At 43.9% G+C, this 118,374-nt stretch overlaps 5 protein-coding genes across 12 annotated transcripts; 4 read left to right on the forward strand and 1 right to left on the reverse strand.

Annotated features, from left to right (window-relative positions):
• Positions 1–16,246: 16,246 nt before the first annotated feature.
• Positions 16,247–41,697, forward strand: ANKDD1A (ankyrin repeat and death domain containing 1A). Of its 3 annotated transcripts, XM_081839063.1 has the most exons (15): positions 16,247–16,623; positions 23,114–23,217; positions 24,963–25,061; positions 26,165–26,263; positions 27,990–28,094; positions 28,317–28,415; positions 28,595–28,693; positions 30,048–30,146; positions 30,315–30,413; positions 32,488–32,586; positions 32,743–32,841; positions 35,903–35,998; positions 37,395–37,596; positions 38,841–38,972; positions 39,428–41,697. In XM_081839063.1, the coding sequence occupies exons 1-15, from the start codon at positions 16,590–16,592 to the stop codon at positions 39,487–39,489; spliced, it is 1,527 nt and encodes a 508-aa protein (XP_081695189.1). In that variant the 5' UTR covers positions 16,247–16,589; the 3' UTR covers positions 39,490–41,697. The 3 variants fall into 3 exon arrangements, with proteins under 3 accessions (XP_081695189.1, XP_081695191.1, XP_081695190.1); XM_081839065.1 differs by lacking the exon at positions 16,247–16,623 and having other exon boundaries at positions 24,967–25,061; positions 26,124–26,263; XM_081839064.1 differs by lacking the exon at positions 16,247–16,623 and having other exon boundaries at positions 24,967–25,061.
• Positions 41,698–42,029: 332 nt separating this feature from the next.
• SPG21 (SPG21 abhydrolase domain containing, maspardin) lies at positions 42,030–63,643 on the reverse strand. Of its 4 annotated transcripts, none has more exons than XM_081839253.1 (9): positions 63,323–63,643; positions 57,473–57,565; positions 50,084–50,245; positions 47,188–47,268; positions 45,821–45,966; positions 45,004–45,112; positions 44,592–44,699; positions 43,669–43,809; positions 42,030–42,741 (listed from the first exon to the last, which is right to left on the reverse strand). In XM_081839253.1, the coding sequence occupies exons 1-9, from the start codon at positions 63,338–63,340 to the stop codon at positions 42,607–42,609; spliced, it is 993 nt and encodes a 330-aa protein (XP_081695379.1). In that variant the 5' UTR covers positions 63,341–63,643; the 3' UTR covers positions 42,030–42,606. The 4 variants fall into 4 exon arrangements, with proteins under 4 accessions (XP_081695379.1, XP_081695381.1, XP_081695380.1 ...); XM_081839255.1 differs by having other exon boundaries at positions 63,386–63,641; XM_081839254.1 differs by having other exon boundaries at positions 63,280–63,395.
• A 2,979-nt stretch (positions 63,644–66,622) lies between these two features.
• CLPX (caseinolytic mitochondrial matrix peptidase chaperone subunit X) lies at positions 66,623–90,228 on the forward strand. 3 transcript variants are annotated; one of them, XM_081838961.1, is made up of 14 exons: positions 66,623–66,840; positions 69,982–70,106; positions 71,317–71,434; positions 78,867–79,021; positions 79,559–79,718; positions 81,096–81,137; positions 82,491–82,667; positions 83,530–83,694; positions 83,920–84,008; positions 84,748–84,912; positions 86,586–86,885; positions 87,159–87,251; positions 88,820–88,926; positions 90,108–90,228. In XM_081838961.1, exons 1-14 carry the CDS (start codon positions 66,771–66,773, stop codon positions 90,196–90,198), a joined length of 1,857 nt encoding a protein of 618 aa, XP_081695087.1. In that variant the 5' UTR covers positions 66,623–66,770; the 3' UTR covers positions 90,199–90,228. The 3 variants fall into 3 exon arrangements, with proteins under 3 accessions (XP_081695087.1, XP_081695088.1, XP_081695086.1); XM_081838960.1 differs by having other exon boundaries at positions 66,624–66,840; positions 69,946–70,106; XM_081838962.1 differs by lacking the exon at positions 81,096–81,137 and having other exon boundaries at positions 69,946–70,106.
• A 1,839-nt stretch (positions 90,229–92,067) lies between these two features.
• PDCD7 (programmed cell death 7) lies at positions 92,068–99,869 on the forward strand. Its single transcript, XM_081839077.1, has 5 exons — positions 92,068–93,650; positions 95,360–95,498; positions 96,624–96,860; positions 97,699–97,786; positions 98,283–99,869. The coding sequence occupies exons 1-5, from the start codon at positions 92,724–92,726 to the stop codon at positions 98,398–98,400; spliced, it is 1,509 nt and encodes a 502-aa protein (XP_081695203.1). The 5' UTR covers positions 92,068–92,723; the 3' UTR covers positions 98,401–99,869.
• An 878-nt stretch (positions 99,870–100,747) lies between these two features.
• UBAP1L (ubiquitin associated protein 1 like) lies at positions 100,748–117,019 on the forward strand. The gene is made up of 6 exons (XM_081839121.1): positions 100,748–100,805; positions 104,662–104,816; positions 107,719–108,510; positions 112,139–112,348; positions 115,970–116,068; positions 116,830–117,019. The coding sequence occupies exons 2-6, from the start codon at positions 104,685–104,687 to the stop codon at positions 116,962–116,964; spliced, it is 1,368 nt and encodes a 455-aa protein (XP_081695247.1). The 5' UTR covers positions 100,748–100,805; positions 104,662–104,684; the 3' UTR covers positions 116,965–117,019.
• Positions 117,020–118,374: the final 1,355 nt, after the last annotated feature.

Genomic DNA, 118,374 nt, shown 5'->3' on the forward strand with positions numbered 1-118,374 from the left:
GGCGGGTGTGGTGTCCACAAGAGTGCCATCTTGGGGCACACCGCCTAACGGCTACACCAGCCCTGCTGGCAACATCCTCCATGTTCTCATCCAGGATCACTTTCTGAGCTCCCGTCTCATTTCCGAATCACGAAAGGCTCTCCTCATGCCCTGGCTGCATGCTGCCTTCATTTATGTGTGTAGAAACTAGATACAGTGGTACCCCGGGTTACATATGCTTCAGGTTACAGACACTTTAGGTTACAGACTCCGCCAACACAGAAATAGTACCTTGGGTTAAGAACTTCGCTTCAGGGTGAGAACAGAAATCGTGCTCCGGTGGCACGGCAGCAGCAGGAGGCCCCATTAGCTAAAGTGGTACTTCAGGTTAAGAACAGTTTCAGGTTAAGAACAGACCTCCGGAACGAATTAAGTAGGTAACCAGAGGTACCACTGTAGAAACATAGGAAAGCTGCCTTACACTGAGTCAGACCATTGGTCACTATAACTCCCTATTGTCTGAACACTGACCACCGCCGGTGGCTGTACAATTTTTCAGAGTGGGGTCTTTCCCACCTCTACCTGTAGATGCCAGGGGCTGGCCCTAAGTGCTGTTGATGAGCCTGAAACCTGCCTCCCACAGAGTAAGACCAGTCTATATTGACTCACCCTAGTTCATTGGTCCATCTAGCTCAGTTTTGTCTACATTGACTAGCAGACACTTTCCAGGGTTTCAGACAAGTGTATTTCCTGCATGGAGAAGCTGGGAATCAAACCTGGCTCCTTCTGCATGAAAGCAGGTGCTCCCCCACTGAACTACGGGCCTTATGCCACAGGCTCTCCCACACTGATTTAAAAACCAAGTGAGTTTTGGGGGGAGAAACATATGGTCCTTGAAAAGGAAAGAAAGACATAATCAGACTTTTTCATCTTTTTTTCTTTTGTTTATTCAAATGTGTTTTACGGTGCTCTCTTCTGTAAAATTATCAGGGCTGGCATTCAACTGGATTAAAAAAAAAATCAATATAAAATAACAGTTAAACAAAAGCACAAAACAGAACAATAACAAAAATTCGGCATTAAATTGCAACCTACCTTTTCTAACAAGTCTCTTAAACAGAGTTGGGGATTTTAAAAAAAATCCTAGCTGGTATCTGTTTGAAATGGTTTTCATATATGAAATTGGTTTCGGTATGTTTTTTTATTGTAGATGGGGTTTCCTGTTGAATTGTTCCAAGAAGATATTTCATAGGAAGCAATTTGTAAATGAAATGAAGTAGATGCACAATAAACAAAGGAGCAGTTTTACTTAAGATAATACCTTTTGTATGTTATTTTCACATATATGTGCATTTTTATGGATATTTTACCCTCTTACAGATGCGTTTTCAGAGAGTACTTCACTGGAGAACTGCAAAATTTGAAATGTCGTGCAAATTTCGGTTTGCATCTTGATTCAGACAGTGCGAGTGAGGCAAGTTCGCTTTTCAATGCAAACTTAATCAAATTCTTTCCCCATCCCAATATGTCACCAACTTCATTCCCAGGCCAGGCCAGCTGCATGGGAGTCCATGAACACTGGGGGAAAACAACACTTCCTGCAAAACAGCATGGCCCTTGAGAAGAATGTCCTAGGCCAGGCCTCCTAATTCCTTTCTCAACAATTGCCACAGCACCAAAATCCAGCCACACCTCTATCTCTCTCTTGCGCGCCTTGTTCTTTACAAGATGTTAAGCCATCGCAACATTAAACTGCTCATTAGCAATGGGGTCATTCTATCATCTTTTTTCTTCCAGAGGGAAAATGCTATCGGAGCATTCAGTTGGTGATCTGGAAAATTACTTTAGGAAGCTGACAACATTCAAAAGACGGTCTCCTGGACCGTCTCTTGGTTGGATTTGCTGGCATTATTAGGATATTATCCCAAACAAAGAAAGGATGAGCGAGACAGAGAAGGAAGGTGGTTTGAATGACGACCAGATTAACACATCACTTATTTTTTATGCTTAATCCAGATCTAGGAGCACACTCCTCCCTACCTTTCCAAATTGCTACTGCCTGAAAAAAACATAAGGACATAAGAATAGCCTGCTGGATCAGGCCAATGGCCCATCTAGTCCAGCATCTTCTTCTCACAGTGGCCAGCCAGAGGCCTCTTGGGAAACCTGGGTGGGAACCTGTCAATTTGGGTTTTTCTCAGTCTCATGTTTTCTCAGTCTTACCCTCAGATCTCTACATTTCCACATTGGTTTGTCAACCCCAAATGAAAGTTCACCAGCATTTAGTCAAAAATTATCCCCATAAACACATTTTTGCAAAGCAATTTCCCCTTATCTAACGCATTTTGTCTTATATTGTTTTCAGAAATATATGCATTTCTATGCACACTCCACTTCAGCATATACATTTTTGTGCATATTACTTGACTGAAAAACTGCATCGCAAAGTTCAGCCAAGTGCCAATTTCGAAGGATGGCTGTGTTTCGTTTCGTGTATTATTTTGGAAAGCGCAGCTTAGGTAGGTTTGCCTTTAAATAGGAACTGAATCAGATCTCTTCCCCATCCCTTGTGTGAATTTGGCCTGGATGGAGCAGTGAATTTCTTCCTTGCTGATGGATGGAATAAAGAACACAGGCAGGAGGAGGCTAAGGTTAGACTGAGATTGGTGAGCAGTGACACATTCACCCTGATAGACCAACCTCCGCTGGCACACAACCAAGCAGAATGCACCTGAACACATGTGCAGAAGCCTCATATCACCACCATCATCAACATTTACTTGCATTCTGCCCTTCCATATTAAGCCATGCTCCAGGCAGTTTGCAACATCAAAAAGCTTGCATGATCCACAAACAGTTGCAAGATATGACAACATTTATATAATAGGCTAATGAAGACATCTTCTACTAATAGACATACCATTCAATTAGAGAATCCATTGATAATTGATAATATTAATATAATGGCATAATGGAGCAGAAATAATGCACCTCCACAATAAATCTTGACTCCAGCAACAACCCCTAAACAATATCCCATCCTGACACATTTTCACACGAATTGCACAGTCTGCCAGAACAGTTTCCCCTATCAACTCTTTCAAGAGTCACCCTAATACTTCAAACATTAAATTGCACAAACCCATTGTATGCATAGACCTGCAGAAGACAAATCCACTTCAGTTTAAATTATTGGGTTTTTGGCAACCCTGATCAGAACAAAATGGTTGTTTAAAGTCCCTTGAGGTTGTGAAAAGCATTGATCCAGCTGGACTGCAAAAGCCACAGATGATCACCCCCTTGTTTTGATTTTAGAGTTCCATTTCTACAATGCGTTGTGGTAAATCATGAGCATAGCTGGGGACCAACAGACAGAGCACCCTGAAATGTCTCCTGCCAAGGCAGGGAAAGGGATGGAGTTTGTGTTGCGGGTGCAAAGGTTGAGGATTCATGTTTTAGGGAGGCTTAAGGTGGTCTCCCCCAAAATAAATGGGCATTTTGGAGACTGAACATTTTGCTGTAAGACCTTAAGAAATATGACTGGTCCATCTGGACCATAGCAAAGAAGAATTATAGGGGGGACAGGTTTAAAAACTTCTTACCTGGCAAGAGAAGTTAAATGTTGCTGCTGAAGCAATGCCTGCTGCTCATCTTCTGAATTTCAAGGAACAGGAGGCACCACGGGATCGGAATCTCCACTCCATACCGTGATGCAGTCCTGCCTGGTGCTGCATGTTAATGATGAGTCTTGGGGGGGGGGTCCCAGCAGGGGAAGAGGAAGGCGGAGGATCGGACCTGCTGTTTTGGCCCCACAGCAAGAAAGAAAGAAGGGAGAGGTGCGGGGGGGGGGAGGCTGCAGAGCTGACACAGAGGAATTGGCTTGAGACAGGAGGGAGGGAAGTGTGCAGAATTTCATCAGGATAATCAAATAACCAGCCCTTGGCTTCAGTTTTAAAGCTTTTAGAGGATTGCTCATGACAGCAGCAGCGGTGGTATAATAACTCAGACAGAGCACATCAAAGACGCCTCGTTGCTAATTGGACAGCTGCTCCTTTAAGGTCTTCATTCTCTGCCCCTGTGTTGCTGGTTTCAATGTGATTAAGAAGTTTGTTAATTAATGTTAATGTTGTTTTCTTACACATGGTAAGGCACAGAGGCACGGTGGGGGGTAGGGAGAGGGAGAGGCTGGAGCCCACCCAGACCAATTTGATGACTTAACACATCCTTCCCCAGCCTGGGGCCTTCCAAATGTTTTGGCCTGCAACTGTCTGGGGCTGATGGGTATTGTAGTCCAGAACATCTGGAGCCCCCCCCCCGTTGGAAAAGGCTGCTTTTAAAGGAGGGGGAAACTCCCCACACTTTATAAAGCTACCCACCTAACACAGGCAGGAAGCAGGGCCGGATTTAGATGAAGAGAGGTCCTAGGCTGCTCCACTTGTGAGGCCCCTCCCCATCCCCCACCCTCACAACTAGAAGAAAATGGAAGAGTGTTATAAACAAAATTAAGTGAAGCCAAAGATGATGACGGGTATTTAAAATTCTGCAATTCACAATTTCTCATTTAAAGAACATATGATATTATTGTTAAATACCATGGTGATTTTAAAAAATGCATAAAATTAACACTGAGAAACTTTTGCAATAACTGAACTTTGTAAACCTTTTGCGGCCTGGGCAGGCCGGGTCGTCCTTTTATATACCTGCCGGGATTGACAAGGCATCTGACTCTCACCTGAAACTCATAGCTCTCCTGACGAGTGCTTTGGTCTGCCTGCCAGATAACAGTTATCATTTAACTTTTGGGGAAAATAATTAGCAAGACACCATGTGCATGGAAGTTGCAGAACTAATTAACTAACTAGAAGGATTACTGTTAACAGCACCAGTTTTCCTATAACTTGATATTGCTGGGTAGTTTTGATGAACTGCAAAAGCATTTTTAGCATACTTTCTGTTGCCACACTGGAACTTTTCTTTATTAGTGCCACTTTTTTTGTACAATTTCTTGCAAATGAAGGAAAACAACTTTTCTGCTTGCATATGTTGATAATATTATTTTGGTTACTGAGGACAAACAAGATGGTACAAAACCAAGATTGGGTGCAGACCTGGCCAGGACATAGGCATCCTGACTGTGACAAAGGTGACCTGTGTGCTTGCCACTGCCCTTCACAATGTGCATTAGTTTCATAGGAACACAGGAAGCTGCCTTATACAGAGCCAGACCATTGGTCCATAAAGGTCAGTATTGTCTACACCAGCAGTGGGGAACTGATAGCCTTTAAAAAGTCCATAGGGTACTTATGAAAATCAGCTGAAGGGTGCAAGAGAACACCCACTTTCCATATTTAGGGAATACTATTGCCTTGGATTCCACGATTTCACATGACCATCAAAGGGAACAGATAATGCATTTCACAGATGCATTTATCATTTCATAAAATCTAGCCCATATCCAACAATGGCCATTCCCATCAGCAATAAATCCGTCTTTTGCTGGCTGGTATCCAGAGCCTCGCTCCTTCCTTGCTGAAATCTGCTCCAGGACATATTGCTGTGTTAGCACAGATACAGATAATATATAAAGGAAGCCAAGGTTAAGCAGCAATACAGGAGGCTTAAAGGAGATCAAGGAAGCAGGGAATGAAGAAGTAAAATGCTGGCTATATACTACCGCCTTCATTCATGTCTAGGTGGAAATCTTGGGACTCCCCCAAAGCGCAAGTGTACCATCAGAGATGGGGAAGAAACTTAAATCAGTTCAAATTTAAAGGTGAACCTACCAAATTTGTGTTAGCAGACCTTGCAACTTAGGTGAATTGGATTGGAATACAGTGGTATCTCGGTTTTCAAACGTAATCCGTTCCGGAAGACCGTTCAAGTTCCAAAACGTTCGAAAACCGAAAACTCAGTTTGGAAGCCTCAAAACGGAAAACTCAATATGGAAGCTGCATTTCTGGTTCAACTTCCAAGGCGCATTCGAAAACTGAGGCATTTCCTTCCGGGTTTACGGCATTTGAAAACTGAAATGTTCACCATGGAGACATTCAAAAACCAATGTACTACTGTAATCACTTACAGTTTCTGGAGTTCAAAGGCTTTATTCATGAAGGAGCAGATTTATCATATAAGGAACAATTTACAGTATGAGCAGATATAGATGAGAGAAATAGCAGACATCTTGTCTCAGCATGTTGGGCGAGAATAACACAAAATAGCTCAGCTTTTAGGGGTTGAGTTAAGGCTACAAACAGGGGGTGGCTAGTTCACTAGTCACACAGTGCCCACTTGTGGTCTAAAGTAACACATGCATTAACTAGAAGCTCAAGGGAAGAAAATGTATTTACTTTTCACCAGTGCCAGTTTTCTAGAAAAAGAGGTGCCAGAACCAGGGGCGGCGACTTATAAAAAATATTGGGGGGGCGGGGGCCCATACCGACTTATAAAAAATATTGGGGGGGCCCAAGACCTCCAAACCGCTGCTGCTGGGGGAACGAAAGGGGCGAGCCCTGGGCTGCCCCGACCTTAAGTGAACCTGTGAGGGCCCGCCCTTTGCGGCAGCCGATTGGCTGCCGCCGTGGGCGGTGAATATTAATGAGCTAGGGGGAATCCCCGCTTCTCGCGGGGCTGACGCCAGCCCCGCGAGATTGTTGATAGGTCGAGAGCCCGCAACCCCACCCCCTCTCTAGATCGGGAGTGGCTTTGTTTTAACTCATTACTGAATGTATTTTAAAACTATCGTCAAAGAAGGAAAATAAAAAATACCAACATAATTTTGTGATTTTACAAAGCATAATATAACTAATAATTTTCTTAAATTATTGGGGGGGCAGAGCCCCCCAAACAAATTTTTGAGGGGGCTCGGGCCCCCTCAGGCCCCATGGAGTCGGCGCCTATGGCCAGAACTCACCATGAACACCTCCCTTGTTCTCTTAGAATGGCAATGGCACCCAACGGAGAGGTGCTGGAGAGTTCTTGCTAAAAAAAGCCCTGCTTTTCACCAAGATTTCACACTTTCCAAAACAATATGCAAACTGAAACACATCTGACTTTCAAAATTCACACTTCCATTTTTTTTTTACTTTTTTTATTTTTGGCTATTTCCCAGTCAAGTAATTCACAAAAAAATTCATGTACTGTGGTAAAGTATGCATTAAAAAATCATATGGTTGTGAAAAGAACATGCGAAAATGCATTATATTTGGGGAAATTATTTTGCAAATATGTTTCTATTATGTGCTCTTTTTTTAAGGGGTAGAAGGTAGCAGTACTTATAACTTCATAAAAGTGTCATGGTTGCCCATACAAAATGCCACAGGGACCAAAAATTAAGCTTGTGTGTGATGCTATTTCTTACTAGTGGATACCATCACAAAAAGCACTATTTAAATCAGTCTTTTACTCAGAACAATGAAAACTGGAATCTTGTTTATTTTTAGGGCGAGCATCGTGGCTCCAGAGCCAGAGCATCTTCTTTGCATGCAGGAGGTCCCAAATCCAATCCCCAATGACATCTCCAGGTAGGCTGGAAGAGAACCCTGCCTGAAATCCCAATGAGCCACTGCTAGTCAGAGTCCATACATACATACATACTGTACATACATACATTTGTATGTCACCTTTCCACAGTTCAAACTATTTACAAGGCAGATTACAACAAGAAAAAATACCCATAAGTGCAACATGACAAAAGTACTCCTAAACAATAAAAAAAATCAAAAAATGTACAACCAAACCGAACAATTTCCACATAAAGATCACAAGATCTAAAACTAAAGATACAAAAAACCAACAGCAACAGCCCAAGGGTCTGTTCAACAGCCTCAGCTTTTGTAGCTGGAGTCAGTCAGGGTAGGGAAAGGCCTGCAAGGCAGGGAGCAGGTCTTCCAGGGCTCACAGCCAAGAGTAGTGTAAATACTAAGCAAGATGGACAAATGGGTCTGACTCAGTATAGAACAGCATCCTATGATCCTCTCATCCTAAGTGCTGGCTGGCCCACCAAGGACCGCTCAGTTCACCTTTCCCCAAGTCTCCAAATTTCCTCAAGCTATGATGCTTTGGATCATAGCTGTTGGGGCGAGTGAGATTTGCTGCATGCAGAGTGAATCACAGAGCAGCGAGGTGACGGCGCCCGCAATTAGTATTTCCCTGACACTAGCTAAATGGCTCTGAGCTTGTCCCCACGGCAGTCTCTGTGCCCCATTATAATGCCATTCAACTGACAGTCGCCTTAGGATAAGAAGAGAATAGATTGGGGTTGGTTTTCTATTCCCCTTTCTCTGCCTTCAATTCCAAATGAGCCCTAATGCTTCCTTATTTACTCATTCTCTCCAGATGATGCTGCAAAGCTGTGCATCCAAGTCCTTCCCCTCCACCTGCATTTCAGCACAAAAGGCTGGGAGGGGAGAGCAATAGCAGTGAGGCCACACCTGGTGCCTAATGAGGGAAACAAGAAAAAAAACACATCACCCAAAAAAAGAAGGGAAATAGACCTGCATAAAATTGTGTATGCTGATTTGATAATCAATCCAGATTTATTAAGGCACAATCCAAGGTCCTGATCCACCATGCTGTGTGTGTGCTGGGAGGTTGGATAAGTCAGAGGATGATCAGTCTAGAACAGCACCACTGGGCTGTTCCAAATGCTGTTGGAGTCCAATTCCCATCAACCTCAGGCAGCCCGGCCAAAAGTCAGGGATGGGAGTTGGAGTCCAACAGCATCTGGGGGGCACTGGATGCTCTGCCTCCACAGTTGGAAGCAGTAATGCTTCTGAATACCAGTTGCTGGAACCCACAGGAGGTGAGAGTGGTCCCGTGCTCAGTTCCTGCTTGAGGATTTCCCATAGCATGGATCAGTGGTGTAGCGTGGGTTGCCAGTGCCAAGGGCCACATGGAGGGAGTGGGCAGGAGGGAAATGGACAGAGTATGCATGCACATTCAACTGCCTAACAGTGTCCACATCAGCCAGGAGATCGCAGTGGCTGAGTTAAGAAAAGAAGAGTCATTCCATTATCTGGAGAGATCACTTCCTGGTTCGCATGGAGAAGATGTATTCAACAGAGCCTAGCGACGGAAGTATGCTGCTGTATTGGGGCAGCACCGGGTGTTGAAATTTTGCTCCCCTAGCAATTTTGCACTGACCCTGTGCCCCCTTCCACGCTTCGCCACTGGCATGGATTTCTTTTCCAACTGTCTCGATGCTGGATAGGAGCAGATTCTCTCACAAGAAACTATCCTTTGAGCATCTGCTGCTCAGCACAAAATAAGACAGTGCTTGGGGGACAGAAGAGGGGTGGAATCTGCATCCTGGTATACATTGGAAGAGCCTTGTTGGATCAGGCCAAAGGCCCCTCTAGTCCAGCATCCTGTTCTCACAGTGGCCAGCCAGAGACCTGTAGGAAACCAGAAAGTGGAACCTCTCCTCACTTGAGATCCCCAGCAACTGGTATTTCAAAGGCATACTGCCTCTGACAGAGGAGGTAGAACAGAGAGACCACAGCTAGTAGGTATTCATAGCCTTATCCTCCATGAATCTATTTATTTCTCTGTTAAAGCCATCCCAACTGGTGGCCATCACCATGGCCACATTCCCACCATACATCTAAGGCACAATGGCCTCACCTTAAACAGCCATGGCTTCTCCTAAGGAATTTCAAGAACTGCCATTTGTTAAGGGTGCTGATAACTGATAGGAGACTTCTTGTCTTTCCAGAGCTACAATTTTCAGAGTAGGTTAACATCCCTCTATCTGGGGAGCTCTGGAAATTGTAGGTCTATGAGGAAGGAATAGGGGCCTCCCAGCAACTCTCAGTGCCCTTAACAAACTACAGCTCCCAGAATTCTTTGGGGGCAGCCATGACTGTTTAAAGTGGCACCATAGCTCTCTATGTGACCTACCTCTTGTGAACATTAAATCCATAGTTGAACTTTGCATATGTAAAGAAGTCCTTCCTTTTCATCTGCCATGAACCTTCCGACACTGGATGCCCCTGAGTTCTAGCAGTAGTACTTTCTAGTATTATGATTCATAGAATCATAGAATCATAGAATCATAGAGTTGGAAGAGACCACAAGGGCCATCGAGTCCAACCCCCTGCCAAGCAGGAAACACCATCAGAGCACTCCTGACATATGGTTGTCAAGCCTCTGCTTAAAGACCTCCAAAGAAGGAGACTCCACCACACTCCTTGGCAGCAAATTCCACTGTCGAACAGCTCTTACTGTCAGGAAGTTCTTCCTAATGTTTAGGTGGAATCTTTTTTCTTGTAGTTTGGAACCATTGCTCCGTGTCCGCTTCTCTGGAGCAGCAGAAAACAACCTTTCTCCCTCCTCTATGTGACATCCTTTTATATATTTGAACATGGCTATCACATCACCCCTTAACCTCCTCTTCTCCAGGCTAAACATGCCCAGCTCCCTTAGCCGTTCCTCATAAGGCATCGTTTCCATCGATTGTCATGTTCAATCTTGTTCAGGAGCGGACAAATAATCTGAGGTGGGGGGAATTCCTGTCGGTTATTTTAGCATGACTTTGAAAGTGTGACTAGAGAAAAGAAAGGCAAAAAAGATCAGTGTTCAGCATTCAGCTGCAGCCGAGTGAGACATACCAGCGTTTGCTGTACGTCAGCTGGAAAGGGAGTCAATTAGAGTGAAAGCACGAATCAGAAAACACACAAACAATGCATATTTCATGACCCTGCTGGAGTCCTCATTTACATCGCAGTGTGCTGCTGCCGTGTGATGCATTAAATATGGTGCAATTCCTGCCTCTCAGCCTGGAAGCTGTAAGGAGCCGGTACCTTCGCATGAGAGGCTGGTGACATCAGGCAGCTTTTGGCATCAGCCGGACATTTCTACAAGAAGAAAGGAAGCTGTGTCAAACCATTGGTTCACCTAGCTCAGTTAATACTGTCTGCACTACTGGCAGCAGCTCTCCAGGGTTTCAGTTCTCCCAGACCTACATGGTGATGTCGGGGATTTGAACCTGGGACCTTTTGCATGTAGAGCAGGGGCTACTAGTCGGTGTAAACGGCAGTAACTGAGCTAGGTGAGCCAATGGTCTGATTCTGTATAAAGCAGCTTGCTAGGTTCCTACTGATGAAATTTAAATTGGGACCTTAGGCTTGCAGTGTGAAGAGTCATGTGCCACATTCACCCTAAAGAATTCTGGAATTAGTAAAGGGTGCTGGGAGTTGTTAGGAGACCCCTTATTCCCTACACAGAGCTACAATTTCCAGAGTGCTTTAACAACCGATCTCTCTTCACACGGAACTCTGGGAATTGGAGCTTCAGCACCCTGAATATACTGCAGCTCCCAGAATTCTTTGGGGGAAGCCATTTGGTATCATAGTGCTTTAGATGTAAGGCACGAACGTGGCCATGGAGTGTGATGTTGTTGCATGAATTAGGTAAGACAATAATCATAGCATAAATTTAAAACTCATGAATTCTGCTGGGGGAGGATGCAGTGGAGTAAAGGAGAGGAAAAGAGGGGGAAAGCTGTGAAAAGACGTGGCGTCACAGCTCTGTAGTCCAGATGGTCACATTGCCAATGATCAGCATGTGTTAATTTGGATCTTAAAGGTGTGCAGATTTGAAACAACCAATTACACTGACTTCTTCCTTCTTCCCCCCAATACTCAGGGGCGGCCCAAGACATTTTGCCACCCTTCACCCCCACAATGATGCCCTACTCCCAGCTCAGGGTCCCCACCCCTTTCCTCCCCCACCATCATGGTGCCCGTGCTGCCGCCAGCCCCATCACCACAACTGTAACCTCACCTGCGGCTGCATCCGTGCCGCTGCTGCGATGCAAAGGCAAGGGCAACAGGGATGTGTTGGTTGCAGGTGGGACTGGCAGCAGTGCACTGGGTGTGGGGAGAGGGTCAGATCTGCTGCCCGAAGCAAATGGCTTCACCTCGCCTAATGCGCAGTCTGCCAACACTGGCCTAGAATTAATTTAATAAGTCGTAGTTTGGGGAGCAATTAGTCTGATTGCCTTCCTCCCATTTCCTTTGCTTGTCCAGAGACCAGTCCAGAAAGTCTGTCATCATCAGCAGAATAGCTGCAGTGCAGATGTCTGCCATAGACTTTCTCCAAAGAAATGTACTTGCAGCAGCAGGAAAGGCACAAGAGAGAAGGGCGTCCAGGGGTGGGGAGGAGAACTCAGTGACGCTGCATCCTGAGCAGCAGCAGCAGCAGCACCCCCCTCCCTCCCCCTCCCCAAGAAGGAGAAATAACAAAACAAAGAAAGGAAGAAACAGGTTTGTGTTTAGGCTTTTGCCAATGATGGTGTTTGAAATACCTGGTGCATAGGTGGTAGATTTAAGAAGGCTCTGCTCTGTGCCCATGCCTGACACAGGGTCATAGTGCAGCTTTATGGTTTTTTGCAGATACAGGTGAGGAAGGACATAAGGGCAAATGGGGCTCTGTCCCCCCCCCACCTCAGTCTGCCCTGAGCCAGCCCCCACTTGCCTGCCTTCTTCCTTGCATACAGTCCAAGTGCTGGGACCGCATTTAAAGCACTGTGATACCACTTTAGGCAGCCATGGCTTCTCCCAAAGAATTCTGGGAGCTGTAGTTTGCTAATGGTGCTGAGAGTTGTCTATCTGTTCCCCTCACTAAGCTACAGTTCCCAGCATGGTTTGACCGTCATTGCTTCATCACAGGGAACTCTGGGAATTGTCGCTCTGTTAGGGGGGAACAGGAGTCTCCTAACAACTCTCAACTCCTTTACCAAACTACACTTCCCAGGAATTTTGGGAGGAAAGCCATGGCTGTTTAACATGGTATCACTGTGCTTTTAAATGTATGCTGTGAATGTGGCCTACAACTTGCAGGAGTGAATTCCATTATTTAACTATGCACTTTCTAAAGAAGTCCTTCCTTTTCATCTATCCTGAACCTTCCAACATTCATCTTCACAAAAATGAATGCCTCTCCAAAGCAGGACTTGCTGTAATCGCAAATATCCCTTTGCATCATAGGTTAAATTGAAACTGGCAATGCAAAAGATCTTCCTCTGCAGTTCAAGCTTCACTCACAAAAGGGGCTGCTTGTGTGTTTTTTTAGTTTGGGTTCCCTGACATTACTTGTGACATCAGCTGACTGGCATGTAGGAGGTCCTGCCCACCTGTCAAAATGGCCTGCCAAGATGAAGGAACCACCTTGAATGGTTTGGCAAAAAGATGGTATATAAGTGTACTAATTGTATAATAAATTGTTTTGTTGAAAGGGGGGCATCTGCCATGGGTACTTTGAAATGGTAAAGTTCACGCAATCACTACATCTCATCCTCATACAAATATGTATCCAGACCATCTTAGGCACTGCTGAAGTTTGGGAACCACACAATGGCATCCCAGGGTCCTGAAATCTGCTTGCAAGAGGTAATAAAGCCTGTCAGTCTTCCTATCTCGAAGCATCTATATTGCAGGCTTTCCTGCCACCTGGTGGGAAACAGATGGATACAACTGCAGGCATGAACAAAGGAGAAGATAAGCAGATACATCACATGCCACAAAATATTGCAGTGTGTGGAGGACTCGATTTCAAGGTTCCAGCTGGTTTTTACTTTCCAGGACACTCTGTTGCCTCCTCCCTGACTCTATTAGTCAGTCGACATCCCATTCCTTCTGAACATGCTCGGTGATCATTAGACTATTTTAATAGTGGTCCCCCTACTTAGGTCCACCTGCAAAAGATTTCTTCTGTTGATTTATTTTTGCAAACCTTTAGGTTCCCACAAGCTTGCTGACGCCTCCCTCTCTTGTGAGCTCATGGTGCCATATTTTACATACAATAAACTTGAAAGGCTGTCATCATGCAGCAGTTGGCTTGGCCACTGACAGGGGGCACTGGAAACTACGGTATGATGACAGACTGGACTCTCACATCACAGCAGCTTTGGAGCATGAGGAGGGGGGAACCAAAGACAGAGGCAAGCAAGGGGCTGTCCAAAGTGGGAAGCTCAGGTGAGCGGCTGCGGTTTGATGAACTCTCTTTGTAAGCAGCTTTTGATGTTGGTTTTTTTTTTTTTTTACAATCAAGTAGTGTATACATTTTGAATGAAATGAATAAAATGAATAAGGGGAGGGGTGGGTGGCTTTGGTGAGAGTGGTTGATGGGGTGTGGGGTAGGGGACTGTTGAATGAAACAAGCAGAGGTGGAGCCCCTGGTTTGTTACATAAGGATCCACAGAGAATAGCCTTGGTCAAGCATGTGTGAACATATGGAGCTTAAACTAGGAAGGATGCATGTTCACCAGGTCTGTCCCACTGTCCCTACACACTCCCACTTCAGACCTTTGCATGTTGAGTGTCTTACCATTGTTCCCAATTGTGATGAGGCTTCAGCCAGATGGGATCAGAAGAACTTTAGACCTTTGCATGGAATATGTGAAGGTCTCCAGTGGAGCCAGTACATGTGCCAATAAAAAAGGTGAAAGGTAAGGGACCCCTGGATGGTTAAGTGCAGTCAAAGGCAACTATGGGGTTGAGGCACTCATCTCGCTTTCAGGCCGAGGGAGCCGATGTTTGTCCACAGGCAGCTTTCTGGGTCATGTGGCCAGCAGGACTAAACCGCTTCTGGTACAACAGAACACTGTGATGGAAACCAGAACACACGGAAATGCCGTTTACCTTCCTGCCACAGTGGTGCTTATTTATCTACTTGCACTGGCATGCTTTTGAACTGCTAGATTGGCAGGAGCTGGGACAGAGCAACAGGAGCTCACCCCATCGTGGGGATTCGAACTGCCAAGCTTCTGATCGGCAAGCCCAATAGGCTTAGTGGTTTAGACCACAATATTAGGGGTGTGGCAAACCTACCCAATTCGTATTTTCCAAAGTGGTACATGGACTGAAACACATATCATCAGGACCACAGAGGGTTGCCACCTCAAGCTCCTATACATGTAATAAGAAATTTTAAAGATGAACTAATGCTTGTGCATGCATAGTCAGTAGTCTAGAAAAATCAGGACAGATGGAAATCGCTGTCCATCTAGATAAAGCTGGACTACAAGAAGTCTAGAAGCTAATACCTATTCCTTGATTCTGATTTAATGGTTATGTTACCTAGAAAGCTCTTAAGAAGTACATCTAGAATAATATTGCTAGTTTCGTATCATTTATTTGGCTAGAAGTTTCTTCTGCAGCTACGGATTGATGCTGTTTTGATATGAATCTCTTTTTTGCATTTAATTATCTCTAATTAAAATGTCATGTTAGGCACTCCGGGAGGCAGCCCGCTGTGGAATAAGATATAGATCCCCTAAATTAAATCACATAAACAAATAGAATTTAAGACACATATAGCTGAAGACATCTTGATTACTATAAATTATGAAAGGGATATTTTATTTGTTTATTTGTCCACTTATGAATCACTTCCCATAAAAATATCTTGAAGTGATTTTGCAGTAAAAACATCAACAATAAATACAGTGAAAAACAAGTCCATATATTAAAAGGCCATTTTCAAATCCAGTACAGATACAGACTAATGTAAAGATCTCCACCTAGAAACCTTGATGAAAAGAGAGTTCTTCAGTAGGTGCTGAGAAGACAACAGAAATAGTGTCTGTCTGATGTGTAGATAAATTGATTTTTGCATCTGTTTTGCAACATGGAGAATGCAAAGTCTATTCCATAAATCATCTGTGTGACTGCATGTTAGCTATGATTTAAAAAGTGTGAAATATTAGTGTGTATGTACGTGAAGACATGTGAGATATAAATTTAATAAATAAATCCAAGACGTGAAAAGCAAAAAATGGGGGTGCACAAACCATCTATTTAAAGCACATGGCCTCAAAGAATCTTGGGAACTGTAGTTTATTAAGGGTGCTGGGAATTGTAGTTCTGCAAGGGGGTAAATCCTCCAGATTATTTCATGCTGTTTTTTTAAGAAGTCTTTTGCATTGTGTGTGTGTGTGTGTGTGTGTGTGTGTGTGCGCATTTTAATAATGATTGCTTTTTCCTCCTGTGTAAACCGCCCTGCGTCACCTTCCGTGTCAAGAGCGGGGCAGGTACAGAAAGGTCAATATTAACAGATGAATCAAAACCTCTCCAGACAGTTGAAGGCAGACACACCTCTTCATGCATCCCCTTTGCTCAATATTTAGACACACACGTGCCAATTCCTCTCTCTCCAGAGGCTGGGCCCAACCTGCACTCATCCAGACACCGACATAGAGTGGGGGACAGGGCGCACGTGTGAATGCAGCTTCGCCCATGACAAGTCCAAGGGGAACTGCGCTCCCTTTCTGTGCAATGGCTCATAGGCTATTTTAAGCACATTTCCCACAAGCCCCGCTAGGAGGAGAAGAAGGGGAAAAGCAGCAGAAGGAGCAGCAGCAGAAGAAGAAGGAGATGCCGCCGCGGATGGAGTAATTTGACACCATCTTATCCGCCGCAGCCTGCACAGCTGGGCCGCGGGGCGGAGAGTGCGCCCCATGCCCAGGACTTAAGGGATGCGCGTTCAAATCCTGGCGCCTGCTGCTGCTGCTGCGTTTAGCCAAAGGAGAGGCAGGCAGGCTTCTCCTGCCTCCGAAAGCGGAGGCCGGGCTACAGCTGGGATGCTCTGGCGGTGAGGAGCTTGCAGGGGCCATGGAGAACGACTTGGCTTCCGAGGATGACACCCGTAAGTGAAAGGGGTGCGGGCTGTGGAGGGGGGGAGAAACGAAGCGGGGTGGAGAGGGGTCCGAGGCAAAAGTGGAGGAAGAACCGAGGGCTCCTCTTGGACTTCCCACCGACTTCCTCGCGCGTGGGACGTCGCTCTGTATAATGTGGCCAGTGCTGGCAAAGCCACTGCGGTCGAAGGTTTAAGTTCCCGCCCCGAGGAGCGTGCAATCGAGGTTGCAATTGGAAAGGAGAGAGGCGAAGTGAAAGAGGTTAGAGGTGGGAATGGGGGGGGGGCGGTGACACTGGATAAGTAGGGCTTCGAGGTGTGGGGGGGAGGGAGGGAGGATTGTTCCGTTGGAAAGGGATAGCGGGGAGCAGCAGGCTTCGGCGGGGAAGGAGAAGAGTTCTTCCCGGGCTCTGCTGAAAGCCTCCTCGGGGCGCTCCTTGTGGATGATCTGACCCAAATGCGCAGGAATTCGCCCGGTCCTCGAGCCCGTTGAGCCGGTCGCTTGCATTCCAGCTATTTGTGCTTTCTCTCTAAGACTCCTCATCTGAGAGTTGGGGCTTTTGTGGGGTTGTTCTTTGAGTGAGGATTTAGTCGCCTGCATTAGGGGCAGCCGATGCACGAAGTGGGCTTACGCCTGCTAGTCCCCCTGGCGTACACGTGTAGCTCCACCTTTTGAGTTTTGGAGGAGGAGCTCCAGGACCTGGAGCACGGTGCAGGTGGAGTGGGGAGAGTTGAAACCTTACACCCCGATACCACCCACCCTCTTCCGCCCCAAGAGCTTCTTGCCCAGCTGCAAGTGTGCAGGGGGTTAATTTTCATCAGGATCACAGAGAGTTAAAAAAAGCCCTATCTGCATGCTGAGGTCCCAATCCTGATTAGACACCCATGGACGTGCACACACAGAGAGAAAATAGCTATTTCAATAACAAGCTGGTGTTGGACTACATTTCCCATCATCCCTGAGCTTTGTCTTTGCTCTCAAGGAGTGATGTGAGCTGATGCCCAACAACATCTGAATGTTACTACATTGGCTACTCCGGCGGCATGTTATTATTGCACAGATACCCTGGCGTTGGTTAGCTCATTAATTGGGTGTCTGCGGTTGCTTCAATTTAAAAGTACTGTGATACCACTTTAAACAGCTATAAAGGTAAAGGGACCACTGACCATTAGGTCTAGTCGTGGCCGACTCTGGGGTTGCGGCGCTCATCTTGCTTTATTGGCTGAGGGAGCTTCCGGGTCATGTGGCCAGCAGGACTAAGCCGCTTCTAGTGAACCAGAGCAGTGCACAGAAATGCCATTTACCTTCCCGCTGGAGCGGTACCTATTTATCTACTTGCACTTTGACGTGGTTTCGAACTGCTAGGTTGGCAGGAGCAGGGACCGAGCAACGGGAGCTCACCCCATCGCAGGGCTTCGAACCGCTGACCTAGGCTCTGTGGTTTAACCCACAGCTATAGATTCCCCCAAATATTTATGTGAGCTGTTGCTTCTTAAGGGTGCCAGGAGATGTTAGGAAACCTACCTATTTATTTATATTTATGTACTTATATATTATTTATTTTTTATTTTTTATTAATTTTATTAATTTATTTTTTATTTTTTATTTTTTATTATTTATTTATATTTATGTACTTATCTATTATATATATTAACACACACACACACACACACGCTATATATACATATACATATACATATACATATACATATACATATACATATACATATACATACATATATATATATATATATATATATATGATTTATGTTTATATTTATATTTATTCCATACAACTTATACAAAGTATAACATGGGTGTCAGACCTCTTTTAAAATTTGGAATATACTTTACTGGTTCCAAAAATTGGAATAAATATATTTATGTAAGAACAATAGTTTGGATCTTGTTCTCACCATGACTGACCAGGTGCCTCCATGTGAAGCCCAAAAGCAGGACCTGAGTGGCAGCAGCGTCCCCACTTGTGATTCTCTTTTTTTTAAAAAAAAAAATAATATTTATTCAAATTTTCAAGATACAAAAACATTTAAAGCATAAACAAACAAAAACAGAAAAAAGGCAAAAGAAGAAGGAAAAAAAGAGAGAAAAATATACAAGATTCAAAATAACTTCCTTTCATTATCTTGTGTCTTAGACCTCCTCATACCTCCCTTTTTTGTATTCCAATTTAATCATTGTTTCAGCAAATTCTTCCCATATTTATCAAAAAAAAAGAATAATTTATCTTAACAATCTATTTCAAATTTATCAATATTACCTTTAACTTTACCTTTACTTTCAGAACCATATACCTTTAAATTTAAACTTTGAATTATATTTATACTTATTATCTTCAAATCTTTCTACTAACGCCAATTATTTCCTTTCCGCCACAGTCTATTATTTCACAAATGTTACTCAGAAATAGCCAAATATATAAAAGAAAGTTCTCTTCTAGTTTTGTCCATCGTCCCTTTCTTCCTGGTTTCGGGTTGCATCCATCCTTTCTTCCCTTTAATCTTAATTTTCAGTCCGGTGTTCTAATGTCTGAGGCTCTCAAGTCACTTCCATGCCACCTCTGCGGATTTTCTTGCTCCTGGTTGTGATACGACGCTTTCTTGTCCCTTGTTGAAGTCTTTCGTACTTTCTTCCCCTTCTCCTTGGGGAGTGGATCTCTGGGAAGTTCCATACAGTCATAGTCTCCATTTTCATTTGTCAGATTGTTCCATTCCCCCCAGTTCCACTCCCCATTGTTGAATTTGTAATCCAAACGGTAGTTGCTCCAAAAGTACTTATTCTCTTGTTTCACAGTCCCACTAGAGCTAAGAATCCCCTTAACTCCAGAAGTTTGCAGACACCCTTTGGGTTCAACGACATTAGATCTCTCATTTTGTAACTTTTGAGGTATATTAACAATCTCTTCCATCTCCCACTGCCCTTGGGTTTGCTTTAAGTCAGTTTCCTGGGTCAATTGTTGTAAGGTTTCACTCTCTTCTTCTCCTGTCAATCCATACTTTCTAGCTACAGCAGTCATGGCATCCAGTTTCTCATCTACCAAGTTCATATCCTCCTGCAGCTGCTGCAGCATAGCATCCACTTTAACAAGGGCAGCAAGAAAAACTTCCTTCCTGCTCATTTTTAGTCAAGGTCAAATATCTGGTCTCACGCTGATTTCCACAGCTGTTATGTCTCTTTGTGAACTGCAACAAAGAAACTAACAAACTCCCTCTAGAGGGCAAAACTTCTGTTAACCTCCATCTTTAAAATGTATCAAACAAAGGAAATTTTACTTTCAATTTTCCAATACTTTGTTTCCTTGCAACAAGCACAAGCAGAGAGCGACATTAAAGTCTATTTGTTTCTCCTTTATTTCTATCTATCCAAGTCCGTTTCCTTCAAAGAATCTGTCCTGACGTCCCGTCCCCAGGTTGGGGGCAATGGAAATTTATTCCTTTACTTCCTATCTGCAGGATTAGACAAAGTTCTTTTACCTCCTTTCCTCCTGCCGTCAAGGGGGTTTTAATGGTCATAAGTGCCGGAAATTTCAATCTTTGAATCAAATTCAAGGCTAATTAGTTTGTACGATCTTTGCTTCAGTCTGTTTACAAAAAACGGGAGGCAGACTTCCTTTTTATACCTTCCCGCTTCGTACCTAATTCAAAAAAAAAATTTTTTCTTAATCCAATCCTCCGTTTTTACTCACGGGTACTTGTTTAAAGTCCAAATGTCATCAGGAAAAAGCCGGCACTCTCCGTCGATGGCTATGCAGCTTCCCTCCGTGAAAGTAGCAGTCGGTTCGATTGCAGCATGCTGCTCATCCCACTTCACTCCGGAGCCCCAAAAAAGGGTTTCCCGGCGAGTAGGGGAGGCGCTCTCGGTGCTCCGCCGAACCCCACGTCCCCAGGCTCCTCCGCCTGGGGTTTCTAGCGGGTCCCCACCTTCACCGCGGTGGGAAGACCCAATTTTCACGGAGCCCGTTCCTCCAGTCGGAGGAACTCTGCCATTCGACGATGGCGCCAACCCGGAAGTCCCCCCACTTGTGATTCTCACCAGTTAGTATTAAGAGGTGCATCGTCTCTGACACTGGAGATAGCATATATCCGTTGAAAGACCTGTAAAGTTGGAAAGGACCCTGAGGGATCAACAAGTCCCCCACCCTTGTGATGCAGCAGTCTCAACACACGGTCTCCCATCCAATCTGAAACCACCCTGGGACCCTGCTTAGCTTTGCAAATGTGCTAGCAGTTTTATTGCTGCACCAGTATATTTAGCTTTATTGTTGTATGAATTTGTCTAGCCTCCTTCTAAAACCATCTAAGTTTATGTACAAGATCCACCCTTGATACATGACATCTGCAGCAGGTACAGTCTTTAAGAACAGGAGAGCCCTGCTGGCTCAGGTCAATGGCCCATTGAGTCATAGAACAGTATCTGGCGCAACTCCTTTTAATGCAGGAATCTCAGCTGAAGCATCTGTGACAGATGGCCAGTCCCCTATTCTGTTCTCACAGTGGCCTCACAGATGCCCCAATGGGAAGCCCACATGCAAGACCTGAGTGCAACAGCACTGCCCTCTCTGCTTGTGATTCTCAGCAACAGGAATACAAATGCATGCTGTGCAAGTAAGAATACAGTGGTACCTCGGGTTACAGACGCTTCAGGTTACAGACTCTGCTAACCCAGAAATAGTACCTCGGGTTAAGAACTTTGCTTCAGGATGAGAACAGAAATCGTGCTCCGGCGGTAGCGGGAGGCCCCATTAGCTAAAGTGGTGCTTCAGGTTAAGAACAGTTTCAGGTTAAGAACGGACCTCCGGAATGAATTAAGTTCTTAACCCAAGATACCACTGTATAGCCATTGTGGTGAGTAGCCATGGACTGCCTTATTCCCCATGAATTTGTCCCCATTAACTTCTCAAACTTAATCATTTCCAGAAGTCCATTCCAAAACCAAAGCGTTCCAAAACCAAGGTTCACTTTCCCATAGAAAGTAATGCAAAATGGATTAATCCGTTCCAGACTGCAACCCCTAAAACAGCACTTTAACATGAATTTTACTATCTAACAAGACCGTTGATCCATAAAATAAAAGCAATAAACAATGTACTGCAGTCACACAAGCAACCAATCAGTAGCTGAACTGGGTTCCACACAGTCACAAAAACAAACAAAAAAAGAGCCACAAAAAACACAAAATAAACAGCAAAAACAGACAGACCTCAGCGTAACACTCAAAATGGAAGTGTGGCCATCAAATAGGAAGCGTAGCACTAAAAACAGAGCACATTTGGCATCTGAAAAAAGCTTACTTCCGGGTTTGCAGTGTTTGGGTTCCAAGTTGTTTGAGTACCAAGGCGTTTGAGGACCAGGGTATCACTGTATATAATATGAAGAGTGGATTATCCAAAAGGTGTCTCGCTCATTATAATTCTTAATAAAGTACCAACCTATTTGTTTATCCCATAAGAAAATCATTATATAGTTTTATAGATATGTCTTACCAAATTCCTTTCATTAATAACTGCTTTAAATCTGTTTCTTCCTGAAGCATGACTGTGAATTTAACAATAGTTCTCCCTCCGCCACCCTTCCCCTCCCTCCATATGTTTTTTACAGTTCCTTTCAGTTGACTTTATACTTGTCTCACGGCTGTTGAAAGCACTAGAAGGCAAGGGCATAAAGTTCTAGAAACCTGTGTGCTGTGTAAATCCACCCCTGCCCTGTCAGTGTGTATGTGTGTTTTATGAAAGCTGTAGTTTATACTACCTCTAGTTTATTATAACTTATAAGCACTAGTCATGCTGTGTAAATAAATATCTCTGTTTCACCTTGCAGATGGGCATTTCCTTCTAAAGCCCTCGGATCATACTTAGTTGTATTTTTATATATTCCTGTTCAAAGCTTGGATATTTCAATATTAAATGGCTTATAGTCTTAAAAATAAATAAATGTTTTTTGAGGGGTGCCTCAGCATCTGTATATAGAGCTGAGAGGGACTCGCTGCCTCTGAAGCGGTCAATGTTGATAATTCTGAGCTAGGTGGACCAATGATCTGCTTCAACTTGAGGCAACCCTCCTATGTTTCCTACATTCTGGCACTGTCTCCATTCCAATTTGGCTTTTATTGTGCTCAACCATCATGTTAGGGTGAGAAACCTTCTGCCCTGTGTTGCTGTCTGCTGCCATAGAGGATTCCCGTAGGGTCTTTGTGCGAGTCCCTGATCTGACTTTGCTCTATCCAAGGAGGCTTTGCTGGAGGCAGGCAATTTTGCTTCCAATGGCATCCTAGCATGGGTCCATAAAAGAATGATCCACCCTCTGAGACTGACTGAGGTCCAAGCTAACTGTGATTGACCATCTGTTCCATCTGTTCAGCGGGCAACTCCTTGCAGTCAACAATATGTACCCAGCTGCCTCTAGGATTTAATTTCTGTGTTTTTCCATCTTACAACCTGCACTGTAACCATCATTAACACCACCGTGCCCTGTTTTTCTTCCCAAGTGCTTCTTTCGGAGAAAGAGTTTCATGATGCGGCAAAGCGGAACAACACAGCACGGATGAACGAGCTGATCAAGAGAGGGGTGGATGTCAAGGCCAAGAATAATGTAGGTGTTTACAGGGGTTGGCGTCCAGATAATGTTGCTGGCTCTTCCCCAGAAATCTGAATTGAGGTGATGAACCTGTGTCCCTCTGGATCTTGCTGAACTACATCTCCCATCATCCCTTGCCCTTGGCCATGCTCACTGACGCTATCCGGGAACATCTTGATGACACACAGGTTTGCCACATCTTATCTAGACCCTTCATGGTTGGAACACAGGGACATTTTGGGTTGCAGGAGAACAAAACCAAACCAAGTACAGTGGTACCTCAGGTTACAGACACTTCAGGTTACAGATGCTTCAGGTTACAGACTCCACTAACCCAGAAATAGTACCTCGGGTTAAGAACTTTGTGTCAGGATGAGAACAGAAATCGCACCACGGTGGCGCAGTGGCAGTGGGAGGCCCCATTAGCTAAAGTGGTGCTTCAGGTTAAGAACAGTTTCAGGTTAAGAATGGACCTCCAGAACGAATTAAGTTCTTAACCCGAGGTACCACTGTAGCTCCAAGAACTCTGTCATGAGACTTTCCCCAATCTCCTTGAACAGCGAAGCTGAAATGGGGTCGGGAGGGAAAGGGACATCTTTTCTGTTGCCAAACTCTCCCTCCAGTATTCTATATGCACTAAAGGTAAAGGTAAAGGGACCCCTGACCTTTAGGTCCACTCATGGCCGACTCTGGGGTTGCTGTGCTCATCTCGCTTTATTGGCCAAGGGAGCCAGCGTACAGCCTCTGGGTCTCGTGGCCAGCATGACTAAGCCGCTTCTGGCAAACCAGAGCAGCGCACAGAAACACTGTTTACCTTCCCACCAGAGCGGTACCTATTTACTTGCATTTTGAAGTGCTTTCAAACTGCTAGGTTGGCAGGAGCAGGGACTGAGCAATGGGAGCTCACCCCGTCATGGGGATTTGAACCACCGACCTTCTGATCGGCAAGTCCTAGGCTCCGTGGTTTAACCCACTGTGCCACCCGCGTCCCACCCTCTACATGCACTAAGCTAGCCCCAAAGCCAAATCAGCCCCAAATATATTTTTTAATTATCATACTGAGCATTTTTATCCCACTCTTCAGCCACAAAAGCTCCCAGAGCAGCTTACGAGACTTGCAGTGCGAAAGAGGTGCACAAAAGGAAAAGGCATTAGGAGGGAGGAGGAAAAAAGGACACCCAGAAACTATCAGTGCTTCTGAGGCTGGATTTAGGTTTGATGAGGCCCTAAGCTACTGAAGGTAATGGGGCCCTTTATATGTCCAGGTGTCCTTTGTCAACAACAAATTGTCACTGTTTTTTGTGTTGAATATATGCTATATGGTAACTTATGGACCTAATAGGTCCATACACAACACAAAACACTGTTGCTGTATGTAGGTTTATTTTATTTGTTGTTTTTTTACTGATATTTTGGATACATATATCCAGTTGTTTTTTTCCTTTAATTTTTTAGGCCCCCCCCCCAAAGAGTGGGGCCCTAAGCTATAGCTTGTTTAGCTTATACATAACTCCGCCACTGGGTGCTTCTAGGTTTACTGAGTATTCATCCTGATTTCTTTGCAGAGAAGTTAGATGGAGCACATCCACACCACCTTGAGTTCCTTGGAAGAAAGATTGGATAGAATGTAAAATAAATGAATATTTAGTCACAGAGGGGGGGCACGGCTGGGGGGGGCACTGACAGCAGTTTGCCCAGCACCCACCCACCTGTTCTGCATCCTTTTCTTCCCCCTACTTAACCTTGTCCTTCCTTTCCAGATAGACAGGACCGCTCTCCACTGGGCTGCAGGAGCTGGTCACGAACAGGCCGTCCGTCTTCTCCTAGACCACGATGCCTCTGTGAATGACGAGGACAACGTAAGCTTGAGGGGGATCTCAACTCTTGCATCTGTGCGAAATGCGGCTGGCCTCTTAAAACCCAGCTCCTTGGTTGCTTTGTATGAGAACCTCCTCCAAGAAGCTTGCTTGGTTTATTTGTTTAAAATGTTTAGCCACCAATACAGGTGGTAAAATACAGGGAAGTGAAAAATGAATGTGTCATAAAAATAAAGGTTCTTTTCAAAAGGCGCAGTGAATGATGGAGGCTCAGGGATAGCCTTCCTGAAACTGGTGCCCTTCAAATGTTTTGGGCAACAACTCCCAGCAGCACCAGTAGGGCAACTGGCTCTTCTGCATATGATGATGGTAGATGTTCACCGCCATGAACTTAACCAGCACTTTTAGAAGTGCCACATACAAAGTGCAAGGCAGCAAGTCACAAATGCTAAAATGCAATGTGACATCGCTTTGGCAGCAGTTTATTATAGGCATATGCTAAACCAGGATATATTTTTAGAAAAATACAACAAGGTCCCAGGGTCAGTCCCCAGCATCTCCAGGTAAAGGTAAAGGGACTCCTGACCATTAGGTCCAGTCGCGGATGACTCTGGGGTTGCTGTGCTCATCTTGCTTTATTGGCCGAGGGAGCCGGCGTTCAGCTTCCGGGTCATGTGGCCAGCATGACTAAGCCACTTCTGGCGAACCAGAGCAGCGCACAGAAATGCCGCTTACCTTCCCGCAGGAGTGGTACCTATTTATCTACTTGCACTTTGACATGCTTTTGAACTGCTAGGTTGGCAGGAGCAGGGACCAAGCAACGGGAGCTCACCCCATTGCGGTAATTTGAACCGCCGACCTTCTGATCGGCAAGCCCTAGGCTCTGCAGTTTAACCCACAGTGCCACCTGTGTCCCATCTCCAGGTAGGACCAGGAAATAATCCTGGTCTGAAACCCTGGTGAGCTACTGCCAGTCAGTGTAGACAATACTGAGTTAGATGGACCGAAAGGTCTGTCTCAGTGTAAGGCAGCTTCCTACATTCCTAGAACACACAACCCTCTCCTAGGTAAATTGAGCAAGGACTAACTGCCATTTTATTCCAGACCCAAGATGACCTTTCTTCTGTCTCTCTCTGGCTACCCAGTTTGGGATGAACGCCCTCCTCTTGTCCGCCTGGTTTGGCCACCTCCGTGTCCTTCAGATCCTTGTCACTGCTGGTGCCAAAATCAACTGCCAAAACAAGGTATGGCATCGTTCCCTGGCTCCCTGGTATTAACAGCTTTGTATGACAGAGAGAGATTCCTTCATTACCTTTTGATTGCATGTGTGGTTTGATTGGAGAGTCTATAAATTTAAAAAAGTTTGAAATCTGAATAAGCAATTTAGGGTGTTTCCAGGCAGTCAGATTGGTAGGCAACTCAGTCTTACTGAGGGCAGACCCACTGAAATTAATGGACCGACTCCAAGTAAAACTCAGTTGAATACTGCCCTCACTAATTTGCAGTTTTAATTCGTTTGAACACCAGCAAATTCAGGTTGCACTGTGACTGGCAAATTTAAAGGAAGATCCAACTGGTATAGTTAAAGCACATGGTGTCTCTCAAAGAATCATGGGAATGGTAGTTTCACCCTGACAGAGCCATGGTTCCCATCAACCTTAAGCAACAATTCCCATGACTCCTTGGGGGAAGTCACATGCTCTAAATGTGTGTTGAGTGTGCTTTAAATGTGTGGTGTAGATCTTCCCTTGGGATGTACATTTACAGTGGATTGGGGCTCTTGCATAGCAAACACGCTTCCCAAGAAAGCCTTGGACTGTCTACGCTATGGAAAATAATGGTAAAATGCACTGGAAACTTTGGGATGAAAATTGCCTGGTGCATCATTTGCTCCACAAGTTCCTCTCTCCTTCCTGCCCCCACTGCCTGCCAGCCTAATGCAGATCTTTGCAATGACCAGTCTTAAACCTGATGACCTTTATCGGATGCATGCAATTCCTTTGGCCTGGACTGAAACCACTCAGAGATGCATGTCTCCCAAGGCACGCGGGAGTGGCTGTGAAAGTAGTCTCAGAGCAGCTGGGGGCTCTTAGTCAGGATCATCCAGTCGTCCTGTGTGGGCAGGTGGTGTTTGCTCAGCGGGGCAAGTTTGGAACTGTGTAAAGCATACATAGCAGGAAAGGGCAAGCCTGTATATTTTTATAATAAATAACTTAGGAGGAGTAAAGCATTAAATGATGGTTGTAAAAGATAAGCAAGAGGATATTTTTGGCACTCAATGAGGCTGTGGTGGTTGTAAAGTTCAGGGGAAAGTTCATGCAACCACCAGCAGGAAGAGTTGACTGCTTTGTCCTCGTCCGCCTCCGTTCCTGGAATTCCCGTCTTCAATATGTTCGTCACACTTCCTCTCTTAAAAATATATTGCTCAGGGATACTAGATCAGGAGTGAGGAGCTCTTTGGAAGCCCAAGGGCTGCTTTTCTTTGTGGGCAAGCTTTGGGTGGTGGACCCACCCAGTGGGGGCTGGGGCCAGAACAATACAAGGAAGTCGAATTTTATTATTTCGGTCACAGACCAGTTCCAGCCCACATACAATATCAAGGAAATCATAAAACATGATAGGGATACATTTGAATTTGCAATTAGGTTTAATTGGACTGATGGGAGCTATACAGTGATACCTCGGGTTAAGTATTTAATTCATTCCGGAGGTCCGTTCTTAACCTGAAACTGTTCTTAACCTGAAGCACCACTTTAGCTAATGGGGCTTCCTGCTGCTGCCACGCTGTCGGAGCACAATATGTGTTCTCATCCTGAAGCAAAGTTCTTAACCCAAGGTACTATTTCTGGGTTAGCGGAGTCTGTAACCTGAAGCGTATGTAACCCGAGGTACCACTGTAGTTCAAAACAATTTGTGTGTTAGGCCCACACCTCAGGAACTGAATCCTATTCCTTTTTTTCCCCCTCCCAGAATGGTCGCAACTTGTTGCATTGCGCAGCCCAAAGAGGTCATATCAGGGTCATTGAGTTCATCATGGAAGACCTCGAAGATGTGCAGCTGGATAAGAAAGACAAGGTGGGAATGTTTCAGAACAGTCCAAAGCACTGGCTTTTTTTGTAAATAGTTCTTGTTCTTTCAAGAAATAGTTCTTTCAAATATGTTATCAGGCGGTGATTGGCCCAAAGTCACTCTGTGAGCTTCATAGCCAAGTGTGGATTGGAACCCTGGTCTCCTAGGTCCTAGTCTAACACCATAACCACTATACCACAAAGACACTCATCCTTTCTCTCCTTAAAGATGGACAGGACGGCATTTCATCTGGCTGCTGAGAATGGGCAACTGGAGGTGGTGGACTTCCTGATTCGCTTAGGTTGTGCCTGCAGAATCAAAGACAAGGTATGGAAAGGAACAGGAATCAGCATCCCGTTCAGTCCAGTTGCTGTTGTCTGTGGGTCTTCCTCACCCTTTGGGGCTTTGCTTATTTCCCTCTCCATCTAGTCTGGCCCTTAAATTATTGGTACTTTGAGAGGATATCACCCACACATATTTCTATTGGATGTCACCTTGATTTGCAGGAGAAGAACACGGCGCTTCATCTAGCTGCCAAAAATGGTCATGCAGAGGTGCTGCAGAAGCTTATAGATGTAGGAATGAACCTTGATGAGAAGAATATGGTGAGTAGAAGACCTTTGCTAGTTTATTATGTTTATCTCCTCCTTTTCCTTCAAGGCATTCAAGGTGATGTACATAGTTGTCCTCCCCATTTCAGCCTCACAACAAGCCTGTGAGGTAGGTTAGGCTGGGAAATAGTGGCTGGCCTAAGGCCACCCATTGGCCGTTGTCCCTGAGTGGGCTATTGAACCAGGTGTGCTCAGAGTAGACCAACTGAAATACAACACACTTAAATCCCTGTGATTTCAGCGGATCCAACTAACATGGGGTACCACCCATGGCCTTGCGGGTCCTAATCTGACACTCTAACCACCCTTTGAGGAACATAATTCACTCAGTAGGAAGAGTACACCATGAAGATGCCATACCCGTCAACTGTCCTGATTTAAGCAAGGCATCCCGGAATTACAGAAGCCACTCCAGCTTCTGATTGGATCACGAGATGTCTGGTTTTGGCTTCCAAAAGTGTGTGGCCCCAAAAGATGTGCATTGGGGGGGAGGGCGTGCTCTCGCGAGATTCACCTGGCTCCCGCGAAAGTACAGCCCTGAAAGATGCCCAGAGCAGTTGCCCCAGGTGCTCCTCTTGCCCATGAGCACCACAGCTCAGGTATGCCACTCTAGCAAGGAGCAGCCAACTACAGGAGCAGAACCGTCAGCAGCAGCATGTGGACCCCAACAGAGGAGGAAAAATATGGTATGAGCAGGTGCCAAGGCTCTTTTCCTTCCGCCTCTGCTCCTGCCATGTGCGCTGGGATGGTCATCAGGGAGGGGAGTTGGGAAGTTGCTCACTTGCTCGCTTCTGGCCCTGAAAAACTCACGTTTTGGGGGAGGCCGTGCTCTCTCACAAGTCACATGACTCATTTGGGCGTGCGGCCCTGAAAGACAAATGCCAGGGTTTTCCTCTGAGGGATGTCGGAGGATATGAGATGCATGAAGGTATTTGTGGAGGTGGGGAAGATAGCGGAGAAGGAGGAGGCTGAGTTCAGTCATTGAGTGGCACCAGTTTCTGGAGGAAATATAGTACCACCTCTTGGCCCAGCTCACTAAGCTGAACAGCAAGATTGCTAAGGAGAGGGAGGGTACAGGAGTTCTTTTTGGCACCTGTTAAAACATTTTTGTTTTTAAACATGCAGAATCTTGATGTGTTTCAATCTGGTTTTTAGCTTATTGTTGGTTTTAATTATTTTTTAAAATTTAAAATAGTTGTTTTTAACTGATCATTACATTGTTTAATTATTTTTGTAAACCACTTTGTGGTTTTGTTTTGTTTTGCGCTAGCAAATGGTATGTACATTTTATGAAATAATAAATAATTAGAAGTGCAATCAGGGTTCTCCTCTTCTTCTCCCTTCCCAGGAAGGGTTGAGCGCCCTGCACTTGGCTGCTGAAAATGGTCATCATGGCTGCATGAAGCTGCTCCTGGAAGCCGGCTGTGATGTCAACATCCAAACTCAGGTCAGTGGCTCTCACTGGAAGGTGATGCCTATTGCAGCTCCCCTGAAGGATGCTGAGGATTATCGGGGGCAGTTGATAAACAATAAAATAATTGGGATTGAGTTAAGGCAACCTTGGGCCACATGGACAATCTCTTGTATTGTCTGAATGGTGTTTTCTCTCTCTCAGAAAAAGATGACCTGCCTTCATTATGCTGCACAAAATGGCTATGAGATCATGGCCAGGATCCTTATTGATGCAGGAATTCACACAGATACACTAAATTACGTAAGTAGCTCATTTGGTCGGGTACCACCTACACAGTGGCATAGCGTGGGGGGTGCAGGGGGGGCCGGCCGCACCGGGCGCAACATCGGGGGGGGGCACTCGCACTAGCAGCTCTCTGCCCCTAGTAAAATCCACGGGTTAGGGGTCGCAAATTACTTGCCTTGCCGTGGCGTAGCGTGCTGACAACCCACGCTACGCCACTGCACCTACAGCATCTTTGAGCAAAGAAAGGAGGAATGAGAGTCCATTGGGTCTGCTGAGTCCATCCTTGGACTCTCTTTGTAGGGTGGTGCTGTAAGTTAAGAAGGCTAAGAAGCTCAGTCTAGGATAGCTTTCGCCAACTGGCTCCCTCCAAATGTTGTTGGACTACAACTCCCAGCAACCTCAAGTCAGTAGCAGTGAAAGCTGGCTTAGAATACCCTTCCCCCAGCTTGCTGCCCCCCTCCAGATGTTTTGGATCAGCCCCAGTCAACATGCTGGCTGCTGGCTGCTGGGAGTTGTACTCCAAAGCATTCGGAGTGCACCAAATTGGGGAAGGTCGATCTGGTTCAAATTAAGTATGTGATATTCCAACCCACAAGAACTTCTTGGCCTTTGCACCACCAGAGGGCTCTTAATACATAAGAACATAATAAGAACCTGGCAGCTGGATCCTGACGCCTCTCTAGTCCAGCTTCTTGTTCTCCCCGCGGTCAACAAGACGCTTCTGGGAGGCTCACAATCAGAACAAGTGCTCTTCCCACTTCCAGCTACTGGGAACAAGGCATCCTTCCTCCAACTGTGGAGGATGCACCTGTTTTAGCAGAAGCTAAGCTTGTCTCAGATGCGAGTGGTGCTGTGGGTTAAACCACAGAGCCTAGGACTTGCCAATCAGAAGGTCGGCGGTTCGAATCCCCCCGACGGGGTGAGCTCCCGTTGCTCGGTCCCAGCTCCTGCCAACCTAGCAGTTCGAAAGCACGTCAAAGTGCAAGTAGATAAATAGATACCGCTCCGGCGGGAAGGTAAACGGTGTTTCCGTGTGCTGCTCTGGTTCACCAGAAGCGGCTTAGTCATGCTGGCCACATGACTCGGAAGCTGTACGCCGGCTCCCTCGGCCAATAAAGCGAGATGAGCACCGCAACCTCAGAGTCGTCTGCGACTGGACCCAATGGTTAGAGGTCCCCTTTACCCTTTTAAGCTTGTCTCAGGTCTGGTCAAGTGCCTGGATGGGAGACCCAATATTCACCACATTTTTATGGCAGAAGAAATGGGGGGATATTAATGTGCTGTGCTAAATCACCTGGCTCTTATTGAATCAGGAGGACTTGTACCTCCACATTTGGCTTTACATGCAAAAGGTCTGAGGGTCAGTTCCTGACATTCCAGTGAACCGTAGCTCAGTGGTAGAGCAGCTGCCTTGCATGCAGATCCCTGGTTCAATCCCCAGCATCTCCAAGCAGCTCTGAAATTCTGGAGAGATGCTGCCTGTCAATGTTGACAATGCCGAGCTAGATGGAACAATTGTCTGACTCGGTATAAGGCAGCTTTGTTATGTTCCTAAGAGGTAGGAAGGCTAAGAAAGGCATCCCCTTGAGAACTTGGAAGGGACAAATACTGTGTCTCCATACAAGGCAGCTTCATATAATGCTGCTCTCCATTGCTACAGTTTCTGAGGGAATAGTTATGTCAGTCAGTTGCAGCAAAAACAAGATGTTAAAGCAGCTTTCCCCAAACTTGACTCTCCAGCTGTTTTTGGACTACAGTTCCCATCACCCCTGGCCACTGGTCCTGCTAGCTAGGGATGATGGGAGTTGTAGTCCAAAAAAAGCAGGAGACCCAAGTTTGGGAAACCCTGTGTTAAAGAACGGCAATATATTGATGGCCTCTCTGCCTTCAGGCTTTTAGCCCTAAAACCTGTTTCCAGTGTCAGAGCAGAATGGGTGCCTTTGCACACCTGCCGAGTTCTGTACCTGTTCCATTGAATAATGCTGTCATGTTAAGAGACAGACCTTCTAGCTCAGAGGATGTACCTTAGAAGGCAGACTTCCCCCCACCTCAACTGTACACAAAACTATCAGTGTGCTTCATTTTACAGCAAAATGCATCAGCTATGCACATTGCGGTGCTACAGAATCACCCAGCCATCATTAAACTCCTAATTGATGCTGAATGTGACCTGGATATCCCTGATAATGTAAGACTTTTATTTTATTTTTAAGAAATAAACTGTATGGTTTCATGCTATTGATACACGATCTACATGTCCCAAATGTTAAGAGACCACCAGTGGTCCACCGTAGAGTAATAGGCCCTCATTAATGCTAGCTCCTTATTTTCTGTTTTTACCCAGAGGCAGCAGAGCCCACTGCATATTGCTGCAGAGCATGGGAGACAGGACATTGCTGAAATGATTCTTATCGCTGGGGTGAACTTAAAACTAACAGACAAGGTAAATAATTCTATTGCAGACAAGTAGCACCTTCTCAGTCATGGTTGGAATAGAATGCAGGTAATCAGCACACAGATAATGGAAAAATTAATATTATTTTGAACTTCAGAAGAAATTGAAGGCAGATGACACTCCAAATAAGTTTTAATAAAGAAAAGGAGCCATGTGATTCCCAGGAACTGGAATTCAGTGGTATGCCATCCTGATTTGTAGGCATTGATAGCCTTATGCTTCAGGCATCCACCTCACCTCTTTTTAAAGCCATCCACGTTGGCAGCCACCACTATGCATAGGCGCCGACTCCATGGGGCCTGAGGGGGCCTGAGTCCCCTCAAAAAATCGTTTGGGGGGGCTCAGCCCACCCAATAATTTAAGAAAATTATTACCGTAAATTTCGCTCTATAACACGCAGATTTTTTCTCCTAAAAAGTAAGGGGAAATGTCTGTGCGTGTTATTGAGCGAATGTGTGGTCCCTGGAGCTGACTCGCCGGAGCGCAGGGGCAAAAATAGGCAAAAATCAGGCAAAAATAAGATCGGGCGGTCGGGCGGAGGGAAGGCGGAAGCTGCTGCTTTCCTGCATTCTGCCTCAGGGTCTTACTGCCCACCCGCTTCTGTTGCTGCGTTTGCTCAAACTCAACAAAGAGCAGGGAATCCCCTGCCCTCCTGGCAAGCAGAGGGTTAAGGAAAGGATCGAGTCCTTCCTTCTAATTCTTTCCTAGTCACACTGCGTGCAGGCTCCAGCCCACCACCTCCTCCTCTCCGTGCTCTAGGGACTCGCAGGCAGCCGTAAAACATGCAGGTGGGAGAGAGAGAGAGAGGGCTGGCTTGGGGGGGGGACTTTTGCCTTCCTTTCCTCCCCCCCACCCTGTTAAACTCCTCCCCTGCATTCTTAGCCAGCTGCTTCTCCGCACACCCCTCTTGTGCTTCTTGTCCCTTCTGTGTTTTTCCTTCCCTCCCCATTTAAAACGTGGTGACAAAGCACGGATCCCCATGGATCCTCAGGATTTTTGCATTGGGTCACCCCAAATTCACCATCAGATCACATTACATGTCCATGGCTACAGTCTGTACCAAAAAAATCACGCACCCACTGTTGCCTGGGGCTGCAATGGTGCAAAAACGTGGTTACAAAGCATGGATCCACAGGATCTTTGCACTGGGTCACCCCAAATTCACCATCAGATAACATAGCATGTCCATGGCTACAGCCTGCACCAAAAAAATCACGCACCCACTGTGGCCTGGGGCCACAATGGTGCAAAAACGTGGTTGCAAAGCACGGATCCACATGGATCCTCAGGATTTTTGCATTGGGCTACTCCAAACTCACTGTCAGATATTAAAAATCTTTATAAAATAGAGAATTAAATACATACAGAATGTTAAATTTTCAGTTTCAAAATATTAGTACTAGTTTAGTACTGTATTTCTATATTACTATAGTACTGTATTAGTTATTTTCAAATACTTAAATATTTTTAGGGTGTAAGACCCAATTAAAGCCCGTTATTTACATACAGTATTACAGTATTTACATACAGTATTAGGCATACTGTATTAACTTTATTAACTGTATTAAAGCATTAACTTTGAGATATTATTTTTATTTAATGAACCCTCAGCCTTATTCAAAGTAAGCTTAAATTAGCTATTTCACTTATTAATCAAAGTGCTATTACTGTGCGACAGCAATATTTTATGTTTTATTCTTTTAATGATAGTTTAGGATTTATTTAAATATCATTTCAGTCTTTTCAGAGCTATATATTCACTGCTCTGTAATAGTCTATAAGCATAATTGTTACTGTAAATTAAATTAGCTTTTTACCAAAATACCGTGCGTGTTTATGTTTTGTTTCTTTTTTCAAAGCCAAAAAGTGTTTCAGGCTTGTCGAGTTTCCCGGAGTGTGGAGTTATAGAGAGTCAAGTTTTCGGGGTTCTAATGTTGATCACATGACTCTAAAATACTTTTTAAAAACTTTAAAACTCACTAATTTTCATCTAAAATTTAGAAAACTTCCCGGGGCAGGACCCCGGTATGCCCCCCCCCAATATTTTTTATAAGTCGGCGCCCCTGCCACTATGCCTTTGTGGTGGGGAATTCTGTAGTTTAGCCAAGTGCTGCGTTATTTGGTTGATTGGTATGTTTTCATTTGTTGTCTCTCCTGAATCTCCCACTGTGGTTTTTGCCAGAGTCTTGCAGAGAAAGCTGTAAAGCAGAGCAACATTTTTTGCAATGTTGCAAAGGTAGAAATGGCATGACCCGGCAATGGACCGAGCACATTAGGCAGCTGTCATACGATTGTGCATGGGTGAATGAGCCCCAAATGACAGAACCTTTCTCTCTCTCCTCCCTCCAATTGGAATCCTTTTTTGACTTGCTGCAGGGAGTTAATGAAATTTGCCTGGTCCCCTGTTCAAAATTTGGACAAAAACACATTTCCCTCCCTGAAGCAATTCTTTGCAGGTGGCTCTCCAGAAGCTTTAAAATTTTATATATATATATATATATATATATATATATATATATATATATATAGTGTTAAATATAATTTTTTTTATATATATATATATATATATATATATATATATATATAGTATATGTGTGTGTGTGTGTGTGTGTATTGTATGTATTTTAAATTTCTGGAGATATATTACAAGGTCATGTTATGCATCTGTCATCAGTGGAAAATGGGAGATATATGGCAGAAGTCAAACCACTTGGAGCTTTCTTCCTTACAATCAAATGGTATATAATTTTATGAGCTAAATACTGTTTGTTCATTTAAGAAAGTGATAAATACATTAATGCTGTTTTGAGATTATTGCTGTGAGATTTGGAAAGCCTATTCAGACACATAGTGGCTGATGTGTTTTCAACTTGTCTTATTTTAATGGTCTTTTACATGTTTTTAATTACTTGTTTTTAAGCTTTCTATCGATAATCTTAATATTCATTGAAAAGCACTTAGTGGTTTTATTACCATCAAGCGGTGTATAAGTTTTGCTAAATAATAATAAAATAATGTTTCCTTCTCCTGCTCTTACTTTTGATTTCAGCAAGGTAAAACATCCCTAGATATTGCTGCCCGTGGCAACCACATCAACCTGGCTGACATGATCATCAAAGCAGATAGGTTTTACAAATGGGAAAAGGTAGGTGGGCATTATGGAATATCCAAACATTCATGTATACAGTGGTACCTCGGAAGTTGAACAAAATTTATTCTGGAAGTCCGTTCGACTTCCAAAACATTCGGAAACCAAAGCACGGCTCCTGATTGGCTGCAGGAAGTCGTAGAAGCTCTGTCGGACGTTCAGGTTCCAAAGAATGTTCACAAACTGGAACACTCACATCAGGATTTGCAGTGTTCGGGAGCCAAAATGTCCAAGTACCAAGGCGTTCGGGATCCAAGGTACGAGTGTGTGTGTGTGTGTGTGTGTGTATCTCTATGTCTATGTCTATGTCTATGTCTATGTCTATGTCTATGTCTATGTCTATGTCTATGTCTATCTCTCTCTATCTCTATCTCTATCTCTATCTCTATCTCTATCTCTAGCTCTAGCTCTAGCTCTAGCTCTAGCTCTAGCTCTAGCTCTAGCTCTAGCTCTAGCTCTAGCTCTATATATGGGCTTGTGGGTATGGAATGTTCACAGTTACAGCTGCTGAAGGGAAAGGTGTCAGCAACAGAATGTTGATAAGTGGTGCAGGTGCTATGAATGAAAAGAGAGGTCAGTTTGGTTCGAGTAGAGATGACATTGAAGAGTGTGCTCTTGGCAAGGGCAAAGCATGTGATGAGGTGGCCATGTGTCCTTGCTTTACAGAGGATGGTCCTCTTTTTGAAGATCTGTCAGAGGCGGCCTTATGTTTAAAGGTGTCTTCCATTGGGATAGCTGTCTGGTCCAAATGTGAAGATAAAGAACTCTAAGGCAGGAGAAAAGAAAAGGGGACCTTGAAGTTGCCCATCAATGGTTAGAAGCACCAGGTAAAAGGTAAAAGTAAAGGACCCCTGGACAGTTAAGTCCAGTCAAAGGCAACTATAAGGTTGCGGCGGTCATCTTGCTTTCAGGCCAAGGGAGCCAGCATTTGTTCAAGACAGCTTTCCAGGTCATGTGGCCAGCAGTACTAAACCGCTTCTGGCACAGTGAAACACTGTGACGGAAACCAGAACACATGGAAACACCGTACACCTTCCCGCCACAGCGGTGCCTATTTATCTACTTGCACTGGTGTGCTTTCGAACTGCTAGATTGGCAGGAGCAGGGACCGAGCAACTGGCGCTCACCCTGTCGTGGGGATTCGAACCACCGACCTTCTGATCAGCAAGCAAACTCAGCAGGCAGGCACCTCCTTCACTCTGCACCCCCCTTGCAGCCATTATAGACAGCTTGCAGAAAATATTTGTCAGTTGTTGTTGTTTAGTTGTTTAGTCGTGTCCGACCCTTCGTGACCCCATGGACCAGAGCACGCCAGGCTCAGTAGTAGGTGAAATTAAATTTTGGGGGGAAATTCAAGTTAGTAGTGAATCAGCTCCTGTCACTTTTTTTGTAGGATAATCTGAACAGCGACTCCGACTCCTGGGTAGCCAAGCACTTAACCTTCAAGCAGGACCACCGGATGGAGACGCAGCACATCCGCTCCGTCATGTGGAGGCTTGCGACCAAATACCTCAAACCCAACGAGTGGAAGAAGCTGGCACATTACTGGAAATTCACCGAGGCTCATATCAGAGCTATTGAGCACCAGTGGGCAGGTAGGTCGCTTGCTCAGACTAAGCACCTTCCTGTGCACTTTTAGGAAGAGTGTTTCCCAGTTCCTACCTACCTGGAGATTGAACCAGGAACCTTCTGTGTGCAAAGCAGTTAACAGTCCATCCCCAATCACTCACACAGAAGGCATGTAGGAGGGTTTTCTGAGAGGCTCCCTGCTGCCTCTGCATGAGTCACTGCTGTGGACTTGCCAGCTGCCAATGGAGGGCTACAACTCAGGCAGAAAGCACAGAGAGTGGTGCTGTGAGGTCGGCTTAATCCCAGTGCCTGAGTGTGTAAACAGTAAAACTTTGCCCCTCACCAATCAAAATGTTTGGGGAACACTTTTAAAGACAGAATCAATAGCTTGATATTCGAAGCAAATTTGTGAAGTAAGGAAGAGGTGCTTGGAGGTTTGTGAAAGGAACCCCCCTGCCTTCTCAAACAACTGTGCTCCAGAATCAGCCTTTGCCAACCTTGGCCACATTTACACAATATACAGTGGTACCTCAGGTTAAGTACTTAATTCGTTCTGGAGGTCTGTCCTTAACCTGAAACTGTTCTTAACCTGAAGCACTATTTCTGAGTTAGCGGAGTCTGTAACCTGAAGCATATGTAACCTGAAGCATACGTAACCTGAGGTACTACTGTATACTAAAGCACTATGGTAAACAGTCATGGCTACCCCAAAATAATCCTGGGAGCTGCCATTTGTTAAGAGTGCTGAGCGGTGTTAGGAGACCCTTAGTTCCCTCACCAAACTATACTTCCCAGAGTTGCCTGAGGTGATTGTTAAACCACTCTGGGAATTGTGGCTCTGTGGTGGGAATAGGGGTCTCCTCACAACTCTCAGCACCCCTTGATACACTACACTTCCCAGGATCCTTTGGGGGAAGCCATGACTAAACAGTGCTACCATACTGCTTTAAATGTGTGGTGTAAATGTGGCCCTGGGGTTCTCCAGCTGTTTTGGGTGATCATCTCTCATCAGCCTCAGCCTGATAGCACTGTAATCCAAAACAGCTGGAGGACATGGAGATGGTGACAGCTGTGGTAGGTAGTATTCTCCCAAGGTGGTGGCCATGTCCCAAATTGTAGGCATTTCTGCTATAACAAAGAAAGAACTGTGACTGTTCCAAGTCAAGTCCACAGCTAACCACTCTTCACACTTATGCCATAAGACACTATGAAGCATTTAAGGGTCTTTGTATATGTGTGTGTGCCTGCTATCCCTAATTCTTCTTTCTAGGCAGCAAAAGCTACAGAGAACACGGTCATAGGATGTTGCTCATTTGGCTCCATAGTGTGATTATGGCAGGGGAAAACCCAGTCAAAGGACTGTATGAAGGCCTGGTGGGCATTGGAAGAAGAGACTTGGCAGGTAAGGGTCACCTGGCTTTGCATGAGATTATCTGGGCTATCCAACCCATCTTTATCAGTGTCAGCTGAATTTTATCCTGTAAAAAGTAGGCATGCTTAAGCCTCGTTCCTTATTGTTCAGGAAATGTGTTGTACTGCTCAGTGTGTTGCACTAGGACGTGCGCGATCCGGGTTCAAATCCCTACTGGCAACCTTGGGCCAGTCACTGCCTCTTGGCATAACTGACCTCAAAGGGTTGTTGTGAGAATAAAATGGGGGTGGGGTGGGGGTGGAGAACCATGTATGCCACCTTGAAGTCCTTGGAGGAAGAGAATTGTTATGTATGCAAGAAATATATAAAGGCTATCACTCAAAATCTCTCGGAAAGAATTCAGACTTTTTGTTCAAGCCTAGTTTAGCATAGATGGGTATAAAGAAATCTGAAGGATGTAAGAACTGCATTTTGTTTTCAAACAGAAAGCATCAGGAAACAGGCAAATGCAGACTCCACCTCACCAAGGAAGTGCACCGCGATGTGATACCAGTAAGAGCACAGGAAACCTCCTGTTTTTGCTGCTTCAGAAGTTTCACGCTGGAGCCACAGCAGCAGAATGGACAATTTTGAACTGTTAGTCAGAAGGTATCCATAAACTCTCTTTCCAAGGGCTTCTTGCCATAGCAAATGGCAACCATATCCACTATCCACTCAAGATCAGGTAACAATGCAAGTTGGTACATCAACAGGCTCTGCTCACAGCAATGCATTCTTTATAGTAAAGAGAAGGCACGATTCTCAAAACATGGGAGACCAGGAAATGAAATATACACCATATTTTCCAGATCTAAAACTAAGGTTACAATCTCAAGTTCCGGGATGGCCCAGGACGTTTTACCGCTTCAGGAAAACTCCCCACTGCCACTGCACCCGATCCCTCTCCACAGCTGTACCCTGCCTGTGACAGAGGAGGTGGGTTCATAGCAACCATGGAGGCAGGGACACACCCACGTAGGAGGCAGCAGTGGTGAACAGCATGCTTTTTGATCTCAGTTAGGCCATCAGAGGCAACTGTCTTCATGGCTGGGCCAGCCCTGCTCGAGTAAACCTTGTTAAATCAATATAAATTACTGATCAGCAAATGCTGTTAAGAGTGTAATGGGACATGCATAGCAATGTTTCTCGGCTGGAAAATCTCACTGTGAAATAAGAAAACTCTGCAATTCTGGTTTTTCTAAACGCACCTCCATTGTGGTAGGGGTAGCTACGATTGCAGGGAAAAAACTGATTTAAGTTTCACTAAAGAATGATGGCATCATGTTCCACCATTGGAGACTGCACGGAGAGAGACGCCTAGAATTCTGCTCTTGTGCCAGCCTGGTGCTAGCGAGCCACGTTTATTTCTCAGTGTAAGCTGTTTACATTTCTCCCATGCAGGCATAATTTTTTTAAAAAAACAAGAATTTTATGAGGAAGCCCCACCCACCCTCAGACCACTCTCTGTGCAAAAAAGCCAAGCACACCATTGGGCCAGAGTTAAGTGTTTATTAGTTCCACGGACTCCAAGAGATACAATTAGATGCATGTTTACTTGGGGTTGGATTGTGGCCTAAGTTAGCAGATCTTTTTCCAGTCTGAGGACTATATTCCCTCCTGGACAACCTCCAGGGACCCTTTTGCCAGCGGCAGGCAGGGCCAAAAGTGAAAACCGGCTAGAGGCCCAAGTGTGACACTAGGGCTGCCCTATTTCAAAAAGTGAAAATCAGACGCAAAAGCTGTAGAACTTTTTTTGTGGCAAAGTTATTGAGCTATCCAGGGTTTCAACAGGGGTCTCTCCTCTCCTCCACCCTGGAAATTGAACCCGAGACCTTCTGCAGGCAAGGCAGATGCTCTAGCAAGGGTCCTTCTACTGAAGAAAACACATCTTTTCCTTTAACTGTTATGGAGTATTTGTGTGTCTGAAAGCAATGGTGCAGATAGATGCTGCCCCTGCAAACAGATGCCCCAGCTGCATGCTTCTCAAGCACAAGAATGCCCTTTGAGTGTTACAGCAGAAGACGAATCAGCCATTTATTTTATGTTCTTCATGAAGCAGATTTCATATGAACTTGGCTGGAGCATGAGACTTCAGTGCCTAATAAACAGTGGGCAGCTACCTCATGCTTTTTGCACCATGTCCCCCCCCCCAAAGGAGTAGCTTGACTCAGTCCATGTGAAATATACTAGGGTCGACTTGATTTAGAACTGCATACTAAGAACCAAAGCCAATACTTTGGTAATCCATGCTTAACCTCTTATTTTTGTACACCTTAGAGTAGAGGTGGAACTTTGTAGCCCCCCCCCCCCGCCCGAAGTTGATGGACTCCAACTCCCATCATCCTTGACCCATCGGGCCATGCTGACTGATGGGAGTTGAAGTCCAACAAAATCAGGAAGGCCACAGGTTCCCTAACTTTTGCCTTTGAGCTATGCATATGGAAAGAAAGCTGGATAGCCAAACTCTCCTCCTCAGCGTATCAACAGCTACAAGTTCACTGAAAGGAGGAGTTATCAGCTTCAGATTCTATACAGTGATTCTATACAGGCAGGGCCAACCAAGGCCTGGGGTTCATTCCAGTCAGCACAGATAGGATGGTCACCTCTTTGTATTTACCAACAGTATACTTTTCTTAAACTTGTCATGAAGTTTTGTATTTTTAAAAAAGTGCAAGCATAACATTTGGTTTTCAAATAAACTTATTTTTTCCCTTAACCATTCCCCCTCTCTTTTTTTAATTAAACAGAATCATCGTATCTCATCAGATCCTGGGGTAACCACTAAATTGAGACGTTTGGGCTATTTGAAGTGTATTTATGGTACAGATCAGACTTTGTGAAGCTGGTGCCCTCCATGTGACTCCCATCAGCCCCAGCACATAATGGCCATGACTGATGGGAGTTGTAGTTGAAAACACCCACAGAACACTCAGTTAAATTAAGCCTGATAGTCTTATATTTAAAATTGAAACACAGTACCAAATATATGTTTATAGCTGTGTAGGCAGCACAGTTACCATGCACACTCCTATTGATGGCAGAGGAGCCTTTTTTCCCAAACTGATTTTTTATTCAAAAAAAAATTAGAAAGTAAGACAATAAAAAACAAATGAGTTATAATTTCAAATTAAAGCATTAACTGGCAACCATATAAAAAGAAAAATAATAATAGCAATATTGGCACTTCAACAGAGTTTTTTAAACTAAATATCCTATGAATTGTAAGTGAACTTGCAGACATACATAATTCACTCATGATACATACATCCCCCTCTCTGCATGGATATATAAGATTATCCTCTTTAAGAACACAATCGTGAAGGCTTTGGTAGCAAAAGTTCATCCCAGACTGTTGTTTCTAAAACAAGTCATCCAAAGTGATACCCTTAACTCTTTTTATTATAATCTGAATTCAGCTCATTTAAACAGTGATGTGACCGAGTGTCCGTAGTTGCATTTCATTTAATGAAATCAGTCCAACCTATTTTAAAGGACACAGTTCTAACCGGTTAAGTACTAAGGAATCTAGGCAAACTGAAAAAGATGCAATTGGATGGGAAGACTTCCAAAAGAAGAAGAAAAGGATAAGACCCTCTGGATGAAGAGATTCTGCGAGTCCCAAGGACTATGACTGCTGCTGCTGTTGCTCTTGCTCACTGCTGGCCTGGAGATTGGCTTTCTGGACTTCAAGTTCTTCTGCGCTGACCATGGAAGGGTCAATTGCGGCATATCTAGTACCATGGAATTGAAGTAGGTGGATCTACAGAATAGGAAAAAATAGGCAAAGTGGCACAAATACACCCTTTCCTGTAAGTCACAGCACTCTGTGATTATTTGTTTCATAGAATGTATACACCACTTGACCATAAAATGCAACAACCTCACAGCAGTTTACAAAAAGAATAAAAAGTTTTAAAACATTTTAAAAGTAGAACCAGTGATAAACTGAATGGCATTCTACATATCTGAGGTGGTTTGTCTTAACAGGAATGTTTTCAGTAGGCAGTGAAGGTGCTTGCCTGGTGTCAATAGGCAGGGAGTTCCAAAGTGTAAGACACTGTCACACTAAAAGATCTAGTTCTTAACAAATGCAGAACAAATATTGTATGGCGCCTGTAACAGTGCTTGTTCCACTTTTTACAAAAAAAGCAACAACCACAACCACTGCTGGTGCAAGCTCCACAAGTTTCACACCATCTGAAGGGTTTGCAGTCTTCTAGGAAGAGGCAGGAACCATTCCCAGAGGCAGCACAAGCCGAATGGAGTCAGCTCTATGGAGCAGCATATTTGAACAATGCCAGGCATGTCCATATAACACCCAAACTCCAAATGACTCCAGGAGAGGAACATTTGGCAGTGCCACGAATCTTCTATTACCCTGTGTTTGGCAGTGGCCGGGGGGTGGGGGTGGGATGGGGATATTTTCTTAAAACCCACAGCAGCATTCCTGCAGCCCAATAATAGAAACCTCTTGACCTTCCTTCCTTTTCTCTCCTTCATGCAACAAGTCTGCCTCCATTGCATGGGGATTTGTAATAATGCCCCCCCCCCCCCCCCGCTTTACCCATCCTCTGATAATCCGTCAGCAATGTTAACACCACAATGCTTGCATAAACCCCTTTGGCAATGCAGACAGAGCTCTGTGGTTTCCAAACAACAGCTGAGAAATTTAAAGCTACAGACTTACTTGGACATAGAGGTTTACTTCGGCACTCCTGCAAAGATATGGGAAATTGCCCCCTGTCTTGAGGTGAGCTCTCCTAGCATTGGGGTACAGCTTATACATCTCTTCTTTTGCTTCGGTGGAAAGAGCACTCTGGTCAAACACCTAAAAAAACCAAGCATTCCATGCTAAGAACTGCCTGTAGATCCCATGCATTCTAACAGAGAGATTTTTTTCTGTTTAGAACAGGGGTGGCCCTCTACATTGTTAGTGAACTACAGCTCCCATCATCCCTTGCCTCTAGCCATTGGAGTTCAGCAACGTTTGTGGGGGCACAGGTTAGCCACTTGTGCTTTGTAAGTTCAGCTGTGCAACTCAATCTGCTGTTGACTGTCAAAGGCTCCTTGATAGCTCAGCCAGTAGAGCATGAGACTCTTAATTTCAGGGTCATGAGTCCCAGATGAAAAAGCTGCAGCTGAAAAGGGTCAACTGCAAATCTGCACACAGCTTTTAGTGAAAGAAAAATAGGTGATGCCAACTGACCTCAAGCCCCACACTTCCTACACCTTATTTAAACTCTCCTTCTGTATTTACTTTTAATGAGTTACAACGTTTGATGCCAGAGAAGGAGTTGTGCTGAGCCATCGCTGTGTTGAAGGCACATCCACTTCCAAGATGTTTGTTGACTCTGAAAAGCTCTGCAAACAGCCCACTATAAATTGCTACAGATTATGAAATGACAGCACCTGTCATTTATAAGTAGTACTATTATCCCAACTCTGATAACTGGAGAAAGTAGTCCTATAGGGACACAGCTATGTTTTAAAAATAGGCATGCTCTTGCTGATGTTCTCTCCATTTCCAAAACTGGACCTTGCATCTTCCTAGAATGATGCTCAGTAAGTGTTCCTCTCCCAATCCCACATCCTAAATAAGAGGTAACTTACATCCATGATAGTCACAGGAATGTCTCTGATTTTGTGAGGTTCCACGTAGGAATTTTGGCAGTTGAGGGTAAGTCTTGAAGCGAGCTCACTCTGACCCAGGCTTTCCAGCTTTCAGGAAAAATAAATTAATTTAAAAGAAGGTTGTGAATTTGTTTCAGTAAAGAAATAACCAAGCTTATCACAACCTCTGGGAGTTTGAAGCACATTTGCCCCACTCTTCACAGCCAAAGAGGCTCCCAGAACAGTCATAAGCAAGAATACGTTTAAAAAGAACAAACCATGCCTAAAGTTTAATGTGTAAAAGACATGGCACTGAAGGAAGAAAGGATGAAGGAAATAACCAATATTAGATGGGATTTCAGCATGCAAATCTTAAAGCAAAGTCATACAACTCATCACTGGGAATCCTCACCCTATCAACCATGAAATCAATGCCATCAGCCATTTCGGTATCTACAGGACCAGATGCAAAATTCCCAAGGACAATTTTCTTCAGCATGAAGGCAGGCATTAGCCAAAAGCTGAAAAGAGAATTACAGAAAGGTCAATTTTTTTGTCACTTTCTCCTTCCTCCAGGAGCACTGGATTGTAATGAGAAACATTTTGTATAAACCGTACAAACGTTAAAACACAAGACATACTGAACTCCCTCGGCATTAAAGCATGTACTTGTGACGGCTTGCATTAATACAACAACAGAAGGGATTTATATATATATATATATATATATATATATATATATATATATGCTTTCGTAGATTTTCACGGGTACAGGAATGCAGGTTTTGGTGTCCTCGGGTGTCTTCCCGTGTAAAAGTTGGGGTGTCTAGGCGACGTTTCACTGAGATCCTGCTCTGTTCCAGTAACAAGAAGCCGAAAGCACCAGCCTGAAGATGACGAGTGAGACCTCGTCGAAACGTCGCCTAGACACCCCAACTTTTACACGGGAAGACACCCGAGGACACCAAAACCTGCATATATATATATATATATATATATATATATATATATATATATATATATCTCATAACATTTATGGGCTCCAAAAGCTAATTCTAAGAAGTGGAACAGTTCTTCCATTTTTTAAAAAACTGCTTTGCAAAGGCTAAGCTGTATTTGCCATAACTCTACCTAACCCAAAGTTCACAAACAGTAGGCAGGAAGTGGCCCTTACACCCATCTAAAGCACAACCCAAAACCTATATGTTTTGCCTACATACATCTCTCACCTGTTTGCCGTCCATGTCTGGTTGAAAATGGAGGTGTCGCTGAAAGCGTTGCACAGAATCAGAGACTGGACTCTGGGAGACTTGTGAGTGTATTCAGCAAATTTCTGAGCAAGGAAGCCCCCCAAGGAAGCACCAAAGACGTGAACCTAATTTTAAAAGTAAAAGATACCGCAATAAATAACAGCAACATCCTTTGGCTAACTGTTTGTATTAAGGCATTTTTTATGACATTTTGCATTCAAAAGCACTTGAAAGCTAGGCCAGTATTATGACTGTTTTGTAGGTGGAAAGTGGAGAGAGACTGGCTTGCCGAAAACTACCTGATGAGAGTCAATGACAGAGATGCATTTTAAACCAGGTGGTTTCTCGTTCATACTTTGCTCTTAAGGACTACACCAGGAGTAGCCAATGTGGTGCTCTCCAGATGTTGTTGGACTACAACTCCTATCATCCTCAACCACAGGTCATGCTGGCTGGAGTTGGTAAGAGTTGGAGTCCCAACAACATCTGGAGGGCACCACCAGGCTGGCTGCCCTTGCACTACGCCAAACCACAGGGGTGAGGAACCTTTTTCATCCCAAGGGTTGCATTCCCTTCTGAGCAACCAGGACAGTATAGTAGCCTGGTTTCTTTACACTCACACAACCCTCTCCATCCTCCATCTAGGCAAGCAAGAGGCACTATTACAGTTCAGTGAAATATTCCTGCCAAGTAAAACACTCAAGGGGTGAAGCAAGACCAGTGAAGTGTGTGGCTTGGGGAGAGTGCCAAGGGCTGGCTAGAGAGATTTGGGGGCATCGCAACCAGCTCCTGGGCCTGCGGTTTCCCAGGCCCTGCTATAATTGCTCTCATAGTATTTTGTAGAGAAAGTTGTTCCAAATAAGATTATCCTCCCCATTTGGGATTTCCCAAAGTTTATCAATTACATTCATAGACAATGGTCCTTGCAGAAATAAAGTAAGGTCTACCAGACAGAAACATATTTCCATTTTTCTATAAATCACCCTGGGGCCTTTTCGACAAAAGGTGGGCAGGGGGTATATAAATTCAAAAATAACTTATACTCTTTCACACACAGCTTATGCAAGCTTCCATTCAACAGTTACTATAAACCATTTTAGAGAAAATATATTTTGGAAGATTTATTACAATTTAAGAACAGCCAAGTCCTACCCAGAATATGCTGTCTGCTTAGAAAAGGTCCTGAAAAAAGGAGCAACCAAAAAAATCAATCAATGGGGTTGGAAAATAACAGGAGAGGGCTCTCCTTTGTTAGAGCAATTAAGGTTATTCTGAATAAACTCTAGGCTTTTTACCTAACATTTCTATTGTAAGCACAGGCTATTTGTCAATCTCAGGGCACTAACTTTATCCAGCTGTAGATGGTCTAATAGTTTTCTGAATCCATCGCAGAACTCAAAAATTTCCCAGTAAACTGGATACTGCAGCTAAGATAAGAAAGGTAGGTTAACAATGGTGACATGAACAAAGACAAAGATGTAAAAACATGCATTTTAACCCTCTTCACCAGTAAGCATAATTTAAGAACCAGCTAGCAACTTAGACAGACACCTGCATGGTATATGGGGAAAAGCCCACCTTGTACGAGGTCAAAGCATGCTATGAAGCAACCTGCAGCCCTTCAGATGTTGTTGGGTTCCCATCAGTCTCAACTAGAGCAGTCAACAGTAAAGCATTATGGCAGTTGCTGTCCAATAATATCTGGAGGGCCATAAGTTCCGTACCCTTGTGATAAAGCAAGCTCGACTGAAAACCCATTATTCTCCACATTATTCTCTGCCATCCAAGTCTGGATTTTCAATATTCAATGATTAATTTTTCATTTTTAGTTTTACCCACTAGCCCCATGGTTCCCAAAGGGGCAATTTGATTTTTAAGGGGGGCAATTCAAGAATGAGTTATTAACAGTTAATGGCCTTTTAGTCTTCCTCCACATGAATAGGGGTTCACTTTTTGAATAATAAGAATTATATGTTATTGGGGGGGAACCAGGATTTTAGAGATGCTTAGGTGGGGCATGGCCAAAAAAACTTTGGGAACCACTGCACTAGCCCCTAGCCTCTTAAAGTTTTGCCCACTGGCCTCTAAAAGGCAGCACTAATAGGGGAGAAATGCACAAGTTTGCACCCCCATCTACGTTTCAAAACAATTTCATTAGATGTAGTTACAGAAAAAGTCAGCCATAGTCTACTCATGTTCTCAAGCTGGTGCCTTCCAGATGCTTTGGACTACAATTCCCATCAGCCTCAGCCAGTATAGCTGGGGCTGTTGGAAGTCACTGTCTATTTAGAGCAGTGTTTCCCAACCTTTTTTGGGCAAAGGCACACTTGTTTCATGAAAAAAATCTCGAGGCACACCACCATTAGAAAATGTTTAAAAAATTAACTCTGTGCCTATATTGACTATATATAAAGTAACTCTCTTTAATAGGCATCAAATAAACACAAAGAAAGTACCGTATTTTTCGCCCCATAGGACGCACTTTTTCCCCTCCAAAAATAAAGGGGAAATGTGTGTGCGTCCTATGGGGCGAATGCAGGCTTTCGCTGAAGCCTGGAGAGCAAGAGGCATCGGTGCGCACTGACCCCTCTTGCTCTCCAGGCTTCAGGAAGCTGTCCGCAAGCCTTGCGCGCCCGGCAGGAGCTCCCGCCAGGCGCGCAAGGCTTGGGGCGGCAGCCTGTTGCCCGAAGCACGCGGAGCCCTCCGGAGGGTGCCCCGTGCTTCGGCGAGTGTCTGCAAGCCTTGCGCGCCCGGCAGGAGCTCCCGCCAGGCGCGCAAGGCTTGGGGCGGCAGCCTGTTGCCCGAAGCACGCGGAGCCCTCCGGAGGGTGCCCCGTGCTTCGGCGAGTGTCTGCAAGCCTTGCGCGCCCGGCAGGAGCTCCCGCCAGGCGCGCAAGGCTTGGGGCGGCAGCCTGTTGCCCGAAGCACAGGGAGCCCTCCGGAGGGCTCCCCGTGCTTCGGGCGAGTGTCTGCAAGCCTTGCGCGCCCGGCAGGAGCTCCCGCCAGGCGCGCAAGGCTTGGGGCGGCAGCCTGTTGCCCGAAGCACAGGGAGCCCTCCGGAAGGCTCCCCGTGCTTCGGGCGAGTGTCTGCAAGCCTTGCGCGCCCGGCAGGAGCTCCCGCCAGGCGCGCAAGGCTTGGGGCAGCAGCCTGTTGCCCGAAGCACGCGGAGCCCTCCGGAGGGCTCCCCGTGCTTCGGGCGAGTGTCTGCAAGCCTTGCGCGCCCGGCAGGAGCTCCCGCCAGGCGCGCAAGGCTTGGGGCGGCAGCCTGTTGCCCGAAGCACGCGGAGCCCTCCGGAGGGCTCCCCGTGCTTCGGGCGAGTGTCTGCAAGCCTTGCGCGCCCGGCAGGAGCTCCCGCCAGGCGCGCGAGGCTTGGGGCGGCGGCACGGGGCAGCCGGCCGAAGCGAGCGGCGATGGGATTTGGGAGCTCGCTCGCTCGCCGCCCCGCGTGTGCTCGCCGCCGCCGCCGCCCCGCCTCTCGCCGCCGGACTCGCCCGCCTCCCTCCCACGGCACACCAGGCAACGTCTTGCGGCACACTAGTGTGCCGCGGAACACCGGTTGGGAAACACTGATTTAGAGGACACTAGGTTGAGGAAGTTTATGTTTTATGATCATCATTAGGGCTTGAAGCTTTTTATAACAGTCCAACGAGTGTAAGAAGCCCTGGAATCCAGAAGCTAAACCAACCTAGACTCTCCAAATGTCACCTGAGATTCACTATTCTCCAGTGGATGGGAGTTCCAAGAGCTTTGCTGACATGCATAAAATTAGCACATGGGAGAGAAGTGGGAGGGAGCCCCTGATCAATCTTCTATCACTACAGGGGAAAGATATGCACCTTCCAAGAGATGTATATCCTAAGTTTTAAGCCTCAGCTCTTAAGACGCTCTCTGTATTATAAGGCTGGAATTCTAATCTGAATTACCAAAAGGGATTATATGGTGTTGACCCAGAGATATCCTGCCTTGGAGGAATGTTCTCTCATTAAATAAAACCACCAAAGGTTAAATGCGATCTGAAAACCCTTAGTATCAAATTTCAGAGCAGGCTTTAGGGACAAAATATGCACTCAAGTAATGTAGGAACATGAAAAAGCTGCATGACCAGAATTCCAAAGGACAGGCTTGGACGGCTGTAGCTGAAATCTAGTACATTTCATACTGCTTTGAGAACATACATAAAAAGACTGATTTAACATTTGCTCAAATGCTGAGAATTTCAGGGCTGTGCCGAAGATACTTACAGCAATGACTCTGTAACCCCATCCAGACAAGGCTAAAATCTGCTGGAAGAAAACATCAGCCGTTCCACTGACAGGTGGGAGAAATATAAGGGGGCACCGAATATTACGGGGTCCTGCATCATAGAGCGACCAAACTTTACTGTCATCGTCATCTACTATAATCTGTAAAATAAATGCAGAGAAGGTAAAAGTGGCTTCTTCTAATGCACATAGTAGTTAGTATTCCTTCAGCACAGCCATCATTGAATTCTGGGTGGTGGTGTCATTGGGGCAGGATTTGGGGGGGTAGATAACCATGGCACCAAATGAGCAGAATGAGCTCCCTGAATACAGTAGGTCTGGCTTAACACAATCTAAAGCAAAATTAATGCAGAGTACCATCTAAAAGCGGGAGGGGGGGGGGAGACAGACAGACAGACAGACAGACAGACAGACGGAATAAGACAATTAACTCCAGAGTCTAAAATTTTCTGCTACTCTGATTCCAGGAATCTCTTCTCTGCTTTACATTTAAAAACGGGCTGCTTGCAAAGTAGTCTTAGCTTGTTGCGTCTTATGTTTACACAGCCTACGGAAACACATCTGGAAGCAGAAGTGTAATTGTGAAATATAATCAGTTGCTTTTCAACCAGCTCCATAAAACCAGCCATTTGGCTGCTTTGCTTTGATTCTGTGTAAGCCACACAACCTGCCACTGCAAGGTATTATCCACATGTAACATGCACAATCCTTTGCAAGATCCTGTCATGCAAAGAGATGAAATAATTAATGGCTTTGCCATGCCCACTCCAGACTGGGCTTCAAAAAGAGCTTTATAAAAAAATGATTTCCCTCCCTTCTCTCTGACTGTTTAGACTCCTCCAGACAATACTGTTGTGGATCCAAATCTGCCTTCCCCCACCCCAAAATGGTCACAGGCCAAAGCAAAGTTAATGTACTCAATACGCATGTCATACGCCAACGCAGAAGAGCAGGCATGGAACTCAATCATGTGAGCATTAGGACATTCTGCTTTGGAACAGATCCAAGTTAGAAAAGACGTAAGCAAATCTAAAATATTCAGAAGTCAGACTTTCTCCGCTCTCCCAACGCGTCATCACCAAATCATGAGACTGAAAAAATATTGGGGGATGGAAAGGGAGTGGTTTTGCTCTTCAAGCTTCAGAGGAAAGAAACATGCAGCTGACTTCCTTTTTTAGACACTGCAAGTTGAGCAAGGAAACAAGACTCTCTCAGCAGCCATTTCGGATCCAAAACCACTCTGAGTATTAAGGAGTCACTCAGATAAGAAAATAATTGGTTAATGGATGCATGTAAAACACCTATACCATGGGTTGCCAATGTGGTGCCCTCCAGATGTTATCAAACTACATTTTCCTTAATCCCTGGCCACTGGCCATGTTGACTATGACTGATGGGATTTGAAGACCAAAAATATCTATAGGGCACCACTTTGATCAACCTGGACTTAAATTCATTAAAACGGGAATGGCTGTTCTGTGGCCTTGCAGATGTTGAATTCCACCTCCCATCAACCCCAGTTAGCCTGGCCAATGGTGAAAGATGATGGGAGCCATTGGAGAGCCATTCCAAATTAAAAGATGGGCACAATTCATTGCATGTCTACTTAGAAGTAAATCCCATTAAGTTCAATAGAACTTGCCCCTGAGTGTGTAGCCCAAAGTAATTTTTTAAAAAAATTGCTTTGGCTTTAATATGAACATTGCTCTGAAGATGAGTCACAATTATAAACTAACCATGATATTAGAAGTGCTTTAACTTTACTTGTTAAGATTTACTGAAGTACATTCTGTGTCTACTTTATCCAGGAATGTTTAGTGCAATAAGCTCCAGGTTTTTATAATAATCCCTTCACTTCCAAGAGGCTAAAAAAAAATGGGTGAAATCCAATTGTGGTGTTCCTTGCAGACCCCTCCATGCTCCAAAGATCTGTTCTGGAGGGTTCAGTGATCCTCCAAAACAGATAAAGGGGAATGGAAGGCAAACCTTGTTGTGTCCAGACGGCATTTCATTGGCTCTTGCCCTATGTCACGGGTCAGCAACCTTTCTCAGCTGTGGTCCGGTCCACCGTCTCTCAGACCATGTGGTGGGCTGGACTATTTTTTGGGGAAAAATAATAATGAACGAATTCCCATGCCCCACAAATACTCCAGAGATGAATTATAAACATAAGGACACATTCTACTCATGTAAAAACACGCTGATTCCCGGACCATCCGCGGGCCAGATTGAGGTGGTGATTGGGCTGCATCTGGCCTCTGGGCCTTAGGTTGCCTACCCCTGCCCTATGTGTTTACTCTCAATACAGTATTCCATAACATGAATAAGGGAAACCCTCACCCTATGTTTAAGTCAATTACAAAACCCACATTAATTTATCTGATTGCAGATTACACCAAAATCTTCTGTGTATAAAAATGTCCAGTTTATTCAATCATTGTCAAGTTAGTTGAACTTCTCTAGCTGGAAACAATAGCACAAATTCAGCTGTTCTTCCTCCACCACCACTACACAACGCCTCTATTAACATCTGAAAGGAAAGCAGCTGGCAAAACCTTAAGAGCTGGTTGGCTAGATGTCTCTTGTCTGCAGTAAAAGCTGTACTTGAGGAAGCATGTGAAAGATCACATGTTGCTAGAAAATCTTGCACTGTTCACCTAAAACAAAAAAGACTCAAAGATAATCCTAAACAGGACTGCATGCCAAAAATCCAATACCAACAAAGTTACTGTCCAGTCTCCTTTTCACTTTTTCTTTTTCTTTTTTTTTTGTATTAGAGAGAATTTCCTGTAGAGGTGCACCCCACTGAACAGAAGTGCCTGAATGCAGGTCTACTCAGCATACAATATTAGCCCTGATTCATACTATCTTTTCTAACCACAAACCACCCATGAGATTTCAGCCTGTACATTCCAGACAGCCAAAAGATTCTCTGAATGCATGCTCACTGCTGAGATGATAGAGTTCACCATATCACATGATGCTAACTGTTTTCTGGACATGCCGTAACCCAGTGGCTGAACATGTTTTTTGATGCAAAGGCTCCCATGTTCAATCTTTGGCATCTTCAGGTAGGGTGTGGAAAGACCCCTGACTGATGTCCTAGAGGGCCACTGCTGCCTACCTAATCTACACTTTTCAAAATAGGATGCAAAGCAAAACGGAACCATCATCCTCTGAAATCCCCATTTCTCCAAATTCTGCGATGCAGTTCACCAGCCAAGTAACGTTTGCAAAAATGTATATCTAGGGTAAAATATGCATATAAATTCATAGGTGAAAAGGTAAAAGTAAAGGACCCCTGGACGGCTAAGTCCAAAGGTGACTATGGGGTTGCGGCGCTCATCTCACTTTCAGGCCAAGGGAGCTGCCATTTGTCCACAGACAGCTTTCCGGGTCATGTGACCAGCATGACTAAACCACTTCTGGTGCAACAGAACACTGTGACAGAAACCAGAGCGCACAGAAACACCATTTCCCTTCCCACCACAGTGTTACCTATTTATCTACTTGCACTGGCATGCTTTCAAACTGCTAGGGAGGCAGGAACTGGGACAGAAGAACGGAAGCTCACCCCATCGTGCGGATTCGAGCCACCAACCTTCTGATTGGCAAGCCCAAGAGGCTCAGTGGTTTAGACCACAGCACCACTCGCATTAGCGAAAATAGCATACAAAAAGTGCATAATATGAAGGAAAGTGGCTTTGCAAAAAAAGTGTATGTTAACAGGAAATCACACTTTTTTAAAAAATCACCAACTGATACAGAAACGTGGAGAACTTAAGAATTAAAGAATGAGAAACTGAGAAAAACTGAAAGTGAAAGATTTGCTCATTGATACCAGTGAGTCACACGACACAGATTCCTACAATTCACCACAATGAGCACATCACCCTGATTTGAAAAATAAACCTCTCTCTGGAATAGCACAGTTGGTAAAGCATGAGTCTCTTAATCTCAAGGTCGTGGATTTGAACCCATGCTGGGCAAAAGATTGCAGGGGGTTGGACTAGATGACCCTTGAGGTCCCTTCCAACTCTACAATTCTATGATTCTAAGTATCACAATAATGTTGGTTCCATGCTTTCAAGGAGTCTTACTGTGATTATTCAGCTAAGCAATAATTATTTGCACAGCTGCTATTCAGGTTGATGAGAAGCACGTTAAGGAAGATGCCAGGTATTTCGTAACAGAACAAATACTCCATCTTGTTGTGGTTTTATTTTCTGCAGCCAGGGAGGGCAGGACATTCAAATTAATTCCAGTCTGAGGTGATGAGCAGAAGCAGCTGTGACGTTTTTATTCTCTCTCCTCCTGTGGGCACAGGGCAGAGTTCTCCACAGCGAAGGCATGCTCACACACATCTCATCACACTACCTTCCCTCTCTGTGGCTGCTATGCTTTGTAGAAAGACAGCATTACTCAAGGGAGACATTGGCCTCAGACACCAACGGCTATTGCTTCAAAGAAAATTCCCGAAGGTCTTCAATATGCACCATTTACAACTGTTGGGTTGTGGTCCAACAGAATGAGCTTGCAAGAGAGGCTTGCAAGAGAGGTTAAAAATAATATTAAAAGGTTTTTTCGGCTATGTCCGAAGTAAGAGGAAGAACAAGCAAGTGGTAGGTCCTCTGCATGGGAAGACGGATAAATGCTATTGGGCAACAGAGAAAGGTGGAACTACTCAACACCTACTTTGCCTCTGTCTTCACCCAAAAGGAAAGTGATGCCCAACCTGGTGATAACAGAATAAATGATGTAAGGAGGGAGCTGCAACCCAAGATAGGAAAAGAGGTAGTAAGGGAACACCTAGCTACTTTAAATGAATTCAAATCTCCAGGGCCTGATGAGCTGCACCCAAGGGTACTAAAGGAGCTTGCGGATGTAATTTCAGAGCCTTTGTCTATTATCTTTGAGAATTCTTGGAGAGTAGATGAGGACCCTACAGACTGAAGGTGGGGAAATATTGTCCCCATCTTCAAAAAGGGGGGAAAGGAAGACCCAGGTAACTACTGACCGGTGAGCTTGACGTTGATACCAGGGAAGGTCCATAACAGGTAATTCAACAGTCGGTCTGTGAGCATTTAGAAAAGGATGCTGTGATTACTAAGACCTAGCATGGGTTTCTCAAAAATAAGTCATGCCAGACCAATCTGATTTCTTTCTTAGGTGGAATAACAAATTTGGTGGATCAGGGAAATGCTGCAGATGTAGTGTATCTTGGTTTCAGTAAGGCTTTTGACAAAGTCCCCCATGATATTCTCGCAAGGAAGCTGGTAATATGTGGGTTGAACAAGATAACAGCTGGTGGATTTGTAGCTGGTTGACTGACCAAACACAGAGTACTCATTAATGGTTCCTAGTCATCCTGGAAAAAAGTGACAAGTGGGGTGCCACAGGGTTCTGTACTGGGCCCTTTGATGTTCAACATCTTTATAAATGACTTGGATGAAGTAATTCAGGGGATGCTCATCAAATTTGCAGATGACACCAAACTGGGAGGGGTAGCTAATGTTGCAGAAGACAGAATCAGAATTCAAAATGACCTTAACAGATTGAGAACTGGGTGCAAGCTTAACAAAATGAATTTCAATAGGGACAAATGTAAGGTTCCGCACTTATGCAGGAAGAATTAGATGAACAAATATAGAATGGGGGACACCTGTCTTACGAGCAATGCATGTGAAAAGGATAATGCTATTCTAGGCTGCATCAATAGAAGTATTGTGTCCAGATCAAGGGAAGTAATAATACCACTATTCTGCCTTGGTCAGACCACGTTTGGAATACTGTGTCCAATTCTGGGCACCACAATTTCAGGAGGATGTTGACAAGCTGGAATGTGTGTAGGAGGGCAACCAAGATGATCAAGGATCTGGAAACTAAGTCTTATGAGGAGCGCTTGAAGGAACTGGGTATGTTTAGCCTGGAAAAGAGGAGACTAAGAAGAGATATGATAGCCATCTTCAGATATCTGAAGGACTGTCACATGGAGGAGGGAGCAAGCATGCTTATTTTCTCCTGCTCTAAAGGGTAGTACTCGAATCAATGGCTTGAAGTTGCAAGAAAGAAGATTACGACTAAACGTTTGGAAAAATTTTCAGACAGTAAGAGCTGTTCAGCAGTGGAACAGACTCCCATGAGAGGTTGTGAACTCTCCTTCCTTGGAGTTTTTAAACAGAGGTTGGATGGCCATCTGTCATGGATGCTTTAGCAGAGATTCCTGCACTGCAGGGGGTTGGACTAGATGACCCTTGGGTCCCTTCCAGCTCTAAGATTTTATGATTCTAACTTGCTTCTGGTTTGTGGTGTAGAAGCCTGTACAACTGTTAGTTCTGCAGCACCATTATAAGGCCTTTGCAGGCACGCTATGGGACCATGATATCTAGAGAGCCACATGAAGTGGGAGGGAAAGAGTTTAGACAGCTTGGTTTGGGTTGCAAGAAGGAAGGAAAGTAAGTTTCTAGTAGGGCTGAACCAATCTGTAAATTTTGGTACCTCTCTGTTTCTTATTTTTTAACGTTAAATTCAGCTTGCAACATTTCCGCTTCAGTTTGCCATCTTATATATTTTTTTAATCCTCAGTAATTTTTTTCAGCAATTTAATGTACATTTGTTCTTGGCAAACACTTTTTTATATGAAGTTATGCACAACAGACCTATTGCTACAAACAATATGCATTGTATGCATTTTTTTGGTTAATATCTGTATTTTTACACACTTCCCTCTAGTCTAGTCTATGCAACTGTACATTTTTTTTTATCGGAGAACTTGTATGGTAAAATGTGGATTTCAAAGGAAGTGCAAACTGGATAGATTCACAGTAAAAAATACAAACCAAACCAAATTTCTCCACCATCTTTGGTTTCTAAAGGTGGGGGGGGGCTATATATATATACTTCCTAGACCTCTTTACCTCTGTATGGTATTATTCTTCCGGAATAAGGAAAAATGCAATTTCGTTGATGCTTCGATCCTGGAATTGCTGCTCTTAATCCCCAGAAGGCAACAATAATTTTCTTTATGGCAACTCAACCCAGCAATGTCAGGATTTATGGGCTTGCCCACATACTACAAATTATACGCAAACATTGCAGAAGATTCCACCCATGTAATATGGACATACAGAACATAGGTGTCTATGGACCTGATATACATTTCAGGTTCTAGGGTCCTGTTCATTATGCCCCTGAGTTTGCAATTAAGGATCAAGTAAACAGCACCAGAAGATCCCTCACAGACATGTCCTTGGGATCAGAGGCAAAATCAATCAATCAATCAATCAATCAATCAATCAATCAAATATTCCATCCTTCTTCCCAAATGAGAACAGGCCCAGGGCAGCAAGAATTAAAAACTGGACCTACCTTTTTTAGAGGAACTGTACTTCTGAACCAGTTATAGTCAGGAGAGATTTTAATCTCTCCCATGGTGGTAACGAACCCAAGGTAAAGAAAAACCTGAAAACACAACAGGGGAAATGTTTCAGACAAAGTAAATAAAATGTAGGATCACTTATATACTTGAGGGAATTTCTTCAGGGTAAACCTGCTTTCAGGTCCCATCAATTTATTATTCTCCCCTTCAGATTTACTTATTTACTTGTGCGCAACTGGAAACCACCAAGAAAAATTCTGGAACTGGAAAGAGTGGAAAAGATAAGGAAGTTCAAATTGGAAGTGATTTAATACCGTATTTTTCGCCCTATAGGACGCACTTTTTCCCCTCCAAAAATGAAGGGGAAATCTGTGTGCTTCCTATGAGGCGAATACAGGCTTTCTCTGAAGCTTGGAGAGCGAGAGGTTTCGGTGTGCACCGACCCCTCTCGCTCTCCAGGCTTCAGGAAGCTATCAGCAAGCCTGGGGAGCCCGCAGGAGTTCCCGCAGGGCTCCCCACGCTGCGGATAGCAGCCTGCTGCCCGGCGCACGGGGCGCCCTGAAGCAGAGCGCCCCTTGTGCCAGGCAGACATCGGCCAGCCCCACAAGCTCGGGGGACAGCGGGGAGGCAGAGCGCCGCCATACCGCTGTTCCCCGTCCTGGTTTTGGGGGGGAAATAAAGGGGAAAAAATTTCCTTTATTTCCCCCCAAAAAAACTAGGTGCGTCCTATGGGACGGAGCGTCCTATGGGACGAAAAATACGGTACATGTTTTCTAGTTAGATGGCACAAGGGAGCTGAGAGACCAACTGCCTCTTCCTAAAAATAAAATACAACCGCTGCTGAAGGACCAACTGTGCATAACAGAAGATGAACCACTGTTGTAGCTCCATGTAGGCCAAACAGTACGGGAAATGAAGCACATTTTGGTGAGGGTTATGGGTCAAAGCCTTGCAGAGTGTTAACAAGCAAAATGGCACAGCAGAAACCTTAACATGAAACTAGTATTTTGGCTATACATTGTAAATAGAGTTGTGCACCTTGCACAATTCCACATTCCTAAGTATCAAACTCAAGCACTCCTCCCAGGACACAACTAGCATTTTGTATTATGAAAGTGTACTTAAAAATGCACAGGCAGTATTGCAAAACTCTCCAGGGTTTCAGAAGATGGTGCTTCCAAGCACCTCTCTCACAACCTCTAGGTCACTTCCCCCCCCCACACACACTCCCCTTTCCAAACTCTCCAAATTCTGCAAACATCCGACCGTCAAATCCAGAATGTGAATTCAGCAAAACATTGCAAAATACTGTTCACAGGCTGTGTTGACTTGCACAGCCTCTTTGGACGCAGAGCTTCGCCGGTCAAAGTTTCCCAGGCACAAATACGACTGACCTTGAACATATTTGTATTACAGCCATGTAATATGCCCTGGGAAAAACCTGGGGCCCAAGAAAACGCCTAAGAGGAAGCATCTGGTTACCCAATCTAAGGGCACAATAAAAATGAATCTGCACAGTGGTTAGGAGTTAGGCAGCATACACACCATACATTTAAAGCACACTGCTTCCCCAAAAGAACCTTGGGAACTGTAGTTTGTAAAGGGTGTTGGGAATCGTAGCTCTGTGGGAGGGTAAATTAACGTTCCCATTATTCTTTGGGGGAAACCATGTGCTTTAAATGTATGCTGTGAACATACACTGCCTTACTTTGTAGCTACAACCATCCCACAGTTTCTCTTTTTGTCACCTATGATTTAATACTACCGATGATGTCTTGGAACACAACGCAGCAAATAGTTCAGGGCATATTGGTAGAGAAGAATTAAAAGTGGAGGAACTAGCTAATTCACCAACACTCAGTGCTACCCTGGGCCCTGAGACTTCTACAGGTGCAGACAATGTTATGTCAGACAATTTAAAAAACCAAGCCCTCTAAACCACCTGCTCCTTACCATTTAGGAAGTTAGATAACATCTCAATTAAAACCAGCAGTAAAATTCAAAACATCACTTTCTATAAAAGCCAGATGTACCAAACCTAAACTGGAAAATACTTATGTGGAAAAACATTTCATGCATGAAGTACAATTAAAAGGCTGTGCTGTTGTTTTATTCCTCTGTTTTAGCCATAAATCTTCTGTTGATCACTTAAGTATGGAGTGAAGCACAGTCAGCTATTCTTCCTGGTTATAACTTATACTGTACAGCCCTTCATCCTTACAACTCAAGAATGGTTTCGGACCCAAGTTTTAAAGGGATTATTTCCAACTTCCATCAACAACTAGTTAAGCTCCAAGTACTGCAACCCTCTGAAAAGACTTGTAATCCAGATCATAGGATAGACCCAAAGGATTTTTATTCGTTTACTCATGCATTCCATACTCTCGAGTCAAAGGTAGAAACCAGAAAGATTTCCGATATTAGATTTTGGATGCTTCAGAACATTCACGTGCTCTATAGTGTGCAAAGACACAGGACTTTGTACATGGCTTTGAACAGATATAGCACCAAAATATTGATTTGTTGCTGGGGGATGCATGGAACAGACTCTAACACAGAGATTTACAGCATTGGGTCACCTAGGCAACTCCGTGGGTACATGGCAATAAGCTCCCACTTCCACCCCCATAATCCAGGCTCCATGGCCAAATGCAGCCCTCCAGACCTCTCCATTTGGTTCTTGGAAGTCTCCCCATGTCATACCCCTCTCATTGACCCTGCTTCACACCCCAGGTGTTTCTGCCTGGCTGGAAGGTATCTATTAACAAATGTAATGCCCCTTGCTTGCCTAGACAGAAGATGAATGGGGGTAGGGGTGTATGTTTAGAAAGTGCAAATGTAAAATTTACATGTATTGCTGTACCTACTTTTTATCTTTTGTTCTGCCCCACAACTGGCATGCTTCCCCCCACCCCAAAAGTTACCCAGAAGGGAATGCAGGACCTGAGAAAGGTTTCCCACCCATCATAGCCTTCTCCAGCATCATCACATCGCCCTGAACAAACTCATCAACTACGTTGGAATCCAGGAATAAAGAACCTAAATTTCACCACCATCGCTACAGCACTCTCCCCACTTGCGAGTTTCAGGAGCTGGCATTCAGAGGCATCCTGCCCCCAACACAGAGGTAATATTTCCTTCCAATTCATCCCAAGAAAGGCCCTAGAATATGTTGTGTATGTATTGGGTATATATATATTTTGTATAACACTGAAGTTATGAGATAGATTTCCATCAAGCACCAATTTTGAAAAGCACAGCATAAATGTAATAAACCAATCCATTTCATTTGGAAGCCCAGAGTTTGTTTTGTAAAAGTCCTTAGTATTACACCTGGCTCACTTCTTCTTGGGCCCTGAACTCCCATCACTGGGCTCTGTGAGCTGAAGCTCCATCTTTTCATTCTTACTGGGCTTCAAATATTCATTTGATCACAGTACAATCCTACGCATATATACTCAAAAGTAAATCCCACTGAGTTCGGTGGAACTGTCTCCGGTGCATTTAGGTTTGCAGCCTTACACCACAGTCCTAACACCCTGATCATTGATGCCAGAGGGGTAGGACATAGCGAAGGTGATCCTCTGTAAACCACAGCTGGTGGAGTGGGAGTGGCTGTACTGCTGCTGCAGCCCCTGCCCCTGCTGCAGGCAGGAAATAATAATAATAATAATAATAATAATAATAATAATAATTTTTTATTTATACCCTGCCCTCCCCAGCCAAGGCCGGGCTCAGAGCGGCTTACAAGCAATAATAAAAACAAGATGAAGGATTACAAACTTAAAAACAAAAATAAAATACAACATTAAAATAATGGAACATTAAAATATTAAAATGTAGCCTCATCGCAGGAGGAGAAGGAAAAGAAAGAAAAAAAAAAGAGAGAGGGAGGGAGGGAATCAAATTGGCTCCAAGCCAAAGACCAGGCGGAACAACTCTGTCTTACCGGCCCTGCTGAAAGTACCATCGGCAGCAGCCTACATACAGAAAGACCTGAAACGGGGTGTTGGCAGATTTGAATGCAAAGCCCCACAGATCCTCTGAGGGGACCAATACTTTTAGGCCAAACTTTGACCTGTGGGGCAAGCCAGCAGGGCTTCCGATGCAGTAGCTACTTTACCTGCTGCTGCCTGGCTCAGGTTTGCTCTAAAAAGGTTGTTTTTGATGTTTGTTTCTGTAAGTTGCTCTAAGTAGCTTTTGTGGAAAAACAACTAAAAAACAATAACAAAGACACCCCTAGATTGTCCAGGCAGCAGATTTCAACTTTTAAGTTTATTTCGAGGAAGAGCACTTAAAAATATATCAAACTTCAAAAAAAACAGCACAATCTTTGAAGAGGCTTTCTCTCACACATAAAAGGGAAGGTCTCTTCCAGAAACCTGCCACGACGCGTGTGCTTTACTATATATACACGTAGCACTGTTGTGTGTGTGCAGGGAGCTTGGTGTGCAAGTAATGTTTGGGTGAACTTTAAAGCAGAAATTTATGCAACACAGGATCAAGTCTTGCAGAGTTCAATGGCGCTTTCACTCTCCCACTGAAAACCAGTTTTTGTTTTCTTGGTTATATGATTTTGCTTTCCATAAATGTATAAGATAAAACATATTTACCTCCTACTTTTCTGCATAAACATACAATTATAGCTTCCCCACCAAGTCTTTGGCTTAATCCATTGGGTTGCAATGCTAACCCCGCTTGTCTGAGAGTAGGCCCCACTGAATTCAAATGTATTTACATCAGAGCAGGTGTGGTTTGGATTGCACACAGTCCTCAACCCTTACTGGAAGTAAGCCAGAGCAGCAGTAACAGGTCTCCTCAATATTCTTCACTTTTCCTCCCCTTCTCTCTTTCCACTGCCCTCCCTTTCAAAGTCATAGACTGTATGCTGCTCGGGGCAGAGGCCTGTGTTTTTCCTTACATTATTCTGTTAAACACTATGGATACTTGCTGGTATAAAGAGTGCACAGGCACTCCAAATGTGTGTTAAGAGTTAAGAGCTGTCACCTGACTAAAGAAAGCACAATAAATTACATCTACACACCAACAACAAAGTGCTTGTTAAAAAAAAATCATAAACTTTGTGAGTATAAAGCAACCATGTTTACAAGGCATTACAAGGCACATTGCAAAGTTAAATGCATCCCCCCATTTCCCACTGCCGCCTTTTTGCGCAGGACCTCCCCCCTCCACAGCTTAGCCCTTTTCCCAACCTCCCCTTCCTGAAAAATATACAGTGGTACCTCGGGTTAAGTACTTAATTCGTTCCAGAGGTCCATTCTTAACCTGAAACAGTTCTTAACCTGAGACACCACTTTAGCTAATGGGGCCTCCTGCTGCTGCCGCACCGCCGGAGCACGATTTCTGTTCTCATCCTGAAGCAAAGTTCTTAACCCAAGATACTATTTCTGGGTTAGCGGAGTCTGTAACCTGAAGCGTCTGTAACCTGAAGCGTCTGTAACCTGAGGTACCCCTGTAAATATTATCATTTCCACATCAGCTATCTACAACAAGCTACCCACCACAGAATACTTTAGACTCACTGTTTAGGTAAATGCGCACACCCCCTTCCCTCCAGAGAACTTCCCTCTCCCACCTCCCTTCGCCTGCACGCTCACAACAACCCTGCGAGGTAGTCCAGACTGAGAAGGCGAGTTTCGTGGCTCGGTGAGGGATTTCTGAACCCGTCGCGGTTCCTGCGCGCTCTTAGCCGCTTCCACCACGCGCACTCTCAAATTAACAGCAGTTAGTTAATTAACAGCACCTTATTCGCCATAACTACCCCTTGAAAACTTACTTCCCTCATCTACAGGAGGAGGTAACAACAGCAATACACGCACCTCCTCACTGTACCCCATCGACCTCACTGAGGTCCCGAGCCTTTGATCCCCTCCATTTCTTACCGGATCTTCCACAGGGCGGAGCGGGGGGTGTTGAGGGATAGCCCAATATCGTATTCCCCCCCTCCTCTTCTCACGTCAGTGGTATCTTCCCAGCCCCCTCCGCCGCCGCCGCCGCCGTCGCCTCTTCCTCGTCCCACGGCGCCCTCAAGCAGCCAACCCCGCTGCTCTCCCGCCCCCGCCTCCCAAGCGGGCGGGGCGCGGGCCAACGCCGCACGCCAATCACTCGACGTCACACCCCCCCTAAAAGGGGCAAGGACCCGATGGAAGGAGCCTGAGCTCGACAGGCTCCATAGCTACCGAGGCGGAAGGGCTCCTGTCACGTGATTTGAAGAAATGAGTGGGACGGGGGAAATCACTTTACGCGCAAGCGCACACGGGGCCGGGGAGGAAGCAAACGTCTGGCGTTGTGGTTGGAGGAACTACAACTCCCATGAGCTCCAGCCACTAAGGCCAATAGGTAGAGATGATGGGAACTGGAGTCCAGCAACAGGCCCACAGGGTATTGTCTCACCTCCCCCCCCCCAACAATTTAAAATGTCGAATACATATTATTTATTTGTTTTATTGCGTTTATATCCTGACTTTTCTCCAGGGTGTTCGCACACGATTCTATCAACCACCCCTTTATTTTAAAATCCGCACAATAGTCCTGTGAGGTAGGTTGGGGTAAGATATAGTTATAGTATATGGCCCAGGGGCTCCCAGTAGGCGCTCTGGCTCAGTTATGCTTGAATCAGTTTTTCCTCGCCAAAACCCTGTGAGGCCGGTTAGGCTGGGGGAGATAGTGACGGGTTAGGGGGCACCCGGCAAGCTTTGAAGCTGAGTGGGAGTTTGAACATGGCTCTTGCTAGCCCTAGTCCAAAACTGTAAGAGAGTTCAGTACATAAATGCAGCATAGTTAATATATTCCACAATCCAGGGCTTTATGTGAGTTTTAGACTGCGGTCATAATGTGTGATTATCTAACCATTAACATCTGTACTGCACTTGTATTTGCTTTCCATGTGTATACATGCTTGCCAATTTAGGATTATGCTTCCTACATTTGATGAAGCGCCTTGTGGTCAATGAAAGTTTATGTCACAATAAAATGGTTAAGTCTTTCAGGCAACCTTCTCCAACCTGGTGCCTTCCAGATCTTTTAGATGATAATCCCTAACCACTGGTCATGGTGGCTAGGGTTTTTGGAAGTTATAATCCAAAACATCTGTGCAGAAAACTGCTTTAAAGTGCCACAATACTTTCTATTGTTTTTGCTATAACAGATTAATATGACTAACCATCTGGAATACTTGAAGCTGAGTTATTTATATACTCTTATGGGCCCTAGTTTTACTCTGACTGCAAACCTTAAAATTACTTATTCCAGGGTCACTTTTACAAAACTGGCCTGTTGATTTTTGTGGGGATATTGTTGTTACAAAATGGACTGTGTGGAGTTCACTGTAGACAAGGGAAGTTGTTACTGAAATATTCCAGCTTCACCTAACCTAAAAACTGGATAATGCCTGCCACCCAGAGGTGAAGATTAACATATGCTCTCTGAGAAATTTAATTTCTACTCTTCCTATGAATCATTTTTTTCCAATTGACACAAATAAATAAAATTCATCCTCATGTTAATCATTACTCTATGTTAGGGGTCAGCAAACTTTTTCAGCAGGGGGCCAGTCCACTGTCCCTCAGACCTTGTGGGGGGTTGGACTATATTTTTTTTGGGGGGGGGGAATGAACAAATTCCTATGACCCACAAATAACCCAGAGATGCATTTTAAATTAAAGGACACATTCTACTCATGTAAAAACATGCTGAATCCCGGACCGTCTGTGGGCCGGATTTAGAAGGCGATTGGGCCGAATCCGGACCCTGGGCCTTAGTTGGCCCACCCATGCTCTATGTATTTGGTCCCTCTGTTATAACTCTGTTAACTCTCTTATAATGTCAATCCTGCAGCTTCATCGCAGGGTAGGGAAAATAGGTGAGATACAAGCTCCAGTCTGGAAAAGAGATGCTTACACAAGCCTCCTTATCCTTGTCAGGATCCATAAGATCCCGGTGCTGCAGCAACTGCTGTGCCTAAATTGGTATGCCTATAATTATGTATTTATTTATTTATTGCATTTATAGCCCACCTTTTTTCTTTAAGGAGCTCGAGGTGACATACATGGTTTTCCCACTCCTCAATTAATCTCGACAACAACTCCGTGAAGTAAGTTGGGCTGAGAGGCAGTAACTGGCCCAAGGTCACCCAGTGGGTTCCATGGCCAAGTGAGGATTTGAAATCTGTTCTCCCAGGTCCTACTCGGACACTAACCATTAGTATCATCATCATTATTAATTAAATCTATTAGTTGTTCTTTTTTACAAAAGGAACTGAATGCTACTTACAACAATAATCCCACACTACGTTAAACTGTTAGAAGGGCAGTGGTTGGTGTTAAAAGGAGCTGCAACCCAAAACTGGATACGCCCAGTTTAAACCAGGCTGTTTTTCTCATTACACATGGTGACCATTTCGTGGCCCCCATTCTGCTCCGCCCCACTCTGTTCTGCCCTTTTTGTCTTATTTCAGGTCCAGAAGGACCCATGTGTCGGCAATCACATATCAGTTGGAATTGGTGCCTGCATTAAGAGCAAGAAAGTACATTGCAAAACCAACAGAGGGCCTATCAACTGACCCCTCCTTCTCTTCTCTCCCCACATTAGTGGAGCGTTGCCTTGCAAGATATCTTCAGGAGAGGAAAAAACTAAGGAGCGATCCCTACAGAAATGTTTAGTTTATAAATTATTTGTTGCTTGTGTTTTATTCATTGGATGGGATGTTTTATATGCAGTGCTTTTTTCTGGAGGTACGCAGGGGTATGCATACCCCTAAACATTTTGTGAATCTTTGTGCTTTTGTCCATTTGCTGTATTTATTTTTCCCGATTTGAACTATAAAATGGTGATTTTCTTGAGTCAAAGTAAGAGTACCCCTAAACATTTTTAGGGGGGAAGCACTCTTTATATGAGATTGGGGAAAACTCCGCTCTATTCTGCCATTGAGACACTACCCAATCGAAGGCTACGGCGCCCCGCGCACTTCAACTCCCATCATGCACTATCTCTCTCCCTCTGCCCCCCCCGCCCCACTTCCAGCCTATGTATCCGCCTCCCCGCTCTCTGGACTACTAGTCCCAGGAAGCATCGCGCGCTCCCTTCCGCCCCCAGCGCCCCGGGTTCGGGCGCCGCGAATGCCGGGAGCCGCAGTTCCTCAGGGGCCTGTGACGCCACACAGGTCGTCGAGAAGGAGGCTGTCGGTGGGGTCGTGGAGAAGGCCGAGCTGTTTACGCCAGGCGCTCTCTCCCGGCTGGAAGGAGGAGGAGGAGGAGCGGGGCCACGGCTATGGCCGCCTGTAACACCTGCGCAGCGGCCGCGCGGCTCCTCAGCTCCTCGCTGCCGTCCGCGCGCAGAGGTAACGGGGGTGGGGCAGCCCTTTCCCCTTCCCCCCCCAACCCAGCTCACCCTGGTCGCGGCCTAGAGCCGGCCCCCTCCCGTCCCCTCAGGTAGGCCTTGGCCCCGCCCTTTACAAGCTAGGCCTGCCCACCCCCCAAAATATCCCCCACACCATTTATTTACGGTTACTTTTTTATCAGCTTCTGCGTCGGGTTTAATTTGTTAATATCCAGCAGTTTCCAGAGGGGTAGGATTTGTTTATTATAGCCCATCAGGCTTCCAGATGGATGCAATTTAATTATTATCTGTCAGCTTTCAGAGGGGTAACCTGCCCTAAGAATGTGTTGCAGCAAAACAACAAGGTTTGTATCCAAATCCCACTCATAAGTAGGCCCGTTGACGTTAATGGACACGATTAATTCCGGTCCGCTGACCTCAGTGGGTCTACTCTGGGTATAACTTAATGTTGGGTACAATCCAAGGATTGTATTGTGTGACACCTTCAGTGCTATCCTAACCATGTATCTTTGCTCAACGAGTATGTCCTTCTGAGTTTAGTGGGGCTTTATCCTAGGAAAAGTGATGTTCGGATTTGCAGTTTTAACACATTTGTTATGGCATAAGCTTTCATGGAACTGAAGCCCAGTGTGCCAGAATGTTGATTAAATCTATATAAATTGTGTATTAGCTGTTTTTAAAAAACATAGTCAAAACAAAACAAAATAAGGTGCTACTGGAAGGAATTTGTTTTGTTTTGACTATGGCAGACCAACACGGCTACCTATCTGTAATTTAAAAAACATAATTCATTAATTATACGTTGAGTCAGTGTACGAAATAAGACCAAAACTTGTCGTGAGAAAATAAATATAACCATAAAATAGATTCAAAGCAACTTTATAAAAAACAATAGGAGAGCCTTTCCTTGCAAGGGTTGGGGTGTATCATTAGTTCTCTAGAATTCTCTTGCATTAGAAGCGAAGCAAGCTCCAACATTTTGTTTTTGGTGTTTGTTGAAAACATTTCTCCCAGGCCTTCCCAAATCTGTTTATTTTCATCCTGTCATTTTTATTTCTTGTTTACATTTTTATTCTGTTTTATGCTCCATATACCCTGCTCAGGTATTCCCTGAATGTAGTTTATAAATTCTGGAATAAATTAAAAGCTCAAATTTTGGTTGAAATTTGCCACAAATTCTCTAGGAGGCTTTTAGGCTGGGTCCATAGTTTATTTATTACCTAATTGCTGGCCTTTGGTATATGTTGTAACCCTGTAAAGTGTCTATGTATCTTTTCAGGCAGGGAAAATAAACACCATCCAAAGGTGGGGTCCAACAATATATTTCCTTTAAAAAAGTAGCAACAAATGCTTCATCCACCCATCCCCCTTTGTAAATTGAAATAAGAGGGGTGATAATACTGATCTGCGTAGCAGAGGAGTTGTTAAGAGTACTGAAGGTAACCTCTGTGAAGTGCTTTCAACTCCTTAAATGAATTAAAGGAGAATTCTAGCTGTATTTATACAGACATCATTCCCATTGGTTTCAAAGTATATTTAGTGTTTGCAGCCTTACCCCTACAATTCCATGCAGAGTTACCCGTGTTTAAGTGCCACTTAATACAGTGGCACTTGCTTCTGAGTAGATGTATGGTACTTTGGATTGCACTGTTAGCCTTTGTTGCTTATACACCTTTTGTGAGGCTGCTTTCCCCCTGCAGTTTATTTTGTGTTAAGCATTTATCTGTGCTGTTGAAGGCCAATCAGCTGAAATCACACAAATTAAACTTACGGAAGGCAGAGAGCTTACAAGCTCTTTCTGCACTGTGTTTTCCTGGTTTGGAAAGAGCTTTTAAGCTCTCCACCTTGCTTACTGGGCTCTGGGAGGTTCTCACAACAGAGCCCAGTAAGCAAGGTGGAGAGCTTAAAAGTGCTCTGCCTTGTTTGGGGTGAAATACCTGTTTGGTACACAGGCTCTAGAAGGTAAGATTGCTTCCTTGGGGCGGTTCCAAGGGGGTGGCTTGATTATACGTGTTTTTACAGACTATCCCTGAAACATAACCCACATGCAAGTTGACTGTACTAAGAGTTTGTTTAATTTTGTTGTGGTTTTTTATTTTTTGTAAGATTCCTTGGTTTGATTTTTAACATTTAAAAAGGTAGGACATATAAATGTCTGAGCAACATGTTATGTTTATACAAGAGGGCTTTCTAACACATGGGAAGACTGTTTTAAGTTGCTATGAATCAACTCATTCCGTGCAGTACATATGTTGATGATTTCTTTCAGATTTGGAAAAATGCGTAAACTTAGAATCTCTCAAAGAAAGGTTACCATACATTGTTAATAGAAAAGGTTTTATTTTTCATTAATCACCTCTTAACTTTCAGCCTACTGACTAAACTTTACTGTCACTGATTAATCAGTGGCCCTCCAGATGTTGGACTCTAGCTCCCATCCAAGGGTGTCCAAACTTTTTTCAAAAAGGTCCAGTTTTGATAAAGTGAGCATGCATGAGGGCTGACCAAAATTGTCAACCTTTTTTTAGAACTGCCACAGGGGCAGGATTAAACCAACTGACGGGCCAGATTAGGCCCCCGAAACGGACTTTGGACATGCCTACCTAGGCCATTTGTCATACTGGCTGGGGCTGCTAGCTTTCTGTTCATGGTCAAAGGCAGTGAATCTCTATTCTTTGTGAATCTTCTGCATAATGACCCAACTGCATACATATCCATATTGGAGTGTCTCACTGATGTCCTTACATCTGATTTAGGAGACCATGACAACGTTATTCTCCAACCAATAGGTGAGCCTGCAGCAGGTCTTATCAATATGGCAACACATCTGCTCCAGTCCCACTACCTCAGCAATCACTCTGATCCTAAAACAATTTGCACATTGAATGAGGACACACTCCATATGGTGAACACTTGCTCTTTGATAGCTGTGGAAGGTGAAAGAGTCCTTTGTGGGACTTTGGTCACAACCTTTGGTGGAAATGAGATGCAGTGACTTCATTGGAGCAAAGTTCCTAATAAGTGACTTTAGCTGGATTGATGGTAGATTGTCTACAATGTGGGCTGAGTTTGTTTTGCAAAACAAAAGAATTTGTTTCTTTTGCAGGTATTACATGTGGCCGTTCTTGCCTTCCTGTTTTAGGAATAATTGGGACTTTTGAAGCACGGTCACTAAGAAGTATTCCCTTGAGAACTTTCTCTGAAACACCGGCATATTTTGCTTCAAAGGATGGTGCAAGCAAAGATGGTTCAGGAGATGGGAGTAAGGTATGCAAGCATTTTCCGTAGACCTTGTTCTTCCAAAAAAAGTGTTCACAGTACTTAGGTTTTTCTATTTTTAAAAAACCAAAATTTAGAAGCTTCCTAAAAACTTGAAATTATTCAGCATGATTTCTGGCCACAATTTGAATCCATGCTTTTGCTATTTAAGTGAATATATTGTATAGCAACTGGATAACACTAAATTGGGAATGACTGTGTAGCGATGCCATAAAACTCCAAACCATGGATAAAGACCCTGCTGCACTACAGATAGCCTTATGAATGAATCCAAGTTGCTTGTGCATGTGAACGCTCAAATCCTGATTTGGATTCTAGACTATGATATATAGTTTGACATGATGTCTGAGTTGAGCCAAGGAAGCTTAGTTATAAAATCATAAAAATTGGTTCCTCTTTAAATTCAATACTTTGGGGTATGTGTTTTGTTTCTTTCCTGACAAAACATGTTTAAATTGTGGAGGGCCTTTGAGAGAGAGAGAGAGAGAGAGATTTCTTTAGCTTTGAAACACAAACCTTACATCAGGGATCATTATTGTCAGGCACCTGCCAAAGCCTGCACCCTTCTGAGGCCCCACTGCCTACCCCCAAAGCCTCCTGGCCCTGTTCCTGCTCCTCCTTGCTGTCGCTTCAAGTTGACCTGCATTCTCTGTTCATGTAAGTAGTGACAGGAATGAGGAGACGGAGCAGTGACGTGCGCTTCCCCTTTGGGAAGTTTCAGGATTGGGCCTAGGGGGAGGGGGCAAGCAGAAGGGTAGCCATGAGACTGGCATGGAGCCCCTCCTACTCTCCTAAATCAAGAATTGGCACTGTTTATAGTTGCACAAATTGCTGTTCCAGACTCCTTTAGTTTTTTATCTGTATATTTTTTTCATCGATATTAATGAGAAACCTCTTCACATGAATGATTAATATTTTAGTGAGCTAAGAAGCTTCTCAGAAATATATGAGAATACACAACACCTTCACAGGGTGAACATGGATGCCATGTTTGTGTAGAAAACAGCAGGGAAATTTTGGAGTGAAACGGGCAGGCAGGGATGGGTGGGTGGATAAGGTAAAACCAAGGACCTTGTTTCTAGTGGGTGAACATGCTGATGGAGGCAGGGGAGAGGAGGAATAATGTGAAGTGCAACAAATTTGTAAATCTGTTGCCTGGCTCTAACTGTCCAAATCCTGTTTTATTTACTTCCATTAGAAAACTGTTAGTGAAGGCAACAGCAAGAAGTCAAGTTCTGGAGGCTCCGGCAAAGGCGGAAACCAGCTGCGTTGCCCAAAGTGTGGTGACTTATGCACACATGTGGAGACCTTTGTGTGTAAGTTGTAGCAGGGCTTTTGGGGGCTCTGTAGATTGGCTTTCGCATTTTTTGTGAAAATTATCTTAGGATTTTTAAATTATTCCTTCTGAATGATAAGTTGCAAGTGTGTGTGTTTAACTGTGTGTAAGAGCTGATTCTGGAACACGTTGAAGGTGACATCCCAGGAGTTGGAATAAATATCTTATAGCCATGTACAGTATGGCCAATATAAACTTTGCCCCTTGGTATTGTGTTTCTTCTGTTCTGCTGGTTCACCTCAGTTCTGAATAGAGAGCCTTAATGGTGAGCAAACAGCAAAGTATGCATCTTAAAATAATAATGATGATAATAATTGCTGCTCATATTCTCCAGCAACCTGATTCTACATTTTCTGGTTCCCAGTGTGTTAAAAAATGGAATCCAGGCAGTGCTTTTTTCTGGGGGGGATGCATACCCCTAAACATTTTGTGAATCTTTGTGCTTATGTCCATTTACTGTATTTATTTTCCCCAATTTGAATTATAAGATGGTGATTTTCTTGAGTCAAAATGAGAGTACCCCTAAACATCTTTTAAAGAAAAAAAGCACTGGATCCAAAAAACCTCTTAAGTTGGGCACCTGACCTGTTCCTACTTTCCTACTAACTTCACAGGAATCCTGTTGGACCTGCTGCTTGCTGCCTGTGCCTCTCCTCATGTGTCAGGTCCATGTTTGTGAGGTGGAGTTGTAAGAAGCAGGATTTTGTTAGGCATAATTGCAAGAAGATTAATGGCTTCCCAGGGTTTTCCTCCTTGGCATCATCTTGGGTCTGCAGCAGTTGATAGATAGACAGGTTTTCCTCCACCGAAGGGGTGGGGCGTGATAAAAGGCATTCCAGGGTTTTGAGAGAGGAGAGTTGCACCTTATCACTGCAAACACTGACTCAGTCCTTTTTCTTGCAACTAACAGCTTTCAACATGCCCAGAAAGCAGAGTCAGAATGAATTTTCTTTTTTTCTAGCTAATGTTGCATCAGAAATATAAATTCGCTTCCCCCTAGTAGTCAAGATGGTTGGAAGTAGGCAAGACTATTTTCGTGTTGACGCCCTTAAGCTCACTTGAGGAGCTAGTCTCTTTTAGGAGGATTTAAGGGATAAGTTTCCGCGTGACAGTTGAATTTCTCACATGTCTTTTTTGTCTTTCCTGACTGAAGTTCAGAATGGTAAATGGGGTGGAGCGGGGGCTATCCCATTTTACTTCACAACAATCTAGTGAAGTTGACTGGTGTGTAAGTGACTGTGTGACCCAAAATTATTCAGTTTGTTTAGAATATTAGTAGCCTGTTTGTTTATTTTTTTTTACTAAAAGGCTTCCAGGTGACTAGGAAAGTATATTAAGACCTATATAAAAACATAACAAATATTTAATTTGCTAATTAATTAATATTAGTTAGCAGCAGCAATGATCACAGCAGAAGAAACAAGAAAAGGCACTAGTCAGAGCCTCCTAGTGGCCCCCAGGAAGCTGCCTTTATACAGAGTCAGACCTTTGGTCCATCTAGTGTTGTCTGCACTGATTGGAAGCATCTCTCCAGTGAGTCTCTCCCAGCGCTGCCTGGAGATGCCAAGGTTTTAACCTGGATGCTGTACCACTGATCTGCAACCCTTTCCCTCAGGACAAGGGCTAATTTGGCCTGCTGTTTCGAAGCCATTCTAAGGAATATTGAAGTTTATGACTGAATGGTGAGACAGTATCCACTACTTTATGCTGGCTTATAGCATCCAAAAGCAATGTTATTGTTGTTGTTAGATAGGCCTGTCTGCCTGTCATTTCCTTGGAATAGGGATCTGGAACTGAAATGTGAACTTTGCAAGAGTGATCTGTCAGCAGATTTCTTGTTTTCTGCTGCCTCCTCCCTGTGTGATATTGCCTGAAAACTCAAGTGGGTAGAGATGTTGAAATAACATTTAATATTCAGGGCTAGAAAAGTATGCACCGAGGCTCATGGTTTGGAGGTGGGGAATAGAAACAGGAAATTAAGAAGTTTAATATTTTTACAAGCCAGTACAGGATGTGGAAGTATCTATTCAGCTGTGCATGCCTCTGTAGAAGTCATTCCAGCGCTGTGTCAGTTGAGACAAATGTTGCAGCAGAACAAGCCTGAGCTTTCATGGTCTCTTGACTCTGCACAAGTTCTAGTAGTAAGAACAGTTAGCGGTTGTAGTACAAAAAGCCATCTAATTGGAAGATTCCCTCCACTCTAGATTTTATCTGAGATCTTTCAGTGTGATTCAGTAGTCTACTTTTTACCTTCCCTTGAATGTGGAGTTGTGGAAAGTCTTGTTCTCCTTCCAGCTGGATTACAATTTTTTCTGGCAATTCAGTCACTTGTGGCTTGAACTGAAATTATGGTTTTGTTACCACACATTACATATGTTAATTAGTATACCAAAGCCAAGAAGTATTTTCACCCAACAGAACTATTCTTTATTTTGTTTGTTTATAATGTGAAAGCATGTCGAATCACAAGTGTTTCCACTATGAAACAATATATTTCAGAGCATCTCTCCTAATACAAATCTCCCTTCACTCTTCACTTGAGACCTTCTTCCAGAAGCCCCATCTGAGGCAGGCTCAGAGGGTTGCGACAAAGGAAAGGACCTTTTCAGTTGTGACTTTCTGCTTGTTGAATGCTGTTCCGCAGTGAAGTCCATCTGGTACTATCAGTAACATCCTTTTGGTGCCGGGTAACAACTTACATCTTCTCCCAGGCATTTGACACATTAGGATGATTTTGCTCTCTGTTGATAGCATGTTTCTGCTGCTAGAGTCCTTTACACCATCCTCTCCACCTCGCTTCCCTCCTGCTACTCAAGGCAAGGAAACCTTCCAGGAGTGCAAGATAAGTAGTGCAAAAAGCTAGCTGGCTGAACCTCTCACTGCTCAGCAAAGGGGCCTTGAGGTTGGGGGCGGAGAGAGAATCAATTTAAACTTCTACCCTGAATTATTACTGTTACCATCCTGCCATTGCAGACAAAAATGAACATGGTTGTTATTGTTGTGTCTAATTCCTTTTTGACTTCTAGATTTTATAAACCTGCAGATAGCCCTGATTCTGGGGATCAGGTATACTTCACCACCAACCCCTACAGTTCATATATGCAAAATAGTGGAGCCACACAGCTAACAGAAACACAGGTGCCAGGTTCCACCCAACATGGGGGTGGGGGAGGGCGGGGGGCGGCGGCACGCACGTGTGACATCATACAGCAGGAGATGGACCAGCAGGGCTGTCACTGCTGTGGGAAGGCCTGATTGGGCCTGCTGTTGCTGCTTTCAGTTCTGTTTCACTCAAAATTCTTTTTGCATTTCATTTTCCTTTGACTTCTACCTTCTCTACATTTTCTCCTCCCCCCTTGTTTATGCAAATATAAATATATAGCGTCATCATTGACTTAGACTCCAGCAAGCATAAATACATTGTCAACAAATATTGTGTGGGTTTCAATAGGTCAAAAACAAGTTTGCTGTGGTACTGGACTATGTGATCTCAGTTATCAAAAGGCCTTTAAAGGTACAAAGGTCTGAAACTGCATTTTTCATGTGACTGGTCTTAGACGCAGAGGCAGTCATGCTGCTCTTCCTGGGCTTGAGGGCATTTGAGGACCACAGGTGGAATCTGGGTGGAGCTTAGGTTGTGCATTGCTAGAGCTCTGTAGAATATACAGAGGAGAGAGGCATTGGCTTTAGTAGACAGTTTTGTTTGTTTCGTCATTTATGGCTTTATCCCTGCTGGGACTTTTGGAACACAAATCTTCTCAGCAGGGCCCGACTAATTGCAATCTAATTAACACAGTGTCCGCTGCATCCTCATGCTGCTTTGTTCTGTGCTGTGGAGAAATCTTCCTCATCAGTGGAACACGGACATGCTTATTTTCTGGATCACAGAGTGATAGCATACATAAATAGGGAATACAACCCTGATGACAAAACTCTTGTTGTTTGCATGGCTGTGCACTTGTGCTCTTGGACACACAAATAAGATTATCCTACACAGAAAGAAAAGGATCATGGAGAGGTGCCCCCTCCGTTTCTAGCGCTCTGGCAGCGTGTTAGGCTCATAATGGGTCTTCAAGAAAGAAGCAGAGGAAAGTTATGTAGTTGAAAATATAGGGACAGGAGGTTTGGGCAGTGACCCAAGGTCCCTGTCTATCTAGTATCTGGGAAAATAGAAACTCCCATCAATTCTGTGCTCTGTGACTCTATCACAGATGATTGATTGATTGATTGATTGGATTAATATAATTCAGGAAACAATCTGGGCATGCCTGGGGCACCTATATCCCTTCTTGCATTCTTCTCATTTGTGTATAAAGTGTGGGTGTGTCTGTGTTCTACATCAAAAGGCACAGAGATGACAGAAGCTGAACCCTGCACCACCTCCTGCCTTACCTCACTGTACCTCATTGCTTCAGGTGCTCCCCCCCACAAGTCCAAGTCGCTTTGGAATTGGAACCAGGCACATTAAAGCTGGAAGCAAGCAGGCAGGGAAAGATTCAGCTCTGTGCAAACTTGGTTGTCAAAATTAGACCCCTTTGCCCCGCTTCTATTTATTTTTTTACCTGACTTGTTAGTTGTTTCTTACCTGAACGTCTCCAAATGACTTACAGAGCATTAAAAATATACATATAAGCAATATATTAGAATATTAAAACAGATAAAACAATGCACATAGCAGCCACAGAAAGCTTGGCAGCACACCAGTGATTAATTTGCCTGTGAATGGGGCAGACACATGAGCAGCCAATAATGTTGCCCACATCTTGTGTAGCTTGGCCCAAACTGGCTTCCCCTGATCATATTACAACCCTGTGGAATTCCAGTACCTATCTTTGTGATATAGAGAGAGCTAGTTAAACGTGGCATTTGTACATATGAGATCACATATTTGCAGATGCAATCAAATATATCGCTTCACTTGCTCTACATTTCTTATTCTGTAGGTCAGACCCCAGTATTAAGGTACTCCTTTTTTCCTGCTCTGAATCAATTATCTCATCTTTCAGCTAAACTGTTGCTACTTAGAACCAGATCTTAACACATTGGTTCCCAAATTTTTCCCACAGACCTCCTGAAAATTGCTGAGGGTCTTGGGAGACAGACCACTTTATGATTTTTCTGCCTTCTGTAGCAATTTAATGCACTGTGCTAAATATTGTATGATTTTAAATTTATTTAAATTGATTGCTTCTTTTATTTCCTATATATTGTAAAATATGAAAAATAAAAGAAGCAATAACAATACATTTAGATCGGTTCAAATGTTTAATGTGGTGGATGTGCTATATCCTATGTTCAGTTACAAATCCAGACATGTTGACTAAAGCTTGCAGCCCACAGTCCAGGAACCTCTCCTATAAGATATCCATGTTTACCCCTCCCATAACATTAAACAAAGTGTCATTTTTGAGGAAGTAACTATTGCTTCTTGAAAGAAAAATCCAGTAACTCTTTGCAGTTGTTGCTCTTCCCCATTTACTTTGGAACACAAAAATGCTTATCAAATATAAGCCGCTTTGCATCCCAACAAAACTGGAAGCTTCAGGTCCTTGTCTGATTTGGGAAACATAGTTAAAACAATCCTAGTAATTAAGTCACTAAAAATGTCAAGAAAAGGCCAGTTGGGAAAACAACACAACTTGAAACTATGTTGCTGAATAATAAGCCTCTTGTCCTCAGAGAATGTCCCTAGTGCTTCACAAAGTTAGTTTTACATCAGGAAAGACTGGTGTAAGATTTCTTCCTGGAAAGTAGAAAGGATTTGCTGACCTCCTGTTTCAGGCCTTGGCCTCTTAGCTCTAGTTACACTTCACCTGTCCAAAACGTCCTCCAGCATATAAGTGCCTTGGGAGTCTGTTTGGGGCCCCATTCTACATGCTGGACACAGGATCGCGGTGTTTACTGCACAGTCAGTATGACTGAGCAGTTGCGAGTGGGGAGATTTTCCTTCTTGGGTTGAGAGTGCAGCACCCACTAATGAAGAGACCAAGTTTAGAGCTTAGTTTATTGTATTTGCTTAACAGTTTCCCATCCAGACAGTGCTTTACAAAAGCCCCCTCAGACGCATAGAATAAAAACCTGATGTCTTGTCTTGTGTTTTCCAAGCTAAAGGTTCCTTGGATGCAGAAAACTGAGGTGATGTTCCTTGATTCTTTTGAGACAGTGAACTGTGTAATTTTTTCGATGTACTATAGTGGCTTGCTGGCCTCGGCGGCACTTCCTCTTACCAGGGTGAGGCAGGGTAAAAGTGGAGCAACACAGGCCCACTGGCGGAACCAGTTGTTTGGAAATCACTTGTAAGATTTGAGTTTAAAACAGAACCTTGGTTAAATCCTATAATATTGAAGGTTTTTTTGTTGTGCATGAAATGGCTCATTGGTGCTATGCTTTGGAAGATAAACTGAAAAACACGAAGGCACTTATAAACCAGAGTGAGGAATCTTTTCAAGCTTGGAGCCACATTCCTTTATGAACAACCTTCCATGGGCCACATGCCAATGATGGCTGTGGCCCAAAGCAAAAGCAGGTAGGGTCAGATCCGGCAAGAACTAGCCCTCCCTCCCACATTCTTGCACACACTGCACACTCACATATGCAAGCACACCATGCACATTTTCATATTTGCGCACTCTCACACAGCTCTGTGTGTGTGTGCGCACACACACACGTAGACTGTCACTGTTATCTCCCTTCCCCAGTAATGAGACTTGAAAAGTCTACCGTATTTTTCGCTCTATAAGACGCACCAGACCACAAGACGCACCTAGTTTTTGGAGGAGGAAAACAAGAAAAAAAAATATTCTGAATCTCAGAAGCCAGAACAGCAAGAGGGATCGCTGCGCAGTGAAAGCAGCAATCCCTCTTGCTGTTCTGGCTTCTGGTATAGCTGCGCAGCCTGCATTCGCTCCATAAGATGCACACACATTTCCCCTTACGTTTTAGGAGGGGAAAAGTGAGTCTTATAGAGCAAAAATACGGTAATTTCCAGTGGGAGGCAGGTGATTTTCATGAAGATTGCAGCTGGGTGTGGGGCTTCTTGGAAGGTAATCTTCAGGCTCAATTGCCATGAGGTGGGCTAGAGATTTTTAGAAGGGGAGGTGCAGCACATAGGGGGGGAGGGGTATCCAGTGATCCCCTCAAGTGCCTCCCTGCACAGCGGTTTTGCTTAAAAACAGCCTCCCATTTGCTCCATCGGTAGGTTGTTTTCAAGCTCCTAATTGCTGCAAATGGAGTGGGTAGGGGAGGCTTTAAGCCAGTAGGAGCAGCCAAACTATGGGCCAGTCTTCCACCCACACTCTAAAGCATTCCAATTGTCCCATAAGTTTTTACTTGCATTAATCCACTCTTAACTGCTGGATAAATCAGTTGTCACTAAATAACTACTGTCTTGTTCGTGTTTATGCCCTTTTCAGCTTCTACCCGCTTTGTGAAATGTGAAAAATGCCACCACTTCTTCGTCGTGTTGTCAGAAGCGGATTCCAAGAAGAGCATCATTAAAGAACCAGAATCTGCAGCCGAAGCTGTGAAGTTGGCCTTCCAACAGAAGCCGCCACCTCCACCAAAAAAAGTAGAGCCTTCTTTCTTTGACTGGACTTTGATTATCTTGCCTTGAAGTTTCGTGACTTGTTTTTTCACAAAGCCAAAAAAAATTCTGCTTTATTCTGCTTTCATAGTGTGATATCCAAGGTTAGTCGTACTCTGTATTAGACCTAATGAAGTCACCGGACTTCAGGGAGACTATTCTTAAGTATGGCTTACATTGGGTATCACCCATAAGCTTCATTTGTCCCTTCAAATTTGCTTAAAGGGTTTGGGAAGAAAAACAGGGCTCTTGATGCAGTTCAACAATATAAGCCCACCACCACTATTTTAAAAAATAAAATAAAAAATCCCTAGTTTGTGTGCTCCCAGGAGTTGGGGAGGAAACCAAAGACCTTGGTTACCTTCAAAGGAGAAATTTTCCTGCAAAATATATATTGGGAATTTAAGTGGGATTTTCCATCACTCCACTGGAAGTGAGTTTAAAGTGATCAGTATTATTAACTAAACATCCGCTGGCCTTGAGGGGATCTGTTGACTGTTTCTTTTCTCTTTTTTCGGCCAGATTTATAACTACCTCGACAAGTATGTTGTTGGCCAGTGTTTTGCCAAGAAGGTGCTTTCGGTCGCAGTGTACAATCATTATAAGAGAATCTACAACAATATCCCTGCCAACCTGAGGCAGCAAGCTGAAGTTGAAAAGCAAACTTCCTTAACACCAAGAGGTTTGTTTTTCATATTACATTGTATGTGCAGATATGTCTGGCACCATCAATCATGCTGTCTCCTCCCTGTGTGATCTTGGTGCCAAGTGGCAGTTAAACAGTACACATTCTGTTATCATTTCAGTGTTGGTGATTTGTCCGCAGGATAGACAGATTATTGGCAACCCAAATTATTTGATTGTTTCTGCCTCAATTTTTGCACTGTTGCAGTTTAACAGGGAGTTTTTCTTTCTTAGAACCTTTTTGAAAGCTGACTTTTACTTACCTACTTATCATACACTATATTCTTCCCTCAATATTTTCAACGCATGAGAATCAAAAGGTAGAATCCTTTTAAGTAATAGGTTTGAAAAAGTTGCCTTCATTAAAGGAATATTGGGGCAAGAATATTCTTAATGGTCAACTTACCGGTAGATTTATTTGTATACAGTATAGATGTGATAGTAGAACAAAATCTCCCTGATGTAGAACAAAAATAATGTTATTTCAGATACATGGAAAGACAGTCCAGAATACAATGGTGGGTAATATGCATGGAACAAAAAACTAATTTAACTCTCCTGTGCTTAGGGGGGAAAGTCACTTTAATCCAGCCTCACAGAGTGGACCCTAGTTCACTTTTAAAATTACATATGACAGCAGGTGATGGTCATATGGTAAACTCATTGAAATGAATGAACTTAAGTAAATTAAGTCTGTTGGTTCAGTGAGTCTACTCTGATAAGGACCAGCATTGCTTGCTACCCAGAAATAGTAACCGAATGCTAAAAATATATTAAGGGTTCTTATCATGTTGGAGCAGACAAATTTACACCTGGAGATAGATCCATAAGAGTGTGATCTCTTATGGATGCTCCTTTTTCTGAAATTGAGCGAGGTTTCAAAATGACAGATATGTCTGCTGTTCCCAGAAAAAGTCAAACGTCCAACTGGCTCATAAGAGAAGTGTCTGACCCATTTAATTCTGTTAAATTTTAGCAAGGTTTCTTTTTCTTTCTTTTTCTATAATACACCTTCTGATTACATATGTATAAGATTTGCACTGCAAGTGTAGAGTTTTTGTGTGTGTTTATTTTTTGTATCTTTTGCTTTTCTTAATCCCAACTCCATTTTAAAATTACAAATACTAATATCAACACTTTAGCATAACTATTTTAATACTGACTTCCATTCCTTTTTTTTTAAAAGATAAAAAATTAGGGAGGCTGTTAAAATTCTGAATGTTTGCGGAGTTTTCTTGCAATATAAATTAAATCAATTGTTCCATAAACCTGTATTCAGAAGAGGGCAAGAGGTGAAGAAAGTGTCATGCTTTTCTTTTCATTTATACATATATAAATATATGTATCGTATTACTGTTTTCATCCTCTCTCTTAGAATTAGAAATCAGAAGACGGGAGGATGAGTACAGATTTACAAGTAAGTGGGCTCTCCTCATGTCCTCCTCTGCAATATCTCCTTGCCTGAATTGAACCATGAGCAGTATTTTAATTGTGACTCTGTAAAAATAATACAGCAAATTCAGACTGCATTCATTTTCTAAATAGCCACTCAGGCCTAGTTCTCACTGAGGTAGAAAACCTGTGTCTAGAGCTGCAGTTTAACCCGGGACTAAGCCTGATTGAATTATGCAGGACTTACTGCTTAGTAGAAATGGTCAGCATTGTGCTATAGCTGTATTACTTCAGGTTGGGTTGTGGGAGAGAAGCCCATGTGATAGAAAGCTCCAACATTATGGGGGCAGGATACCTACATACAGAAAACTACCATGTCAGGGAGAAGGGTACTGGTGGATTGCTTTCTAGGGGTGCAGAATTTATTTTTTTGATGTAGTATGATCCAGACATGTGAGCCTTCACCTGCAATCTGCAATAGTACAGTCCAGACACAGGTTGGCTGTGAGAACAATACCTCTGTGTTTCCACCAGGAGTGAGTTACCTGTTAACCTACAGATGAAGTGGGATTACTACAAATCCCATCATCTCTAACGATTGGCCATATTGGCTGTGGCTGATGGAAGTTGGAGTCCCAACAGAATCTGGAGATCAGTGGGTTCCTCTTCTGTGATTTAGGGAGAGTCTTAAAATGAGGATGATTTGGCTTTACTTCAACAGTGTGTTGAAGGAAGGTAAAACCTCCTTAGAACTTCTAGAAATAATTTTAATACTTGATATGTGAGTGAAAGCTTAAACTTCATGTGGATCTAACAATGGCTGTGATGTGAAGTTTACAGCTTAGATTATTGTGCAGTTCCAGCATAGAGTCACTTAATTTAAATTACAAAACTAAAGAAGTATCCAGTGAGGTATGTCTAAATGTCAAATACTTTCCTTTCTTGATGGGCCTGAATTAAAAGAAATTCTTCCCTGTGATATTTTTATTGGGTTACTTTTTGCAGAGTCACTATCATGGATCTCTATTATCAATTTAACATTTTTCCCATTACTGTGGCACCTGAAGGACTTCTGATTACCTTCAGAAGAAAATTTGCCTAAAAAGTAATTTGTATGGAAATGGGAAATGAGAAACTTCCACTTCAACTAGAATATTTCTGATCTCTTTATTCCAAAATATTTGTTAGAATCTAAATCCTCCCATGATGATGTATGTTGCAATCTGGTTTTCAGATGCTATGGTCTCTCTTGATTTTCAGGTAGATGGAACAATACTTGGAGTTGTCTGGAAAAATATGTGCATGTTCTGCAGGCTGTCTCAAACAAATCTAGATTGAGTCAATTTGATTCTCAGTTAATTGGACTTGTACATTTCAGAACTTCTCCAGATTGCTGGTATTAGCCCCCATGGCAATGCTTTGGGAGCATCAATGCAGCAGCAGGTGAACCAACAGATGCCCCAGGAAAAGCGAGGAGGCGAAGTGTTAGATTCAACTCATGATGACATCAAGCTTGAAAAAAGTAATATTTTGCTGCTTGGACCAACTGGATCAGGTTTGTAAGGGCATGTTGTACCTTGCTATAATGTTCAGGTTATGAGGTAGATTGTTATGTAAATTACATCAGTTTTGAGCAAAATCCTAGGAAGGAGCTAGAGATGCCAAGATACATCCTTCTAATGGGGACCATGTAAAGACTAGCTACCCTTTAAGTTGACTGAGTTCCTTTTTAGGGAAGAACCGAGAGAGAGAAGGCAGTTTCTTCCTGAAGAAGTGTACTTCACATCTTACAGAAGTAGCTATCCTTAACGCTGACAGTTTTTCTGAGTCTAACATTTCATTAACATTTAGATTCCATCTGTCCAATATGGCAGTTAAGAGAAGCTGCAGAGATTGCTCCAAATAGCAATATGCCTGTAATAGCTTAAAGGCAAAGTTTTTAATTCAGTAATACATATACCACTGCATCTAGTGTTATAAACATATTGTAAACTAGGTGCTGATAGTATCATAAGCTGCTTTTATTTATTTTTATTTATTTCAAGGAAAATGTAAATAAAGTAATGGACTTGGTATTGTACCCTGCATATTAGCAGGGCTATATTCCTTTGGGCTATAAATGTGTGTGTGTTTTTTAAATAAAAAGTTGACCATAGCATTGTAGTCATTTTTGCAAAAAATAAAATAAATATGCACAACTTTATTGGATTAGAATAATGGTATTCTTTAAGTGCCTGCTAGTTGTATAATAAACCTTGTAGACATAAAATGGTTGGCATGCCAGGTTACCTGAATTTCTAGATCTGCTAGTACAAAAGCAAATATCACTGGTAGTTGACTCCTAGTGGAAAATAATTAAATTTTATAAAAATAAGCCATCAAGTGAATGTTAATAACATATATATATATTAACCTAGGTAAAACCCTGCTGGCTCAGACTCTGGCGAAATGCCTGGACGTCCCTTTTGCAATCTGTGATTGTACCACTTTGACTCAAGCAGGCTACGTGGGAGAAGATATTGAGTCTGTTATTGCAAAACTACTGCAGGATGCAAACTACAATGTAGAAAAAGCTCAGCAAGGTAAAATTGGGCCCTTCTTCCCGCTGGAGGTGCCAGTAAAGCCTCACATACATTTTTAATTTGTTCTTTTAATGTTTGGGTTGTTCTTCTTATGCAATAGGCAGCATTTCATAACACTGCCACAGCATATTGTTCTATTTTTAAAAAAGATGGCCTTCACTGTGTACAGATTGTCCTTCTTGCACAACCCAAATGCTCTTCACATTAATTGCCTCTAATTTACAGGAATTGTTTTCTTGGATGAAGTGGATAAGATTGGCAGCGTGCCAGGCATTCATCAGTTGCGTGATGTGGGAGGAGAAGGCGTTCAGCAAGTGAGTATCGAGAGCTTTGCTGCTGCTCTTTCAGGAACTATCAAGCTCTAGATAGACTGTCCTAGTTTGCATGTAACATTAAGCCATGCTTTATTTCAAGAGTGGAAAGCCTCCAATCTGCAGACGAAATGTGGCCCTCCAGGCCTTCCATTTTGGCCCAGCTATCAGGAAGCCATGCCCACTCATTCCTCACCAAGGAGTTTGAAGGAGAAGCTCCAAGGGTAGTGTTTGAAGGCATACTCCCACCCCATTGCTTGAGGCATTCAAACACCTGCCGGTTTGGGGGCACGTCGACATCCAGGTTGAGGCAATTGGCTCTGGGGTGGCTTAGGACTTCATGGCTGCCATGACAAGCATGGAGCTGTCTCAACAAATCATTGGCAGACCACACTCTGGACATTGTTTTCTCAACTGGGCAGGAAGAGGGTGGGAGGTCTTGACATCAGTCCCTTGCCATGCTCAGATCACTTCCTGCTGAGATTTAGTTCCTCACCGCCTTCTCCCCTCTGCAGAAGCAGGGGACTTATTAGGATGGTCTGCCCTCAGAGGCTGATAGATCCAATGGGTTTCCAGACAGCTTTGGGGATTTTCCAGCTGATATGACTGGTGCTTCTTTCAAAGCCCTGGCTGACTTGTGGAAACATCCAAATGGCTCAGGTTGTTGACTCGATCACCCCTGAGCACAAGATTGCCATGTCATTGTGAATACATTGCTCAACCCTCTCCTGCTTTTACTTAGGGCTTGTTAAAGTTACTGGAAGGGACAATTGTGAATGTTCCAGAGAAGAACTCCCGTAAATTACGTGGTGAGACTGTGCAGGTTGACACAACCAACATCCTCTTTGTGGCTTCTGGTGCTTTTAATGGTCTTGACAGAATCATCAGCCGGAGGAAAAATGAAAAGGTAAGGAGACGTGGAATTAAAATTGTACAATTTAGTCATGCAAGATAAAAGGGACGCGGGTGGCGCTGTGGGTTAAACCACAGAGCCTAGGACTTGCCGATCAGAAGGTCGGCGTTTCGAATCCCCGCGGCGGGGTGAGCTCCCGTTGCTCGGTCCCTGCTCCTACCAACCTAGCAGTTCAAAACACGTCAAAGTGCAAGTAGATAAATAGGTACCGCTCTGGCAGGAAGGTAAACGGCGTTTCTGTGCACTGCTCTGGTTCGCCAGAAGCGGCTTAGTCATGCTGGCCACATGACCCAGAAGCTGTACACTGGCTCCCTCGGCCAATAAAGCGAGATGAGCGCCGCAACCCCAGGGTTGGCCACGACTGGACCTAATGGTCAGGGGTCCCTTTACCTTTACCTTTAGTCATGCAAGGTACACTTGGTTTTAACTGCTGGTAGCTATTCTGGAAAGGATCGGAGCCATTTTGCTATGAAATACATTACCCAAGGCCTTGCATGGCTGGCATGTTGTTGCAGCCCCAAAGTGGCTGCCTTTCAGCGTTTTTTCACTTATTTATTAAATTTGTATACCACCCGTCATTCGTAGATCTCAGGGTGGTTCATAACATATAAATACATGATAAAAACAAGAACAAAAAACCAAATCTGTCCCGATTGCCCAATGTCAGGAACACACACTTCAGATTCCCACCCCCATCCCCGCAACTGAAAATAGAGCCTGGAGAGAGAGAGAATCTCTATAGATCACAGCAACTCCCTCTCCCTGACCCTCAAGTCTTCCCTTATGGCTGCACCAAGTACCCCGGTGGGCACAACTGGGTGAGACCACTCTGCTCACCCACCCAGGTCTCAGTGACGCAGACCAGAACTGCTTCCTCATCCACAATCAGATCATTGTTGAGGGAGATCTTAACTCCAAGCTGACCTGGCATTCAACAACTGCAACTGTTATCCCTATAAGGATGGCACAAGCGTGAGCTGTCACCAATTTGGCTTATCTAGCACACTGGATTATACTTTTTTATCACCACTGTAGAACATATAAATGCCTATATTTTGGCTTTGCTAAGTGTTGAAGGTTGTGTTTTTATTTTTAGCCTGGCGATCCCATGTGCTTATCTTCCAAAGGGCACTTTCCAGCATCAACATGTGGTCAGGTTGACAGAACTACATATGGGCATTTTAGATGATGAAAAATGTTACTGTTCTATAAAACTCTTTAGTCCTTGACAATTATAATACTTTTATATTGAAAGCTAAACATTATAGGAGACCAGCTGTGCTGTTGTTGCCTGAAAAACTAGTGCTGCAAAAACTCGTGCATATAGTGACTGCTTCATTGGGCTATAGGTTCAAATCCCACAAGTTGTGTGCTCAAATCTCGCAAATCCCATTCATAAGCCACAATCAACCTAACCAACCTCACAGGGTTGTTAGGAGGTTGAAATCCCACTCTAAGCTCATTGTGGAAAGAGTGGTAAAGATTTCACATTTTTCAAATGCTGTTCAGGTAACAAGGTGGTCAAGTCGAAATAAACTAAAAAAATAAAAAACTGTCCAGTAGCACCTTAGAGACCAACTAAGGTAGTCAAGATAGATATACATAATGTAATTGGGACTTTCTTCTTAAATGCAGTCTGTATCTCTCTCTCTTTTTGGTCTTTGCAGTATCTTGGCTTTGGAACTCCATCAAATCTGGGGAAGGGCCGAAGGGCTGCAGCAGCTGCAGACCTGGCTAATGTAGGTGGAGATTCCAGCACTCAGCAGGATATGGAAGAAAAAGACCGCTTGCTTCGGCACGTGGAGGCACGAGATCTTATTGAATTTGGCATGATCCCTGAGTTTGTGGGGCGTTTGCCAGTGGTGGTTCCCCTGCACAGCCTTGATGAGAAAACCCTCGTACGGATTCTTACCGAGCCTCGGAATGCAGTGATTCCCCAATACCAGGCATTATTCAGCATGGATAAGGTTTGGATTTTCTCTTGCTACTTGAGACTTGTTCAGGGGTCTTTCTTGTTACCAGAATTTTGTTTCCAAAAGAGCTGGACACGATGAAACATTAGACTGTTTTTTTTTGGGGGGGTGATTAATATGCAGATCTACTAAATGATGACTGCATTACCTGCTGAAAAACAAAAGGAAAAATGTCTCCAAATTTAATTTATGCTTGTCCGAATGCAATTAGAGTTTCCATAGGGAGGTGGGAACTACAGAGTATAATTTTTGTCTTGCATTTTCCAGTGTGAATTGAATGTTACTGCGGATGCCCTAAAGGCTATAGCCAGGTTGGCCTTAGACCGCAAGACTGGTGCAAGAGGTCTTCGATCTATAATGGTAAGGCTGATTTCTCTTCACTGGTATCAATGATCTAGGACATAACCATTACTTGTGTTTCTTGAAATCCCACTGTCTGCCCTGGGAGGTGAATCACAGAGAGATTTTTAGAAATCAGATCATTAGTGGTTCAGTTACCCTTGTTAAAAACAAAAACAACCTTCCCTACAGCTTGAAATTTTGTCTTGGGGAGAACATTTCCAGCCTAGCCCATGCTACCTAAAGACTTTCCAACTTGCAAAGCCTTCCTAGCAATCTAAAGTGATTCAGTCCCAAAGAGACCGTGCCATGTGATAGTTCTACATGTTCTGGAAGACTGAGTTTAGACACTAAAATATTTGTTAATAGTACTAAAAGGAATGGTGTCTGAAGCTATAGAGCAGCTGCTTTATTATTATGACAGCAGTATGTATTCACCTAACGCCGGGGTTCTTAAATACCAAAATTACAAGACTAGTATTAGACAAAGATGTTATTGGAAAATGAATATGGGCATTATGAGGAAGTTCATATCTTATGCAATCTTTTTGCAAACAAATGGAGTCTTCCTATGCAGTAGTGAAATCAAAAACATATTAATGGTGGTGCTAATTCTATTCCCATCGTGGTGGAAGTTGCTTTTCTCATTGACTGTATTCTGGATCTTTATTTTGTTGACGAAGTACTTCTTATTTTAAATAAAAGGGGGAAAGTTATAAATGTGTAATCAAGTCAAAAAGGCGGAAAAAGCAAAAACAAAGATTGATTTGGAGGAAGAGCAAGACTGGCAGGGAATTAATGTTTGGCCCAAAGCAGAGAACTGAAGGTTGCATAAGAAGCGGCTTTGAAGCCGGGCTGGCGTGGAATGGCTAGAGTGGAATCTGGAAGTGTAATTGCGTCTTAGACAACTTCCCACACATGCATCATTTAAATGAGTTGCACAACAGCTCTACGGTCCTGTGCAGCTCGAGGGGGTTTTGCACAGAACATTACCAGTAGATCCCGCCCATAGGTCATTTATGTGTCTTCTATTCCGTCACCCATGCTGATTTCAAAATCTACCACTTTGAAGCACTTGTTTTACCTTGCCATTTCTTAAGAAGCTGCTCAACACCAAGTCAGACCATTGGTCCATCCAGCTCAGCATTGCTAATAGAGACTGGCATCAGGTCTCTGGTGTCTTTTTTCATGCCTACCTGAAGATGCTAGGGAACCTTCATGAGACCTGCATACAAACCATGTGCTCTGCCACTGAGCTACAGCCCTTCCACCTTGTTTTTAAGGTAGAGTTAGAAGAAAGTAGCTATGCTGATGGCAGCCTTGGCAAGTAGCATTGTGATAGGATTCCTGACAAATGTCTGTCAACTAAGTTCCCAACTTATTCAGCTACTAAATAGAGATGTGGACATGAATGCACATTATACTAAAGTCCATTAATTTCAATAGGTTTACTATAGTAGCTTGGTTGGCTACTGCCCTATGCCTCTTTCAGGCAGAGAAGTGGTTGTAGCAAAGTGTCTATTGCGAGGTGTTCATTGGAAGAGGGATTGTGTGAGCAAAATCTTGATGCTTATCCTTCTACCCTTTAGGAAAAGTTACTGCTGGAACCCATGTTTGAAGTACCCAATTCTGACATTGTATGTGTGGAGGTTGACAAAGATGTTGTGGAAGGAAAGAAGGATCCAGGATACGTCAGGTAATGTCAGGTTTCCAACACTAGATTGGGTTTGATGCAAAAATAAACAAAAACACTTTTTCGCAATTATTTTTTTCCAGAATTATTTTAGATACTTTTAAAAATTCCAGTTATATTTTTAAGCTACCTTTTACAGTAGAAGGCTGCTTAGCATTTAACACAAACTGGCTGAACAAAATGGCTTAAAAACATTCACATTTTTGTATTTTCAAGTCAAAGGCCAGATTTATGCATTTGAAAGAGGCTTCATTAGGCCAATTGGAAGCAGGAATCTTACTGAAAGCTGACTTTTTGAAAGAACACTAATTTTAATAATAATGTGGGGGGGGGTTAAAAAAGCAATAAGCCTTCAAAGAGCAGCATACTTTACCTCCAGTGGTGGACATACTTTAAATTTAGAGTAGGAAGTAACCATAGGTGACCATCCAGTCAGGCCTCCTGCTTCAGTTTGAGTCCATTATTTCTGGTGTGCGTTGCTAGGATAAAAAGATTACAAGAAATGCAGACTTAAGTTGCCATTTCATTTTTTATTTTCTAATGGACTTTCAAGGCAACGGTCCACAGAACTCGTGATTCTTTCCTTAGTCCAAGGGACCAGTAGATCGATTCTTCTTGAACAGCAATTCCACCTACTTTGTAGCAATTTTCTTTTAATAGTTCTTTATTTGCTGCTGTTCTGCTAAAAGTACTCGGAGAAAGAGCCATTGTTTCTGCATGCAGACTCCCTTTTTCCTTTGCTGCCAGTCAGTGAACCAACAATCTGATTCAGTACATGACAGTTTACAACGTCCCTACTATAGAATATAATTTGGGAGGTAAAGATGCATTGTGGTCCTGGGGATCAATATCAGAAGTTCAGCTGGGCTGAAATGGCTCCCTGTTCTAGACATTACTGGAAGTAGAGTCATACCTCATGTTACATTTGCTTCATGTTACGTTTTTTCAGGTTGCTCCCCGCGGCGACCCGGAAAGGGTTACTTCTGGGTTTCGCTGCTTGCGCATGCGCAGTAGCACTAGATCACGCTTCACGCATGCGCACAAGCGCCAAATCACGCCACGCACCTGCGCAGATACGGCGCTTCAGGTTGCGGGCTTTTCATGTTGCAAACGGGCCTCCGGAATGGATCCCGTTCACAACCAGAGGTACCACTGTATTTGATCCTACTTGTGTTGAATTGCAGGGCTCCAGCTAAAGATGCTTCTGAAGAAGAATACGATTCAGGAGTAGAAGAAGAAAACTGGGCTCGCCAAGCAGATGCTGCAAACAATTAAATGCTGTCAGAATACTCTGCAGAAAATGCACTTAATGGGGATTTTGTTTTTAAGACCACATCCGGCTTTTTAGCCTATTTGATAACATTGGATCTCTCCTGAATATGATACATGTTCAGAAAATGTTGGCAGCGCTAATGGAAATCAGATCAAGTATTTTGCGTAACATCACACTGATTTATTTTTTTGGGTGGACACTTGGACTTCAGCGACATAATGTTCAGAAATGAAATGTATATTATATTTTGTTCAATTAAAAAAATGCTCTTTTTTAGTGCTGAGCTGAAAAGGTGGACTCCCCTTGTAAAATTCACCCCTTTCTCCTTTGGGGCACTTTTTTGGCCATTTATTACCACTGGGAGCACTGACGCGTTAATGCACCCCCTCCAAAACATAGACACATACAAAACCTGCACTGTATCCTACAGTTTGATGAAGGCAGCAGTGCACCATTGCAACCCTCTTTTCTCAACTTCAGTCAGCTGCAGCTGGTGCCATTTTTTGTTCCAATTTAGATTTCATCCTAGTAGCAATGACATAGCCAGATCTGATCAGCTACATGCCTGTGTGACAACAGTCACTGTGGTCAAACAATGCTAATACACTGAAATAGCTTTTTCCCATCATACGACAAAAATCTGGCTGCATGGCAACATCATTGTTACTAGGATCAATGGGAAGGTTATTTTTCAAACTGTGAACCAGTACAAAAAAAGAAAAGATTTTGAGGAAACATCAGGCCCCCCTCAAAAGCTCCTTTTTTCTACTGAATGCATTTCCTGAATAACTTTCAGCTCAGCCCTAGCTTTTTCAGTTCTAGAGTGCAATGCAGGTATTGCCAATAGTTGAGGAATTTTACAATAATTATACTACACAATTTGAGCAGGGAAACATAACACACAAATATTTTGAATCTACTTTTGTTTGAAAGACCATTCAGTATGCACTAAATATCTTTTCTGCTTTAAATGCAGTGGGTGCTAGAGGTACTTGTTTCACTTTCAATGAATACTGCCCTTAAAAACTGGATATGAAAGATTTAGGACAGTACTTTCTGGTCCCCAAACTCCATATTGGTCAAACCAGCGGGATTGCTCTAGAATAAACAGGTTGTGGATTGACCTTATTTTAGAGCAAACTGCCCCACTTTACTAAAAACTTAATGTAATGTATTAAAAATAATTGGATATAATACCAAAGGGTTCATTCATTTTTACTTACCTTGATTAAATATCACATGTAGGTTTTGGAGAGAAAAATGGATATTACGAGAACAGATGAACCAGGAACTTGCTATACCTTTTTTTGACAGAACAAAGGTTTACAGGAAGAAATAGACCATAGAATATAGAAAATTCTATGCCAATATTTTAATATAGTACTTTTTATTGAACGTACTGGAACCATCATGCATCAGTTTTTTGGTGCCAGGTATTTTTCCCAGCCTACCTTCTTATAACATTAAGAGGCACAAGAAAGTAGCATATAATTGTATAATATTTTTCATGTAATCAGTAGTCACTGTTTGCACAAAATTCTTATTTAAGTTATAAGCTTAAAATGCCGGTCTGCATCTTGTTATTTTAAATCTTTTAGCAAAGCAAAGATTGCTTTGTTTTAAAAGTTAACTTGATCCTTTAGTAAAGTATTTGTAAAAACACAAAAGGACGTGTATGTTTTTGATTCATTTCTGAAATTAAAATCTGTACCTAAAAGCTTGATGTCCTTCCTTCATGTTGAGGTGTGCTTATAAAAGTTTTGCTGAACTAGGTTCCATTTACACATTGATAGAATATTTTTTAAACTTGACACTGGCCACCAAGTGCGTTGGGTGGGTGTAGCAACTTGCTGCTTGATTCTTAATCCTTCCCAAGCTTGTTATGAATGATTCTTCTTAATTCTGAAGTTGCAGGCTGCTAGGCAATGAGACTAGAAACTGGTGTAACGCCTCTAAGAGCACACAGACATTAACGGTTTCTTAAAACCCATGTGGTTTGGAGCAGGAGAAGCAAACTAGGTGTCCCGTTGTTTAAAAATAATAATAATTGCAGCGTTCCATATCTACTACCCGTTCCTCCCAGATTTCTAATAGTGCTTCTCCTGTGCGTTTCACAGAATGTTAAATCTCACAGAAATGAGGGGCTTTAGGTTGTCCATTATTGAAGTAATTGCAACTCAGCATACCATTCTAGGCTAGGAATACAGCATAGGTAAAATGCTTTAAGGTTTGGGGGGTGGGGGGTAAGGAGTGCACTAAGGTGACGGGGTGTGTGTGGTGCTTAGGGGCAAAGCAGAGCATAACTTGCCATGCACCTAAAAGGCTGCTAGTACATTCCGGCCCCGGTGCGGCTGATGGGAGCTGCAGTCTAAAATCAGTAGCCGACAGATGTCGGATTCCTCCCAACCTACAGGGGGCGCCGCTCTTCTCGCCGTCACTTCCGCTTCAAACCGGAAGCGATATCCGAAGGCGAGAAAGACAGCGTACCATTCTGCTAACTAGGCCTCTTGAGGCATAAGGGGGTGAGATGTCGCAACCGCCGCCGCCGTTTCCCTCATCCTTCGCGAGGCCCCCTCAGCCCCACTACTTCCCGCCGACGGGGGCTCCTCCGCAGGGTGTTTTTGGCGGGCCGCCGCCGCCGCCTCACCACCCTCAGTTTCCTCTTTCCCCGTTCCCGCCTTTTTCGGCGGATGGCCGAGGCCTTCCTACCCCCGCTTACCCGCCGCCATTCCGGCCGCCGCTGCCCCCTCCTCCGTGGCAGCAGCAGCAGCAGCAGCAGCAGCAGAAACCTCCGGAGCTGCCCTCGCCTCAATGGAGGCCCGAGGCGCCGCCTTACATAGCCGGGGAGAAGCCAAGGTTCCCGCCTCCGGAGCGGCCCTCGCCTCAATGGAGGCCCGAGGCGCTGCCCTTCGTGGCCGGGGAGAAGCCAAGGCTCCCGCTCGGGCCTGACGCTGCTGCCTCAGCCGGCGGCCTGAGGCGAGGCGACGGCGGCGACGAGAGCGAGCAATGGCTAAGCCGCTTCTTGGCGCGCCGCCGCACCGAAGGCGCCGCCGCCGCCGCCTCTCCCCCGAAGCCGTGCGGCTTGAAGCCCAGCCAGGCGGGCCCGTTGGCGGCGGAGGCGCTGCGGCTGGTGGCGCAGGTGACAGCGCTGTGCGGGGCCTGGCGGCGGCGGGACGACCACGCCGAGGCCGAGGAAGTGGCCGAGGCCGAGGCCCGGCTGGCGGAGCTGCGGGAGGTGGTGCGGCCCCTGCGGGTCGAGGCAGCGGCGGAGGCTCCCCTGGCCCTGCTGCGCCGCTACGCGGAGAAGAGCCGCAAGAAGAGGCTGCGGCGCCAAGCGCGGAGGCAGGAGGCGCGGGCCGCTCGCGAGGAGGAGGCGGGCCGCGAGGCCGAGAGGGAGGCGCGGATCGAGAGCTGGCGGGCCAGGCGCGCCCTGGAAGTCGAGGAGAGGCACCGGGTGGGTTGCGCTTTGAGGGATGCCCACGAATGCCCCCCCCCCCAGGGTAGTCGGTGCTTTGGGATTTATTGCCTGTGTTTGCCGTGCTGGCAGAGGCTGATGGGAGTTGTAGTCCAGCGGAGGGCACCAGGATCTCTGCTTTAGGCAAACCCCTGTTGTTCACATCCACCTGCAGTGTTGAGATAGTACCCCACGTTAATGGATTGTTGCAGGGAATAGTAAACTGAATTGTTTTGAACACTAAACACGTTTTTTTTAGCTGCATTAATAGTGCTAAATAATTATTCATAAAATATATACTGCTAATTAAAAATAGCAGCATGGTTAACAGCAATTATACATAAAACCATTCAAAAAAAGTCATCCCAAAAAAAAGTTTCAAATCAGCTATTTTGGAAAGGTATATTCTTCACTGACTGAATAAGCCCAAAAGTTTTCAGTTGGTGTTGAAAAAAGCTGCCTGCTGAATCTGTACTCTCTAGAGAGAATATTGTTATTCTCTACACTGGTGTGCATGTGTCACAATTCAAACCCTTCCAGGGTCTTCTTTGTACACTGGGCAGTGAGCTGGAATCGTCAGTCCAGCATAAACACAAAGCACAGTTTCAGCACCATCTCTTCACTACTGGTTCACTCCATGTTTGTGCTTAGCATGGAGCAAGTGATTCAGGGAAGCCTGAGGTTGGCAAGTGCCTGGGATTACTATCAACCCTGCATGGGATGCACAAAATGTACCGGTGGGCTACATGCTATAGACCCTTGATCTACATGTTTGCTCCAAATGTATTTTTAACAAAGACTGCTCTCCAGTGACAAGTGGATTACAGTTCATTTTGAGGAGCAGTTGTGCTTTGTAGTTGAGACACACTCAGAGTAAGAATTGTCAGTTCTCCTAAGACAGGGGTGGAGCTTGGGAGTTGAGGGTTAGTGCTGGTTATATCAGGGGATGGAGGTTTGTAGGACAGGAGCAAAGAGCAGCCCCTAGTGAATCACAGGGTAGAGTCTAGTAGGTAAGAAGTGAAGCTTGCTGAACAATAAAATGGATCCAAGGGGAAAACTGGAGCCAGTCAGTACCATTTACATATTATTGTATAGCATTCTTGGTGCACAAATGTGTACTTGTTTTTGCATTCATTCAAACTGTTACAGTGATGGGTGCTGAAGACAATAGGCTACTCCCCTTTTTTGGCCTTTCACAATGAGATTCTTATCCTTTCCCTACAAATCCCAAGAAAACACGAGGGACCCTGAAACTTGGGGACAAAACCTGAGGCATAGCAAGCAGGTGTCTCGTGAAGATTGCCTAATCATCATTGGTAACTGTTTTTGAGTCTAGTAGATATAAGTAGTTTCATGACAATCTCGGTCTATAGGCAGTATCCTGTTCTAGAAAAGAAACCTATGAGTGCTGCCACAGTTTGCAGCAAATTGAGCCCTAGCACCTGTTTTTTAATGCCAGGTGTTAACTAATATGTATGTCACTGCAAGTGAGAAGGCAAACTCAAGGAGGGTGGATCTGTTGACAGCTGTCTGCCATGAGCTGTGTTTACCCCCTAGGAGTTACTGAGACAAACGGTGATGAGGGGCTCTTTCCTTATTGTCCGATTTGTGGGCTTTGAAGGATATGGCTGGCCAGTGAACACAGGATGTTCAACTAGATGAGCCTACATGTGTTCTTAATTCCTTTATTCATATTTTTGCTCATATAGGAACAAGAACTTAAAGCTGCTGCAGACAGTGTGTTATCTGAAGTAAGGAAAAAACAAGCAGACACGAAGCGTATGGCAGAAATCCTGCGTGGCTTAGAAAAGCTTAGGAAACTAAGAAAAGAAGCAGCAGCGAGGAAAGGTAAACATGACTCAGAATTGCATGTGCTTTTTATACTCCTTACTTAGATATATGCTGAAACATAGCTGGAAAGCTGTTTGTGTAATGGCTCCAACATTTCAGTCAGGCTTGTATTGCTTATGTATTGTTTATAAAATATGGTTCAATATATAAATTAGGTCCTGGAAGACTTGTATTGTTAAAACAAATTTTTGGTTAAAAGCATAGCATCTTGCCATGGACGAAGTGCACTCAAAGCATCTGTAAGGCACTGAAACCATTAGAACTTCTGAAGCATTTATATTTTTTGCAAATATTTGTTATAAATACCCAGCATAAGGGATGCCTCTTCCAGTGACCTATTATGCTGTATGCTAGTGTCAACACACCTTGTTATTACCCAGCATTGAAAAGATGCAGCTGGACTAATTCTTCAATTCTGGTATGAAGAGCTGTAGAATATGGCAATAATGGAAAAGGTAACAAGCTATTTGAGAGCGTCAAGAGACCCAAGGCTATAGACTCATTTAAGACAACTTTGCAAGACTATTTCCTTCATTGACCATGAAGAAGCTGACATACAAAAAGCCGACACACCAATATGTCCATTTGTGGAATTCACAGATGGTCTTCTTAGGTGGCAGTGAAGAAATCAGTTAATAAACACAAGTTTCCACTTTTTATTCAACGTAATTTGTATTTTACTGCACAGTATACACATTTGCTTATCTTGTTTTTGTTTTAATCAAACACAGGTGCTTCTACAGGTTTGTTTTTTATGTTCCATGTTATGTTAAGTGTTCGTTTTTCTTCGGGGCTATATAATAAAATGTAAAATTCATAAATACCATATTTCAGTGAAGTAAGCTACTGCACCTGGTTCCTCCTCTGTCCTTGAACAGTGAAAAAACATGCAATTAGGGAGAGGAGGGAGAGGGAAATAATACGCACCCAAGCAACTGACCACCCTGTTAAAAGCAAGTGAGATAGGGTGTGTGAGGATACCACCTCAGAGCAAGATTACTCACCAGTGGGGATGCTTCAATTCTCTTGTTTACATGCATTTCACTGTTCTGGATCAGTATGTGGAGGAAAAGTCAAGTAATCTGGTGTGGGTTGTGGTTTCTGTTCTGTTTTTTGCTGCAGGTGTTTGTCCACCCCCAGCTGCAGATGACGCCTTCGAGAATGAAGTCCAGAGCTTAAGAGCATTGATAAAAACACGCACTGAACTCTATGAAGCTGAAGAACGAGCTCTGCGGGTTATGCTGGAAGGAGAACAGGAAGAGGAAAGGAAAAGAGAAATGGAAAAGAAGCTGAAGCGGGAAAAGGAGAAACTTCTGCAGCAGAAGCGGGAAATGGATTCAAAACTGTTTGGGGAACCAGGTAAACTTCAGCGTATTGTTTCTCAGGGGTTGTATTCAGTGTAGTGCTAAGTTATACTTGTCCCACTGGTGAAATGTTTTGCACCAACAGATCATTGTTGTGCAAGAGAATACATAAGCAGTTTGCTAGCAAATGGTGCACAGCAAATTGTGCAGTCTGTTGCACAGTGTGTTTCTGCTAGTGAAACACTTGTGTTGGATTCCTCTGTTGTGTAACATTAAAACTCACCCATTCGCTCACGGTAGCTGACAGAAAATGTTCGATAAAGTCCCAAGTGCTTGTTTTACAATGCAGGCGTATTCTCCAGCTATCAACCCACACCAGAGATAGTTTATGTTTAAATCTTAATTATTTATTTTATTTCATAAAGTTCATACACTTCTTGATTGTAGAAATTCTCAAAAGTGGTTTACAAAAAGGCACAATGATAAAATTGAGAAAAATTCAGAACCATATTTTAAAACATACAAAAGTTAAAATACTAAAACAGATTAAAATTACTTCAAGCAGCTGGGTAGATTTGTCTAAACAAGAATGTTTTTAGCAGGCACCAAAAATAGTACATTGAAGGCACCTTCTTAATCTCAATAGGCAATATTTGATTGCAGAGAGTCATAGAATAAAATGATGGGAGCTACTTCCTGATTTTTAATATATTTATGCAATCCCTATGTTTCTATCAACATGTCCAGTTAGGATTTTATGTAACGGTATTATAACAGTCAGTTTTAGTATTCTCTGTAGCAAATAATGTATGGCTTACATTCTTGGGATATGCTTCTGTGTCTGGTAGTTTTTCATGGCACTTGTTTTTCTTAATTATTATCCTGTTTTACAGAGGAATTTCCCCTTGCCCGCCTTTTGGAGCCCTTCACACAGTATTATTTGCAGGCTGAGTATTCTGTGCCATCTCTTATCCAGATCAGGTAAGTTTAATCAGTGTTGTAGTAAAAAATAAAGCTGTAACAATTTTGTCAAATCTTGAAACTTACCTGCTTTTTTACGTTGTGGTGTAGTATTAATTCCTATCAGATATTTGTTGTAGCAGTTACTGTTCAAGTTGCAGTCAGCAAAACTGTTGTTGCTGCTAAAACTTCCCTCTGGACCCAGATAGTGGCATTACCAAGAATAAGAGACTGCTTTACTGGGTCTCCCAAGAGCCATGTCTTTCCTTCCCTACAAGTTATGGGATGCCATGTACCCCTATGAGGTACTTGGAGATACTGTACTAGTGGACAGTGCAAAACATGTCTCTAATGCTGTCCACTGACAAGGATCCGTTGGGTGGCCACAGTGCTTTGCACTCATCTCCCCAACTCACATCAACACTTAAGTTGTAAAATTAATGGTGGGAAATTAAGATTTCAGGAGGATTGAACACAGTACTCAATATGCTGCATAACTAACTTTATTATGTTTAAGGCATGAATGGGATCGATACCTGGTGCCTACAGATCATCCTGAAGGAAACTTTATCCCACCAGGATGGGTCATTCCCTGTCAACCTTCTAGTGACATCTGGGCTACAGCTGTTGGATGATGTCTAAAAGAATAGCAGCACAAGTGATAAAGCGTACTTCATTAATTCCCTTGGACTTGAAAAACTCTGAATCTTTTTCTTATAAAGCAGAGGCACAGAATACATAAGATGAATATGCAACAGCTGACTCAGAAGACAAATACTGCCCCAAAAAAATGTTGTATTCCGGAAATGTGAATCTCTGGTTAGTTGCACTGGCAGAGATTTGCTTCAGATCTTGTTTTTTAAAACACTGTTTGGAGGAATTTAATTACAACATCATTGCACGTTATCTGCTCCTGCGAACTTTAAAAGCAGGACATTTTTCCTTAGAATTTTTATATGTATTATTTCTGGACAATGGCATCTATAGCAGGCAAATTAATTTGTCATGGGCATGTGTAGCAACAAAACCTAACTTGAGAACCTGTGTCATTAACTGCATCCTGCTGAGGCGAAATACAATCCCAGGGCCATATAACTTAATGCAGCTGCTAAATATTGTTGCATGTGTTTTTAATGTTCTGATATTTCATGGGAAATCAGGTAATAATCTTGAAGCAACATCAAAGACTGTCATTGAACTCTTTAGAGCCATATCCGGGTTCTCAAGTTTCAGCTCTTTTTTGAACTCTCATTTTAAAAATTGCCTCCGTGTTTATCTTGGTCTTATGTGCTGTTACTTAAGTGAATTGACAGATGTGGTCAATTATCGCCTCCTTGCAAGTTTGGTGTAGTGGTTTTAAAAGCTAAAACACTACAATGAAACAACGTGGAGAGAATTAATAGCATCATTGCTGTTTTTTTGTGCAACTTGCACCTTAATTTTTTTTTTTTTTTAATGTGCTTACAAGATGTACATACTCAGGAAAGCATTTTTTCTATCATCTCTTAAAGTAAGAACACTAGAGAAGCGATACAGGTTAGGGTATTTTTGTTAATTTAATAGAATGTCAAATATTGGTTTGGTGTTGCATAAACAATTCCTGTGCATGTGAACCGAAAAACCTGAACATCTAATGTTTACAAACCTTGTAAAATAAACTTCATTAGCATGGTAACATTCTCCTTGGCCCCTGTTATTTGAAGGTTGCAGAACATTGTGGGACTGTCATTGACCAAAAAAAAAATGCTGTGGACACAATATAGCTGATGATATGTTGATAGGCTATCATATTCTGTATCAATTGAATCTTTAGTTCAGGGGAAAGAAAACAGCCTTTTCCAAACATTTCATTGTAACTTGACCTCCGATACTAAAATTAGCAGCTTGTTACAAAAATATCTACCAAAATGTTACATAAAATTTGAGGGACATTTTTCTTTATTCTTTTGTGCTTTAAAACAAAGTTGCATAAGTGCCTGTGATTAGGGGAGGGAAGACCCTAATGCAATGTGAAACATTGTCAAAAATTATTTTTAGTAGAAAGTAATAAAAACTCAGTTGAATTTTATTTGTACTTTAAAAAAATAAAGAACATTTCAAACTCTTTGTAGCTGTCATTTTTTAAATAAATGGTTTTCTTCCCAACTTAAAAGGTCAATGCAAGCTTTTGGAGTTTGATACTGTCCTTTGGTAATAGACAGTGTCGGGCAACAGTGGCTGGTGTAGGAGACTGACTACTATTGCTATTTTCATTTAGGAATTGCTTCGCAAAGCAACTTGCAGTATAATGTCATTCTCATACACACACACACTTACAACAGTTGCATATATAGGGAATTTAAAAAGAAAAGTTTGAAACAAGAACATGCCTAAAATCAGTTCAGATCCAGAACAGATACCAACCAGGATAAAGAATTTAGAAGGCTTGTTGAAAGAGAACGTCTTTAGCAAGTGCCCAAAAGCCAAGAGACAAGGTGCCTGTCTTGATACGCAGTAGTAGGGAATTCCAAAGGATAGGTGCCACCATCACGCAGAATGAACCTCTTGTCTTGCAGAACACTGACTAGTTGGCTATGTAGGGACTGAGGTGGTCTTTCATGTATCCTGGTCCCAAGCAATAGTGGTTTTTTACACCAGTTCCAGCACCTTGAACACAGTGCAATAATTACTAGGAAATACCATTTTGCTAAATATAAAAACTCGCCCTTTTATTAACATCTCTGCCTTATTTTTTATTTTATTTACCAGACAGTAACATTCCAAAGCAACTCCATTGAATTAGTAGCTTGAGACTAGTAAGACCTCAAACCGATTCATAAAAATTGGCGCTGCTTTCACACGAGTGGCTAGGCTTCTTACTCTTTTGGAAGACTTGATGATGCAAGCTAACCCCTTAAGCTGCTCTAATCAGTAGCTTTAGAAAAGGGAGCCAGGCATTCACCTGACCTCCTTTGTAGGCACTTGAGTTTCCACGTATGGGACAGAGCTGACAAGGTGCCTCTATCCTGCATCACAAGCAGCTAGTTGGTTTCTTCTTAAGGTAAGCTTAAATTTGCAAAGGAAAGGCAGGCACTGAATGGTATGAAATGGAAAGATATCCCTCAAGATGTAGAAAAATGAATTTGAGTTAGTTATTGCTTGCATTATAAAATGTCAAAGTCCTGCTGCGCAATGAAGTAAATACTCAAGCCTCTATATGTAAAGCTATGGCCTTACTTTCTTGTAGGTACGATTTGTTTCTCCACAACTGCTTGCCCATACCTCACTATGAGATACAACATGTTTTGCTTGGTGAAAAGCTTTTTGATACACCTGCCTGATAACTTTCAGTGGCCTAGTATTCTACCTATAAATTCTTTGCTATTTTTCTACCCTTTTGTTATCTGTTATAGTCTTGCTAGATAGTGCTGGAGCGCATGTTAACTTCTCTTGCCTGGTGGATTTTGACGAAAACTAGTGATCCCTAGTTGCAAGTTTCTCAGTCCTCTCCCCCTACCCCCAGATCATGGTGGTGTTTTTATAACGCTGTCATAATGTTTACGTCTTAATTTAAATTAGCACAGAAAAGAGGATGCCTTGTTGAGTCCCTATCTAATAGTTTCCACTAGTTTGATACCAACTTGCTCTATCCTAGTATCCTCTAGACAGTGCCTTTTTTCCTAAAAAAAATATTTAGGGGTACTTTCATTTTGACTCAAGAAAATCACTATTTTATAGTTCAAATCTAGAAAAATAAATACAGTAAATGGACAAAAGTACAGAAATTCACAAAATGTTTAGGGTATGTGCCCCCCCCCCCAAAGCACTGCCTCTCTCGATATAGGGTGGTTGCTAGTTTCCGGATTAAGCGAAATGCCACTTGTTTGTTTCTAAAAGGGGCACCGTGCCTAAGAGTTTTATCCAGCACTATCATTCTGCTTGCATAACAAACTTCCACTTGCACAATGGAACTCCTCCCTCTTCTCCCTTATGACCCTCTAATCAGGAGAGAAGGATAAGGGGAAATCCTGTTGTGTGAGCAGAATTCCATATGCACAACATTGGACACAACCCCAAGTATATTCTCTCCCTCAATCACTTGCATTCATATGATTTGACGTGCCTCTAGGCATCTGGTTTGGACTATATGCCTTTGTTCCTTGAATTGCTACAGGTACAGTTATAAAGTGTCTTTCCCCTTAAGATCAACAATTATGTGGCAGTGGAAATAATTGGAAACAGAATAGTATTGTTGTGCACTACAGTCTCCGAGCAGTGGGAGACTCCAAGGTTCCTCTGCTTATTCAGGGACTGGTGTCTTTAGGATATCTGGCTTTATTTACAGATATATACAGCCTGAGCACAGGACAGAGTGGCTCGCAATATGAATGCCCCAACAGATTTGCTTCCCCATTAGGTTTCCAGGGGAACCCCAAGTCCAGCACAGAGTCAGACATATCTTTGTGTCTCCAGCATCAGCCAAGAAACACAGCTCTCTTATACGCAGCCTCCCCTTGGCCTATAGTTCACCTTGAATGAGGTTGCATCCAGCTAGGTGGGCTAAGGATAGACCCCCACGGGGTTGCCTTTATAGCAACTTCTTTAGACATGTAACTAGTGGAACTTAACTGGCTAGCCAAAGCCAGAAGAACTGGCTTGACAGGTTTCATCTTGTAGTATCCACCCCACATACACAAGATTCGAAGTTTGGAAGGAATTCAGGGTCTCATCCAAACTGACCCCCCTCAAACCATAACAGTAAGTTATTCTGGGGCCCTGTGATTAGACCAGGACCACCTGATCCTTTATCCAGGATGAAGACAGATGAGGTCAGGTGAAATTGAAGCTACAAAACTTCCCCCTTCACAATGGCTGTTCTTAATGCACAGGAGCAGTGATGCACTGCTAGCCTGTTTGTGTATCTTATGAAAGCATAGAAAATGGGTGGCCTAAGTCTCTAATTTGCCATTATTTCTTCTAATTACCATCCCAATTGTCTGATCCAGAGCCATAATCTCCAGTGCCAGTTCATGTGAAATAATAATATAATTAAGCTACCTAACTGATATAAAACATGTAGCTAAAACTAGGAATAAGTCACAGAGCCAGCAGAGGAAATCGGAACGATAAATCATTCTCATCATTGATCGCGTTTACTCCTTGCTTCTTCCCCCCGCCCACCTCCCTCTGACATTTGTGTACGTTGTGGCTTATGTGAAAAGCGTCATTCGCATTATCTCAGCAGATGGTCTGAGCCCTGGGTTGGCTTCCAGATATGCTGCATGTGGAATGTATTAGCAAAAAGACATGTGCAGCATGGCAGAGCTAGGAAGTGCCCATCTGGCTTCTCCACTCCAGCACCAGGAGACACAGACTTTGCATTAGCCACCCAGCAATAAATCCTGTTGAGATTATAGCTGAGTGGCATTTTTTTTTTTTAAAGTCCATAGAGGAGCTTCACTCTTTTGAAGGAGCACATAGAAATTAGGAGGAGGCAAAGGGGATTGCTAACAAATCTTCACCAGGATCAGTTAAGAAATGGAGGGTGCAAAGTGGGTAAAATAACATTGTTTATTGGGTGTACTCGGGCATCTAAATTTCATAGGTTGTTGATCAGAAGTTGCCCACACTGGCTGATGAGAAGTTCTGCAAAATCCAAGCTTCCTTCTGCCTACGCAAAGCCAATCCTATCAAGCAGGAGAAGAGTTTGCGTATTTTATGCTGCCATTCAATCTTGAGCTGTTCTTTGTGAGAGGTGGACATAGTGCAGTTTTCAAAATGTGTCCCAGAGAGCAAGAAGGAGCTTTTGAAGCTGCAGATCTGGCTTTCAAAAGGCATCAGTCCTTTTAAAGTGTGTTGAGATGGTGAGGATCTTGAGAATGGGAGGCTAGCTGCTCTTGCGTCACCTGCTTCCAGCTTGTGTCTCCCTGCCCCACCCCGCAGAGTACCGGTATATCTTATCTGATATAACACAGCACTCAATGGGAAAAAGTTTCGAACTTCTGCCATAAAGGCTTTTGATATAAAAAACCAATAATATTGCCCACTCTACTTCCTTTTACCTTGGGACCACTCGCACAAACCACCATTTATTAAAGTAAGAAGTTGTTGTTGCAAAGGGAAGGACATAACATTTTAGATAAATAAGAAAGTGAGTTAAATAGGAACAAACTGACCTCACCTGCAGTGGGGCTATGCTGCTTCAAACTGCAGGTGAACACTCATAATGAAATGCTCTGTACCGAAATGTGTTCCTTCCATGTTGAAAAGTAGCCTGTTAGGTAAAAGGGTAGTCTTGCACTTTCCCCCCAACATCCTAGTTTTCTTATTGCAGGGATCTCTATTTTATTTGCTGTGGAGGAGCCTTCCGTCATGTAAACCGTGACCTGCAATCTGAAATGCGACAGCTCAGACACCCGCCAACCCCCCCCCCCCCAATGTCACAATGACCTATTTTCCTTTGCCCCCATGGTTTGAAATCAAAAGCACAGGGCTTTGTAAGCACCTGTGATCAGCTGGCCATTGGTGCTTGCATAGCCAACCTTGCAAAGCACTGTTTCTCATTGGCTGCAGGAGGACGTTCCTGATGCAGGACTCGCCCAGTGCAGCCGATTCCACTGGGGCTCGCTGTCAGTGCCAATCAGCGTCTGCAAGCCTCACTTGCAAAGGACCAATTGGGAGCTTATTTTAAGCTTCTGATTCTTTCTTTGGAGCCATGTCTTTGCCTGCCTCCCACCTGACCTGGCATCCTATATGTGTGGCTTGGAAGCAATGGTCTCACTAGCCAAATGGACACATGTTGGCCTTAGGCCTGTGAGCTGGAGGTTCCCCACTTCTGTGATCAGCCCCAGACACTGAGGAGGAGCTGAAGCAGAAGGAGTAACTAAGTCCAATCAATCTTCTTATTTTTTTACTAGAGTGTAATGTAACAAGGGGAGCCATGAATTGCCTGCAAGATGTACCTTTCAGAGTGACCATAAGCATTGCAGACGACTCCACGGAAGAGGCAAACTTTGTGTCAGCGCCTGAGTTTGAGATGCCCGATTGCACGGAGGTCCTGATGTGTGCAATGGTAAATAAATAAATCTCTTCCAAATCTGGATATTAAAGGGGATTTTTTATGTTTTGTTTTTTTGGGAAAAAGTTGATTCTTTCATGTTACTGACTCTTTAGCCATTTCCATTTTCTAGTTTAGTATTCTTAAGGTCTAGAAATTTATTAATTAGAATAACACCTAGGCTCCACAGGCTTTTTACATGTACATTCCTACCCCTGGGAGGAACATTTTGCTGATGTTGAAAGCCTTTAACCTGACACCATAGTTCAGGGAAGTCCAGTTCAATCCCCAGCATTTCCAGGTATGTCTGGGAGGGATTCCTGTTTGAGGACTCCTGGAGAGTTGCTGCCAGAAAATGTTCATAATACGCAGCTCAATGGATTGATAGTCCAAGCTGGTAAAAGGCAGCTTTCTAGGCTCTTATAATGCCAGAATCACACCACAATAATAAGCATTCAAGGAGCTTCTGAGCAGCACGTTCCTCCTTCTCTTATTCCTCACTTTTTGCTGCTCTGAAGCAAAGTGTGATTCACCTTTTTGCCCAAACCTGGCGAACACAGGGCTTACCCCTGCCGTAATCCAACCAGGTTTGGGACTCACAGTTTGGGGCTGGTTTCCAATTTGTCATTCGCAGGGCAAACACAAGCCATAGTTTGGACAAAGCCACAAATGATGGGCTGCCTCAAATCTAGGCGGGGGAGGAGGTGGAGGAAGGAGTGTCCAGGGGCTCCCTTTAACATTATAAGAAGAGGCTGGCTGGTGGATCAGGCCCAGGGGGACCCATCGAGTCCAGCACTCTGTTCTCACAGCAATGCCTCTCCACTTATGATTTCCAGCAGCTGGTATGCAGGGCACCCTAACTCCAGCAGTGGAGGAACAGCAATGCCCAGTGCTGGATTTATGTATAAGCTAAACAAGCTATAGCTTAGGGCCCCACTCTCTTGGGGGCCCCCCAAAAAAATAAAGAAAAAAACCTGGATGTACATTTCCAAAATATAGATAAAAAACAAATAAAATAAAACCTACATACAGCAACAGTGTTTTGTGTTGTGTAGGCTCCTACGATGTAAGTAATGGGCCCTGCCTGCTAGCCTGCTCCCTAAAATATCACTGGTTTGCTCGTTTCTATATATAGGGTGCCTACATTCTGCAAGGACTGGTTGCATGGCAACATGGGCAAATGGCTTTAGATATCTAATAGGTCCATCAATTACCATATAGCATATATTCAACACAAAAACAGTGACAATTTGTTGTTGACAAAGGACAGCTGGACATAAAAAGGGCCCCAGTACCTTCAGTAACTTAGGGCCTCATCAAACCTAAATCCAGCCCTGGCAATGCCATTAAAGGTTCGTTCTTATAACACCAAGTCATGGTTCAGTGTTACATCTGAATTAGTCCTTGAAGTACATTAGCTAGCTGGAAAAAAAGAAATTGCCTAATGAGTGTCAGTGAAGCACATCTCTCCTGCTCCCTTGCAATATATGCAAATCAAATCCGTGACAAATTAACTTTCCACAGGCTTTTTTGAAGTGTATTTTCATAACAGTCTTTGTAGCGTAGACCCAGAGTGCAATGTTTACAATATCTCCTAGGTTACAAATATTGCCAGGGGGTTTTAAACATTGTATGGAGATGACCTTTTAGTCGCCTGGAAACTTGGGTTTGAAAAGCTAAAGCAACCTTCCTCTGTCGCCTGTCAAGCCCTGTGTCCAGTTTATTCCTGCCAGTAGGGAGCATCATTGTGTTCTGGAATATTTGTGTTTTTGGGAGTCTTCTTAGTAGATCTTCTGCTATTATATTCAGGGTTTTGAGGAGAGGATGAAACAGTTCTAAGAAACCACCTTGACACACGTCTGCTTTCACTCCACATAAGTCGCATTTTGAAACACACAAATATGTTGAGAAACAACTTTCGTCCTAAGGCTGCACACATTCTTGTTTTATTTATTTATTTCACAAAATTTATGTGCCACTTGACTGTAAAAAACAAAATACCTCAAAGTAGTTTACAAAAAGAATAAAACAATGAACTAATCAGTAAGAAACAGCTAAAAACAATTCTCTAAAACATTGAAAAAATAATTAAAATCAAGGAGGAACTTGATTAAAATACATGTCAACATTCTACATATCTGGACAGTTGCCCAAACAAAAATGTATTCCTTAGAAGGTGCTGAAAAAAGTACAGATGTTGCTTCCTTGGCCTTCCTTTTTTAATATATATGAATTTTTATTAGTTTTTATTAGTTTTTTAATATATATGAGTTTTTATTAGTTTTTTACACAAAATTTGACATTATTCAATTCACTTTCAGTATAACAATTTATTACACTTTGACTTTGCACCCTTACGTTTGTGATGTTCCTATTGTATTCCTTTACAGTATCTACATTTATTTTCTATTGTATTATAACTTAGATTACAATCATTTATTTTTTTCTCCTTCCCTTGCTTGTTATTTAGACCCTGCTCACAATTTCATTTGACAATAGTTCCTCCATGGCCTTCCTGTAAGGCTCTTAAACCTCCAGCTAGCCATTGTTGAAAATAAAATGTTGGACTGGGTCAGGGATGGGGAGCCTGTGGCCTTTCAAATATTGCTGGACCACAGCTCCCATCATCCTTGACCATTGGGCCATGATGACTGGGGTGACGTGAGGTGGAATCCAGGAACATTTGCTGGGCCACAAGTTCTGCATCCCTGGACTAGAAGGGCTTTGATTTGACCCAGCAGAGTTCTTTTTGAAGTTCTTAGCAAAGTCAGATCTTGGGAGTGGGTGGTCCTGTTGGGTTCAAGTGACCTCATCTGTTTTGTGATTTAGCTCTCAAGTCCTGCCTTCACTCATTTGGTTACTCCAGCTACAGCCCAAGGCCAAGAAGATGCTGTCTCTCCTTCTTCTGTTTCCACAGCATGATTTCTCGCTGGAGAAGAAGGTGCTGTATTGGGTAGACTCCGCCTCTCGGCAAGACACCCCCTGGTACGAAGTGACCACTGACGTCGTCCCAACGGCTCCGCCTTGCTGGCTGCTGCTGCTGGACTCGAAAGAAAGCTTCCCAGAGGCAGCAGGCCGCAAACTGACAGCTGCGGTACCCATTCGACGGTGTGCCAACCTGTGTGCTGCAGCGGAGAAGTTCAGCTGCACTGTGAACAAGAGCAGGCTGGCTAAGAAGGTGAGCAAGGATGGGTGCTTGGAAGAGCAAGGGTGCTCCGAAGGTGAGGAGTCTCCCTTGTCTTCCTCTGTCGAAAGCGACGGTGAAGAAAAGCCCTTCTCTGACTCCAAGCGTGTTCCCGGCACTTTGCCTCGTTTCCTGAGTCTTCCCCAGTGTAGACCAAAGACCTCCCCGGTGCTGTTGGCCACCCCTTCAGAGAGCATCGGCCAAAAGCCTCCTCTAGTCAAGCAGAGGCAATCTATGTTTTTATTTAACAACGTGAAGCATGAGTTTGAAGGAGCCAGGAAGAAGCTCACAGCTTTCATGCTCCCGGGGAACCAGACAGCAACGGAACCCACCTTGGCGTCCAGAGCTTTCTCCCTCCATCAGCGCTCCCGGAGCAGCCGGAACCTGAGATATGGACCTACCTCTGATGTGTCTCTGGTGGGAACTCTCGCCCCGACGCCACCAACGACTCCTTGCTGTAGCCCAAGGCCACTGACTGCAGCGGGGCTTGTCCCTCCTATCCAAAAGCACAAGCCCACAGTTGCAGTAAGATATCATTCTTCTCTCTCTCTCTCTCCCCTCTCCATTTTACAGTCTTAAAATTGCAGGTAAGGATGGAAGGATCTGTCAGTTTGGTTTTCTTAGTTTCTCAGCCATGCTGCAACCCAAGGCCACTGACTGTTGCGGCGCTTGTCCCTCCTAACCAAAAGCACAAGCCCACAATTGCAGTAAGAAATCACTTTTCTCTGCTTCTTTCCCCACTCCATTTCACAATCTAAAATTGCAGGTAGGGCTAGAAGGATCAGACAATTTCAGTTCTGTCAATTTCTCACTTTTCCAGTCCTGAATTCTGCTATCCACATCCATACAGCAATATCCTAATGTTAAAGAAAAATCATCCTGAAAATTCTTCATAATTTTAGTGTGTTTTAGTGTGTTTCTATTAACAAACACATTTTTGCTTGCAGTTTTGACTGATATATACATTTTTTCAAGCACTTTTTGGTAATATTTCTGTCCTTCCTTTTCACTAGCATGTTCATTTTTATCCCCCTCCCCACAAAATATGTGGTGATTGGATAACTATTTTGCAAAATTCAGATAAATGCAAATTTTCATAGATGACTGTGTTTTGGTTCTGATTTTGACAGGAAGTATGAATTTGATACATTCATGTTTAAATATCAGCCAAAACATCTTTCTCTACAATCCCTAATTCCAGGATTTTAGACTTTTTGAGTTTTAAAAAATTGAACATGGAAACGTGTTGAAAATCAGCTGGCTTGCTTACCCAGCTGAGCTAAAAAGGTCTTGCTGCAGGTGGCAAATTCTGGGCACAAGTAAGTGATGGCAAAGTGGGAAGCTCTTGTACAGGACACCAGCAGCTCCCCTTTTCTGTGACAATTAAATTATGCACACAAAAAAGAAAATATTTGCAAATTGGCCAGAGTGAAGCCTAAAATGCACAAATATTGATTTTCCTGGCAGCAGAGTAACCCCACTGCAAAGCTTTGCTTCTGAGGTGGTGCAAGAACCTAAGGAAAGCCTCTCTGGAATTGTGATCTGTTGTGGTTTACTTGACACCCAGTTGCCACTCAGGTTTGCAATCATTAAGTGATGGTCATGCATAAAGGATCTGGCCCCCAAATATGGCTTCCCTGAGTCAGGACTCACTGCTGAGTTGCAGCTTGACTGAAGGTAGGACCCAAAATGCATGCTTGGGCTAGAGGCAGATTCCATATTTGAAAAAAGTTTAGAGCAGGAGTCGGGAACCTCAAGAGCGTGTGTAGCAGCCAACCTATTGTACAAAAAGTAAAGTTTAATTTGTTGCTCTGCTAATTTTTGCCTCTAGCCCCGGCCACCACATGCATGTGGCCCTCAAAAGGTTGCCTAGAATGGAACAAGGCCCCTGGGATGAAAAAGATTCTCCAGACCTTGTCTGCCCAAAGCACAAAGCAAGCATGGACTCAGCATCATCTTCTGGTGAGACCTTGCCAGATCTTTTTCACTCCACGAGATCTTGCAAGAGCTCCACGAGATCTAGAAAGATATCACTGGGACCCGCCATCGGTGCTGATTTGTGGGTGCCACTGAAAGCCCCTGAAAGATAAGGGAGGCTTCAGCGAGGCGAGGGGATGGCACCTTCCTCAATTGGCCTCAAGGTGGTCCTAAAAATATACACCTCAAGTGTCAGAAGCCAGGATAAAAAGAAGTGTCTTCAGCATTCATTAGAAGCTGTATAATGAAGGTTCCAGTTGCACTTCTGGGGGGGGGGAGATCCCCAAGTGAGGACCTGCCATAGACAATGCCCGCTTCCAGGTCACCCCCCCAAGCTTCTGGGGGCAGTGGAACTACAAAGAGGGCCCCCTCTGCCAATCTGAGCACTGTAGAGAAGGCAGTGGTCTTTCATGCAGCTGCCTGGTTCTTAATGTCACTAGCAAGGGGCCGGTTGACACCCTATGTGAGGACGTGCATTTCTTCACCAGAACACCTGTTGAGTCTCTCTTGCTGAGCTGTTGTCCTTCTCTCTCAGCGTGTCACCTAGCTGTCCCTAAATCCATCAAAGGAGATAAGCCCCGAGGCTGCAAGGAGGCTCCAGCCTTGCTGACGTCTTTCAGCGACTGCCTCTTGGAAAGAAGATCAGGCTGTGAGCAGCCACCCGCCTCCTTTCCCCATTGACCTTGCTGTCCTTGCGTGCCTGGCCCAATTCAACCTACGCGTAAGGGATTGTTTCTAAGAAAATACTTCTTAGAAGGAAGCAGCAGTGGTGGCAGGCAGCTCTGGGGTCCAACCCTTGAGAGTGGCTCCCTGCTTAGTGACCAGCTGCTGTAAAAGATGGGGCTGCCATACATCCGGTTTTCCCGGACACATCTGGGATTGTGCTGTCTGGGCAGGTTTTTGCTGAATCGGCAAAATGTCCAGGGAAACCCAGACATATGGCAAGTAAGGCCTCTGAATGCCTGTTGCTGTGAGTCACGAGTGGGGAGAATTGCTGTGGCATCTGAATCCTGTTTCTGGTTTCCCAGAGGCAACTGGGTGGCCACTGTGAGAACAGGATGCTGGACTAGGTGGGTCTTTGGTCTGATCCAGCACTGCTTTTCTTAGGTTTTTATGCCGGGTTTTAATTTGGACTCCCATCTGCATTAACCATCAGTAGAACTGCCATGGCTTTGGGACCCTGAGAACTACACTCTGTTGTCTATAGGATGAGCTCGCGCTCTCTCGCGCGCTCTCTCTCGCGCTCTCTCTCTCTCTTGGTGTTCCCAATTTTAACTGGCATTGGCATGACTTTTCATGTTCCTTCGGGAGATAGCTTTGAGAGTTAAACTGGTCTGAATCAGTCGTTTCGGATGTAGAGGAACTTCACAGAACTGTACCGTTGCATTGAACTGTGATGCACTTTCCAACTTACTTGGTTGGAAGATGGAGAGATGGTGTAGAAACCTCTGGCTTTTGTGTGGCTGGAATACAGCCTACTGTAGGGAGGTAAGAATCTCATCCATTGCTCTGCCCACTTTTGCCTCTGCCTCCACCCACCTTTCATATGTGGCTCTCAGAAGGCTGCTCCCTCAGGCCCAAAACGGTTTCTCAGCCCTGGTGGTGGAGCTGCTCAACTTCAGCACCACTCAGGCCACCATGTCCGGAGAAGTGTTGGAAAGAAACACCAGTCTTTGAACTGGTCCCAGCATGAAACAACCCCGCCAGTGTTTTGACTCCAGTTTAAAAACTGGACAGAAGTGTCTCGACAAAGCACTTTGAGCACATCCATTTCAGATGCAGGTTTAATTTTTAAAACCTGTGTAATAAATGTGTAAACACATTTCCAGTCTCCATTGTTGTCAAATCAACCTTTGTCATCTCCCTGGAAACATAATAATAGTTCCCATCCAAGGAACTTCAGATGATTAAAACAGGATGTCTAAAATCAGAAAACCAAAAGGGGGGTTGTTCCAAGTAGGGGAATTTTCCAGGCATCTTCTGTGGTCTGACTAAATTTAATTTAATGACTCCAGGCCATGCTTTTGAGCACCCACAAACCCTGTACATCTTCCGGGGGGGGGGAGAGAGAACCCCTTTTAAAGCCTTGACGAGTACAGAATTTCTCATAATGATGTCTGTAAATTAACCAGCATTATGATCTATGTTTATTTTTATTCTCTCTCCCCCCTCCCAGTCCCTGAGCCCTTATTCCTGCCTTCCACCCCCTCCTGGAGTGCAGCAGCTTTGTGGTTCCCACAGAACTCATCCTGACTCAACAGCTGACCTGCTCTCGGCGCTCAGCCAAGAGGAGCGCGACCTCATTGAGCCCGTTTTAGCTTTGGGTTATCCGATCCGCCGGGCGATCCTTGCTCTGCAGAAGACTGGGAGACAAAGCTTGGGTCAGGTCAGTGGAGGCTGGTTCCTTTCTCTTGAACACCAGGGAACACGTTGTTTGTGAATGCAGTGAGCACGAATCATGAGGCCACAGCTCAGGAGCACAGCTCATAGACATGACTTAGGCCCCAAATACCACCTTCTTCCCTACAGACTCACTTGAGTGTTAAGGTCAGCAGAAATACAATGCACTAGGTTGGATAGACAATAGAAGGTGAGGGACACAGGGCAATGCAGACGGGTTGGAAGGGAATCATCTTATAAAATAGACATACAAAATGGCTAGCTTAAAAGCCATTGCACTAAATGTGAGGGGACTGGGAAATCCTATCAAAAGAAAATGCATTACCTCGTACATAAACGCCATGAAACCACACATTGCCTTCCTACAGGAAATGCATAATCCACGGCATATATAAAAACATAATAAAACATAAAGCATTAAAAACTTCCTGATACAGGGCTGCCTTCATATGTCTTCTAAAAGTTGTGCAGTTCTTAATTTCCTTGGCATGTGATGGGAGGACGTTCCACAGGGAGGGCGCCACTATAATGAGAAGGTCTTGTGCCTGGTTCCCTGCAACTTTGCTTCTTGCAGTGAGGGGGCCAGCAGAAGACCCTCGACGGAGGACCTCAGATGTTTTCAGAGCCCACCTTTTCCTGTGACTGAAATATTTTTTTATCTGTTTTTAGTTATGAACCCTAACCCTAACACACACACCCCCCCCCCGTGTTCTGCTGTTAAGGGCCAACAACAGCAGCAGCAGCAGCTAAAAATCCCAGTTCAATCTCAAGCAACTCCAGAAAGGGGTGAGAAAGACCCCTGTCTGAGGGTGCTGCTGTCAGTCATTGTAGACCAGAGTGGGTGGATCTTTTGCAGGCAGGGGCACATTTACTTCCAGGAAGCCTTCCAGAAGCTGCATGTCAGAGGTGCACACCCTCCACCATCCCTGAGATGAAAATAGGGGCATTCTATTCCCTGTTCAGGGAAGTTTTTAATGAGTGTTTAAATATTTTGTTGGGAGCCACCCAGAGTGGCTGGAGCAACCCAGTCAAATGGGCAGCATATAAATAATAAAATTGTTGTTGTTGTTGTTACATCAGTATCATTGCTAGTATGTATTGATTTGGGGTATTCTTTCCCCCCAGGTTTCTCTAAATGCAATACATAAATTCAAAGATTTCTGGGCTTAAAATGCTGCAGCTTTGTGTGTTTTCTTCTAATAACTTTTGTACTTGACCAGGAAGAAATGCTCAAGCAGTGATACTGATGCAGAATAGAATGTCCCTATTTCCAGGCCAGGAATGTTGGCGGGCATAAGGGGGGAGGGGCAGGGAAGAGAGAAAAGTGAGTGGAGCAATGACTGTGAACTTTACATTTGTACAGTTGGCTAGTTTCTACACACAAAGGTTGTACAGTGGTACCTTGGGTTACAGACGCTTCAGGTTACAGACTCCGCTAATCCAGAAATAATACCTCGGGTTAAGAACTTTGCTTCAGGATGACAACAGAAATCATGCCGCTGCCGCTGGCCACGTGACCCGGAAGTGTCTTCGGACGGCGCCAGCTCCCGGCCTCTTAAGTGAGATGAGCGCACAACCCTAGAGTCAGTCACGACTGGCCCATACGGGCAGGGGTACCTTTATCTTTTTAAGGAAAAACAAGACATTCTGGGATCAAATCAGAAACTGGGGATGGCTTCTGTAAATCTGGGACTCTCCCCAGAAATTAGGGACACTTGGAGAGTCTGAGAGAGACTTGGAGGGCTATATTAGCCCCTGCCTGAAGTTCATTGAAGTCTGCAATGAATTATTAACACATCAGTCATTTTAATTTGCACAAGGCCCTCCAATCCATATTAGTCCTTGCCTAATCTCCTGAGAAAGAGGTGTGGTTCTTTCCATTTTGCCACAGTGAAGCTCTGTGGTGTTGCCAAGGCCCTCTCAGTGAGTCTGTGGCTAAGGACAGATTTTGAATCCCAGCCTTTCATGCCCATCACTCAGTCCTCTAGCCATCTGTGCCATCTTCAGGCCTACAGAAGGATGCTGTTTGCCTGCAGATGAAATCGGGGTGTGTTTGTTGTGGTTGTTGTTGCAAGCTAATGCTCAGTATTAGCCTTTTTTCCAGGGATTGCTGATTCCCCCCTGTGTGTGTTTGTGCACTGGGAATGAATAGCATGTGAGGCATTTAGGAGGGGTGCCACTGGGAATTGTCCTGTCAGCACTCCAAGAACAATGGGGGAAGCCAAAAATAGATCGTCCCTTTGGAGTGTCGGAGTGCCCTTCTCAGAGTGTCCCAGGCAGATCTCTGGCCCCATCCTTGCATAACCTCCTAGCATGCAGGATGTTTGAGGCTGCCCCAGATCTGAATGGGTCAGGAACGGCATCACCTGATGTCCATCAGTGGCTCTAGATCACCTTGATGGGATCCTTGAAATGAAAAGATCAGAGGGTCTGATTCAATGTGGTCTTCGTGCATTTCAGGATAGGATGAGAGAATTCTTGCAAGGTTGATGATGTAGATTTCTCCAGGTTTCTTCTACCTTGGAAAGGTTTCCTCTTTCTTTTGTACGTTTGTTGTTTTTGTTTTTATTATGTGTTTTGTGGTTTTATATCTTGATTTTATTGACGAAATGAGAATACCCCTAAACATTTTTTAAGAAAAAAAAGCACTGCCCCCAGGTATAAGGCGGTATATAAATTCTAATAATAATAATAATAATAATAATAATAATAATAATAATAATAATAATAATTAATAATAATACTTTCATCTTCCATCTTTAGTTAATTGTAAAGTTATAAACTTAACACATGGGCAGCTGCATTATTTTTCTTGCCAGAGTTATTTTTGAATCAGACTAATAACCCATTTTAGAAGATAGGGAGCGGGGGACACACAGGGTTGCATGCAGCTTATTTCTACTCATTGCTGACCCAATGAAATTGATAGGCCTAAGCTGGTCTTGTTTATTAATTTCAGTGGGTCTACCTCGAGTAGTGCTAGCATTGGATGCAACCGATTGTGACCAGGGTTGTAGTGGATGGGAGAGAAGAGCAGAAGCCAGAGGCTTGTTTTCAAAAAAGCGAGAGAATAGGATGTGGTGGTACTCTCCTTCCTTGGAAAGAACGGAACTTAAGACTGGGAAAATGAGAAACAGAGAGAAAACAAAACTGACAGGTTCACCCATCCCTACCTACAAAGAAGGGTGAGTGGGTAGATAGAGAGACCGTGTGGTGTAGTGCTTAGAGCAGGCTTCCTCAAACTTCGCCCTCAAGATGTTTTTGGCCTACAACTCCCATGATCCCTAGCTAGCAGGACCAGTAGTCAGGGATGATGGGAATTGTAGTCTCAAAACATCTGGAGGGCCGAGTTTGAGGAAGCATGGGTTAGAGTGTCAGACAAGGACCTGGGAGGTCAGAGTTCAAATCCTCCACTCAGCCATGCAACTCGGCCAGTCACTGCCTATCAGCCTAACCTACCTCACAGGGTGGATTAAATGAGGAGGGGGAGAACTATGTATGCCCCCTCGAGCAACTTAGGTGGGATACAAATACAATAAGTAAGTAATAGCCCTGATTCCGGATGGTGTGCTAGCTAGCTAACTTCCCCTTTGCCTTCCCCCAACAGTTCCTCAGTTACCTCAGTGCCTGCGACAAACTTCTGAAGCAGGGGTACGAGGAGGCTCAGGTCGAAGAAGCCATGGAGATGTTCCAGAATTCAGAAAAGGTCAGAACACCCAGCCTTTTTTTTTGCACTTCAGCTGCAGGGTCTCCTGCTGGGTGCAGAGACTGAGTAGGGGGTATAAATGGCTTGGCAGTTTCCTCTCATAACCCTGGCATTGAGCTGCTTGGGGCTGTATAAGCTAAAAATAAGCAAAAATCTATTTTATTTCTTTATACACCACTTGATAGCAAAAAAGAACAACCCTCAAAGCTGTTTAAGAAAGGTAAAACAGTGAAATCAAGAAGAAAAAACCCATTGTTCCAAATGTAGATCTTTATCCCCTCAACATTTTTCCTTATGTAGATCTCTACTCACCCCTTCTTCCCCAGCAGGGGGTGTGCCGTTTTTTGGTTCCCCTCAGGTTCCAAAATGTATGGGGCTGGACCTCTGCAGGCATATACACCATGTTTCAGGGGCACCACCTGGGGGAGGTGTCTGGAGGGGCAAGGGCCCCCCAAAATTTCAGGGAGGGGGCTGAGCCCCCTCAAAATTCCACAGTGGGTGTGCAAGGATGTTCCACGGCATGCTGACATCATACGCCACAGGGGGTGCTGACGTTGCATGGTCCCAGCCCTCTCAATCGCAGGGGCAAAGGGGAGTTGCTTGCCTTGTTCAAGCATCCATCTGAACATTGAAGCCCCTTCACCAGGCCTGTTTATCTTCAGTTGCTTTTGTCCTGAGTGAAGCAGTTGTGGGACATGCACTGTGTGTCCCCCGCCCCCCCCCCCCCGATCCCTGACTTTTCACTCTGCTTCTCTTTGCAGGCAGCAGAATTCCTTCACCTCCTGGTCCAGTTCAACGACATGGGCTTCCAGCAAGCAGACATCAAAGAAGTCCTCTTGCTGTGCGAGAACCACAGAGACAAGGCGCTTGAGGAGCTCATGACAAGGACCCAGTGAGCGGCAAGCGGGCCTTTTTCCATACTGAGAAAGGGCAGAACATGCCATAAGCCCCACGACATTGGTGGCTTGATCCCATTGGATCAAGCCACCTGCCTCTGGGAAGTGCACAAGCAGGGCTCACCCATTGCTTTTTACTGGCAGCTGGTACTGTGAAGTATACTGGCTCCGGATGGTGAGGCTCTATATGCCGTCATCTTTAATAGCCACCTCTGAATTCTTCTAACCCTCTCTTTTCAAAAGGCATTTAAGTTAGTGACCATGTTGTGGTAGCAAATGCTAGTCAGGAGGCAGAGCGTCTAAAAGTCACTGCAAGGAAATCGCTTCTAGTTGCATCGCACGCTCTGCTCGGGCTTGTGAAAGACCAACATTTTAACACAAACTTCTTCTGCATAACCTGCACCTGTCTGCAAACAGATCCAAAGCGCGACTTAAGATGTTCCTGTAGCCTAAGGGTGCCTCCAGGTTGCCAGCATTTTGCAGTGCACTTTGGGGAGGTTTAGATTTGTGAAATGAAAATGGATTCACATGTGTTAACCCGGAACAACAAACCCACTTAAAAAGAAAGAAAAGAAACTGCAGTTTGGGAAATGGGGCTGGGGAAGAGAGATGCATTGAAAAGTGCAAGATGGGTGAATGATAAATGGGAAGGTGCATAGATACCCTGCAAGCAATTCAGCATGGATTCAGGATGAATGTTCATTGCTACAAAACCACGCTGGAAACAAGTAAGAACAAATGCTTAATAAAGGCTGGATGTAGCCTGTGTAAGCTTTGTGCCAGCAAATCAGGGTGAATGTTCAATAAACAGGTCATTTGGGCATACCCAAGCTCCCATTTCCTGGCCAATGCCCTGACTTATTTCAGTGATGCAATGCATTTTTAATGGACTCCATCAAAGACTGTACAGACCTAAGAGTTCTCTGAAAAGTGGGCTGAGCGAAGCTGAGAGCTTCCCACTGTACAATCCTCCAACACACACACACATCCCAAACCACAATACCTGGATTTCCAGGGTAGGGAATGCAACTTCTTAATTTGCTGCGGGGCTCAGAGTCTTCAGTTTATTATGGCTGAGCGTCAGCTCCTTATTTGAAATAAGAAACCAAGACTGTTTCCAATCAAATAATTCTTTATTTTTTCCTGTCACCGTGAATGCCCAATTGTCTTTCCTTGAGATACAGCGAAGTGATACCTGTTTGTCTTTCAGCCAAATAATAAAAAAGTATTTGTGTCTCTTATTAAAGGAGAAAGGGGAAACAAATATGATATTCAGCTGAATGTAACAGAAGAAAACAAACATCCTTTGAGGTTCATAGGTACAGCATATTTCTCTCAAATAAAATGGCACTTTCCCAATAGCTGGTGTGTTTGTGCTCTTATTTCAGGGAGAGATGGATAAAAGCCCAG

This window comes from Podarcis erhardii (genome assembly GCF_964252035.2).
Source record: "Podarcis erhardii genome assembly, chromosome: 14".
Classification (NCBI taxonomy): domain Eukaryota; kingdom Metazoa; phylum Chordata; class Lepidosauria; order Squamata; family Lacertidae; genus Podarcis; species Podarcis erhardii.

Coding starts and splice junctions, on each gene's coding strand:
- ANKDD1A (XM_081839063.1), top strand. CDS start 16,590: ATGGAGAACGACTTGGCTTCCGAGGATGACACCC. Junction 28,416..28,594: donor CCTGCAGAATCAAAGACAAG/GTATGGAAAGGA, acceptor CTTGATTTGCAG/GAGAAGAACACGGCGCTTCA. Junction 32,587..32,742: donor ACCTGGATATCCCTGATAAT/GTAAGACTTTTA, acceptor GTTTTTACCCAG/AGGCAGCAGAGCCCACTGCA.
- SPG21 (XM_081839253.1), bottom strand. Junction 45,967..47,187: donor ACCATCTACAGCTGGATAAA/GTTAGTGCCCTG, acceptor TTTTAAAATTAG/GTTCACGTCTTTGGTGCTTC. Junction 44,700..45,003: donor TTGATTTCATGGTTGATAGG/GTGAGGATTCCC, acceptor TTTTCCTGAAAG/CTGGAAAGCCTGGGTCAGAG.
- CLPX (XM_081838960.1), top strand. CDS start 66,771: ATGGCCGCCTGTAACACCTGCGCAGCGGCCGCGCGGCTCCTCAGCTCC. Junction 70,107..71,316: donor GTTCAGGAGATGGGAGTAAG/GTATGCAAGCAT, acceptor TACTTCCATTAG/AAAACTGTTAGTGAAGGCAA. Junction 79,022..79,558: donor CGCCACCTCCACCAAAAAAA/GTAGAGCCTTCT, acceptor TTTTTCGGCCAG/ATTTATAACTACCTCGACAA.
- PDCD7 (XM_081839077.1), top strand. CDS start 92,724: ATGTCGCAACCGCCGCCGCCGTTTCCCTCATCCTTCGCGAGGCCCCCT. Junction 95,499..96,623: donor AGAAGCAGCAGCGAGGAAAG/GTAAACATGACT, acceptor TTTTTGCTGCAG/GTGTTTGTCCACCCCCAGCT. Junction 96,861..97,698: donor AAAACTGTTTGGGGAACCAG/GTAAACTTCAGC, acceptor CCTGTTTTACAG/AGGAATTTCCCCTTGCCCGC.
- UBAP1L (XM_081839121.1), top strand. CDS start 104,685: ATGAATTGCCTGCAAGATGTACCTTTCAGAGTGACCATAAGCATTGCA. Junction 104,817..107,718: donor AGGTCCTGATGTGTGCAATG/GTAAATAAATAA, acceptor CTGTTTCCACAG/CATGATTTCTCGCTGGAGAA. Junction 112,349..115,969: donor GGAGACAAAGCTTGGGTCAG/GTCAGTGGAGGC, acceptor TTCCCCCAACAG/TTCCTCAGTTACCTCAGTGC.